The sequence below is a fragment of the Centroberyx gerrardi genome, chromosome 8, assembly GCF_048128805.1.
Source record: "Centroberyx gerrardi isolate f3 chromosome 8, fCenGer3.hap1.cur.20231027, whole genome shotgun sequence".
Classification (NCBI taxonomy): Eukaryota; Metazoa; Chordata; class Actinopteri; order Beryciformes; family Berycidae; genus Centroberyx; species Centroberyx gerrardi.
The window spans coordinates 18,011,060-18,120,913 of record NC_136004.1 but is presented as its reverse complement, the minus strand read 5'-3'; the positions used below and the strand labels follow the sequence as shown (position 1 = coordinate 18,120,913).

General features: G+C 40.0%; 3 protein-coding genes across 3 annotated transcripts; all 3 read left to right on the top strand.

Annotated features, from left to right (window-relative positions):
- Positions 1 to 12,397: 12,397 nt before the first annotated feature.
- mccc2 (methylcrotonyl-CoA carboxylase subunit 2) lies at positions 12,398 to 27,756 on the top strand. The gene is made up of 17 exons (XM_071920907.2): positions 12,398 to 12,601; positions 14,676 to 14,742; positions 15,231 to 15,315; positions 15,680 to 15,781; positions 16,278 to 16,405; positions 16,962 to 17,074; positions 18,303 to 18,416; positions 18,734 to 18,798; positions 19,369 to 19,468; positions 19,629 to 19,724; positions 20,272 to 20,344; positions 20,463 to 20,539; positions 22,847 to 22,913; positions 23,308 to 23,464; positions 23,833 to 23,947; positions 25,003 to 25,088; positions 26,991 to 27,756. The coding sequence occupies exons 1-17, from the start codon at positions 12,470 to 12,472 to the stop codon at positions 27,106 to 27,108; spliced, it is 1,695 nt and encodes a 564-aa protein (XP_071777008.1). The 5' UTR covers positions 12,398 to 12,469; the 3' UTR covers positions 27,109 to 27,756.
- An 8,773-nt stretch (positions 27,757 to 36,529) lies between these two features.
- Positions 36,530 to 61,571, top strand: tmem8b (transmembrane protein 8B). The gene is made up of 12 exons (XM_071920941.2): positions 36,530 to 36,612; positions 37,326 to 37,533; positions 41,051 to 41,184; positions 42,508 to 42,776; positions 45,800 to 46,182; positions 50,337 to 50,433; positions 50,635 to 50,758; positions 52,879 to 53,021; positions 54,935 to 55,113; positions 55,750 to 55,896; positions 58,338 to 58,454; positions 61,236 to 61,571. The coding sequence occupies exons 1-12, from the start codon at positions 36,530 to 36,532 to the stop codon at positions 61,569 to 61,571; spliced, it is 2,220 nt and encodes a 739-aa protein (XP_071777042.1).
- A 26,786-nt stretch (positions 61,572 to 88,357) lies between these two features.
- tars1 (threonyl-tRNA synthetase 1) lies at positions 88,358 to 105,751 on the top strand. Its single transcript, XM_071920881.2, has 19 exons — positions 88,358 to 88,506; positions 89,456 to 89,533; positions 90,492 to 90,682; positions 91,286 to 91,409; positions 93,084 to 93,208; positions 93,984 to 94,101; positions 94,218 to 94,282; positions 94,495 to 94,573; positions 94,827 to 94,973; positions 95,939 to 96,037; positions 97,966 to 98,132; positions 98,991 to 99,153; positions 101,009 to 101,146; positions 102,968 to 103,045; positions 103,128 to 103,228; positions 103,743 to 103,847; positions 104,103 to 104,175; positions 104,693 to 104,807; positions 105,038 to 105,751. Exons 1-19 carry the CDS (start codon positions 88,447 to 88,449, stop codon positions 105,184 to 105,186), a joined length of 2,175 nt encoding a protein of 724 aa, XP_071776982.1. The 5' UTR covers positions 88,358 to 88,446; the 3' UTR covers positions 105,187 to 105,751.
- The last annotated feature ends 4,103 nt before the right edge of the window (positions 105,752 to 109,854 follow it).

Sequence of the window (109,854 nt, the reverse complement as noted above, 5' to 3'; positions counted from 1 at the left end):
ATTTGAAAAACACGTAAAAAATGACATTGCATAAAAATTGAATACTAAACACAGCAGTAGACATTTTTCTGAAAAGTTGTTCATTTTTAGATGTGTGTCTATGGCTACCACCATATAGTTACTCAACATAAAATAGATGCTAAATATCTCAGTCATGGAGAAACATGTTGAACAACGGATGTGTTTCCTCCTACCAAGACTAACATAGGACCCACATGACAAAATCAGTGTCATTGCCCTTTAATACAGCTCCTACCTATGACCTCCTGCAGAGTGTAAAGGTTTTCTTCCTTTTATGTATTTGTTTTTGGAGTCTTTTCTCATAATCCAACTTCTTAGAGTGATAGAGCTTGGTTTTGTTGGTGTGCGTGTGTGTGTGTGTGTTTTCTAATGAGTCTACCCTGTAGGCATTGAACAAACAAACAAAACAAACAAGATTGCCTTCTGTGCCCTCACCCCTGACTGACCTTTGGACTCAGTTTTGCCCCTTAAGTTCAGACTACACTTACTGCTCACTGGATTCTCTCAGACAGATAAGTATTTGATTGGTGTTGGAGATCAATCAGCCCTCCATATCCTGCCTGGGTTTTTCCTTTGGACCTGTTCAATTATCCATCATTTCTCTGAAAAGCAAATGGTCAAAGATGTGGTAGTGATTCTTCTCGGATCCACTTCTGTCGACTTGTAGAAATAACACAGTGCCTTTATGCCGCTACGCTTCTGACTCCCATTTCGTCCTGCTGGGTGTTCAACGACACAAAGAGCTGAAACGTTTTAAACTTAACATTTTTGAGTGGACATGATAATGGGACATTTGAGGTTTGATTTTATTCAACAGATTATTAACAGATTAATAGAAACATGATTATCCCATCCAGTTTCTCTCCATTGTCCATTGTCCAAGTTGGAGTAATCAGGAAATGAAATATGACACATATTTTACTGTGTATCCACCAAACTCCTTTTTTTAGCTTGTAGTGCTGAACAGATGCATGTGGAAAGCACTGCTCATGGCTACTGTAGTTGCAGTTTGACTGTTTGAAATATGGCAGTGTCTTGCTAAAAATTGTAATATTTTTAAAGCTACAATATGCAACTTTTTGCCTTGAGGCAGGAAGTGTTATTCTCACCCTCCTCTCCGTCAGTTGGCCAAGGTCCCGCCCCAACACTTGTCACTCATCTTCAGCTGTCTGCCTTGAAGGCATCTAGCCTGAGGCTGAGGTAACCGGCATCCATAAAGCCACCACAGGCGTTGAAAATGCAGAAGGTGAACGCAGGCAGACAATAAAAAAAGCAATGCTGATGTTCACCGTGTTTTTGATCGGGTCTTGTCTGCTGCACGTTTCGCTTCGCTGTTCTTTCTCTTCTTACTGCTTTCCACTATTGTTGTTGTCACTATGGCTTCCCTGCTCTGTGTCTGCTAGCCTCACCTTGATCGGTACCCAGCTCATTGTTGGCCACGCCCATGAGACACAGCCACAGCAAATCATATTTGCCCAAAAACATAATTGAAAAGCCAATTTTAGGCATGTACACACAGGATCACAGACAAAGACAGAGTGATAATGTATAATGTATCCTATTTATCTATTGTTATTTTAATGTCAAAAAAGTTGCATATTGTAGCTTTAACTTTGAGTGTTTGCCTGTCTGAGCACAAAAAAACATGCTCAACACTGTGTCAGCTGAAAATAAGGAAAAGAAGCTGGTTTTTGGATGCACAACCTGAACCTATGGGATTATTATTATAGATCATAAAAAGGCGCATCTCAGATGTATGGGAATAGTTTTTTTTATTCTCATGTTAGCCAGAGCTGCGCTATAACATTGATTCTCTCACCTTTTGCCATTTAAAATAGTTGTGAAATAGTCTGCAACCTTCTTAAAGGGAAACCAAAAACAGAGACTTCTTTTCAAGTTGGACTGATATTTACTGGTTAAAATGCTATTGCAATTGTAATCTGCTTTCGGCTGATCTTGGTTACCTTTGATCTAGGTTACCTGTTTTGTCATGGTTTGTCATGGATCAGCCAATAGCAACCAAGATCAGCCAATAGCAGATTGCAATTGCAATAGCATACTTTTAACCAGTAGATGTCAGTCCAAACCTGAAAAGTACTCTCTGTGTTTTAACTCTAACTTTCCCCTCAGTCAGTCAGATGCCGACACATACACACTAACTGGAATACTGTACAGTAGGTTGAAAACACTTGTTAACACCTAAAATGATTTCAAGCCCACTGTTTTTTAGAAGCAGTGTGGCTCGTTTTCACTTTAGGCTTAATGATCTACTTAAGGCACACAACACCCTCAGTCCAGTGTCCTCAAAAGTTTGTTGCCTGGAGTTATAGATAAGACTGCCTTGTAAAAGATCTACTCTTATTAAGCTCTTAATACTTCTAAAATATACAGATCTTAGGATAGCCTGGGACGCACTCGTAGAAGTATCAACTCCTCTCCAAGTTTCTAAGTACAACTTAAAACTCTTTGCAGAAGGTTAATGTACATCAGATCTGTGAAAAAAAGTTTTTAAATAAGCTAGATACAGTATTTAATGCACTGAGAAGAAAAAGATGGACAGTTTTTTTTTCTTTCAACGAAATGCCAAGGAAGAGCATACTTGAAGTTGGTGGATACTTTTTATTTTCTTCATGATTTCTATTGTATCTCTGCAACTGTGATCCAGACAGATCTCCGTTTAGTTTATTGATTGCAGGCTTAAGGCATTTTGACACATTTATCAATTATGTATTTTGGCACATATGTACAAAAGTGTATGTAACAGAGTTGACGATACTAGTTAAAGTAAACCCACTGGTGTGAATGAATTGGCTCCTTTTGTAGTGCGGCCATCCCTTATGCTGGTAGGCAAAGGTGTCATGGGTTTGAGAAAGGAGAGCTTGTTCATGAGACTTGTTCATGCAAGCATGACTGACACCTGAAATACAGACATTTCTGTGGTTTGTGGCAGTCACGTACTGATAAATTTACATTCTGAGAGACTGGTTATGATATTGATTTATTTTTCACAGTGTTCGCCTTATCCTGTATTTTGTTTCTTAATTTGTAAAACCTTTGTATTTGTTACAGTCAGCTACACTTTCAGACTAAAATGAAGACTCACCTTGCTGTCATCTACTGCTCAGCTGTGCTTTTTGCTCTTGAATGAGTCAAAATCTGGTGGCACCTGCTGTATGGAATACTCAGCAACCTCAATACACATTAATATTGGAAAAATGTAAAATATACTTGGGTATACTCACTCTACTCTAATGTCAAGAAGAGTCAAATTTGAGTGTTACACATGTCTCATCTGATTGTTACAAGTTAGCTGGCTAACATGACCTGATACAACAGAAATTATGTTACATACAATAATGATGTGTAGTTTGACTGATTATAAATTTACTGTAAACATGTAATAATTCAAGCTTACAGTGGAAAGAAACTTCCTGTTGCTAGTTGATCTTTTTTCTTCAATACAAAATGCCTTTGCTCCGTTTTTCTAGTCTGTGGTTGATTTTATTAAATTATTGTGTGAAGTAAGATTTGGTGTGTGATTCATTCATTTTTCCGACTAATAATCACTAAGACCTTATTTTTTTGCTACACATTTTTTTTTATATTAATTACAATTACTTGCAATTAATTAACAATTGGAATATTTAAATAAAACAAACACAAGACCATCTGAGCAAAAGTTACTTCCACTTCTTACAAAATGACGGCTGACCAGAAAGAACAAAAATAACTTATACCAAATAAAAAAGCAAGCAATTAAATAATACGATGAAATCCTTTCAATGATGATGAAGTCTAGGTATATTTAGATATAGCCAACAATTTTGATGATATTAGCCTTGTTAATGCATTGGATTTTTTTTTTTATTAATGCTGATGAATACAATTACATATCAAGTATGGGGTAATATGGCCTCACTGATAACATGAACAAAACTAAAACAAACTAGAATACATTTCCTGGACAAAATGTGTGGGCTTGCTGTAGAGTTGCTAGGGCTCTTCTAGGTGGTTGCTAGGGTGTACTAGGTGGTTGCTAGGGCTCTTCTAGGTGGTTGCTAGGGTGTTTCAACTTGGTTACTAGGGAGTTCTAGGTGGCTGCTAGGGTGTTTTTAGGTGGTTGCTAGGGTGTACTAGGTGGTTGCTAGGGAATTCTAGGTGGTTGCTAGGGTATACTAGGTGCTTGCTAGGGTGTTTCTAGGTGCTTGCTAGGGTGTACTAGGTGGTTGCTAGGGCATTTGTAGGTGGTTGCTAGGGTGTAGTACGTGGTTGCTAGGGTGTACTAGGTGGTTGCTAGGGCTCTTCTAGGTGGTTGCTAGGGAGTAGTAGGTGGTTGCTAGGGTGTTTCCAGGTGGTTGCTAGGGTGTACTAAGTGGTTGCTAGGGTGTTTCTGGGTGGTTACTATGGTGTACTAGGTGGTTGTTAGGGCTCTTATAGGTGGTTACTAGGGTGTTTTAACTTGGTTGCTAGGGAGTTCTAGGTGGTTGCTAGGGTGTTTCTAGGTGGTTGCTAGGGTGTACTAGGTGGTTGCTACGGTGCTTCTAGGTGGTTGCTAGGGTGTTACAACTTGGTTGCTAGGGAGTTCTAGGTGGTTGCTATGGTATACTAGGTGGTTGCTAGGGTGCTTCTAGGTGGTTGCTAGGGTGTTTCAACTTGGTTGCTAGGGAATTCTAGGTGGTTGCTAGGGTATACTAGGTGGTTGCTAGGGTGTTTCTAGGTGCTTGCTAGGGTGTTACAACTTGGTTGCTAGGGCATTTGTAGGTGGTTGCTAGGGTGTAGTACGTGGTTGCTAGGGTGTACTAGGTGGTTGCTAGGGCTCTTGTAGGTGGTTGCTAGGGAGTAGTAGGTGGTTGCTAGGGTGTTTCTAGGTGGTTGCTAGGGTGTTTCTAGGTGGTTGCTAGGGTGTACTAGGTGGTTGCTAGGGTGTTTCTAGGTGGTTACTATGGTGTACTAGGTGGTTGCTAGGGCTCTTATAGGTGGTTGCTAGGGTGTTTCAACTTGGTTGCTAGGGAGTTCTAGGTGGTTGCTAGGGTGTTTCTAGGTGGTTGCTAGGGTGTACTAGGTGGTTGCTAGGGCGCTTCTAGGTGGTTGCTAGGGTGTTACAACTTGGTTGCTAGGGAGTTCTAGGTGGTTTCTACGGTATACTAGGTGGTTGCTAGGGTGTTTCTAGGTGGTTGCTATGGTGTACTAGGTGGTTGCTAGGGCGTTTGTAGGGTGTGTGTGTGTTAGTGTGTGTGTGCGGGTAGCTGTGGTGTGAATGTGTGTGTCTCGGTGGTTGGGGTGTGTGTGTGGCTATAGCTATATCTGCAGTTTGTGTGTGTGTGTGTGGCCGTCTGCTAACGACTCTGGTCAGTGAGAATGGCCCCACCTGCTCCACTGGTCTCTGAACATTCCGTCAATGATTGTGTATGTGGTTTTAATTTGCGATTAAACGTAAATAGTGCAAAAAGTAAAAGTCGGATCAAAAAGTTGAATGCAAGCATAAATGAACGGAGTTTCTGGTGCAAACGGTGTGGGAGGAGATAGTGCACCAGTTTTTTGGGGGGGGATCTTTTTGCGGAATAATATTAAGAAGCGTAATAAATAATGGCAATTGTGCTTGCAGCAAGCCCATTAATAAAACATGTTGTCCCGCATGAGTGATGCAGGCACCACTTGGGCCAATCGCTGACAAGATGCATCATCCCTCCAAGTTTCATCAAAATAAGCCCGGTTTGTATCAGTTACAGCCTTTCAAAGTTTGAAATTTTGACCTTTAATTATAGAGTCTCCATTTGGCCAATCAGTGTCACCAGAACACAGTGTCAAAGTACACGTCCCTCCAAGCTTTGTCAAAAACAGAGCGGTGGTGTCTGAGATTTCACCTGAGATATCATGTTTGACGGACGGACAGACCCTCCACCCCCTGCCACCCACAATTTCATCACCTTTTCATCAGACAAATACACGTTTTTTTCCATGCTAGTGAAAGCAAAAAGCATCACAACATCACCGACACTCACTGACACCCACTGCTGCAATGGCCTGCAACAAGGTCACAATTTCACAATTGTGCTTCATACAAAGGGGATTCTATGTGGCAAACCTTATTTGAGGAAAACAGCAAGCCAAATTTTTGTGTGATACCTGGGTTTGTTTGGAATTTGTTATACACACATCCTGCATTGTGGTGTATAGATGTGTCTTGTAAGCCCATTGGAGCTGGGTATCTTTAGTTTATAGAAAGTGAAAATGGCGCACTAAACTTCAAACACTTGAAACTAATAGGGTGCCAGGTTCAGGAAGACACAATATAACAAGGAAAAACCAGCACTCGCTAATTTACTCTTCAGCCTCTACTTGCTTATCCAAGCAGCAGCATGTCATATGGATGTTTCAGTATCAGCCTTCTGACGATGATGGCTGGTGCCAAATAAACAAGTAGAGACTGAGGAGTGAATGAGCAAGCGCTGGTTTTTCGGTCTTTAGAGTTTGACATGGTAATAAAATCAACTAATCAGTATTGCCGCTTGGGTATTGTGCACTTATTGGGTGATTTTATTTTCAGATCATCACCTAACCCATGGCTTTCTCCGCCATCATCTGATGTGGATGATCCCATTGAATTAAGAATTCATTATGAGTTAATTTAATTCATTCTCAGACCTGACCAGCCTCTGTATAACCTCATGCTACAGTCACAAAGTTTCAGGTCCTCAACAGCCTCGACCCTAGTACCTTTCCTTCATACCGAACAGGTTATAAGTTATTTAAATATATACCTTGAACCGTTACTCATCCCTGAGTTATGATATTCATTATCACTCCAGGCCACCAGAATTATCCACCCTGGATCGTCACTTCCTTGCCAGTCACAGCAATGCAGCCACTAGATATTGGATCCGGTCCCACCTTTACCCTTCCCCTTCCCCATGCCTACAGGCTGAGGCAGCTGTATGTGTGCATCATGTGACAACACATGAAGGTATTCACACACACACATTTTTGGCTAAGGTCTTCAAAATTGTAAATTCCAGTAGAGCTGTAGGTATCTGCACAGGAAGCTTTGCAGGGCATGAAAAAGTAAATCTCTGCCATATTCAGTGTCGTTCAGATTGACACAGGCTGACTTTGATCATTGCAAAGGCAACTGCAAACTGCACTTGGCCTGGCAACTTCACAGAAAGTGAAGCCAAAAAATTTCCCCAAATGATTTGCACCTGAAATCTCAGTACACTGATGAAAGCTGTAAAACCTCATTACCTATAGGCGATCGCATTAATCTGCCCTGGGACGTCTGTCGCCTGTCATGCCTCTCTCTCTCTCCCTCAATCTTTCCTGTCTCTCTCTACTCTAAACTGTCTAATAAAGCAAAAATGCTAATAAAGGCAAAAATACTCTTTCCTCTTTGTGAGGCCAAGCGCCCCACCTGCGACCTTTTATAAACTCCATTTCAATATGAATTATAGAAGTTGTCTACCTTTTTGTAAACTGTCAAGTCGTTATTTTCATTATTTGGAAAGATAACGCTGAGTTTTGTGTCATTAAAAAAGAAACTGGGATTTGAATATCACTTGACAGGATAGCTTTGGTTGAACAGGCTTATGTCCATTTAGAAGCCCGCACTTCATAACCTCTACATTTCTGTGAATTATAAAAGTCGTCCACTATATTTGTTCTCCCTTGTTTCTATTGGTATGTCCTTTGTGGCTCTTTAAAGCACTGTGTGAGAGACCTGTTTCGTCCAAAATGTTTTGCATTTTGACTTGAGGTATAATGGTGGGCATACTCCATATCTAAGTTATTAAGTGAGCTGGGAAACAAGGGTTTCAAGTGTTTTAGTGTGGCGTTTCAGTGCAAGCTCACAGGTCAGCGCTAGTCTCTGTCTATCCTCCCAGCGTGAACGTGCTGTGTTCATCCAGAGCACAGAGCCGGACTGTTGAAGTGGATTAAGTGATCTAAGTGAGGGCTGTGGAGGAGGAGGCTACACCATTACAGTGAATGATACTCCTGTTACAGCCCTCAAACCAGCACTTCACAAAGCCAAAAGTGGGAGAGAAGGAGAAAAGGTGGGGACGCAATGTGGGAATGAGCCACCCTACTTCAACATTTTGTATTAAGAGCACTTGCAGCTTGGAAATTGCCCACTTTCCTGACAGACGTAAAAGTTGGATTAAACAAACAGGCCACACAATAGCAAGATGGCGTCTGTTGCATGTGTTAAGACATGATGCTGGTAGATCTGGCTCCGCAAAGCTGCGAAGATAACGTTCATTTACTTACATAAAGAGACTGCAAATTTGTACATTAAAATTGTGTTTGTTCATGGCCGCCTCAGTCCCCCTGCCCTTCCACAGACCTTCATGACCCATATTAACGACCTGACGTTCTTCTGGGAGTTAGTTCACAAAGTGCCGCTCTGCAGAACCATTACAATACTATTCTACATTCAGAGCACTGGCACAGTTGCTCTTAATTAATTCAGAGCATCACTGTTTTAGAGCATTGGCAGCGTACACTGGACCCTCTGGGAGAGGTATAAGTGCAACAGAGTGAATATTTACATTGCAAGCAAGGTAGCTGCCAGTTCAAAACAATGAACGTGAAGGTCTCCCTCAGACCACAACTCACTGCAACCTTTTATTTACAAATCTGGTGAAACACCATAGAGTAGAGCAGTGGTTCTCAAACATGTGCTGTAGTAACCCAAGAGCCTGCAGCTTTTCATTCCAACTAAACACTACACCAGGTGATTTCTGTGATTGGCACCTACAGCTGGAGAAGAGGAAATAATCAGTGAAATCAGCTGCTAACAAATTAGAACAAGATCCAACAGAGAAATAACTTATAATCGTGGACATTCAGTCCATTTTGAAAGTGATTACTCAGAGTCACTATATTACTATAGATTCTTACCCTCTAAGGGCCGATTAAACTGCTACTTCTTCTGACATGGTGCCAGTCATGGTTGCTAGGAGATTTTTGGCATAACGTCAAAACCTCGATAACAGGAGAGGAACTGGAAGGTTACTGCAGACCATTACTCTTTTCCAGTTGTTACTGTGCTTTGATCATAAACCCCAGGCCGAATTGAATATCATTCTCAAGTTGAGATACACAAAATCCCTCGAGACAGAGGTGTGTATGCTGCACTACACCAGTGTGTATGTAACCTATCTCCACTACACCAGGCTGTTTCATTCCCCAGAACACACACAGAAGGGACAATTCATACAACAGTATATATTTATACCAATTTAAGAAATGTCAGCATCTTGCACTTAAATAATGAACAAGGATAAATATGCATAAAACCTGACCACCAATAATAACTGGGTTTGATACCTTTTTAACACTAGCCTAACAGCACACTACCACCACAATGGCTAGCACAGACAACTTATTAACCTTTGTCATGTACAAGTATCATTGAATCAGTAGACTGAAGATTGCATTACCTTGTAACTCACAATCACAGCAAACTTCAGTCTCAAACAGTAGTAAACTACATAATAAACAGCTAAGTGCTCCAACAGGCCTTTTCCACAATGACCAACAAGCCAGACAACAGCTCAGTCTGGCATTTCATAACATGGCTCTATACTTTGCGTTTGAAAAGAAGGTTTTTTCACAGCGATTGCATTCCTGCCCACCTACGCAAATTAATAGGACACCAGAATGAATGTCCATTTCTGGCGGTGCCTGGAAATAAAAGTGACAGAGCCTCTCACACACTGGGAGGATAAGGCCCATAAAAGAAAATTCATCTGGATGGAGATTTGTTCCTTTGGCATTTGGGGGAACAGGTTATCCTATAGAACTCTATTAATACTGTATTAGTGTATTTTTAATGGGATTATATCAGTTATGAGGCTCATAGTATTCCCTTATAATACCTTGTGTTGCACTTAAACTCACATTAATGTGTCCTTAATCCCCTTGTCATATCTGATTTACTAATGTTCATTTCCTCCTAAATTTCACCTTGCCAGGCCTATCATATGTGTGAAAGAGATTAGATGACGGTACATAGGAACACGTCCGTTGGCTTATCTGGTGGAGTGATTTTGGCAGTGATCTTCTAATGAGATGAAAGATTTGCGAGGAGCTTCACGCTTTCGAGTGATTCAAAGGGACATTTCTCCCAACAACTGATGCTGCTAACAATTTCCTGCCCTGTAACAGGGTGGAGCGATGATTAATTCATGTCTCTGCTGTCTTAACGAGGTTGTGCCCGTTTAGGGGGGTGGGGGGGCCGCACTCTGCAGCGCTTTGATATCCTACATTCAAGGCTGTGTCACACAGTAATGACTTCTTTGAGCTGTGAAACGAGCATCATTATCTCTTTCCAAAAAGGGAAGGATGAGAGACTGCTGCTCAGCTTGTATAAAGACAGGTGAGGAATCAGCCAGGACTGCTGTTTGTGTGCGTGCGTGCGTGTGTGTGTGTGTGTGAGAGAGAGAGAGAGAGAGAGAGAGAGAGAGAGAGAGAGAGGAGGAGAGAGAGATGATGATACCCCATCGCATCCTGTTTCACTATTCATTTAATACTGGACTGTGGGTGTGGGTGTGTTTTGACACTGAACTGGTGAACTGAACATAGTACTCACATTTCCATTTCTTTCTTTCTTCCTTTCTTTCTTTCTTCCTTTCTTTCTTGCTTGCTTGCTTTCTGGGTTCCCACTGTGGCCCTGATGTAAGATTACATGACTTTTCCTTGACTTTCAGTCACTAAGTAGGAGCATTTCCATAACCAAAATATTGTATCCCTTCCCTTCCTACCATTTAAGGCATCAAATGTGTGAAACAAGTTGGAAAATAAGTGACCCATTTGTAAAATTCCCAGGTATTCTCTGATTTCCCCAGAGAAATGAGCTAATTCCCTAACTTCCCCCATCTGAAATACACCTCTCAAAAGTCCATGATATTCCAGAGATTCTTGTCTTTCTTTCTTTTTCATCCAAAGCCCATGTGCTTTGTTCAAGCACTTTACCTTCACTCCATGCTCAGTCACCACAATATATAGCCTTTTTTTTTTTGTACCGTGGCTCTTTGTGCCTCTACATCTCTTCTGTCACTTCATCACTGCAGCAGTGAGAAGGGTTTAAGGGTCACAGTAAAGTAGAGAGAGCTGGAAGGGTGAGAGGGTTTAAGTTCACCCAGAGAGTGGAGGATCGTATATTTCCTAAGAAAACAGGGGCAGCTATTCGAGTGGAGGTCATGGACATTTCCATGCATACTGATAGAATATAGGTGGGAGTGTTGGAGGAGAAAGGCCTCTTAAAACTAAATGAACAAAAAGCTCTTGTTTTGAATGCTCTTCAGTCCATACTCTGCCAAATGTACTCTACCTCGGAATAAAGCACTTGGGTCAGAAGGGATATTTTTTTGAAGCTTTTAGGCTAACTCCAATTCCCACTTAAAACCAACTTTAGTTCCCATTTTTAAATGAGATGAGGCCTTTTCTCTGCATTTTAAAGACCACATTTCAGTGTTACTATTGCATGTGGCAGTAATGAGAATTTCCTTCCACACATTGAGTCATTTGACAACATTACACACCTTATTTGTGTAATGTCAGTCCAAAATCAGTCTAAATCAGTCTAAAAACTCATCAAAATATACCTTGATAATGGCTTCAGTAAATCTGTCAAAATAAATAACAAAATACTGGTGCAGGATAAGAAAAATTTCTGCTTGAGGTCAAACAGAAAAACTGTGAGAGTAGAAATCTAAATGAGGTGTCAACGTATTAACTCTCTCACTGATCACACTGATTTCAGCGGTGTAATGCTCTTAGAATCCACATGGTGGCGGTGTGGAGGTGAATAATGACTATGCATTAAATTATTAATAAACTCTACCCTGCAATTATTAAGAGATTATTAATAAGAACTTTACAATTTTAATGGGACAGATTATGAGAAACATAGGATCTATTGAGAAATGTCTGTTCAGTCCTGAGGGAGAATGTGATATTTAAATTTGTTGAGCAGGGCAATGAACAAGAATAGTGGCTTTGCTTAGTAAATGTAATTGTACTGTTGGCAAAACCTCATATTAACAAATGAAAATTCACAAGAAAAAACAAATCTGATGTCCTTGTTCTGATCAATGAACTCAGTCAATATGTAAAATCTATCTCGATTAGTACAAAAATATTGAAACCCTTCAAATGTGTGTGTAAGGTCTTTACAAAAGATAACAAACCTCTGGCATGATGTTAATGTTATTTCCTATTTGTACACTGGTTTCGACAGATAGATAGATAGATAGATAGATAGATAGATAGATAGACGGCTGGCAGGCTGGCTGGCTGGAGGCCTATCTGAATAGTTTCTGCAGACAGTAGATGGCGGTATGGAATGTTGCTTCTCCCATTAACCACAGAAGAAGAGTTTTGCTGGGTTAGCTTGCTAGCTAGCCACGTTAATAGTTTGACGTTTGGTTATCTGGATGTGAGCAGCAAGATGCTTCTACGGACTGTCCGACCGTGGCTGCTTCGTTGCAGAAGTCTACCCTTGGCTAACACAAGGCCTTACTATGCCGACAAAGTAGCTAGACTCGGTTCTCAGCCCGACACGCAATCTCCTGAATATCAGGTAGGTTAGTTTGTAGCTACCGTTGGCTAGCCAAAATGCACATTTCTGCTCACAGCTAACGTTAGCGTTGGCTCACATCTTACCTGCCAAACAACTGTAAGTTACGTTAAGGTTAACGTTAGCTAACGTTGATAAGCACATCGGTTATGACTTGTTTAGTCTCTGAACCACGCACAAGCTAACACATGCCAGAGGACTTTCAATGGGAGGTCAAAACCTTGAGCGTTTCGTGCTCTTCAGCCAAGGTCTTACTGTAGCATCTCCCTCATACAGCCTAATTTGTTCACTGTGAGCCCAACTAGTAGGTTTTACCAGGTGACATTACCTAGTACACAGTCTTTGCTTTTCACATTTGTTATTGTAAGAAGGGGGGACCTGGCTAGCAAGCACACGAAATGCCCGAGGTCAGTGATTGTCCACCCTGGTCTGCGAGTGTCGCAGGTTTAACGTTACTATCCTACCAGGTAGTTGATTGCATTCACTTTGCACCCCAGGCGTAAAACAGTCCCTGATTAGATGGCTAGAGGGAACAGCAGCAGGGCAGTGGATCACAGTCCTGGTCCTCGAGACCCTGAATACTGCTGGTTTTCTAACATACTAGATAGTTAATTGCATTCACCTGGCATCCCAGGTGTAAAATAGTCCCTGTCTAGATGGCTGGAATGAAAACCTGCAGGGCTCTCGAGGACCAGGATTCAGAACCGCTGCCTTAGGTGAAACCAGACAAATTAGAAAAGTTTACATGCAAAAAGGGGGAAAGCCACCATAAACAGCACCCATTGTCATGTATCTGATGTCGTTCATTAATTCAGTCTTAATCTGTGAACAGTGACCAAATGGATACTTTATATTAATCACAGAGACAAATTAACTTAAATTAACACAAACCTAGAATTCAGAAAAAAAAAAAAAATCTTTCAGGCCATGTCAAGAGAAAATGAAATTAAGTCAAACTATGAAACATTTAAAATAAAATGTTTGGGATTTTAGTTGTGGAGAACTGTAGTTAATAACAGTGATAATTGAATACAGGTAGTTAGAAAATAAAGTGTACCCATATCTCCAGAAAAACACCCTCAGTACCCAGTGTCCACATGCAGTGATTCATAACCTCTTCATTGAAAGTGGTGCAACACCAAAAAGTGCCACTTGATGGCATCATAGAGTTGTGATTATTTTTCCAGCTTGGGGAGAGACTTGTTTAAAAATCCACAAATTAAAGCGTATCTGTCAAATCATAAGATCACACATGAAATCAGTTTCATTTCTAATATCCCTATTTGCTTTATATGATTGCAGCTAGGTTGTGAAGTTTTTTCATTTCCTCTTCCAAAATGAAGTTAGATGGGACAGAATTGAGGAGGTTATTAACTTCTCTATGTGAAATGGAACTAACCCAACCCATTACAACTTCATAAGCCGAATAATCAGAATAGCCTATTTTCTGATGTTGAAAGAAAATTCATCTCAGTAGAAGATTAGAGCGCTACTGGCTTTATGTGATGACACACTCAGGCAATGATTGGGAAAGTAGCCTACTCTTTGTAAACGGGAGCGTCTCAACAAAAGGTGTTGCCCTTGTGCGTCCCATCAGCAGATGGTCAGACATGCTCCTGACACCCCCAATTTTGCATTAGTATTAGCTAGTTTTGAAGGAGGAGAATTAATTTCCCCTGAAAAAGGTTTTGTTTGGAATCAAATAAACTAGCAGCACAAAGTAATACCTTATGTCTGACACAGGAGCTAGCCTTAGAATTAGCTTAATAACTCTATGGCACGTGACCATAAATTGGTCAGTGTGTGGGGAAACACTGTTACTCCCACTGCTATATCTCCACAATGCACAGGGTTCTTGACTGGAGGCTTCATGGCTTCGTTTTATGCATAGGCTTTTGCTATGCATCACCTTGAGGCTGGCCTGCCAACCTACTTAGGTCTGCATCAAGGAGCAGAACCTTTTGGCAGCCAACCTTAAATCTGTCTTCAGTATCTTAATGTGGGGCTGTGTCTGCCAAAAAATGTCATCAATAGAAATTATAGTCATTGTAGCTCTACTTTTTTTTTTTTTTTTCAGGAAAATTATGAGCGGATGCAAGTTCTTGTTGATGAATTGAAGAGCCGAACAGAGAAGATTAAATTGGGTAAGTGTTAGCACATGATGGATCACACACTACACGCCATGTTTACAAGCTCTTTGAAGTGAAATTCAACAGGGTTTGCACTGTGTTAAATAGTGACATTGTTTCCCATACGGTGACAGCCTAATGGAGAAGTCAGCTTGTGTCTTGAAGGTCACCAGTTCAAATCAGTGGACTAATTGGGACAATCTGGGTGATGAAAGTGCTGTCAAAGTTCCCTTGAGCAACACACTTGATTGATGAAGGTAGAGCCCGCACACCAGATCTCCATATCAATCTCCTTTTATTTCATTAGGCTTTAGACAACGTTTCGATCCATGGTGGACTTGGTCAGGTCAAAGTTTAAAATGAAAGAAGATTGATATGGAGATCTGGTGTGAGGGCTCTACCTTTTATTCACATGACCTTGCATTAATCTCGCACCCACAGTCAATGTGCTAAGATTTTCTAGAAATGGCCTGTTAACATTTTATTTATTTGGATTGATACAGGTGGAGGAGAAAAGGCCAGGAAACTTCATACTTCTCGCGGGAAGCTCCTGCCGAGAGAGCGCATAGACAGACTTCTGGATCCAGGGTAATGACATCCACCTCCACCCTTGGTTTTGGCCGATTCAGAAATTACAAATCAATCAAATTCAGCAGACCAGATGCATAAAGATGGTGGCCCTCTGGTTCGATGTCGTTACTGAAACCATGGTGCAAACTGTCCTAATGTCATCATCGTTTAACACTGGATACAGGGATGGAAGAATGCCATTGCTATCCTCTTACAAGTTAGACATCCTGAAAGAAGCCATCACCTTTTCAAGTTCAAAACTTTGAACATGTCAAGGCCAAAAGTGTGCTTTTACATTACAAGGCAATTCTGTTGTTTTTTTCCCTCTCCTTTTTACAATTATCTATTATACATTTGTTGTTCTTTATCTGATTTCCTTCAGGACCCCTTTTTTGGAACTCTCCCAGTTTGCAGCATATCAGTTGTACGGAAAAGAGGAAGTCCCAGCAGGTGGTATAATTACTGGAATTGGGCGGGTTTCAGGGTAAGTTTTATGGACACTTTTGACATGAGTTTACCAGGGTGTTAGCGATACTACACGTCTTTGAAAGTGGTAAAAGTAATTCTCACAGGGTTACTGACTTTGATTGTAATGGTTAAAACATCTTAAGCCATTACTGGTATGGTTTGCTCACATGCATAACCATAATTTAACTTCATATTTTGCCCGCGACTAAATTCTCTTATCATTCCCTCACCATATACAGGGAGGTAAGGCAGAAGGCTTGTTTCTTAGCCACATCTGGCATATTAGCATTAGACGTGTTGGTGGAGATACGCACAGATGTAATATCCAGCGGCTTGATATCAGCAGACAGTGAAATAAATCTTGACAATTACATAGGACGTTAATTTCATCTCCTTGTTGTTTTCTAACTTGGCTTTTTTGCTTAATTTCTAAGCACATTTTCACATGACTGCTTCAAATGCACTCAGGCCCCGAAATAAATATCTTGTTGATTGTCTTTCATTCCTTGTAGGGTAGAGTGTGTCATCGTTGCGAATGATGCCACCGTCAAAGGGGGAACATACTATCCAGTTACAGTGAAGAAGCACCTTCGTGCACAAGAAATCGCCCAGCAAAACTACATGCCATGCATATACTTAGGTAAGTTGCTTATATTTTTTTCTTTTAGGGATTGGACGAACAAGCAAAATGAACCTATAAAAGAACAAAAGAAAAAATATTTTTTCCTCCAACAGTTAACATGGCTGAGTTTTTAAATTGCAGTTTCATCAAATCAGTATTCCTTTTTGCCTAACCTCCCACTGCCGCCCCAGCTCCTCTATACAGCCTCACCGAAGTTAAATTTATAAAAATGAAAGGTATGCTAAAAAACAGCAGCTCTGTAAAACCAGTTCACTAAAAGAAGAAGTTGTGTTTTAATAGTGATTTATTAGAATTCACTGACTTGGCTAGCCAGATCTCCTCTGCAGTTGTTCCAAAGTCAAAGGGCCCTGTGGGAAATGGCCTGATCCTTTTTTTTTTTTTTTTTTTTTTTTTTTTTTTACTGATATAGACTTGGAACATGCCAAAAGGCCCTGGCTGAGGGTCTCAGGCTGCACCTCAGCACATAAGGACATACGAAATACCTGTAATACAGCCAGACATTAACAATAATCAGTGAGACCTCAACATGTCCTGATGTTCTTGACTCCTTCAGTGGATTCGGGAGGAGCCAATCTACCCAGACAAGCAGATGTTTTTCCAGACAGAGATCACTTTGGACGGATCTTCTTCAACCAGGCAAGACTGTCTTCGGAGGGAATATCACAGGTAATGCTTGGGTTTGGTCAATACCATTGTTTTTCACATGTTGATGGTATGCCACTCGTACCTTGAGGACTCCAGGACTTAGTGCCTCAAGACCTTGGTTTCATAATTTGCTCTACTTTTGGTCAGCCTCTTTTACTATGGATTACTGTTGGGTGCTATCTTTGTTGTATGTAAAATGATCAACATTGATTATTGGACCTATTCTTGAAAGCGGTAAGAGTTTTCTTAAAATGACTTTATATGAGGGGGAGCAGACAGCGTAAAACTTTAAGTTAAAATAACTCCACCGCTATAGATTATTATGTCATCTTTTCATCTTTTCTTCTGTCTGCAACAGGCAACTAAAATCCATCTTAGACTAGTCTGTGAATAGTCTGACCCTTTCTCACAGAATAAGATGGTTGTCGTGAGATATCTTTTCCCTTCTGTGGTTAAAAGAAAAAAAAAAGGCCTGAGTGTGAGGGGCTGTTTGTGTGAGAGATGATAGATGTGGATGGTGGTACAGAAAAGTCAGATCTTCCTTGAACTTGCGTCTCTCCTGTAGACCCAAGGGTGACACACATCAGAATATAATCATACGGCTTCACCAAATAGAATGGCCATGAGTTCATGTTAATTTTGTCTCTTAAGATACGCTGATTAAAATAACCCTCCGCTGTGTTCTCTTCTATCAATAAAAATACTGTTTGGCAAAAATATGTTCTAAAGCGTTCGACCAGCAGTCAATTGAAAACCACAGTAGGGGGATCTGTTGTTGAATCTGTTCACGAACGTGTTCTCAGGCTATTTTCGTAGCCTCATTCAAATGAATGGGAAGTAAAAATCCAAACGCTACAAACTCGTCCAGCTGCATCTGATCTTGGTGATTAGTTTATATTCTGGTTTTCATGGCGGTCAAGTGCAGAATAACCCCCATGTTAAAACTAAGTGGAATATTGCTTTAAAAGGGGCCCCATAAAGCATTGGTTATTATTTCTGAGATTTTTGACTGGTTCGCTTTAATGCATAGCCACAATTTTTTCTTCAAGCCCAGTAGTCCTTAGAATAAGTGGATTTCATAATTTCTTTGCATTTGAATTACACTATCAACAAGATCAACCATTCACATTCGATATCAGAGCTTTCATCTGTTGCCCTTCTTACAGTAGATGTGCATTCTTAATATTTGACCCAGAATGAACAGCTGTACATGTTCTGTGAGTAGACTTCTCTCTTTTTACTCTTTCAGATTGCTGTTGTGATGGGCTCTTGTACCGCTGGAGGAGCATATGTACCAGCCATGGCAGATGAGAGCATCATTGTGCGGAAGCAAGGAACCATTTTCCTTGGAGGACCTCCTTTGGTAGTCAAATTGTCATTATATTATATCAACATAATAATTGTACTAAGTGCTTTGTGTAATTTCAGCAAGGCTTGGGTTGCATATGTACACACACACACAGACAAAAAAATATCCCTTGCAGTCCCTTGGATTTGGGAATTGAAAGTGGTTAATATTGCTAACCTTATTTTCATTCTGTTGCTGTAATTCAATACAAGCTGCAAATAGCGAACAGGTAGCAGATACTGCTCACAAGCAATAGATACATACTGCAATGATATTGTTTCTGGTAATGCGTCTCCGTTTGGTTGAGGATCTCTGTGCCTCGTTTCTGGCAGGTCAAAGCTGCCACTGGGGAAGAAGTATCTGCAGAGGACCTTGGTGGTGCTGACCTGCACTGCAAGTATGAAATTAGTGGTATTTTTTATGACATCGCAGGTCTGGGTTTCTGATCCCAGGTTTCTGGTTTTGGGAAAGGGCTGCAATGCTCATCAACAAAAATAGTTGTGGATCAGAGGAATATTGTGACTCCATCTTTCACCCTAAAATCCCACTGAGATTTATTGAGGTGTCAGCAAAATGGGCAGAATTTGAAAGATTTTGAAAGGAAAATATTGTTCAAAACCCTTGACTACAGCCTACACATGAAGGCACATTTGATATAAAATGTGGTACAAATATTATCCAGTGATGTAATTTAAGGGCATTCTTTTCACTTTGTCTAGATCTCAGAAAAACGCAAATTATTGCATTTTTAAAATAATTTTGCATCACAACAAAATGCACAAAAAGTCAGGGGTGCACAAATATGACTTTAAACAATAATGCTTTGGAAAAGCATCGTACGTTACCATGTTATTTCACCTAATTGATGGAACACATGCTCCCATGTTATATACAGTAATTGTTTCATATATAATGGTTTATGTACCGTAGTTATTCCACTAAAATTGATCTGTTGCTTATTTTACAGAAAATCTGGTGTGACAGACCACTATGCTTTAGACGATAACCACGCCCTCCATTTGGCAAGGAAGGCAGTGCGAAGCCTGAACTACAAGAAAAATATTGAGGCAAGTCCAGTGATAATCACCATAAACATTCACATTTTATTGCACATCAAGTCATGTCATACTAGCAGGAAGCCAAGGTTTTTGTATGATTTCAGTAAACCAAAGTTGAAAAATCAGTGATTGTATTCTCTTGACGTGGAATCTGTGCTATATTTTTCAGGTTACCACAGAACCTGTTGAACCCCCCCTCTACCCAGCAGATGAACTGTATGGCATAGTTGGAGATAACCTGAAACGCAACTTTGATGTCAGAGAGGTATTTACCCAGTTTTCTGTGTATTTCTTTAAAGGGAGAGAGGAAATCGAAGCTCTAATTCAAGAAAAGTTATTTGAACACTGACACACTCCAATCTAGAATTCCTGGACAATAAGTTATGAGTATTTATAAGATGGGTAGTTCTGATTTCCATTTTAAACCAATGTAAAGCTGTCAACCCCCTCTACCAAGTTGAGAATTGAAAACGGTTCAGTCTTTTTTTCCTTTCTTTGGCAGTGCTACACTTGTTCTCATTTGGATTAAAGCTCAGGCCTTTAAGTCTTGTTCTAGCCCCCGGAAGCAAGAATTTATGCTAACGCTAAACATGTCAAACTGTCAATGGTCTACAAAAGTGTTGGCAGACCTTTTTGGACACAAGATCTACTAGCAGCCTTTTTTTCATTAGATGTTTTCAGTTGCAATCGTCTGAGCCTGATACTGACTTGATACACAAGTGTTGTCCATTTTCTTTTACTGATCCTTTCATCTGCTATTGCATCAATTGGCTTGCATCAAATATGGCTTTTGTATATACATTTGATTGCAGGTCATTGCCAGAATCGTAGATGGCAGTAAGTTCGACGAGTTCAAGGCTTTCTACGGGGATACACTCATCACAGGTATGTGAAATAAACATTTTTTTTCACATGAATAAATACCTCTCGACAGCACAGAGAATTGTGTTGGTGCGGATTCTACCAATCTCACTGTTTCAACTTTGAATCTCTGCCTCTTCAGGATTTTCAAGAATATTTGGTTACCCTGTTGGAATCATTGGCAACAACGGAGTCTTGTTCTCAGAGTCTGCGAAAAAGGTAAGCAATAAAATCTCCTTTGTACCCGAGGGTAACTGAAAGAGTATCGCATAGAATAATATTGTGTGCCATAGCTTCGGAGTGATCTGTGAAGACAGTGGGGGGTTTCTGATGTCTGTTCATAACAACTCTGAAGAAAACCTCAGAAAGTCTGTATGCGCCTTTGACTTTCACACAAAGTTCAGATTGAGAATGGTACAGCTTCCGTCCCATGGGCTTACGAGCTGATTCTGAAGGCATACAGACAGACAGACAGACAGACAATACCTGTGTAAATTGTATAAAGCTAAGCCTCAAGATCATGTTGAATTTGTGAAGGAATAACCATGTCTGTTTTACTGGTAATGTGCTTCTCAAAATGTCAAGGACTTTAAGGGTTTAAAAACAAGACTGAAGCAGTTCAAAGATTGTCTTCCACAGAGATCTGCTGCTTACATCACTGAATACCAATATTTCACTCTTGAGGAGGCTCCAGTCTTGCATTGACCCATAAAGGCATATTCACATTCAAGACATGAAGCTCCTCTCCCCATACAATAAGCTCTCAATTTACACTCGTCCAGGCCTTCTTGTGAATGGCCTGTAATAGCCTGATGAATGGCGTTGTAATAACATAACATTTAGAAACCAAAGACAAGTGACAACCGTAATTTTCATTTAATCTAATTCATTCAATTTGCAAGCCAATCTGATCACTGGTGCCGTGAACAGCGCTGCACTTGGCACCGGCAGAGGCAAAATGAGGTGCTGAATTTGTGATTATAGACTAAGATTTTTTTTTTTAGAACACATTTTGAATTAAATTAAACCTAAAACAAGGGTTTCTTTAACTCTCTTGCCAGTAAGGTCTCAACATGACACTATGATACAGCATTAGTTATCTCACTAGGGCAATTACTGTAGATGGGGACTGACACAGTGCTTCAGACAGGCACAGAAGTGGGCCAGACAAATGCACAGATTGCATATCCAACAAAAATCAATACGCCACCTGTGTTTCTAGACGCATTTTTGAGCCACCCTGTCATCACTTACGACATGCCTGGCTTTCTATCATGCTAACTGGTAAATTGTTAAATGCTTTTTTTTCTAGTTTTCCTCGTTTGTGAAGGGCAGACAGAGAACAGATACAATTTGTTGCTGTGAACACATCAGAAAACAAACTGACAGATTATTTTTGACAGAAACTGTCACTTTTTTTAGACATTTGTTAACATTTTCAAAGCAAGGCAGGCAGATTCACCAAAAGAACGCCAGTAGAGGTAACAGCCAAAATAAAGAAAACACCTGAGTAATTCAGAGATACAAAGTGTATTGAAATTAGATGCCTCCACACAGTACACAGTCCTTTGTGCTTGTTTGCAAATGTAATGGCTTCTGGTGGTTTTGTGTTGTGGGCTGCATTTTTCTGGCGTGGTTTAAGGCCATTCAGCCCCTTTGAATTCCAAGTAAATGCCAGTAAAATACAAAGCCATTCTGAGAGATGGCCTTCCTCCTGTGGTGAAACATTTCTATCCTGACTCGTCTTGTCTTGGATGACAGGTCCCTCATTCACAGGCCACAAGTGTTTACTGAATGGTTCAATGAGCGTGAAGAAGTTGTTAGTATTTGCTTGAGGCAACATTTTGCACCACCGTCAACCAGGGCAATATGGTGGAAATCAATATCACGATAATCATAAAGGGTTTTATTTCAATACATATCACGATATGGGTTAAGTATGCAAAATCACACGTTAAATAATCAAGTTGATGTTCATCTCATTGAACTGCATGGTAATGTTAAGCTTAATGCAAAAAAATAAAAATAAAATAATATTCCTTAAAATGTTTCAAACTTCATTTTTTAATAAAATGTGTTTGTTATCATCAATTTAGATAACAGAATGGTATATCACAATATCAAAATATCATCACCATCTCAGTATGATTCCACTGAAAGATGATAAACGATAATATTGAATTATTGCCCAGCTATCAATAAGTTCCCAACTTCTCATGGAGGAATGATCTCTGAAAGAGATCCAGACCGCCGTAGAATAAATGCAAAGGCACAAACTGTTCCTGTAGTGGTGAGAAACAAGCAGCTGGGCATGTGCACCTGTGTGCTTTAAATATATTTTGAATTAGCCTACTTCTTTACTCAGGTGTTACTTATGGCAGCTCACTTAAGGCTTACATTCATGTTCCACTCTTGGTATGATGATACACTTCTGTTTTTTTGTTTGTTATTAATTTAATAATTTAATTGTTCCTTGGAGGTCAACTGGGAATGTACAGATTAATTGAATTTAAAATTCTTCTTCAGGGGACGCATTTCATCGAATTATGTTGTCAACGAAACATTCCACTTATCTTTCTCCAAAACATAACAGGTTAGTTGGGGTCATTGACATCATGGATTTTGTTCCTTTATTAATATTGTATATTATTACAGGATTATATCAGTATCTTTATTTTCTTTTGCTAATTTCCTATGTTACACAGATATGGCTGCCTACTATCATTTATCATCACCAAAAAAAAGTGATAACAAAGTAATAATATGCCTAAGATCTTAATTTACATCATTTTCAGATCAAATGACATGATGTAGTATAAATCTCTTGCTCAGCAATTCCCTAGTTTATTTTGCTTGCTTATTATTAATCCTGGCAGAGGTTTTCTTGTGAGATGACGACACACACAAAGTAGTTCTCACCCACCTTACTCCAGAAATACACTGTTTTAATTTGCACACTCTCTTCTCCTCCTACATTTCCGTCTTAGGCTTCATGGTGGGAAGGGAGTATGAAGCAGGAGGAATTGCCAAGGATGGAGCCAAGATGGTGACTGCAGTTGCCTGTGCCAATGTGCCTAAGATGACTGTTATCATCGGAGGTTCATACGGTGCAGGAAACTATGGCATGTGCGGTAGAGCCTACAGGTATGAAGACTACATTGTTAAAGATTTAATTATTATTAAAGGCCCAACCCCAAAAGCAAACAAAATGGTTCCCCTGCCAAGACCCACCAGTTCACCACTGAGATAATTGTTGAACTGTCATTTTGAATTGAATCATTTCGGAAAATCCATATTGGTGCCTACCTCTTAGATTTTTTAAGAGATTTAACATATTTATGACCCAAATAGTGCACTTTCTGCCTAAATGCTCATTGTGTTTTGCTGTATTTGTCATCACTTTCTTACTTGATCTTCATTATTACAGCTTTCTGTTTTTGTGGTATTATTATGTGGTATAATTGGTTATTCTGACTCAAGCAAAATGATGCTTCTTGTTTCTCCTTTCACAGCCCCAGATTCCTGTACATGTGGCCAAATTCACGAATCTCTGTTATGGGTGGTGAGCAGGCTGCCACTGTCCTGGCCACCATCACTAAGGATCAGAGGGCACGTGAGGGAAAGGAGGTAACGATTCAATTACAATATGTTCTCCCATTGGCACCGTGCATGAGCAACAAAGGCTTAAACTACCTCCTGTGGATCTATTGCCAAAAGCATAGATGTAATGGAAGACGTTTTTCTCACAGTAATTGGTTGACATTCATGTATGTCACAGTTCAGCAGGAGTTTGACATAATGTCTACAGGACATGCATATGCACTGTAGCAGTTTAATCACCAAGCATTACAGTGATGAGTCATCCAAACTGTTAATTCATCACATGGCTATAATTATATTAACAGCATCTGGTTTGCTGTTATGAGTGTATTAAGAGTGTATTAATAGTGCAGTGTGACACCTGTTTCTCATGTATCTGTACCCTGACGGCAGGGCCTTGAAGAGGTGAGGTAGGAGATGGTCCAATAAACAGCAGCAAAATGACTGAAAAATAAACCAAAAAATAAATAATTGGATGATTTTGAATAAATTTGAAATGTGTTTTTTTTTTAAAGTATAAACCGTCCCTTTTTGCACTTATTATATTCATGGATGAGCCCTTATAACCAAGTGATTGCAGGTTTTTTGTAAATGTGGGCAGCAGTAACATGCAAAAACCAAAAAAAAAAACAGTTTGGAAATTCATGAGGCTGGCAAGTCTCTCCGTTCATTTGTTTTGCCAATAAATTAATTGGAGTAGATGAGCAGCTATCAGCTAGCCGCTTTGCCAACATGCATGCTACTGTAGGTGCTGCTGGCTCTTGTCACAGGCATCAAGTGTGTGTTTGTGGTAATTGTTGGTGCCTTTAAGAAAAGAAAAAAAAAAAGCTCGATTTACCTTACTCTGTAATCACCGACAAACTGTACAGGATTGATTCATCATTTTCAAGCCAAGGAAACTGTCACTTCCACAACAAAAGAAGTGGCCTTTTGCTTTTTGCTTTGTAATTGCACATTCACAAGTCTCTCTCACAACTGTTGTCCAACCCTGCATTTGCATGCAGCTGACTGTAAATCGGCTTCATTTATGCAGTTCTGTTTGGCAAACCTACCAATGATTTTGTTTTGCAATGTATTCGCAGTTCACAGCAGAGCAAGAGGCTGCCATGAAGGAGCCAATAGTGCGGCGGTTTGAGGAGGAAGGCAGCCCGTACTACTCCAGTGCCAGGTGAGCTTTGTGTCAGGACACGTCATGTCTCAGGCAGTTACACGCTCAAATGTGACGCTCACGAGTCCAAAGGCTGTGACTAGGAAGTTTTTGAATGTCAGTATGTGATAGGAGTTCAACGCTGGTACCAAGGGAAATGTTCTTTTCTCTGTGGTAAAGCATTGGGGAGTGGTAATATGGGGCAGAGCTGTAGTTCCCACAGGCAACCAGCATTTTTTCCAATTTATTTTAACATTATTTTATTGATGCATCCTGCGACCTTGCTCCTCCATAAACTGAAAAACCACAAGAGCTGCTCTTCATGCATGAGAGGTGCTGCTGTGCTGTGCCCCAAGTGTATTTCTTGTTATTAGATGTGCTGTTCTTTTGCTAATATGAGCTATCTTTGCTTTTCATTTAGTCCTGCAGGCTATTTTTCATGTCGTATGTGAGCAGAGCACACATCAGATGGTGGAGTTCTTGTTAACCAAATTAGCATCATGTGCTTGATGGAAATGCTGTGTGTGTTTGATTGAGGACAAGTTTTGAGGCTCCTACTGTAGCACCTTCTTTTTGCCAATTTCACCTTGGCACAACAATTTCAAATACATGGCAAGCACAAGCTCTTGCAGTGCTGGGAGATGATTCAAATATTAAAATATGGCAGATGTTAAATTGACGAGAGTCCTAAAACATTGTATTGGCCGCTAAAAGGTCTAAATCTCTAATAAGAAAAAATGATGCCTCTGTAACAGCCATAATTTAGAGGATATTAACACATTTGCAGTAGGCATAGTATACTAGGTGGAAATCCAGATAATGTGTTTCAAATGCGTTTAAAAAGGGAAGGTTCAAACTCTTTAGAAGCTGACTGATAGAACACTAATCAAGGACACCAAACAACTATACACAACAGGGTTTTTCTTTGTGAAATTGGCACCAGTATCCTGTCAGCATTTGCCAAATTTGTGTAAGTCAATGAAGTATGAAAGCATTATACTCTGAACTGCTTACAAGTCATTCATAGACTTGGATGGCTGTGTAGCAACGGTAAGAATAAGAAATAAAGGGCTTGAAAGGATTTTATGCGGTTTTGAGAGTAATGGTTTCACAACCCATTGACTTGCATTAGCATTGCTTGATAGGAGACTGTTGCCTATTTCTTACAAAAACAAAAACATTGTGGTCATTTAGCTGGCGTTCTTATCCCGAGCAATTTAGAATGAGTGCAACAGTAGAATAAGTGTAAATTTCTCGATTACCAAGCAACCAATAGTAAGCCGTGCAAGAGTCAGAGTCATATTGTGCGTTCATGTGCTGGCGGTAAGGTCCGACATCCGGGACTTCCAACTCGGCTGCTAGTCTTACTGTTGACTGACACAAAACTTTATTTTTTTGCCTTGTTGAGAAGGTTAAAGGTCGCTATTGCGTCATAACTCGGAAACTCAGGTAGTTTCTAACTAAAAGTTCTAACTTCTTCTAACTTAAAAGTTTCTAACTTAATCGTCCGACTTTGGATGGCGTTCATGTGAAATTTCCAAGTAGGAAAGTTGTTTTTCCGATATTTTCAACACACATGATGCACAAATAGTACCTGACAATACAGTCAACAAAATATGACGATACATTTAACAAAGTATTACTGTGACCTAGAATGTTGATGAAGATAAAAGTGTGCTAGGAAAGAAATGAGAGGTACGAGGAGAGGTAGAAAGGATTTTAAACTTCAGACAAGAGCGTAATAAAGCAAGAAGAGGAGGAAGATGAGAGAAGATGTCGATTACAGAGGGGAATGGAGCATCTTGCCACACTATTAAAGTACTTGATAAGAGCCCTGCACAAGTACTACAGCAAGCACACAAATGCATGAGGTATAATGTACCATCTAATAATGTGATGCACTTTTCTTTTTTCTTTTTACAGACTGTGGGATGATGGTATTATTGATCCTGCTGATACTCGTCTGGTTTTGGGAATGAGCCTCAGCGCAGCGCTAAATGCACCAACGAAGAAGACGCGTTTCGGAGTGTTCAGGATGTGATGCTCCATTGGCTTTTACTGGTGTAATCCTTGGGTTCACTAGTCACATGTGGACATGTATAGTCTTTGTAGTTGATTTTGAAAAGTATCACCAGACTAGAATAGCAAACACAGTTTGAAAATTAAGAAGAAAATCACAGGGAATGGAATCATCCAACATCGGATTCATGGTGACGAGATCTGAGGGTCTTCTGTTGTCGTGGGACATTTCAGCTGTTAACTTGTGCCTTAACTGTTACTCTTCCAGTGTAAATGCAATTGTACCTATAAAACTGTTCCTTTAGGTGGTTTGTGTTTTGTTTTTGTTTTTTTCGTGAGATACTGTTAATTGTCACCTATTAAAATTTTGGAAATTTGAAACTTGTTAATACAGAAACTGTCTTTGGTCTGGACCATTACTGTTGCCAAGGTGATACCTGACAGGAATATCTGAGTAAAAAACATTTCATAAGGGGGCGCTATTTAGCTATAAATATCTGACCGGCTGCATTCTTGTGGGGTGGTAGAGACACACTTCAGACTTTTTTCAAGTTAATAGGTTTTAAGATAGCACATATTGGTACAGCTGAATATTTTGTGTAACAGAATAACAGATGAGCTGAAGAATGTTTTGAGGAGGAATGAGAAGAAAATACAGTCTTTTGAAGTTGTCTGTGTTCTGTGTAATTAACTAAATATTCACACTTCAAATTTCTATTGTCCAGAGACACTGGTGGGTTTATTATGCCTTCTGAGCCAGCCTTCTGTTTCCCTTTCACGTCTATACTTGTGCAAACTTTGAATTAGCAGGAGGGAATAGGATGCCGTCTTTACAGATCCCACACTGGAGGCAGACACACACACACACACAACACACAGTGTGCTGTGTACCGAAGCTGAGCCAAAGAGAGGGAGAGTGCTTAACTTTACCAGCTGTCTATCCCTTCTCTCCACCTCCCTCCTCCTCTCTTTTCCATTTTATCATATCTTCTATTCTATAGAACAGGTTGCACCCAGTTAGTATTCTCACACATTGGCACAGCCCATCAGAGTGCACTCTGGCACCGAGTTGCACTTTTCTCACATTCATAGCACTATCCTTGAGGCCAAGGAGTAGATACAGCAGTGCATTTGAGTGTTTACATTAGTGGCGAATGGCATCAAGCTAGCTGGCTAAAATGCATGGGCCATGGTATATGCAGACCTGTCTGTACTGAGTGTGTGGCTGGTGCATCGAGACAGGCTGTGGAGAACCTCATCTTGGGAAGAGCAGAAATAGCTCAGGCCATGGTGTGTGTGTGTGTGTGTGTGTGTGTGTGTGTGTGTGTGTGTGTGCGCGCCACCCACACACAAATCCTTCACCTCCCTCTACCACCAAGTTCTGGTTCACTGGTTATGCCTTCATCATCTTCCACCAAATGTCACTGTGGGAGGCATTAGAGCAGTGCGAAACACTTTTAAAAGTTGAGATTGTATTCAAATAAGTACTGCTTGTTAGATGGATGTATGCTGAGATGAGGAGTGGACCCTAGTGGTTCAGAAAAAGTCTTAAGGCATATACTGGTATGTATTTTTGCCAGTAAACAAGGAAATGAAAACAAAAATTTCAGCATGCAGATCGATATGCCATTGAATCAGAGGAAACCAAGATGATACAAGAGCATGCATTTGGGTCTGTGTGTCAAAACTGATCTAATCTTAGCAGTGTTCCTAAACTGCTAAAACACAACTGAACATGATTGTTCTTTATTACAGTAATTATTACACAGCTGGTAGCTTCCAGGTCCCCTTTCACAGAAGAGCGAAGTTATTCTTTGATCTGGCCTAACAGGGAGGGCTAACACACACAGACACTCACATTCATACTTGTGGGCAATTTAGAGTCTTCAAACCACCCATCTTGCAGGTCTTTGGACTGTGGGAGGAAGCCGGAGCACCTGGAGGAAACTCACATGAACACGGGGAGAGCATGCAAACTCAGAAAGGGCCGAGGATCGAACCCGGGTCCTTCTTGCTGGCAGCAACAGTGCTAACACTGAGCCTAGAGGGCCACAAGACTTATAAATTCATGTTGTGTTTATGTGGCAGAGCCAAATACCTTACTTGTTAAGTGCAGTGCAGCCTGGTAGTTTCAAGTATCATTGTACTATATGGATAAATTATATAGCTAAAGAAGGCCACAACAGGTATTTTCAACCAGGCATAGAAAAATTGCATTCCAGCTGTGCTAATTATTCCGTAATGGCATGGATACCCGTAGGCTACTGGAGAGGTTGCTATGCCAATTCTGGTGGTAACCAGGGAGCTACCTGTTAATTACCTTGAAGAAAACTTCAGAGTATGAGCTCAACGCTCCCAACAGCAAGGTGCAAAGCATGACTGTGGCACCCATAATCACAGCAAAGGATGCCCTCTCAGGTATTACTGATGTGTTGTACCTCATCCTCATCAAAGGGATGATGATAACAACAGGGTTGTAGTACCTGAGACTGCTGTTTGTCCCGACACCGGTCTTGAATTGAACTTGCAATGTCCCAGCCTCAGTCTAGACTCGGTCTCACCCCACTCTCAGTCTTTAGTCAGACGTGATAAACTCTGGTCTCTGTCTTGACTTGACTTTGGTGGACTCGACTACAACACTAATTAACAAGTATGTGGAGGGCCTGTGTCCCTTTGTATGGCTGGACCTAAAGGTGGGAAATCACAAATGTATAAATAAAAGCCAAACAGACTGCAATCTGATAACAGCTACCAGTTAAACATCCTTAGCTTTCTTTCAAGTAGCTCAAGTCTCAAACCATAATGATGAAAAATGATGAAGTTGGTAAACTGTGTACCTTGCAAAATGCCATGATTTGGGTCTTTATATCCCAAACCCGAAATATCCAATAGAGACTTACTTATTTATCTAAAGCTGCACTATTAAAGCAACTTCTCACATTGGCAGCTCCAAATGTCAGTGAGAGGTAACTCTTTGAAAATTGTAACATGACGTCAGGAAACTGCACACAGCACACTCATGTTTGCCAACCCAGCCGGTCTGTGATGCCAAAGGAAACCAGGGTAGCAGGGTGGCATAGTGACTAGGGAGCCCGGGTTCAAGGTGCCATAACGGCAAGCATCTGCCCTGCTCAAGTGTCCTTGAGCAAAACACTGAAACCCAACCAGCTCCAGAGCCTCTGTTCCTGACCTCTGACCTTCCTGTGGAGGGAGGCAACTGAAAAACTGAATTTCACCTTTGGGGATCAATAAAGTATCACATTATTACTATGACTCAATAGCAGACATGCAAACTGTTGCTCAGGTGGGGCTTGTTCAGACAGTTAACAGACATAAATTCATTAGAGATTAGATTCATTCCGGCAAGTGATTCAGTGAGTAAAGGTGTCCTGAATGAAATGAAGTCCAGACTGATTCAATAACTGAACTGCAAACTAATTCAATCGCTGACAAATGTGTTCAGTCAAGCAAAACTGAAAGTCACCCAGTGGGCTGGATAACTTTAAGTTGAAGAACTTGTGAGTTAATGAGTGATTAGGTTGAGTTCCTGTAGAGCCGCTAGCATCAGAGTCTTTGGTAAGGCAGGTAGACCACAAATTGTCCAAATATGAAATTCAGCCTATTCATTATTCTCAACTCTCTAGTTAAGCGATTGGTTTTATTCGTTCAGTGCAAACAATTCAATAGGTAGCCTATATGAAGATCAGATTAAATGATGTCCAGTGTGATTCAGCAGCTCATTCACTCCCTGACAGATTTGTTTGGACAGTTATGACTCATAAGGAAGTCACCCGGCGGCCTGAAAACACTCATGAGTCAGAATTTAAGAGTTAGTGTCTGTGTCCAGTTCCTGGAGAGGAATATGCATCCTTGTCTGATGCTGATGTCAATTGAAATTTCGATTTGGTCACGTTTGTGAAACAAGTAAAATCACTTTAAAGAATCATTTAAACATTTTTTTTTTTTTAAAGAATGATCTGTTCATGAGTCTGCCATCACATGCTGGACCACGGAAGTAAGTGAAGATGAGCTAATGGCGTTTCATACTGGAGAAGACTATTTTATTTATTCATTTATGAGAAAAAAAAATGGCACACATAGTTCCCTTGCTCTGTTTTTCCACATACATCATTACTTTTGATTAAAATGGATAAACAAAAATGTAATAATTTTCGATAAGAGTTCAAAATGCCATATTTCAACTGGTCCAATGGGTTCATGGGTTGTGGTTGTAAAAAAAAAAGAAAATAAAAAATAAAAAGTTAATGATGCCAGCTTTTGAACTGGCCTACCTATATAAATTCCCTGTCTGCTCATCTTGGTCTAACCACAAAGTGGCTGTTTAGTAAATCAAATGCACTGCAATGCAGACAGTGCTGTAAATCCATCAAGGTATGCTGTCCCAATTCTCCAGAGACAGCTGAGTGTGAGTCCAGCGGGTGTACAGGTTCACATCAGACCAGACCGTCCCGGGTCCCGGGGAGACAGACAGGCTGCAGCCTTGGGGGGCAGCTGCGTCCTCTGTACTTCTCACTTTGCCCTGTATTGTAGCTTGAACGCCGAAAATGACGAGCCTTGTGGTGCAATCTACGTCTGCACTGTCCCCGGACTGACAGGGCGGCAGGTCCAATGAGATAAGCCGACATCTTGAGATTGTCAAATCAAAGCAAAAGAGGAGGCGCTGTCCCGTCGTCGTCTGAATTACGTCATGCACAAACAGCTGGTCGCTGGCAAAACCTGAAAAAATGTAGACCAGCATAGCGACTGAAAACTGCACCCGGGCTGTAGCCCATCACAAATATTTTGCTTTTAACGATGTGGCAACTGGAGCGTCTGGGCTTAGGATTTAGCCCCCCGCAGCTCCTCTTGCTTGTTTACACCTATCTCTGCGCTCTTGGAGGTGAGTGATTTCGTGGCGATTCATTCAGTGTGTATTGCTTTGATTCACGGGAGCTGTTCTTTTGTCGGGTGCTGAAATCCTCCCAGAAGCATCATTGCATCCTATTCTGGTCGCCTTCAGTCTCCCCCACATGCAGAGCTACTGTTTATTCTCAACCATTAATCAAAAGCATTGTGATTAACCAGACTATTCAATTACGTGGCGCATGGAAAGGTTGCGACTAATTAAGCTATGGCACGCAACACATTGACAGATGCTCCTATAGGTTGTGGGCTACATAACTGAATACTGAATGTGGCCAGAAGAAAACATGCCATGCTATACGCTTTGGTTATTGCCACCTTTTGTTATTCAGATTTTGTCTTTGTTTTGCTTTGTTAAAGAACAAAATAAGATAGACACAGTTATCACACGTTTGTATCGTGCAAGATGTGAATAGATTCTTTGGACAATGTGGAAATGTGAAAGTAAAACCTTCTTGGTCTCTTTCTTTAAATTACTTTACTGGATTTATTGTCTGAAGACATGACAAAAGAGCCATGAGAATTTCGTGATCAACCATCTAAGAAAAACATATTTTCTTCCGTTTTACATCTCAGGCAGGCGGAGATGTAGTGTTTGTCTTGTGTTTGCGTGTTTTTTTGTGTCCATCCTCCAAGACGTCTTTGCAACCGTGAAACACAAACCTCACTGCTCAAGTGGGACAAAGATGAATCTCTACCTATAGCACAGACTGTGCTGGCCGTGGTCACTGGAGCCTCGGAGGTCTCAGGATGTTGCAGCCTCCTGACAGACTTGTTGCAATTGCGCTCCATAAATTTGTACCTTTATAAATCTTGGACTTGGTTGTAGACAGGGATGTAGTGGAGGATAAACCCACATAAACTTGATTTACCATCCCTCTTTTAGGCTGACATCAATCTTTCTCAGGTTAGTTTTTAGAATGCATCATAGTAAGAAGTATCAAAGTGCTGTTAGGTATATGAGAATAGGGTCTTATAAGGAAGAAACAACATAATATAATGCTTTTCTGAAAATGTAGTTGATGTTTTTTTAAATGGTTTGCTTTATGACAATCACCAACTGGAGATCGTCGTTTATCCACATTTTAAGATAGATAGATAGATAGATAGATAGATAGATAGATAGATAGATAGATAGATAGATAGATAGGTAGGTTATTGTCTTGCTAGAGGAATTTTGTTTTCACAGCCTGCAGGTAAACATTAAAGAACCGTAATACAAGACACTGACACACATACAGACATATTGGCACTAGAGATTTACCAAATGAATTTGACCACAAGTAGTCTGTGATGTTACTGAGACAGTATGAGAGTCGTGATAGCAGAGGGAACAAAGCCTCTGCCAAAGCGAGCTTTTCTGCGGCTGGATGTGAGGAGGGGGAAATGAGTGTTGAGGGTTCAGGGTCAAGTGCTTGTGTGAGTGTTTTACGTTTGACAGCATCGGTGTTGAGGTCTGTGAGTCTGGGAGTGGAAGGTGTGTGTGTGATGTTCCTGTTGGTGACTGTGAGCATGGTGAAGCAGAGGATAGTGAGTGAGTGATAATCGATAGCAGTTTATGAATTTAGATTCCTTTTAATTCCTGTGGTCATTAATGGTTCTCATATCATTAGTTTTTCAAGATTTTAATATCATAGATGATGAATTATGAAAAGCGGTGTTCACTTACACTGTTCATAAAAAAAGTGTATAGACTGCAGGTATGCAAAGAATAAATCTACAGTAGAGCTGACAGAAAGCAGGATTATGTCTAAATTAAGCCTCAAAAGGAATAAAACAGTGGTGAGGAGGTGCTCCTTGAAGAGATTACTGAATTCAACACCATGCTGTAAGAAAGCCTGTAGGCACTCTGCTTCCCTTATCAAAAATTAAAAAGTCTTTATTTAGGTGGCATACAAACAAGGATATTTAATCATTTTGGTACATTTACATATTCAGCTAAAGACAGGTTTGCAACACATTTTGCTGACTAAACTACTCTGTGACATTTAGCACAATTTCCGTCACCAATATGTGTCACTGTCTATGTTACATTTACATTGTTGATTAGCAGATTTGAATGTCCAAGGTATTTCTTTGACTAGCTAAGGCTATCAAATGGGAATCATGTAATCAGAACAAATGTTTTTTGGGTTACAGTGAAATGTTCAACTGGTGAAGTGTTTCTAAACAAATTACATGACATTTCCAAAACCTTTTGAACAAGTATCCTTTTCCATAGCTTTTACATGCCTGGACAACACAACGAAAAAATCAGTTTCCATTACCTAAGACTGGTTTGGAAACACATATGCATGCAAGTTTAATATTCTAATCATAAATTGGTATGTAGATTTCAGTCATCTGATATTTCCGCAAGATTAAATTTGCAACATGTGAAATCATGTAAACCACATGCAGCGTTGGGAAGATTACCATGAAAACATAATCTGTTACAGACTGACTACCTGTAATCCATTGAAATACCCAGTAAAAATGTTTGCTTTCATCTAACTTGGGTTATTTTTCCTCCAAAATCCCTAAGAATATGCCATGTAATGAGCAATTCATCCCAATTTAAAGCCTTAATTTGATAGTGTTATTATCATCATCTACAACCATTCTCATTATTTTCAGATGTGCAAAATTAGTGACTTTTTCCCTTCAAACATCTTTCTGAGTAAACAAGTAAACATGTAGTCAACTCATTATTTTTATCAACTGTTAGTAATCTTACTTGTTTTTTACAGTAGCTGTGATCTGTTACAGCTGAAAGTAATCCTCTGTTTCTTTCTAATGAGACTGAGACTGAGACTCTCTTCAGTAGAGAAAATATTCGCACCTCCAAAATAAGTGTTTGTGCAGGTGCATCAGATGAATACTCTGAAATAATTAGACTGACATAACAGGCTAATTGTAAATTCCAGCAGTGTTAGTGCCATACAATACATCAGACTACTGTAATCTGTGAGCCCTGGTCACAGGCATCCATGTAAACCCGTCCATGAAAGGGTGAAGAACGACCCTTATGTGAAGAAGGCTCTCATATAAATCAGATACTGGACCAGAGGAAGCCTGGGATGAGAGTGAAATAATGGCTGGGAGCTTTGTATGGGATTAGGGTTTAGCGCTTGACAGCAAGATTACTTCATTCTTCTGAGTTTCTGCTTCCCTGTTCTCTGCCTTAGTATTCAAGGTTGCTGCCATAGGTGAGAGCCACTGCAAGCTCTGAGGTCTGGTAATAGTGTGGGGGAGAGGAGCGGAGCAGAGCAGAGCCATTTTTCTCTTTTTACTAAAACACACACTAGAACACATTGTGCATTCAAGAAACACTTTCCACTATGCATTCACGCCTCCATGCTCTGTCTCTCTAGAGGGTCACTTGGTTTTCTTTTCTATTCCTTGTTATCATCATCACAGCAAATAGCAGAGGCAATGCCAGACACACAGTTGAAAATGACAGTATTAGTACAGAGAGCTCAGTTAGGTTTTCATGTTGCTCTTCACAAATGCATATTATGTTAGAAGCATATTAACCTCTTCATTGCATCTGCAAAACAGTATTATGTTGTTTTTTCATAGTTTTTTTGTACATATTGTACAGGTGAGATAAGAAAACAGTGAGTGACATCACTACAGGTATCCGCAGTACAGAGGATATTAATGGTTGACATGCATGAAGACTAATGGGGATATACATGCTGCAAAATGAAAACGCTCTCCTCCAAAGAAACTTCATGGCACTCCCTCACTGTAGCTCCCATGAAATACTGCGGCCTCACACATCCCACTCCCTTTTTTCTTTTCCATTTTGTTATGTCTGTGTTTATGATAACAATTACCTTAGAGAGATGTGCTAGTAATTAACTGACTCGCACATAATTTCTCCCAGCTTTTGCCCACCCACCCGCTGGGTGTGCTCAGTGTCGGACCAGCTCATGTTGGTAATATGGCAGATTACACCTGTCACTTGTCCTGATGCTTTTATGCCGAGCCTTCGGTGGATGTAATCCAAGGATTTGACATAATGCAGAGTGAGCCTGCATACGTCTCCCCCAGCTGCTCAAAAAGAAGTTAAACTCTGCGATCACACATTTGGATGGTCTGGCTCATTCCAAACAGTTTGCCAGTTTCAAGGAGAAGCTTGTCATTAGCGCCTGAAGACCGATAGGTTCCTCTTGCCTCTGTTCAGTTCACAAGAATGATAATAAAGTAAAATATCAAAATGTTGGAACTGAGTTTCATTCGTCAGGTCTTAAATATTCATAACTTACTAATAGTAACTCATAATGTGTTTCATTTTCATGTTAACATCATTTTTGCTCAAGTGTAGGCGCCAGTTGTTTCAAATATCTCACATTGGATGGAATGAAATTCACCTTACATTACCTTCACACATATTCAGCAAAATTTTCTTCTGGTTCTGTTCCCTAGATTGCCTTTTTGTGACTGATTATTTCACCCGTACGCCTCGTAAGCTGAATGCTTTCAACTCCTTCGCCAGTGTGGAACTGTTCCACTTCAATGTGCCTGATGACACCATGATGGCCGTATGGAACCTCATCACCTTCAAGGAGCAAGGGGGCACTTTCGGAGACAGCTGCCCAGACCGCAATGTGACTGTGTAAGACTGTGTAGCGTCTGTGTGTGTGTGTGTGTGTGTGAATGATTCTTTCAAAACAAAACAGCCTAGATGTTGTTATTGATGAGGAGGCTAGAAAGGTGTTCAGATGTTGGCTTTCACAGCCGAGAAGAAACACTTTTTTACAAAGTTGTTGAGATACCAGTAAGTGGCTCTGGCTCTTCTAAGTTCTCTCCTTCAGTCGGGTATAAAGAGGTAGTGAGAAGGGCCTTATAGACAAGAACCCTGCCTATGGGGAAAAGGTAAAGCAGCTGGCTAAACCTGTGCAGTGTCAGCTATTATTGGCAGCCTCACCATATGGAGGAGGTGCTGTTTGAAGCTGTTTTAGCTGTATTTGACTTTTTATTTTGCCTGTCTATTTTTTTATCAGATTGGCAAGTAATGTTTGCCATGACAGCACATATAGTTCAGATCTGAATCTTCAGTGTGGTCTTGTGATTGACATGGCCACAGTTATCACATTCAAATGTGTAGGATTGGATATAATTAATGTTTTACTGATGGATGTTTGAATCCTTCATATTCAAGATAGAAGATGCCATCTACGCTAAAACTGTTGGCTGTTCTTAGAGTACAATCTTGGTCAGACTTCTGATGGACAGATTTTGTATTTGGCAGACACTTCAGTTGTTTCTAAAAGTATTAGGCCCCACTAACAAAGATTTGATTTTGGCTGTTGGTTTTGTGATTCATAGGTACTTCAGGTCTGGAGCGCCTCCCGTCATCAACCCCCTCTACACCCACTTCCCTCGGGATACAGTTGTCCCAGGGTCCTTTGCTGTTACGTTGACCTGGACTCTTCCAAACCGTACAACAGGAGCATTCAACGTGACCAGTCCGCTCCCGGGAGATTGGTTCCTGGCCGCACATTTACCCAAGGATGAAGGGAAGATCTCAGTCAAGGTGAAACTGATCAATTATCACAAATAAAAATCGTATTTTTTTATGTGAGATTCTTGTTTTTGTTTTTGGGTTGTTTTTTTTTCTCTTTGGCATTAAGCAGCCATCATTGCTCATTGCTGTGGTGTTTCTGCACTGCACTTCCCAGAGATCACTTGTCAATCAATCAATGTGTCCAGTACTGTGATGTCCTGTTTGTTTCTGTAGGTGGTCTTTTCTTTGGTCTTTTCTTTGGTCTTGTCTTTGTGTGTTCAGCCATGGTGGCTTTAGAGCCTGCTAGTCACGTGGTACTGTGGTTCAACAAGTGATTTTCCCCCTGTTAGCCCCCCATCCAACTGCATTCTATTGCTGATTACAGCCGATCTGTATCAAACAGACTGATTATAAGGCTCCACTGTGTGATTGCTGTCATCAGTGATTGTGCATTGTCTCAACCTCTGTGTTGAAAAATCTGTTTTATCAGACATACTCTTCCATGACACCTACTACAATACCCATAAGGCTCGCCAACTCCTGACCAATCACACGATCAGATCAGAACAGCTCTTACGCTCGTTCTTCTGTCGCTCTCTCCTCAGTGCCGATTTGTCATGGTAGCTGTGCTTCGTAACAGCCGTAGTACCCTGCATGTTCTGGGTAATCAGTAAAATGTTGTACAATTGATTACAATCCGGCACAAAACCATTGAGCTGGCCAGTTAGTCATCCATTACTGGTTAGTTATCCATTACTCTTACCGTAAATTCTCTGATTGATTGAATGAGTGAAACTGTGTGAAACCCAGCTGTTTTGATATCTGGTGCTACAAATGAATGCCCAAAACACTTCCTGAACCTTGATGATGTTGGGATTACCATGTGACTAGCCACCTGTATCGCTGTTTATGTTAACTTCCCAGTTCTTCTTCTATTTATTCCAAACAAACCGCTGTTGCTGCTGCTGAAAATGTGACACACATCTCTTCCTGTACACCAGAGGGTTTCTCACGGGAAAGACTCACCTGACACCAGGCGTTTAGAACAGTAAATGTAAAAGCTTTCATGAACTGGCTATCAATTGAATCACTATTGTGTATTATCTATCGGTGATAGAGAGTAGCAAAATGGAATCTTATTTATACAAAAATGTCATAGACTATTACTTTAATAAGATCTACATAGAAATATTTTCTCCATGGTCACTTAACTCCCCTTCAGTTGATAGAAAAAATAAAAATAATTTAAGTGTTCACTGGTATTAGTATTCCAACCTGTGTTTCAGAGCTTAAAGAAGCAGAACGGCGTCGGAGAGTTCTTTCTTCACCTCATCATGTTTGCCTATTTGGCCACATAAACACCTGCTGATTACCATTTCAGGCAATTTATTTGTCACTGGTGTAGTGTTCAGTTGTGTTTCCTTTGTGGCTTCCACTGACTGCACTACAGTTCAAAAGTGCATCTGGAATACAACACAATCAAAAATACCATCAAAAGTTTCCATCAACGTTATGTGTACAAAAGAAGCGGTTTGCTTTGGGGACATTGGGATTACAAACAGTTATGGCTAACATGGGATCAGCTTCCAATGACACACTTTGCATCGGTGGAAATAGCATAACGTCTCCAAATGCTGCTTCCCGAGGCAATTTCCTAGCAACCAAGACTCTAATCTGCGATGATTTAAGTTCAAAAAGGAAACATGGGTGGCAGTAATGCAAGTGGAACAGTGAGAGTGCACATTGCATTGCTAACAATCTCAGTCACATACTCAACTGCAGCAATTGACTGCACAGTATGTAAGAAACAAACTGAACAAATAAGCAGTGATGAAATGTAATTGTAGTCAAACGTGTGTTATCACCATATTTACTTGGACTTACTGGTTATGTCCCTTGGTGCAATTTTTGCAAGCTGTCCCTTCACACAGATTTTACAGATGGGAGAATCATGTTTCTATATGTTTGAGCATGTATTTCTTCTAGGCATTGTTTTTTGTAAATTGTCTGACCTGTATTATCTCTTCGGAGTACCCTATTGCTAAATACGCTGTTTTCATAATTTACTAAATTTTTCACCTCATCTGGTATTTAAACAGTCCCATTTACCCAGAAAGAAATACTGGATACTGTCCAGATACCTTTTCCATCATTTTCTTATTGGACCATCATCCTACAGTACAAAGCTGGGTGTAACTGGATGCCTATTGCACTATAGGAAGGAATGGGAGAAGTGAATTATGTCAGGTGGCAGCCATTTTTATGCTGCTGGAGGTGTTTTGGTATCACATTACTGATTGCGAGGCAAAGTATTCCCTCTTGCATCTGGGTAAAGGCAGCACTGGTGAATGTTCATTGACTGAACTGTCCTAGGCCATAGTAATAAGGCTGTGGCCATATACTCAGTGGAAAAGAGTGTAAAACACAATATAATCAATCACAATTCTTCAGGGTTACCTAATTTATGTAATGACTAAAAAGTTCATCTATACATTCATTTTTCTCTCACTTATGCCTCAGAAAAATATTTTCACTGTTTATAATGTACATAAGTTCGGGTTACACCGATAAATCGGTTTGCCAATATATTATTAATAAAAAATATTGGATATTGGCCAGTCAGTTTCCATCCACCGCTGATATGATGGAGTGGCCAGAGCTACATAAAAACAAACCTGTAATGTTTAATTTTAATTGTTCAATAATGTGTTTGTAAATTAATTCTTCATCTAAAGGCCTAATGTATCCCAGAGTTTCCCCTAAAATAATTTCATTAATATGGGTTTCAGTGGAGAGTGTTTGTGTCCCATGATGCTCTAAATGCTGTTAGAGGCTTTCACAGCTTGCCAAGGGGGAAACACTGAATGCTTGTAATTTTTTGGCATCACAATGGTCACATTTAAAGCTATTGAATATCAGCAAACAATATTGGCTATTGGCGCCTTCAGTCTAAAAATATCTCCATCAGTAGCTGCCTTCAAAAACCCATTTCGGTTGAACCCTAATCGAAACACAACATGCTCCACAGGATACATTTGCAGGTCCAGCTGACAGGCTGTAATAAATCAAAGGGTCACCCTGGCACCGCCCGCTCTAATGACATGCCACAGTAATTGTGGCTTGAGCAGGAGGGGTTAGTGATCAGTTGACAGGAATGAAGGACCTCATTTGGCATTCACACCTGTCCTTTTGATTTGGGTGCCAAAGGCCCCTTTCATTTTAAAATAAACTTTCCAGCGGACCATGTGCAGAAACAATGCACATCCTCCTGGTTCAAAGTCATTCTGTGTGCCTGGCTCATCTCACAGCGTAATGCACATCAAGCATTAGAACAACAGGAGTGAAATGCTCGGTGCGAGTTACACTGTGAGACAGGCAGGGAGGACAGAGTGATATTAATCCAGCGGGCTGACAAGCTTTATGCACACAGTCCATTAGGAATTTTGAGGCAGTCTGAATGATATCTAATCTGCTCTTTACCTGGGAGGGCTTGAGGAATCGTTGGCGTTAGTATCCCATCTTTACCATTGTTCTCTTATCCTTTTAGGGTCTATATGAAGAATGCCAGTATCTATTCCAACCTCAGCTCATTGTCCAGAGGCTTATTGGGATTTCAGTGCTCTATCCTGGATACTTTATCGACCAGATGATCCCGATCCACAACAGATCTGCACTTTATAAGTAAGTCTTCTTATTACATTTCCATGTCCATAGGGCTGAACACGTCACAGATACCGTATGTACCCTAAAATTGTTGAATAGCAAAAGTCGGGACATTGAGTTGGCTAAGTAATAACTCACCTAATCGTACATTATCTAACAGAAAAATAGGAAGCTCTTCTGCCCAGTCCACTTCCACCTCCTTGTTGGCCATTTAAATTGGGATTTTCTCGCACTCTGTGCAGCACCCTTATCTTGCATTTTCATTTTAAAAAGATGCAATTTCCAAGTCGGTGCTCATAGCCTGTGTACCTTTATTAACTCCCCCCTCTCTAAAAGTCACCTCGCTCTTGTGAGCAATATGAATTTTTTCAGGGTTATGTCATAATCTTGCCAAGGTGCCTAAAGGTAGCAGAGGCAATATTTAAGTCAATTGCTGCATAAGAAAAATCTAAAATGATGCAAAGGGTATGGAAATGTTACTTCAGCATTTAAATATTACAGTTTTACTTCCATTGAAAGTCTGTTGTTGGTGTTTTCAGCCATTGTAATATGTGTGGGATTAATTTGCTTTTTGAATTTAAAGCACTAGCCTTTGCACAGTATTGTTATTATAGGGGTTGTCTAATTTCTAAGACCATTCATTCAAATGAAGCCTGAAACTGACAGAAGACTGACAAGTGATTCACACAGTTCATTTATAGGAAGAACAGTCTTTTAAACAAAGTCTGAGGTTGATTTGGAAATTCCTGCAAAGGTATCAATATACCTACTTGGAAAAACAACAAAGTAGTGTGTTAAGTTACCATAAAATGTAATCAGTATTTTAAATTAGTCCCCAACCCTGATGACAAGTCAAATCAATATCCTCATGGATTGATTGGATACCTTGCTTTGCCCTGGAAAGACTGAATGTATTAGATTTTTTTGTGCGTGAAATGGCCAAACAAACCTTAAAACCTGGTCCAATGAAATGATTGAAAATCTTAAACTCCGGCAGCTGTGGCAAATGCATAGTATTCTCTCCTGAGAATTTTAGGCCATTTTAAACAGGCTTAAGATTCTTTAAAATGTTTAATAAACATTAATTTGAATACATATTATATACAATACTATTCTACATTATACTACATTAGTATACATACAGTATTAGTAATGTAGTATACCAATGTAGTATAATGCAGAACACATTAGTATACATACAGTATTAGTATATAACAATATTAGTGTATGTCCTATATACCCTATATATTCCTATATATAGTATTACTAAAGCGTGTGTGTGTGTGTGTGTGTGTGTGTGTGTTTGTCTGTGCGTCTGGGTGTGAATTTGCGGTCATGCAGAGTGTTCATCCCCAATTATATTTCGAAAGTGAAGGTTCAGCTGGTAAACTGCAGCACCAGGAACAAGAGCGGCGACAGTTGTCCCGTGGTGCTGAAGATAAGAGCGCGGGCGCCGCCGGTGCACAACTCAAGTGCCCTCGACTGCAGGGAGTGGAACCCTTGTGAATTAGACACACTTGTACCTGCCTGGGAACAATGGTACTACATTCTAGTGGAGAGATACCTGAGTAACTCTGATGTCTACTTCCGCATCGGGGTGCAGGTCACAGGTGAGTGATTGTCACAGGCACAATGTGCTTGATAAGTGTCATGATCCTCGTTCTCATGCTCAAGGTATTTCATGGATTTAGATGATGATTCCAGTTTCAATCCCTGATGCCAATCCCTAGGGATTGACAGCAAGAGGTTGTAGACCTCCCTAATTTAAAGCTGCAATATGCAAAATTTTTTCGCATTAAAATAACAATAAATAAATTGGATATATTGCATATGATCAGTCTGTTTCTGTCTGTGATGCTGTGTGTGCATGCCTAAATCCTCCTGTTTGCCTGAAATTGTTTTTCCAGTTTGGAGGTGGACACCATCTGCTGTGGGTGTGTGTTGTATAGGTGTGGCCAGCAGGGGGCTGGGGTGTGGTTATCGAGTGCAGGGAAGTCATAGCAACAACAACACGGGTGTAAAGCAGTAACAAAACAAAGTACAGCGAAGTTAAACATGCAGGAGACAAGAACCGTTTAAAAAAACGTGTGAACAACCTCATTGCTTTCCCACACTATAGCACCATTGGAAGGAGACAAAAGGGCTCAGACAGGTACAGTGCTAGCCACTTTGCTAGGTTTTCTACGTAGAAAGCTAACAGTGATAAATTATCCCACAGAACTGATCAGACAGCTGAAGATGAGTGACACGTTTTGGGGCAGGAATTGCAATCGCAAGGCAAACAGTTGCATTCTGTAGTTTTAAGACAAATAGAAAATAAAAGTTTTTATTTTTTATAGCATGGAACAGGGAACACTGAGTTACAGTCAAGAGGAAAATAAAAATCACTCCTCACCTGTTTAGCTTATCCAATAAAGGCTTTGGAGAATCAGAGACTGCATCATTGTACTAACATGGTGGCTTCACCATCATCGCTCCGTCCTTGAGTGTGAAGTACTGGAGCCCCACTTTGCTTTTCAGGTCTTTAGTGAAATGAGTTCAATACAAACACAATTACAACACCAAGTGCTGTCTGTAGTGCATGCATGAATAATACTAATATGCTAATATTATAATATTAATATGCTACAAGATAATTTTGACATACCACAAAAACTCTGATGAGTTTCTAGTGTCACATGGTTGGTTTTTCTATAATTGTTTCATTTTACAATCACTCATGTCTCACAATATCATTGCTCATTTCCCATTTGGATTTTTTATATCTGTTTTAACAATTTTGCCAATTAAAGAAAATTATTGAATAATTTGTTAGATACGATGTGTAGGATTTTCTCTCTATCCTTGTCAAATGAATTGTGATAATGCTTATCACTACATTTTGTGCGCTGTTTGCTTCCAGCATGGTTCATTATTTTCCCTCCTGCTGCTTTTGATGTGTAATTTAGGACGATACTGCAGTGGTTTTCTTAAATTTTGTGGGGAATCAAACCTGAGAACTCCAAATTAGACCAAGAGGAGACTCAAAGCAGATCTCTGCAAAATACCATATCCAATATCCATGAATTATACACTCAAAATATCAAGGATTGTGGCTTTCAATTTGCATTGGCTCTCTCAGAAGATAGCCGATTCTCAGTGTGATTTTTTCCCCCCATATCAACACACAGGTTAGATAAAAAGGAACATCTCCACGTCTTATAGAGCGTGTTTACGATGCTCATCCTTCTCACAGATATGCCACGGGGAAATTGAATGTTGATAATTTGTACAAATGTTTTGACGGGAAAGAGAAAAGGCAGACAGACGCAGTATAGGACCATCGAGAGCCTTGTACAAGACCAGACCGGAGCCTGAACTGAAGCAATTCGTGTGTGATTGCTAAGAGGCCAGTGATGCCACGCTTGAGTGCTACATGCTGTTTTTGAGTTGTGGAGAGCTGAGATATTCTTTATGCTCACTCCGCAGGGATGGCTCACAAATCTGTGGGAAGTCCACTTCCATGTAGCGAGCCCTCCCTCCGCTCGACACTGTACGATGCACTTTGTCACCATGGCAACACAGACACTAATTATTCACACTCTCTCTTTCCCCCTGCCTGCCAGGCATATTTCACTTGACCTTTTGCGGATTTGCTCTTAAATTGAAGAATACCTCAAACTCAGGGAAAGACCATCAGCTGGAGTCTCTCCGTATGGTTTCTAGCTGTCTCTGGTTGTTGTTAAGCTCTGTCCCAGAAATCCAATCTCCGATTTATAGAATCTATACCAAGGATGTGAAACTAGGTGAAGCTTTTTCATTGTTTATACTATATTTTCTCTGCAAGTATTTTGCTCTTAAGATGATTGAGCATTGAAGATAGTTTATTTGATATACGAGAGCAAAATCAAACCCATTCTTGGTCTTTACATTATGAATATTATGAAACAACACATTTACACAGCCCCCTCCAGCCCTACCAACCCACCCACACACACATACACACATACATACATACATATATATATATATATTTTGGTCTATACCAACTTTATAATTTATCTGTTTCAACCACAGTCACATTTGTCCAGAGACAACAGTATTTTAGTATTTTTAGGAGTGCTTCAGCTGCCTTCCTGTACATCAAAATACTTCAAACCCTTTCAGAGACAACACTATGCAAACCAGGCTGAGCTAGAAAAGCCTTTGAAATCCTTCCCCTTGGGGATTGGCGGTATTTGATGGTACTTTGCCAGTTGCCATCAATGACCATTTTGCTGTGAGTTGCTTTGTGTTGAATGAAGGCATACTGTTTGTAATTACTGTGAATCTTTGTCTCATTAAAAACCAGTGTACAGTACTGAACCTTGCTGTTTACTTTCTGAAAAGCAGCTGAAGGGGATCATTCCAAACATTTGCAAAAGACTTGGTTGCTTAGCATGCATAACTGACTTAGTTATTGCTTGTTTGTTTGAGATTTGATAGGGATTGTTTGTTTGATTTGATGATAGCGAATATTACATTGGACTGGATGTTGCAGGTGCGTTTTAAAAACCTTTTGCATCAAATGTCTGGTAATGCACCAAAAGGTTTAGCTCACATACAAACATCAATTTGATTGTACTTCTTTTGTAAATCTTCCTCTTCTGACTAGATTGCTCCAAACCCAATCTGTCGAAGGACCAAGCGTCGCCCAGCTCATCGCTGAACATGCCCCAGTCTTTTGGAACGGCAATGGGTCTCTCCTTGTCGGAGACGCTGTCGATGGCCGACCTGCCCAGCCTGTCGCAGAATGCCAGCCACCTGCACACGTCGGAGGAGAGCATCGTTTACCTCGCCCCCACTGCTGACGCCAACAAGTGCTGGCCCATCCGTCCAACACTGCGCAATGAGCTGGACACCTTTTCCGTGCACTTCTACGTCTTCTTTGGTCCCAACATATCCATTCCACCTGACAGGGCCGCTGTGTTCGCCATCAACCTAATGCCTGTGTTAGACAGCGGAGGGGTCCTCAACATGGAGCTCAAGCTCAACATGGTGAGTTCCACAGCTGACAATATCGCCACTTGTTTTAGGGAAGCTGTGATTGATTGCTTGAGAGTTTGTGCTTTGATGTGTTGATGATGTTTGAGGAATTTCTTGACATTGCTAAAATGTACAATCCCGGTCATACAAGTGAATATTTACCAGACTGCCAAAGGAATCTCGGTCCTTGGTCAAAATATATTCAAGGTCTTGGATAGGACTTTTGGCTCTCTCACCCTCCTAGACTTCACCTGTCCTTCACCACTGGAGCAGACTGAAATAAGGAAACTAAATATGTAACAGCTTGCCCAAGGAAAATCCCCATCTAACAAGGGAGGTAATTGGGCTTACAAAGTGTCTGGCTGAGCTACCCTGCTAAATATGGATGCTGGTATGGTCATTGTATCTCCTGTGGGGACTGAAAAAGTTCAGAATGAGGCAGACACCAGTGTTTGTCTGGTGGCATATGTCTCTAATTCAGAAGGAGCAAAACACAAAATCAGCAGACCAGGGTTTGATAGGACTTTATTTGTCTGTCCTTCAGATATTAATGGCATTAGGAACGCACCTACAGTGGCTCTGTACGGCTACAACGAGCCAAGAACATGATAACTAGAGAGTTACATGGCTGTCAGATGGACTTTTATACATTTTTCTCCTAATAGAAAACAACATGTGATCAAATAACTAGAGGAGAGAGCATAAAATCCTAACATCAGTCTTTGAATGCTCAATATAAATGACATTACAATTTTAGGAAATGATGATAATTGACTGAATAATTTGTTGCATGGTTTATTGATTGGTTGGTTGGTTGATAGATATGGGGGAATTCTCTGTGGCAACAAGAATGAGAATGTAAAAGACAATTATGTTATGATGAATCCTGGTTGCTGTGATCGTTATATGAGCAACGAGATGTATTCCTCAGAGTGAATATCTTGCTATATTTTTCTATGGACACTTTCTCCCTCCTTTGCAATGATCTGCCACTTGCTTGTCACAGGCAGAGAATCCAGTCAACCACTACCAGTGGGGCACTCTTTGGCAGACTTGCAGGGCTTCGGGAGACAGTAGCTGGAGCTGCTTCTCTGCCTTGCATCAATCTCAGTGAAAGGCTGTGAAAAGACGTGAAAAGAATCCGTATAGACTTTATTCCACCGATAATTCACCAAAATTGGATTGTTTTAATTACATTTCATCCAAGAATTTTTTTTAAGCACTGTGATCAGTGTTATACACTGAGATTGGCTTATTGGCTTATATATGTTACTGTTGTTATATCACATTTATGCACACACCATCCTCTAAAAAGTTGTATGTAAAACAATGGGTGTTTAATTTGTGCAGAAAATATTGCACTGGAGCATCCCCAAAGACAAAACCCCCAAATGTTCCCTGTTGCTAAGCAGCGTTAGTAGGCTAACAAGGTCAGCAACTTGCCAAAACACTTTTTTGACTCGTATTGAACAACATGGGGCAGTTTGAATAGCAGTAAAATAATAAGCTCATCTTTTTGTGTCCAGTTTCATAGCAACTGCTATTTTGCAAATTCATATTCTTTTAATTAGTTTGGGCATTGGGCTGTATGTGCAGTGCATGATGCAATCCATGCTGCTACACAAGCTAGCTTCATTGATGTTCATGCATCAGTTGGCATCATGTCCTGTCAGGCTCGTCATTAGCAGAACTCATGGGAAATTAGCCAGACAGACACATGAGTAAAGACAAAAAATAATGGTTAGAGCAACAACCTGGCATTAGTTACAAGTTTTACCTACATTGATTTCGTGATGAAGTATTGATGTTGTTTGGGTGTTGTTGGCTTTTGTAGAGATATTAACTCAGGAGTTTGCTACAGTAGTTTGCTTCAGTCAGTAACCTTCAACATTGCATTGTTGTGAGACAGCGCTCCTGATTACTTCTGCCAGTCACATTTCACAATGCGAACTAACAGCTGCATAATGGATCAGGTTTGTAAATAATAATAATAATAAACTTGATTAATATAGCAATTTTAAAAACCATATCACCAAGTGCTTTACAAGCAGTACAACAACAAATAAAACCCAACAAGATTAACAATAAAAATGCCAGACATTAATTAAAAATGGGGTGCAGAAGGATAAAACAATACAACAAATACAACAGGAACAAATCACAATAGAAATGTGTTTTAAGAAATGATTTAAAAGATTCCACAGACTTTGCCAGTAATCTCCTCAGGAGGGATTTCCAAAGCCTAGGGGCCAAGACGGAGAAGACTCAGGGGGTTTAGGAGCGGTCACCATCCTGCCTCAGGCTGCAGTCAGGATCCAAAGAGGGGAAACGATCTGAGATGTAGCTGGAGGCCAGACTGAGACTTAAAAGTAATCATTAAAATTTCAGTTTCGAAAATTCTCTAAAATTCAGTTCGAAACAGGCAAGCAGTGTGGGGAAGATAAAGTGGGGGCAATATGACCCTGTGATGTGTATTTATGGTGGGTGTCATTTATTGTGGTTTCCTGAATTTTGTATGAATGGTTCAGATAATAGATTTCACAAGGGAAAAGTAATCAAGAAATAAATATAGCCGCAAGCAGCCATTAGTGGGGGTCCAAGCCCATGGGGAAACTGATTTGACAGTGAGAATATAAACTTGATTCATCATTTTAGAAAACTGCTACATCTCACAGATAGAACATTTGGGTGGCAGTCCTGCTACTGCAGGTGAAACGGTGCCTGACATATTGCCATTTGAAAAACTGCCAATTTTTTGGCCTAATGGTAAAGCTGTCGAGCTCAGCCAAATGTGGTCGGACACGCTTTTAAGCCCTTTACATTTATATGAAGTTTGGTTGCTCAAACGTTTCGGGATTATGGAATTATGCATCCCTTCCTGTTTACGTGTCTTTGCCATCTTTTGTGCATCAATGCCAAATGGATACAAGTATCAAAATTCTGTGATATAAAGATGATAGGCAGGTGAAATATGCTGTGTGTAAAATTTGGTGAGGTTGAGGCATGTTTCTAGGAGAGATTAAAAACAAATATGTGCTATTGCAAGGTTGCAAAATTTGTGCTGTGTTCAAAATTTAGTGGAGACTGGATCAACTTTGCGAGAAATAGTGAAAAAAAAGGTTATGCATGAAATTCAAAATGGCAGAAAACTGTCAAGGCTGAAATGAAAAGCAATGTGTGCAATCGATTAGTGTTGAGCCATAGAATCTGAGGGGGGGAAATGATGGGAGTGTCTTGAAATGCCAATGAGCGGTGAGTTTTTGTTCCAAAACAGAGAGTACGGGCCAAAAAGAGAGTTTTGAAAGCCATAAAATCTCAGCACCTGGTGAAGTAATGGTTGAGTCATTAGTGTTAATCAATAACTCTATCAACTCCCCGCAGATATATTATGGTCATTTTGTGCTATGGGGTGGTAAAAATCCTACTTATAGCCCATTCAAACTAATAATTCCTACCACAAGCATATAAACTGAATCTCCTTCTGGACACAATGCATGTAATATGTTGCATCTTTGTAAATGCTGTGGCAAGTTCTGATCAAAGACTCATTCCCACTGTTGCTGATTGGCAGTTTGTTTGCCGGTTAGTTGGATACCTTTCACCATTTTTGTAAACATTCAAAAGCTCTACAGCGTCTGCTCCATGTGCACACTGAATACTAGACAGAGACCCTCTGAATAAATGAAGAGGAATTTTGAAATGTATGAACAGTCAAATTTGCCTGACCTCCCGCTGATGATCAGATCGGCAATTTGTGAACACATCCAATATTTCTCGCTATTACGCTTGTACCCCTGTTTTTCTTTTACTGGCACATCGAATTGGACTGCACTGGCCTGGTTTCACCTCTGTGCGGTATTTGCATAAGCATATGCCAGTTCCACATGTTTGAATAATTCTCCATTTTCTTATGAGCCTTGTTAATTAATAATTCATGCTTTAGGGAGATTAACTGCCAACATCTTCATTTAGCTACCTCAGACAGACAGAGGGTAAGCAGTTGCAGTTGATTTGTTAGTTTTAAAGTTTACTGTCTCACAGCTAAAGGGAACGGAGACCTAAGGAAATCCTGAACAGTGTTAGCACACCCACATGATGCCAGCAGATGGCTGATGGCTGGATGGATAAATGATGTCTGTGTGGTTTGCTTGTGTTTCCTCCTGCAGTCTACAGTAAAAGGAGCAAACGTCACAGTGTTTGGCTGCCTGAACCATGGGATGCCTCTTTTCCTACGAGAAAATTCTTCAGTGAAATGTGAATCAGGTACATAAATATGACCCCAATACAGAATAAAATGGGGATTTTACCGGCAGGTCCATTGAAATTTTATAATATTATGATAAATGCTTTTCCTGTATGAATCTGTTTGAGTGTGAAGCTCTCTTTGGTTTCAAACTCTCGGTTTCGTGGCATTAATTCATGTTTTTTGCCCCACCATCTCCTCCCATCTTTCCTCTCTTGCAGAATCGGCGGCCGGCTTTCTCCTTTCTGTAAATGCCTCCTCCAATATCACCAAACTGAGGATTCCTTACCCACAAACAGGCACCTGGTACCTCAGTCTGCGTTCTCTTTGTGCCACTGAACATGGGTGAGACCGGCAATAGCAATACTGCTTCTGTATCGATAGTCGTTAGATTCTCCTATATGCTTACATTCTGTTTCTTTGGATAACTAAATTGCTGACAAAACTGATTTTTATGTCCTTAAAATGGACTGAAATAGATTTGAAAATCCAGTATCTTCCAAAAGTATTTTTTTCAGGCAGAAATTGACCAAAAACAGTTGACTGACGCCCATGCATTTTTGATATTTGACAATGCAACATCAATTCTTTGGCTTGGTCCCACAGTTATGAAACCTTTTCTACCTATGTGAGACCAAGTTTTGCTGTCAATTACAGCAAGAAATTGCAAATTTTGTTTGTTTAAACCTTACTGGTGGTTTACCTACATTATTATTCAACCCGCTAATGAAGGCACCAGGCCCAGTGTTTAAGTGGTGCAGCCTCCCTCATTCAGTTTACATCCTTTCCCATCTGTCACCCAGTAGATTAATTTGGGATTGGCTTCATGAACATGCTTCTGGTCTGCACTTAGCATAATGTCTTAGATGTTCTAGGGTTAGACTTTAAGCTCTTAAAAGGAGACTTTAGATGTTACCACATTCACAGGTTATGGAATTTCAACAAAATGATTCAAGTATGTGTTGAGCTGTAGCGGGACACAAATAATCTTAATGGAAAAATCCACCCTAAAACACTTGAACACGTGTTTTGAGGAAGAGCCACGACTCTCACTTTTTCTCGACTGAAGACAAAACTCTTTCTCTCATTCTCATTCACTCTCATTAAAGTTCAGGCCCAATCTCTCTCTCTCTGGGGGTTGTCAAAGTCATTCTGGGAAATACAGGAAATCACTAACTGAAGTAGAAGCAGACGGGGCAGGTTGAGGGAAAGTGGATACAACACTTGGTCAAAAAATAACTCCTGGAATGCATTGAACAACATAGATTGATGATATATAACAATGTATCCAAGGGTGGATTTTTCCTTTGAGATGTCAAAATTAAAGTTTGCTACCAGTTTTTAACCATTAGCTATTCAGCAGATTGAACTGTTAACTGAATAAAATGTGAACAGAATAAAATTAAGCAGATTTTTCCCAGACACTTGGGAGTTTTAATTGAATCTAAATAACAGATGGTGTGGTTCATAGACTGATCCTCACATGAGAGCATTGCTGAGGTATGAAAATATGTGGTAAACTTCACATTTCTATCTATTTGATTTCCACGTTAAATCAATCAAATCTAATTAGTGACAAAAGAGGTGGGGTGAACGAAAGGTGGCCTTCCAGATTACAATTAAATTGATTGATATAACTTTAAAAAAAAGCAAGCAAACAAAATTCAGCAGCTGCATCAATTAACAAATGAGGTCTGAGAAACGCAAAGAAACACATCTGTTACCTCCTGGAGTTTCATTCCTTGTGATTGATCATAGAACCTATCAATTAGAAAAGTGTCCATGTAGCCCAAATGTACAAGGTTTTGCTTGCATCCATGTTCCATGTAAAGTCAGAGATAAACAAGTGACAATTATGTACAGGCACATGATGCATTTGTGGGTTTGCAAGCTACACATAACTAGCTAAAAGCAATTTCAAACTACATTGTAAGTGCCAATATCAGCCATAATCAATATCAGACAGGATTGGGAATTGTTCCCAAAAACTTCTGGTTGATATGTATTTCCAGTAATCCAAAAAACAAAGGAGAGTTTTCTCAAGATGTTGACATGATAGAATATAGGTGGTAGAAGAGGATTGTGAAAATTTGCATCTGAGGTGTTAAGATTCATAATCAAGGTTAAAGTTTCACAGTAGAAGTTTGACAGCGCACAGGTGTGTCGGAGTGAAGTGTCTGACATCTGATTGGCCTGAACTGGCTTCCTGATCCCCACAGTGCTGCGACAAAATAGTGTCATGGGAAAAAACAAAACCAGTTTATAAATAGTTTGAGTCCAAAATCTGTCAGATGAAATCCATTTGGAGGTGAGACAGCAAGTAGAGAGCGAGCATGTGTTCAAAGCGCTGTGCCAATTTCTGCCTTTGCCCTGTTAAAATGTACTTAAATGCTTCAGTGGATTCAGAGCTAAAGTTTCTCATCCTCCTTCCCATCTAATCCACTGCCTATCTGTGACTTTCCCAGATTTGAGGCATGCACCAATGTTACAGCTGAGGTGTACATGCGCTCATACCTGACTCCATGCATCAATGACTGTGGGACATATGGGCAGTGCAAACTCCTGCGCACCAACAACTACCTTTATGCTGCATGTGAATGCAAAGCAGGTAACAAAATACTTTCAAAAATATTTTGCTTTAGAGTGCATTGTCCATGCATTTTCCAGGCTTGCAATGTTTTTTTTTGTTTTTTTTTGCCCCTGGTCTGTTGATTTGAATTTGTGCATACTATGAATGTGCCATACAGACCCAAGCTCCTTGAAATAAACTAAATTCAGATTAGGAGCCGGTCTAATTAGATCTTCTTTTGGGTCTTCTTTGCCATCCACTTTATTTTCACATCATAATCACAAAGCACCAGTTGACTCTGGCACGTACTTCTGGGAGCCATTTATTGATGAAACAAACATACAAGTTGGGTGACATAAGTGGTAAAATAATTGTATGAATATTGTGTATGCTCAATAATGCTTTTAATTAGTAATCTAAATCAGTAATCATTAATTAGCAAATAGTAAAAAGCATGACAATGAATTAGTAATCGCAAGTAAGTGATTTTAATTAGTATTCAAAAGCTTTTTCTGCATATAAGATGAGATTAAACTTTAATGATTTCTGCAGCAGTAAAGAATTTCTAATTTGCTGTATAATATATCATGCAGAGTGACAGGGAGATGGGAGAGAGCAAGGTGGGATGACATAGGTCATTTTCCAGACTTGAACTCACAGTAGTGCGATTAAATTGTATGTGCCTTGGTCCAATGAGTCAGAGTGCCTCGTTATTAATCTTCTAATATAAACCTTTTTGATAAAGCAATAAAACACGCTCTTAATTCAGAACAGCTTTTCAATAAAAGATAAGCTTATGAAGCTAAACAAAGAATGTCCTCAGGGGCTTTTTTTTTTTTTTACAAATCTGATCTTCTTGATCTTTTTTTATTAGAAGTAGTCTTCTTCAGTTCATTTAATTATCATACTTAGGGCTTGGGTGTGTGGGTGTCTGTGTGTGACTGGCTGCTGGCAGGTGCTCTGCATTCAGCACTTGCCCTTGGACTGTCTCAGAACTGCAAACCCTCCATTCACCACTGGGCACGAATCATACACATCCAGACTTACCCAAGCCACCACTTGATAAGGATCCAACTCAAATGGCAAAGTAGGGGCATTTTAACATAGGAGTGAGCTTACATCAGGAGGCTCCACTGTGCAGGATAAATTACCTTTCATCTATGTTTGTAGATTTTTCACAGAGGAATGTCTGTTTATCGGACTGGGCTGACGAAGCGGCCGGAGATGGACACTTCATCAGCCCTTTTATCCACTCTGACAGATAAATTCTAACTGGTTGAACTTTGGAAACAGACCAATTCACCAAGGATTTGTTACCATCCGTTTAGCCAAAAGATTTAAGGAGGTGTTCCAAAAAATGTGTTTAGGATTCAGGGAAGAAGATGTCTTTGACCTCATCTTTTCCCAACCTAAACAGTCTAAAAACTAAAGCTTGTCTGTCAGCACCTCTAGGGCTGAAAGATATTGATAAAACATCTAATTGCAATTATTTGACAGCAATTGCGATTTAAACTATGATTCACATCATCGTACGTTTTTCTTGTAATTTTTTTTAGAACTTTAAAATTGATTCAAGGAAAGTGATTTGAAAAAGAAAGATGTCTGTGTGCAGGATTTACTGAGTTTGAATATGATAAAAGGTTTTTCCAATATTGTACTTGATTCATGGACCAAAGATTACCCAGAGCACTAAACTACCTTTTATTATAAATAATAAAATACCATTTATTAGTCTATTTTGGACGCCCCTCTCTTAAGCAAGTAATTGCAGCCTCTGTGATTTGGAAATAGCAGAAGTTCATATTGCGATTTAGATTTTTTTTTTCCGATTAATTGTCCCGCTCTAACATCTACTCTCTTAGATCAAACGCAACACAAACCACCGTAACCATAATATATCTGTATATGTGTGTGTGTGTGTGTGTGTGTGTGTGTGTGTGTGTGTGTGTTAGGCTGGGATGGCTGGGGATGCACAGACAACTCGGAGGCCTACTCCTATAGCTTCCAGCTCCTCTCCACCCTGCTCCTCTGTCTCAGCAACTTGATGTTCGTTCCGCCGGTGGCCATCGCGATCCGAAGCCACTACCTCCTGGAGGCTTCTGTCTACATCTTCACCATGTTCTTCTCCACGGTGAGTGACTGTCACACAATCAGACTGCTGCATTCTTCTACCCTCTGCAGAATACTAAACTGGGGCTGACCTATAAAATATTTTTGGGTCTGATACCGGCACAAACAATTGGGAAGAGCGTTGCTGCTTTATGTGCTGCTATTGGGTTTTTATGAGACACGAGAAAAACTACAATTTCCCCACACAGACTGATGGAGAGAAATATTCTAATGGCTGCTTTATGGTTGGACAATAAATTTCACAAGTACACCTGATGCTTTTATTATAAATGGAAGTGTCAAATATATCTGTGGAAAGGAAAATAATTGTCTAATGAGATCCAAAGGGATTTGGTGAAAAGGGCATTAACCATCGTACATGTATTAGCAAAAAGCAAATTTTTCATAGATACTGTAAATAGAGTGTTTCTTTTTTTCACCGCTGCCCACGCATTTTTTAGATTTTACACTGAGATTTTTAAAGGTTTCAATGCCCCAAGAGTCTCTGAACTCACTCAACACATAAACGATGGTGTAAAGGAGTAAGAAGAAGATCACCAAAATTGCAGTCGTATGGTTTTTCTGTGACAACAACTCTGTGCTTCTTTCTGGCCCAAGGCTAAAACTAGCTACTCCCTTTTCCCCTTTCTCCTGGCAGTTCTACCATGCGTGTGACCAGCCAGGCATTGTGGTCTTCTGCATCATGGAGTATGACGTCCTGCAGTTCTGTGACTTCCTCGGCTCGCTCATGTCGGTGTGGGTCACTGTCATTGCGATGGCCAGGCTCAAGTCTATCATCAAACAGGTACGTACCTAATCCTCGTTAAAGGAAAGTCAAGTCCAATGGCTCAGCTGGGAGGAATAAAATGTATTAGACCATCCCTATTTTTACAGACCTGTAGTTTGTGAAAGCAGGCTGGAGAAGAGAGGAGTGCAGGTCAACTTCGACCGTAACGTATGTCCACTGTGATGTGTGTTGAGCGTTGTGGAGGCAATACACAGTGTGGCCGCATCTAAGCTGAGTGCTCCACATTAACGGTGGACAACTTGAGATAAGCCCCGAAGCGAAGAGGGATTAGAGTGGTGAGAAGCGTGCTACTGAGGAGGAAAACTTGGGAAAATAAACTATCAAGCAGGTCTATTAATGAGTACTGCTTATGCCTCATTTTGTAGTCTCAAATTGAAAGATCAATGTGTTGGAATTAGCGATGCGTGGTGCTAAATTCTGTGGTTGTTGACATATTGCGGTGGATAACAGTAAACACTAACAGGTGCACCCTCTCTCTGGGTCACTCCCTGGCTGCACACCAAGATGGAACAGTCTCAGGGAAAGTGTGTGCGTGCGTGTGTGTGTGTGTGTGTATGTGTGTGTGTGTGTCCATGTCCATAAATGAGAGATAGAGGGAGAGAGGAGGGGGAGAAGGAGGCGGAGTAGTGGGAGGGAGGGAGAGTGCCCGAACATCTGCTGTCCTCTAGAGTTTTCATTTTTGCTGAGCGCTGCAGTACGCAGTCACTAATCAAATCGCACATGTCAGGACTGGCAAGTGGAACTGTGTGTGTGTGTGTGTGCGCGCGTGTGTGTGTGTGTGTGTACTAGAGAGAGATGCATGTGTGTGTTTGTTTGTTTGTTCGTGTGCATGACCGCAGCAGCAGCAGAGGGTGACGGACCCACAAGCACCTGCTAGTGTGTGTGTGTGTGTGTGTCTGTGTCTGTGTGCATGTGTGTGTGTGTGTACCAGGTTTAACATCAGAGGTCCAAAAGTCCTCACATATACAATGACCAGAAAATATCTTGCAAGGATATTTTTGCATTTCTCACACAGGGAAAAAAAAGCTTCTTTTAGGGATTCGAGACAAGGCTAGTAGGAAGGATTACTGTTAGGGTTAGGTCCATTTAAGTCAATGTAAGCCAATGAAATGTCTTTTAAAGTATAGTTTATGCGTGAGTGTGTGCGTGCGTTTGTGCCTGCATACATGTGTACATGCATGTGCGTGCTACTGTGCGATCCAGTGGCGCAGTATGACTGATGACCGTTGCTGCATGGAGTCCTCAGGCTGCTCCACATCGCTCCTCTCCTCTTTGGTCTGCGCCAATTAGTCCTGTTCTCCTGCAGGCGGGTCATCCCTTCCCCGCTCTAAAATCCCCAATTTCTCTTCGCCCTCCCTACTGCACATCTTCCTCCAGCTCGGCCACAGACGAATGCAGACCCCAGGCATTCTGGACAGGCTTAGGTTTCCCAAAGCATGTGTAGCGCAGCTTATTGATCTTCTTCTCTCTCGCGCTTTATCTCTCTTCTATCCTGTGGCTTTCTGTCAAATTGTGAGCTTGACAAAAAAAATAAAAAGTTCAATTGTTTTTGTAGCATTGGTTTCTATTGTTAGTGTTTTCTTTTTGTTGTTATGTTGTGGTTTTCACTCTGCATAGAGAGCTTTCAGGTGGTGTAACGCTCTCTCTGGCAGCCATAATGGACCCGTCAGCTCTTGGACAACAGTGGCTGTGAACAGCTGGTTGTGTTTCTCCTAAATGTACAACTTGGCCGACTCAACAGAATTTAATTAATAGACATGGTTAATTTCTGTGCTGTTTTTGACTGGGAACTGATCATTTCCCCACTGATACATCTGTAATTGTGTGTTTAGATAATGCCAGCTTGCTAGCTACCTACCTAACCATAGTATCTGGTTAGCTAACTATCACTATTCTGTTGTTAACATCTTATTTACACACTAGCTAGCCCATTTAGTAAAGCTAGCGCTAGTAGTGGGTAGTGGTTGCATCATTCACATCAGTTGTTTTGCTAAATTAGCCTGTTGGCTATTTGGTTAGCTAACAACACCAAAAAACAGAGCTAACTCAGTGCTTTGGAGTAGAGATTAGTGTCACAGTAACCTAAATCTGGGAACATCATACTATTAACTTTTTCTTAGGACATTACTGAATTGGCCTGCACCCACACCACAGCAATCTTTTTCAGTTTTTTTTTTTTTTTCTCGTGTGGTTGTTATTTGAGCACAGTCAGTTCTCCACAGGACCTCATGGCACTAGCCACGGTTGCTAAGCGATTTGTGACATGACTACAAAGCCTCTATTGCCATTTTTCTAACTTGTGAGAAGAAAATAACAAGCCCAGACCAGTGTTCACTTCTTCAAAAACAGAGATGCATTGGCTTTGTCTTGAACACACATTCTTTTTTTTTTTTTAAATGGGGAGAATTACATTTTGTTGATGTGTGGTCTGTCTGAAGGTGCTGTACCTGCTGGGGGCGATGTCTCTGTCCATGGCTTTGCAGCTGGACCGCCACGGCCTGTGGAACCTGTTGGGACCCAGCCTGTTTGCTCTGGGCATCATGGCTGTAGCATGGGTAAGTGGAAGCCATAGATTTCCTGTGCAGTAGCACAAATGTCTACACCTTGCAGAGGTTTATTACATAACAAGATACACATTAATAGTAGTCTGTGCTTACAGAATGATGACGACATTTCTTGTCAAAATGTTGGTCTTTACCTAATAAATAATATGCTTTCCTTATCTTCATTTTTAAGTACTCCGCTCTTGTTGGCCAGCACCTCACTAATACCGGTGTGCGTTTTCACAGTTTTTTAAATTACAGAATGACCAAGCAAAATTAAAACAGCAATTTATGGTACTTTCAAAGGAAAGTTTGCCACTTACAGTATGTCCTTGGCGACAAAATTATAACACTTTTCTGTACTGGATCCTCTATGTTAGAGATAAAGAATAACATTAAGTGTTGATTCTTTTCCAAAATAGATTGAAAAAAGATATATAGCATATTGGAAGTGAACTCTTCAGCTGTTCTAAGAGTGACACTTTTTGCAAAAGATGAAATATCTGGGTTTTCTCATGCATAATGTAGCGATGATGTTCATGGGCTAACATGTCCGACACTGAGTTTGAACATGCAGATGAAAAGTGTCAGCATTGTCCTTCCATTGTTCCTGGTGCACGGCAGGCGTAAAGGGACTTAATCCGTCACTTAAGGTTACATGGAGCTGGAACATGTGCATGCCTGAAACTATGGGATTCTGACCAATGAAGCTATTTCACATTAGCATGGAAGGGGCTTTAAAAGTTTCGCAGCCTGTGGGTGTTAGTCATGCCTTGTAGTTCCATTATAAGTCAGCTTGTACTTTCACTGACTCTTCTCCGAGTCATAATGTGCTCCCTGAACTGAGAAGATAAAAAATAATAGTCTTTCAGGCAAGGTTCTGGAAAAAAAAAAAAAGCCTTTAACGCCAAAGCTCTGACATGAGTTTGAAAACAAGGTTTGTGGCCTCCTCGGAGAAAGCTTTGCATTGAATAAAGTGTGGGAGTTGTAGCTGTGAGAGTTAGCTCTCTTCGAGTTGGAGGATTGTACAGAAGCAGGGAAAGATGAAGTACTGTTTAATTCCGCTGAGTAAACCCTCCAGCTTTGGCACCAAAGGTAGGATACAGTATATGTTGCCATAGACAAGATTCCTTTCTTCAGAGATTAACAACAGCCCTTCAGAATTCATGCACGACACTACTGTATCTTGCTCTTTCAAATATGAGCCTTTTCAGAGAATTACATAAAGCCACAGGCTTCCACTATTTGGGTGTTTTTCCTAAGGCTTTGGCTCATCTGTAATTCAATTATAGATGGCTTGTTGACATATGTTATTCAACAAATACAAAGTGCAAATACCATGGTTGGGTATACTGTAACAAGATCTACAGCATGGAAGTCCACACAGATTTTGTGCAGCATCACAAGGACTGAAAAAGAAAGCTGTATTGTTTTCTCATCTTCCCATGGCAATGTAACGCACTCAGACAAAACAGCCACAATAGCAAATTGAGAGCAGCGACATTGTCATAAAAATTTGCTTGGATCAAATGCTAACGTTGCAGTTTTTCAAAGATAACTTTTGGGCACATGCTTTGATTACTTGTCACTTTATAATTTATCAGCTGTTCAATACTGTATGTCTGCATTTCAGCATTCTCTTCAGTGCCGTACTTCTGCATTTCAGCAGCGTACATTTTCTATGAAGGCCCTTTCATATCAACTTGTCATGTTTCTGCAAAGCCTGGCATTCTGAATGTTCCCAGACACAACCAAATTAGATCAGTCAAGCGGAGGGCACAGAGCGTCTGCTGCTTTGCAGAGGTGTCATGTGCTGTAAGTGGTAGGGGAGAAGTTCAAATCTGTCAATGCCAAAAATCCCTGATTCTCCAATCCAAGTGGGGTTCCTGATTTATGCATGAAAAGACCATCCTCGTCTGAAATTGTTTGTCTTTACCAGTAAAACACACACAGCCAGGAACCCTAACTGTGAAAAGACAGTAAAATATTTTTTCCCCATTTGGCTTCAGATGGATCATTAGTCTTTAACCTAAAATATATACAGCATAATAAATCAATCAGAGATGTTTTCCTGCTAGCATATATTTTTTTTGGTCATTCATAATTGGCTTATACATTTTCCTGGGATTCTGTATGGCAATGTTTAGGGAAGTTAATATATGTGAGCTGTCAGTGTTTATTAACAGTTGAAAATAGTCAATGAATACAATAATCACACACTCTCTAAACACTCTGTTCACAAAGGAGTGAAATGAAATGACCAAGTCTCTCTCTGCGCCTCTCTCGCTCCTGGCAATTCTGAAATTGAAAACGCCAAGGCCGCTTAAAGAACGGATATTCTCTATTGAAACAAAAATAAAAAGGATCATATTCAATTACTGACAAATAGCACATGAGCATAAATAACAAATGTAAGCATATAATGTTTTCAGGCAGTTGAAGCAGTGATCGGCTAATTACTGATGAACTATTTAGAACATCTATTATGATCACTGGCCTATTGATCAGTGCATCCATAGTAACGTTTCAGTCACTAACCCATCTGTCTAACTTCAAGGTTACTGCAGCTGTCACAGAAATTCACAGAGATTGAGACATTTGCCATAGAATAACATAAAATGACTGCCACATATTCTACCGCAACAAATAATGTCAAAAATCTACACAAACTGATTATTAAGATCAGTTTTATAAAACTGAAACTACAGAATAAACTTTAACTGGAGTTTTTTGTTGTAAACTAAACACTGATTCTGTGTGTGAGCGTACATTTTCTGTCTGTCGTTCTGTCAGACGGTGCGTACCATCCGTCGACGGCGTTGCTACCCCCCTACCTGGAAGCGCTGGGTGTTCTTCCTCTTCCCGGGCACCATGATCGCCACGTCCGCTGTGGCCCTCTACGCCTTCGTGGAGACGGAGGAGAACTACTTCTACATCCACAGCATTTGGCACATGCTGATCGCGGGGAGCGTGGGCTTCCTCCTCCCCCCTCGCGCCAAGCCCGACGCAAAGGTGACCCCGCTGAAGCGCCGGCGGGGCTGTGGCTATCAGCTGTGCGTGAACGAGCACGAGGAGATGGGCCTGGTGGACCCGGCCATCATCTCCATCAACAGCATCTGTACCAGCTGATGAATTCCCCACTCCCAGCCCTTTACCTTAGAGACACTCCATTGCCTTCTTTTACTTGGGAAATTCACACACGGGAAAATAAGCCACAGAACTTGAATAAGCAATGTAAATACTTTAATGCAGATGTGATACATTGCATATCTTTTTTCCGTTGTTATTGTCATGGTAATTATTATCAATACAACTGTAATTATTATTATCTATTGTTGAAGTTGTTCTGATGAATTGTGGGTGTACAGTGACACACTGTTGTTTGTGAATATGTATTTAAAGTCAAAGCTGAAACACTGCTGCTACTTGACGGTGACTGTAAAACTGCTTATGTTGGTTATTTATTGATGGTCTCTTAAAAAGGCCAGTTATTTTACTGTTTGGGTACAGAGAGGGGAAGATGTGGGGGAACATTTATCAAGGGCACGGCTTTTATGATATTCTTTTGGAATATATCTTTTGCACTGAGACACAAAAATGTTATTCTGTAAATTTTTATAATAATATAGTATGTATAAACTAAAATTGGCATCACGAAGTTCAAATGTAAAATCTAGTTGTCATGTGGAATGTTAGACTGTCTTTTTGCAATTGCAATGTATCGCTTTTACACGAATGTGCTGATTGTTCTTAATGGGAACAATTCCAAAGTCCAGCTGCCTGTTGAAAGTGAGGGGGAGGCGGGATAATTTCAGAGACCTCAAACCAAGACCTCAACTTCCCTGTTCTTCCTGCCAGGACCTGTCTGACACTGGATTCATGAACAATAAATGTTTTCTTTCTTTGCCTCAGTATTACTTATGCTTCCGTAGCTCTAAATGTGGTGCAACTGGTGAACCTCACACAAAGACATCATATTGCAATTCCTGGCCTAATGGAAGTCAGTGGTAGCCAGACAGCGAGATGAGAAGCTGTCAACAGTATCCTCCCAGGAATAGACCAAGAAATAAATAATTCTCCAACACGGTACAGCAATGGTATGAAGGCGGCTTCAGAGCATCCTGTCGATATGCTGTAGCCTCTCTTGTTATGTGAAGGAAAGCAGAGCTGTGAGAGTTTGTGACTTATGCATTTGCTTCACTCCTTCATATTTATGATCCTTCAGCAGTTCTTCAGTATTCATCATCCTACGCGCAGGGCCTTTTTATCACACTCTTTGAGAAAATATGAAGAATTAATTCTTTTGCGCAAGTAAAAAAAGAAGCAAAAACACACCGTAACTTAGAATGGAGGATTAAGTTTCTGTCCCTGACATTTAACAAATAAAGTAAAAAATTGACACAAGATGGCTATTAAGATAAATTTTCTAAAACATAAACTAAAGAATAAAATAACTATACTTTGCTGTTTTAAACTTAGTAAGCGATTAAGCTGCGAATGTCATGATGAACCAGAGATGGGATGGTAAAGTGAAGTAAAGTGCTTTGTGGATACACAACAAACCATTCTGCTCTATTATCGCAGAGTCTTTTTGCTGCATTAGCGCTCTCCCCCAAGTGACCTAATCAACAATTTCATTTTTTTTTCATTCAAGCTTTGCAAGCAAAGCATTTATTTACAGGGTGAATTGGGGAAACAACTAATTCCTCATTTTTGACCAGGACTGCGACTGCTGGAGCTAATTATGCATCAGTTCTTTAGTTGGAGTGTTTCTGTTGAGCTTTGAAAATGTGATGGGATGAGGTCACTGGAGGGCATTTATAATCCTTACAGTAACTTTTCTTCTCTGCTCTCTCCCCAACCAAAATGAGCAAAAATACAGAAGATAAAATATGGTTTAGTCAAACCTTGAGCAGGAGCAATGACTAATAAACAATAACATATTTTTGACTTTTTTTTTTCTTTTCAAAATTTGGTGATTCATCCTTGTAATTATTGTGCTCTAGAAGTTGTTTCTGAAAATTATGCCTCAAAGTGGTATTTGAATACTTAGACAAGGATTATATTTTAAATTAAGTAATTTTAGTCAAGGTAAGAGCTATGCCACCCAAAAAGTAGTTGAGTCTTTGTTGCTCTTTCCCCTCACATCAAAAAGAATCCAAAAGAAATGTCCACATGACTCTTTTTGGGTCCCAATAATTTAAGAAATACTGAACTAGAAGGATTCAAGTGATATTGAAAGGAAACAATTATGTGCCATTGACATGCTAAATAAAACAATCATTAGATCAACACAAAATTTTATGAAAGTATGTATTTCAGTGCTTTTCTCAGCCACTCCCAGTCACTTCAATGAAAAGCCAAGAAATGGAAATTCTTCTAAGAAGAGACTCAATATTCCAAGTGCAGACTGCGCCCCTTGGCAGGAATAAAAGGCCTGTGACTGAACTTAATGAGACAAATTATACCAAAATGACACGAGGTCTTAGATATTGAAATTTCAAACAGTGGATATCCCTGTACTTCCACCACACATGAAATCAAAGCAAGTACCTTTTTTGTATTCATGGATTCTACGCTAACAAATCTAACAGGATTATTACTCTGACACACCATAACCTAGCGCACTAGAGCAATTTCACCTTGTCTTATTTACATGGCGATTTTTCCTGGGGTAAATCCTGCTGCCTGAGTAGAGAGCTACTGTACCGGGCTGAAACTTGAGCCACATGGTGCTTTTGTTACTTGACATTTTGGCATGCTCATGCTGCTGCTCCGTCTCATTCTTGTTTCAAACAAGATGTTTCAACCATCGAAACCCTAACAGAGAGATTGGTAACACAATGATTACACAAACTGTGATTTATAACACATTCATAACATCGGAACAACAGCTTCATACCAGCTACACGGCACATTCATGACTGTGGATCCTCTCCTTACATGTAGCCCATGTCAGCTTCCACTAGCTGTTCATATAAGCACATGGAAAGGTTGGTAAAACAGAGGTGCGTGGAATAAAGAGCGTAGTGTCTGAAAAACAGTGTTATTATAAACATTTTCATGGCCAAGCACAATTGGAGCAAAGGACATTTTTTTTAGATTATGGAAAATGAGGGTTTTCCAAGAAATTGCCATTAAAAAAATGTATTTCTCACAAATAAATGAAATGCATCAGATTTACTACAATGGTTGTTTACAGTTGGTTTTGAATAGATAAGGTTCTGAATTACAAGAGGTGGACAAAATATAGAAATTCCAGCAGCTACACAGGCAAGTATAATTTCAGTGCCAATTAGCAGTATGTGTTTGCTTTAAAACAGATCTGACAATCATCACTTTTATATTTGAGGCAACATAGCCCGTGCCCAAACTGAAACTGCATCTGTCACAAATATTTCAAATTATTTAATGTTGCAAAGGGAACAGCCTCGAAAATGATGACAACATACCAAACATGGACAAACTGCATCGGCAAAGAGGAACAGTGGTCGCAAGACAGAAACTCAATCAGGATAGTTACTAAACACCACAGAAATTCACCACAGAATTGAATCAACACCTCTGTGACACATTCTCAGCAAAACCTGTATGTCAGGAGCTTCACAAAGCTGGTATTCATGACAGGGCTGCCATTCAGAAACCCTTTGTATCCAAGGCCAAAGCACAAAGACGCATAACCTGGTGTAAGGAGCACAAAACCTGAACCCTGAACAATGGAAAAAAAAATTAACATGGTCTGATGAGTCATCTTTCAGCCTTTTTTCTATCCAGATAGGTTTACATTTGAAGAAAACCAAAGGATGCCTTCAAGCCACGTCTGTTGTCAACTGGTAATAAACATGGCGGTGGATTGGTAATGGTTTGGGCGGCCATCTGGTGGGAGTAATTAGGTCCGATGTTCATTGCATTATTGTATAATGGCCAGGAAATATGAGGCCATTTTATAGGACCAGATACACTCTAGGATACAAAGACTCTTCCCACACGATGTTAGGTGAGGTGAGGTGAGGTTAGTTTAGGTGAAGTTAGGTTAGATTAGGTTAGGTTAGGTTAGGTTAGGTTAAATTAGGTTAGGTTAGGTTAGGTTAGGTTAAATTAGGTTAGGTTAGGTTAGGTTAGGTTAAATTAGGTTAGGTTAGGTTAGGTTAGGTTAAATTAGGTTAGGTGAGGTTAGATTAGGTTAGGTTAAATTAGGTTAGGTTAGGTTAGGTTAAATTAGGTTAGGTTAGGTTAGATTAGGTTAAATTAGGTTAAATTAGGTTAGGTTAGGTTAGGTGAGGTTAGGTGAGGTTAGGTTAGATTATGCTTGGGTAGGTTAGGTACTTGATATTCATATACTGTTATCTGTTTCTGTTATTTTGTCCACCCCCTGTATAACCAACCCTTCATTGCAGTAAAATCTTATCTTATCTAAACAATCAATTACATCTTTGGCAGCCTGCATGTAATTACAATAAATAAAAGCAGACTGTTTATATGGAAATACACTCACTGTGATGTTTGATTCATTGTTTTCTGCTCTATAATTTTTCATGTAATTCCCTATGAAGAGGTCAAACCTTGTCAGCTTTGAACACATCCTTCAGAGGGCGAAACCATGGCTTTCCTTCCCCATGTCCCATAGGTGTCACTCGCTTAAGTTCCAGGTTTCCCTCAGCCCTGAAGCAGTAACTAGCCTCATAAGCTGTAATGACTTCTGAATGAGCCAAATTAGCGTTGTCCATGTGTTTGCGCCCCAATGAGAAGTTTAGGAAATTAGCGATAAAGTCACAGCTAGATGTATTAGCTGGAGGAAGCTGGACCCCGCAGAGTAGCTTTCTCCATCTCCACCAACAAATAACCTAGAGACTGATTAGGAATATGGATACTGTTGTGTCTTAGCTCAATTACAGAGCCCAGGCCTGATTGGCTAAATCTTGGGCAATAGGCACAATATTGAACATATCATTTAAAAGGAGGAGGAGGAGGGAGACTTTGTTACTGAGTTTCGATCCTTTAACTATCACTCTGTCACTGGGCTGATGCACACAATATTGATCTTGATTTTGGAGGTGTGCAATGACTATGTACTTGCACACACTGTATTTCAATAGAGCATTGTTTAACTGGAGACTGCACTGTCTTGTTACCCCTCAAATGGCAGCCGGTCCATACGGTCACGATCCCCGGGTCTTATCACGTAATTGCTCCCACATGGCCCGATGTGCACACAATCAATATCACGTATAGAAATCCCCAGGCCAAATCCTGTTGTTCTTCATTGTCTCTCAGGATCTATTCTAGCCCCTGCCTTCAATTTTATTTTGTTTGCCGCAGTGACCTTTTTGGTACTAGTTGCCTTTTTTGATTGACAGAATTTTGTTTCGTATTTACAGAACTTAACAAATGAAATGAAAATGAAAAATAAAAGCATAGCTCCACTAAATCAAACTTAATGCATGAGCATCAGTCTGGTAGAAATTAATACAATCATGTCTGGCTGTCTGGCACCATCAATGAGAAAGTACGGGGCCAATAAAACAAATAAACCAGCTGGAAAGTTTTGTTGAAACTGAGCATACATGACTTGTGCTCAGCATAAACAAAAAACAGGGGCAACAATATAGTAGTTATCCAACTGTCCATCTAATCCAGCTATAATTGCTGCCCAAATTGCATTTTCAGTGCAAGTATAAATAATTCAGATGGCCCGTGGATTTTGTTTGTTAGAGCTGCTACCAGGCTGACTCGTTGTCTAAGACTAGGCTACAACAGTTTCAAACATCATTACATTAAATTACATAGGAAAACATTCACTATATGATGGGAAAAGTCCCGGAATGGGTAATCTGTTTGCTACAGAACACAAATGCTATTTAAGACAGTACTTCCTGAGGAAAATTCTATTTTTTACATAATCCATGATTAAGTTGGTACAAGGGATTTTGAAATAGCCTATGAGCCATCAGCCTTAACTGCTCATAGAAACTGAAATTAGACAAATCAAACAAGCATATGAGTTTGTGTGCTCATCCATTCCATTCACACATGAAAAGAAAACGGGTCCAATTTTGTGCTTTTTTGACACATGTACATGCTGAATGCTGATTGCACAACTGCCATGTCCCATTGGGTAGAGGTGCTAAAATAACTGATGTTCCAGCTCTGAGGGAGAGGAGGTCTCATCTTTGTTATGAGCGGTTTGGTCCTGCTACACCACAAACCCTGAGGTAGAAATGAATTTGTTCCAAATGATTCCTGGCAACTCATACAATGCTGTTGAAATGATTAAGCATCTTGAGCCTTTTGCAAAACAGCAACATTGTGAGAAGTCTGAGTCTTTTAAATACTGATCATTCAATAACAGATAACCTTTTCCCAAAATAGCTAACTAGCATTTTACAATGAGACCTCTCAAATAGAGTGGCACAGAGGAGGGAGAGAAGTGTCAAAGCAGGATAGATCTGAATAAGTGGCTTCGCATCTCCGAATTGGCTCTGCTCTGCTCTTCCCCCAGATTCCTGTCAGCATACACTGGACCCAAACACATCAAGCAGACAGCCTGGCAGTCTGATGGGACCAGAAAGGTCATGCTACATTTCAGATGCTGTGTAGAGAGGGATGGCTGAATGTTGGTGCTGCTGGGAGATTTAATAGAGTCTGCAGTGGGTCTATACAGCGTGTAGCCTCACACAGACATCTGTCATACAGGACTAGTCTACATGATGACTGGCTTTTGAAACAATGACAAGCCCCTGGGTGTGTGAGTGTGCTAATGATGGTCACAGTTAAAGATGCAATAACACTGTGGCTTAAGAATAAAGCCCCTGGTCCTTGTAGTTGTTTCTGCTCAGATTTGACTTGTAAAGACGATATGCTGCAGATCAGAAGGACAGGCGCTTCATTATCGCTCCTCAATGTCATCACTCTGCTATCGGTTTGTGTTGCATAAAGTTTCAGCGTGTTTCAAGGTTTGCAACAGCTTCATGTAGACATCTGTCGACATCTACAAGTGCCATCATGGGCTACTTCTTAAAATTAGTATGCATAATTTGCTGATAATGATTATGTTCGGATGATATCCCATATACTGAAAAACACAAACTTACATCCTAGTTTTAGATTTTCACTTAATTTATTACAACCTAATGCATACGGAAATGGGAAGATTTGGTAATGCCAAATCTTTAATGGGTCCAAAAAATGTGGGAGACTAGTCTGTTATAGTGGCAGCATTTGCCTGATACAGATTTAGACTAAACACAGCATCCTCAAACGCAGTTGGCTGCATTTTCAAGCAAGAAAAAGGGCCAAAATATTCAAAGGTCCTTAAATATGTAGAATGCCATAATGACTTTCATGATCCCTTGGAAAGATCTAAAACAAAATCTAAAATATGTATAGTCATTTAAATTCCAACTGTAAGTGCATTTTACATTTTCTGCATCATGTCTTGATCTGTTTCAGGAGACACATACAGACCAGCATGCCAGTTTTTCAGAACATTCGTCAATTTTTTTAACTGCAGAAAACCTGGAAGTATATTTCTTCAGTTTTGTGATAGTTATCTCATAGCACAGGACGCATCTGGCCTCCCTGTCCCTTACAGGAGCTTCACACAGGGGCGTTTTGCATTATGCTAAATAGTCAAACCAGTCACCACATGTAGGTTTGTGCCAGCTGCTGAAAATTATGAAATTATGAAAATCACTTCAGACTGTAAGAGTAAAAAATCAACTCATGTAACTTTTAACACATGTTGTTTACCTGCTGAGGTTGTCAGCCAGTAGTGATCAGTTTAGACATTTTACTAACCCCTTGATCAAAGATTCTTGTCGTCTTTGTAAGGAAAATCTGTCAAAAGTCATTTTATTCATCTTCTCCATTTCACTTCTTCTGTAACAGATGCTGTATTCGCTCAAATATTGTGACACTGTAGCCACCATTGTTGTTTGTGATTCTGCTGGGTGACTGCAGTTTCTGTTGCAGGAGTCACCTTGACAATCACCCTGAAGATTTGAGTTGATAGGACAGAAGGGGTTTTCTTCTGGCCCGCCTTATTCCTAACCTCCTTTTGTTTAGCGTGGCCAGATGTGACCTGAGCTGTGATCTTTTCGCAAGATGTCTGTCACAGAAGTCTGACTCATATCTCAGGCTACATTCACACCGCAGGCCTTCATGTTCAATTCCAAATTGCTGCTCATCTGATGTTTTTGGATGACTGTTCATATCTATTTTAGGATGTAACCCATATCCGATAACAATACGAACTGACAGTGATGTCAAAAAGACACGTGCGCACTGAGTAACAAAAACAAAAGATGTCACATCCGTGTTTGTACCTACGCTTCTCCTGCTTGTTTCAAACACATTTTGGTTATGCGCCTTAGAGTTTTGACTGATTTGAGGCGCCAAATGCCAATCAAGTCAGCTATTTCGCTTTCTTTCCATCCTTGTGTCTTCTCTTCCAGACAGCTGCTGGCTCAGCCAAGGCTGTGGGTGCCAAAATTATGACAATTATCTCAGGTGAATGACATAATATTTACTTATTGTCATGGCAACGCTGACAAATTCTAATTTGAGCGTTCAAGTCGCATGTAGGTTGCATCCCTTGGGATCAGATTATGTGCCTCATATCCATGTGGTCCAGATCGGAATTGAAGAAATACAACTCCATGGTCCAACTCCAAGGTTTTTTCTGTTCACATTGATTAGGAAACATCAGATCTGTGTCACGTGTGGGGGGGGAAAAATGTGTGAATGCAGCCTCAGTATTGATGCTAATTCATCTTTGTTTTCTGAGCGCATGGACAGTGTGATCGACCATTAGAAAAGGAGAATGAAAATGGAATTTGAGTCCTATCTCACATCTGCATTTATACATTGGCTATCTTTATTTTTTGCTGATGCTGATGCTTATGTATTTGAAATGTTGTTAAAAGGCAGTTTTGGTCTTAAATGTTTTTTTTTTTATTCTACCTAACAATTTAAGGTTGGATGGCTTTAGCTTCAGGAGATGTTTTACACAGTTATTGTCTGTGTTTGACTATGCTGTGTGCTCATGCTTTCTTCAACTTTCTCTACCACAGAAAATTTCTACTGGGTGTTTTTTAATGGTGCAGAGAAAGCTGTGTGCATTGGTGATTTGAGCAACTGCATGTCTGGCGGGGTGTGTGTGTCTGTGTGTGTGTGTGTGTGTGTGTTTGTGTAGTGTTCCCGTGATGCCACAAGTCACTATGCCTTAACAAGCTCTAAAGCCAGCGAGCAGTTCCACTCCTGTGGAGAGGAAGACATCCTGATTGGCTCATCCCTCGCTCTGAGCCCACAGTCTCACTAATTAGGGGTTCAGACTGTTGCTTTGGGAGGTGAGGGACGGGGAGCCTAGGAAGTTGGGTCAATCTTTGGCTTGAGTCTGGTCAGCTCTGAACAGCTTGTTGCTGTTTCTGTGGTTTCTGTGATACTGGTCTCTCTGTTTGAAGTTAGATGGTGTGATGTTGCACTGGGAATGTACGGCAATGTTTTTGGCAATGTCTTTCTGTTTTTGCCACAAGAGGATGTGACGCTGTCCCTAAAATCACTGAGCAACTTGTTTTTTTCATATTGGGACATGTGCCAATGCTGTGCAAGTACCTCCATTTGCTTAAAGCTGTAATACGCATCTTTTTTTTTACATTAAAATAACAATAAATAAATCAGGTATATTATACACTATCAGTCTGTGACATTCCTAAATCCCCCCATTCACCTGAAAATCTGAAAGTTTGGGGCGTATACCATTTGTGGTCGTGTGTCTTATGGGCGTGTCCAGCAGTGGGCTGGGTTGTGACCTGAGCACAACAACAATGGCTGAAAGCAGAAAGAAACGAAAGAACCGTGAAGCTAAACGTGCAGCATATATGACACTGGCATTGTGTTTTTAATGGCAGATTCCTTGTGTTCATCATCTGCTTTTTCTGTGGTCTGTGGTGGCTTTACGGATGCTACCTCAGTCTCAGGCTGGATGCTGTTTCAAGGTAGACAGCTGATCAGGATGACTGACAAGTGTTGGGGCGGGAACTTGGGGGCAACTGAGGGGGAGGAGGCGAGATTAACAATACACTAAACCAAGGACAAAAAGACGCATAGCTTTAAATCCCAACTTTTTGATGATATAATTTAATAATTCACCTCATTTTTGGACATGTCATCGCTGTATGGATTTTCCTACAGTCAGTGAAGACTAAGGAAAGAACTTTTGATAATAAATACAACAAGACGTGAGATGTGCGTTTAGACTTGGTCGATGACATGGCAGCAATATTCTGCACAATGCCATGGTGAGTCACTTGAGACGGGAAGACAAGGCATTGAAGTCAGGACAAGTTGATATAAAAGCATGAATAATTCTCTCAGTATTGTTAAAGATCAAAACCGATCTTATCTTTGCCTCGTTGCCAAGTTGATAAAATCGTGTCTGAACTCCCATTTTAGACAGTTTCGTAATATATTCAACTATCGTCGTTATAGCAGTGACAAGAGATGCTGTGCTGATGAATATAGATGTTACTTCCTGGCCAAAAAACTTTACTCTTGAGGGAGATCAGATGTATGGAGACTGATTGTCTCTATCAGGTAAATCCTAAGATGAGAACCAGTCCAGGACCCATTTCTTCAATTAGGTTAACATGATCAGTAGTGTCAAAAACTGTGCTTAGGCCAAGCAGTACTAACACAGAACATTCACTGTAATCATTATTTGGAAATGTAACCCTAAGAAAGACAGTTTCAGCAACAGTTATATTATATATGTATATATATATATATATATATATATATATATATATATATATATATTCGTTAGATAACCACATCTAACAACAATTTCTTTCTGACTCATGAGGCTTTTCACTTAGAAGCAAGCAGGCATTGCTATGTTATGAAAAGAAAAACATTGCATGCTTCACTGGGGACTACATTACATAAGGGTGATTGAGTCAAATCAAACTATTGTGGCTCCGCAGCCTGTCATAAACAAATTGGTAGAAGCCAATCCTCTTCTTCACGGTATCAGTCTCTTAAATTGCTGCTCCATAGCTCAGTGGCTGAACCAGCATTTATCACATACATGATAACTTGACAGATTAAAAGGAGATTTGAATTCAACCCACAGTTTTCATAATGGTATCATAATTTGATGCATTTTCAACCAATATGGCAGATTACCAAACCCTACAGTACACTGCACATTTGAAACCTGAACATTGTTCCATCTGCTTCTCAACAGTTTCAATCTTCATCTTGGCAGTTCAAGTAGTATTCAGTTCTGCAGAGGTAAGTTGGAGTGTAACATTAGCTAACTATTTACTGTATGTTATGAGCTGTGGATATAGTACTGGATGTATTTACACTGATTGCCAAAAGAACTAGTACAGGACTAAAAGCAATATCAAGCTGCTGTGTTGTTGCTTTAAAGGACCATTCCAGCGTGATTGGATTTTTTTTTTAGCTCATTTTTACATTTCCATCCATTTAATGTTAATTCTGAATGTTTTTACATGTATCTGTCATGATTAAAGATATGTTGAAATCAGTTTTTCTATACCTCTCGGGGGGGGGGGGGGGGGGGGGGGGGGGGGGGGTCTCATTCACAACCATTCAATTCAAAACAACTCCCAGGACGTCTCAGTTGGTAACGGTAATCCATCACTGTGTATGAGAAGCCAACACTTTTTTTTTGCAATGTTACATCAGAATGCTACAATGTGAAAAAAAGTCCTGTTCACTATAAGATGGCTGTTTCATATTTACATTCAGGAACACTGCGAAAGCCGAGACAAGACAGGAGAGGGTGACTTACTTGCAAGAAAAAAAACGGCCGAAGTTTCTGGTTCACTATGTGTCTGACGTTTGCTTTTTCCTCTCCAAAATAAATCTTTCAACCAATAGCATTCTTTCGAGAGACAAAAAAAGAATGGGATATCCATCATTATGTTTCTGTCCAACCTAACAAAGTCTGAATCAGCCCTTCAGGGAGGAACCAATCGCTGTTTAAATAAATCAGTAATTCAATCACACCCTATTTGCACATCCATCATATTACTTTACATCACCAGCCATTTTGGTCAACAAATCAACTAGCGTGTGTGTGTGTGTGTGTGTGTGTGTGTGTGTTTCTGTGTGTGTTTGTGCGTGTGCTTATATGTGTGTGTGTGTGTGTGTGTGTGTATGAGAGAGAGAGACAGACAGAGAGAGAGAGAGGGCATTGCAATTTTCAATTTCCAGTCACTCCACAGTTGCAGTGAAACGTCAAATCCATCCTTGGATTATCACTATGTAAGAAGTAAACTGCAGTTTAAAAAAAACCCAGTAAGGACTTGGGTTACTTGCGGACAGTAGAAGAGCCGCTGCCTTAGAATGTAAGTGACTTTCTTAAACCATTTATCTTCAAGAAAGTAAGTATGTGGGTGAGTGGGAGTGACGGGACTTTCTAGGTCAAGGAAAGTGAATCCTAGGAAAGCTTTTACTTAGAGCAACACGATTTGCTTATCTTGAGTAGCCAAAGCCGTAATCACATTGTCGCTCTGCAAGCCTGTACTATTTATAGGCTTTTCTACTCATATAAACAGCAAATTGCCATGAAAAGTAATCATCCTCCAAAGTCATAAACCAAGCCAGGCCATTAACCTTGTTGCTGTCCTTCTTTGGAAATATATGCCTCTTTTTACATTTCCACCTGGTAGTGACTGCTGGATTTGTTGTAAAAAAAAAAAAAAAAAAAGAAATAAGTCTGTTGCCAGTACAAAATTTAAAGTGGTCACATGTGGAAATGGGTGGCATGGTGGCTCAGTGGTTAGCAGTGTTGCCTCACAGCAAGAAGGTCATTTGGATTGGAGACTATAAGTTACCCATAGGTATGAATGAGACAGTGAGTGATTGTCTGTCAATCTGTGTTAGCGCTGTGATGGACTGGCAACCTTTCCAATGTGTGGAGAGGTGGCCAGTTTCCCTGCCTTCTGCCCAATGTATGCTGGGATAGGCTCCAGATCCCCCGAACAGGAATAAACATGCAGGTAAAGACAATGAATGAATGAGCATATGGAAAGGTTTCCCACAGTCACGGAATTGGTATTTTGCTGAATACTGTTACAGCCATCCTTTGTTTTGACTGTCTGGTTGACTTGTCATTTTGTATTGTTATAAGATGCCAAAATGTCTGAAGGATTCTTGCATTTCTTTATTCATACACTCCCTCAGCCTTAAAATTCTGATGAGCCCCATAATGCCTCCCACACCCTGTTTAATTGATAGACAGCATACTGTACACACTCCACCTCAATGTGTTTTGTTTTGAGACTGGACAAATCCAAGTGAACTAGTTTGTGGCAAACAATTGCAGTTACATCATCTGCTGTCAAAGTATATTCAGCTGTACATCATAGCAGCATACAATAGATACCAGGACGATATAACTAATATGGTTATGTGCACACAATGTTGATAAAGGGCCTTCAGCCAGTTAGCCATTTCAGATAGGGTCTCATATCTGGTGGTGAATCTGTGGCAGAGTTCCTCAAATAATTAAAAGTTTAATTGTTCATAAAATTAGCTTGGTGTTTGTGAATAGTTGTGCTAGAATTCTGCAACACAAGAGGTTCATATTGGGTTTTCATCTGATATCTTATATAAAAAAATCTTGTCATGTCATTAGTTTGGAACAAGAGGGATCAGCTTCTTCTGTCTGAAGCACCCTGAGCTTATTAGGGCATCAAAGGCTCTCTAAGGAAATCAAACAGCTGTCTCAAATCAGTTCAAGTTGTCTGGAGTCCCAACGAGATAATACACAGCACTTAGCAAGTGTTCTTCAACTGTTCTGTTTTAAGGCTCAATGGACAGCGGGTAACCTTCAGCTTTATCAGATTCTGTGAGTGCCTCTGCCAAGCATTAGCTTAAATGACTTCTATTTCCCCCAAAACCCTGTAAAAGTGTTTAAAGACCTTTTTTCCACCAAAGGCCAGCATCTGTCAAAGACATTGGCAGTTAAATTAGAAATACACCATTCTTTCTCTCGCTTGACCGCTCGTGGGAGTGATCCCATCAGGTATATTAGCCAAAGCCCAGGGACAGAGCTTGTTCCTCAACAGCAATGGAGTTCGTAATAGCATTTTCTCTGCATACATCAGGGGCCAATCTATGGCCAAAGACGGTGACCTTGTCTCAAATCCATGGAAATTCATATTTAAAGAGAATTTCTAGCAAGAAAGTTTTAGTGCTGTCTCCTTCAGGTAGGACAAGTGGGAAATGTCATTTTTGTCTGAACTTGAAGGGACCACTCTCTTTAGACCAAGTGTTCAACAAGTCCTTGCAACTTTAGAACAAAACCCCAATATCCCATGAGGGGCCATCTGGAGAGGGACAGCAGAATGCAGTGGCTTAATGCAATTTTGCAGCAGGTGACTTAAATGTTGAGAGAATATAAATGATTTAGCCAGAAGTCCCAACCTATCTTCTAGTATCATCTTTGTAGCACAAGTGGTAGCAATTACCTGTATGATGAAAGTGGGTGAAAGTTGTGCCCGAAATTGAGCACACAGCAAATACACAGCAAGTTTTCCAGTATTAATAAGTGTTGAATTTTCAGTGACAGTTATTTGGAGTTGACCAGTTGACCAGTCCACTCATAGAGCTGGTTTGGTTCTGGGACGGCTGTTCAAAACTATCAAAAGTGTTAAATTAACTCTGATGGTGTGGCCTTATAAAAACACTGGCATAGTATTGATTTTGACACTCTCAGACTTAAATTTACACTTTTGCTGTGTAATTTTTTTTGCCAAATGTGATTCTGAATAGGAGTATCATCACAGCCAATCCAAATTAATAAAGCATATCAAATACATTGTACAGATTAAGAAACGGGGGTCATTTGTTCATGTACAGTAGCCTCATGTTAAGTTTTAACACCACATCTCCCTTTTTACAGCCTGAAGTCGGCCTGAAAACTTTGAATTAACAATCATTAAACCGCACACTTCGTATGACCACCAAGCCGCAAACCACATCACTTTTTAACTGACTCAAATTGAACTTGTAAAGCTAGGTTGCATAAAGGTGTTCTTTGATCTAGAGAGGCTGTCTAATTCCTTATCAGACAATGGTGTGACAAGAGCGGAAAGCTGAGAGGTAATCTTTGTTATTCTGCTAGAAGTAGTGTTGCCCACAGGGAGAGGATTCCCAGACTGTTTAATCAGCCATATTAATCATACATTATTTATTACAATTACAGGAATTGCTTTGTGCGGCAGCAGCCTCGGCCCTCTAAGGCAACAGCATGAAAAAGCGTGTGGGAATAGATTAAACTAAGCCTTAGGCACTTCTCAAAGATCATAATGTATCATTCAGGACCTGGTGAAAAGACATCTTTCCATCAGCCCTACATGATGTCAGTCCAGAGGCAAAAACGAATGATATATACATTACTGCTGCATTTTATTTCACACAAATGTCAGAAATTTCCTGAAAGACTGCACTTCTCAGCTGTGTCCTTGTTTTAAGGAACCAGGTTTGGGCCTGTAAGCTGATTATCTCAACCGGATACAAATAGGACATTGTGGGACAGAAATAAATAAATAATTCAGTGAAGAATTTGAAAACACTGAACTGTAAAGCCAGTTGTCTCTACATGACATCTACACTGGTATCACTGCTTAGTTGGCTTAGCATTCTTTTGGAACAAGCAGCTGCTTTGCCAAACACAATGTGTAGTGGAGAGCTTGCCATTACAGGTATTTCTCCAGGTCATCCATCACCCTGGCATGGCAGCGCCGAGGTATGCTTAGGTGAGCCTGATTAAAGCCAAAGATGCCTCCCAACCGCTCCAAAGGAAATGAGAGGGGTGGGAGGATTCAAGCCCCTGCTCCATCCATCTCCCTGCTCCTTTATTCATGCTCTATCTGGTTCACTGGCTTTTGCTTAGTGTTCCCCCTCCATTACTTGCATTCTACAGCAGGTGCTAGTGAAGCAGGCATGTCTCATTATTTGTTCCACAATACCTTCACTGTTATGGATTTTTTTTTTTTTTTTTGCAAGTGGAAGATTTTGCCTGGAAAAATATCACCAACCATCTAATCACAAAATCTTTGGCATGGAAGTCACATCACCTCTCATGCACTTCAGAGCCTCAATTAACTTAATAATAATAATAATCATGATAATAATAATAATAATAATACACATCATAATCATCTTTATTTGTATAGCACTTTTTAAAAGCAGAGTTTACAAAATTATTTTAACAATCAGTTTAAGGACAAACTCCATGCTCATAAAATAAATCAAAATTACTAATATTATAATATTAGGATAATTAGGATATTGCCAAGTGGGAGTATGTAAATGGAAAACAGGATGGGGCCTAAAATTGAACCTTGAGGAACTCCTGAAAAAAAAAAGAGTTTCCATAGTGACGGAGAATGTTCTATGTGAAAGGCTGCACTAAGACCTAAAAGGATAAAAATTTTACTTTCAACCTGCTGCTAAAAGAAAGTCATTTCTATCTTTAACTGGGGCTGTCTCTGTAGTATGCATTGCTCTAAAACCAGATTGGAATTGCTCGAAAATGTTGTTTTGATTCATAAAAGCACTTAGTTGGTTTGAAATAATTTTCTCTAAAACCTTAGATAAAAACTGAAGCTTGGAGAAAGGCCTGCAATTACTGAGATTTAAGGGATCTAGATTCATTTTTTTAAGAAGGTGTTATACTACTGCATGTTTAAAAACAGAAGGGAAGGCGCAAATTGCCAGAACGCTATTGATTATTGATAAAACACCAGGAACAACTGTGTCAAAGACCTCTTAGGAATTTTGTAGGAACAACATCAAGGGGGCAAGATACTGTTTCTAATAGAGATGAGAGAGAGAAATATATTCAAAACTACTAGTCAAGGGGAGTGATTGGAACCTTTCTGGTGAATGGTAAATTTAAAAGATATGGCCTTGGATAAATGCAGCCAGTGTCGATTTGATGTGGGCATTGGGAGTTTGTTCATTTGAAAAGCCTCTGGAATTAGTGAGATAATTTTAACAGTTTTGCAATCATCACTAATGCTGAGTTCATAAGAAGTAAACTTGCCAGAGAGAATTCTGTTGAGAATATTTCAATTAAAAACATGAACCGAAATTGGCCAGTTACACAGCCCATAGGGAGGCAATCCAATACAAGATCTCACCTGTAGGGGAAATACCAATCAATTGTGCTACTCATAGAAGTCAATATTGACCTAGGATATCATAAGGTCACAATAGATACAAATATGACTAAGACTATAAGATGCAAGACATTTTTGAAATGTAAAAAATATGGAATATATTGTACCTTTTGTCTCTGTGGGTACATTTTGGTCTAAACTATACAGCCAAGGTGACAAAATGTAGAGTACATTGAGAGCAAAGTACATTTAAGAGCACAAGGAACTGGCCTTGGTTTAATGGTGTTAGCTCACACAAACAGGCAACACATACAAAACAGTCCATGATATATGATGATTGTGGACAGGTCAGTGAGTCTAAATTTATGACTGTGAACAAGGCTGTCAAAACTATGAGCAGTGATGCCATCAAGAGTGCTTCATTAACTGTACAATGGATGACAGAATAGACACTGGTATAGTACCTAGGGAACATTTACTGGGTAATGGACACACTTTCTGGTTCTAAACAGTGTGCATGATAATAAAATATTGCCAAAGCGATAACAAAATTAAGATCAAAACAAAATCATTGTCGCTGGAGAAGCTCCTGATAGTTTGAGTTTTGGGGGGGAGACGTCTTCATATTCACAAACATTACTGTAAATGTGGTTTTTGCTTTAGGGAGGATTGTCCCTTGAAGTACAACAGGACTCTTTTGGCAGTGGGTAGAGGACATAAAGCGTAATCTTGTAATGACAGTCAGGACTGTAGTGGCTTACATATTACTGTGAAGAGGTAGCTACAGCAGATCCTGTTAGTTTCAATTTGCCTACTGCTGAGCCAGCAGAGTGAACTGAATGATAAGGAACATAGAATCAAGCCTAAATCCTTATATCTCCCAGTCTCTCTCTCTCTCTCTCTCTCTCTCTCTCTCTCTCTCTCTCTCTCTGTCTCTCTCTCTCTCATTCAAACTAACCACTACGAGTTGTTCTCATCTGCCATTGTCATTGGCTGTGGTAAGAGGCCAATAAATGTTCCTTTTGGTGGGATGTGATGTAGTTTTTATTGCCTCCTACAGTGATTGATTCTCATTTCTTACGACGACCCAAGCAGCTAGAAATGAGCTCAGTGCCTCGTTTAATTTTTTTTCTTTCTACTTTTTTTTCTACTCCCCTGGCAGCACAGGGACATGGAGGGGTTCTGGAAAAGGCGGTGTTATTGAAGCCTGCCCCTTGCTGCATTTGACATTATGTGGGAATGAAGAGATGGCAGGTACCTCTGGACAGGAAAGGAGTGCCAGTTTCTTTTGATGTATTCATTTTGATGACAAAGATGATGAGGTAATGATGATGAGACAGAATAATCATGTAATCATTTCTGCTAGTCTAAGCTCGTTATTTCAAAGCCGAGGGGCCCTGAAGGCAAAAGCCTCGTCACACTGAAAATAATAATATAATTTGAGTTGCAAATTTGTGTTATACACCCTAAAGGATTAGGTAATCTTTAATATGTAGCATATTGCAGTCCTGGAATATTGCACCACCTGATGCCACTTCACTGTTAATAAGGGAAGCATTATATTTTATATCAGTGATTCACCTTGAATAAAGACAAGTTGCACTCAACACTAGGAAACACCTCTGAGAAAATTTTTTTTTGTTTCTCCTCTGAAAAAGTTTGAGTTGTTTATTGTACTTCATTTGACTGTTGTCGCTGTTGTTTCATGTGCAACAGCATTTGAATTTCTAGTCGAAGGGAGCACCTTTGTCTGAACCAGAAACTCTGCAGGCAGCTCAGCAGTAGAGGGTAAACGACCCAGAAGCACCTGATTCGATGTGTGTGTTTGTGTTTGTGTGTGTGTGTGTGTGTGTGTACATGTGCATATTTTTGTGTTGTGAAGTGTAATGGGTTACAATGGGCAGGTGTGGATCAGACCAGCCGTTTCTAAATATATTATTTGTATTCATATGAAGTGCTTAGGATGAAGGATTTGGAATAAGAAACACAATCACTTCTTTCACCGACTAGAGAAATTCACCTTGGTGGCTTTTGTGTAGTGACATAATGACAACTCAACAGCACTTATACTGAGACAGATGGTACAAAGGGTGACAGGTCCTCATATACAGTTCAAATGGACAGTCAGGATATGTGATAGCCATCAGAATATACATGTCACTCTACATATACACAGGACATTCATCATTCAATATCTGCATGCGCTCAAGCAGCATGGCATACTGTATGGCTGCAGCTCTTGAGGCGTAGAGCTCAATGTACTATGTGGGTATTAAATAGAATGAGACAAATAAAATAAATATTGGGCGATACAGAACATACACACAAGTTGTGACTTGTGAGGCCGAAAAGTGGCATAGTGTGCAAGGTTTGAATTTACGCATTGTTGCGCAGACATCATGCTTGGGTGATAATAAATAGAATGGCAATAAATAGTAACAGTAGAATGTTTTACAAACTGTCATAGTGAGTCCAGAGATGGTGTGTGTGTGTGTGTGTGTGTGCGGGGGGGTGAGCCTCAGGAGGGCTGGCTGAGCAGTGTGACAGCTCTTTGGGAGGAGGCTGTTGGGGTGACGGGTGGTCTTAGTCTTACGGACCGCTACCATCTCATCGAAAGGTTTCGGAGCAGATGGTTGTCTGCTTGGTCAGGGTCAGTGGCGATCCTTCCTGCCCTTTTCTTTGACCCGGTGTCATGCTTTTCCTTCATGGAGGGCGGCTGAAAGCCAATGACCTGCTCCGCAGTGCAGATAACACACTGGAGCTTGTCCTTGGAGCAGGCGTAGGCATTCCTGGGCCGGACGGTGATGGAGAGTGTGAGAATGCCTTCAATTACTGAGCTGTAAAATTAGACCAGGATTGGTTGTGAGAGATTGGTGAGGGTGTTGGTGATGATAGTCACTCACCAGGAACGTGTGCAGGCCAGATTGACAAAAGTGTAAACTGACATGGAAAATAAAAACAAACCTGTGCTTTATTTATTATTAATAATAATAAGAAGAAGAAGAAGAAGAAGAAGAAGAAGGAGAAGAAGAAGAAGAAGAAGAAGAAGAAGAAGAAGAAGAAGAAGAAGACACTTGAACAAAACCAAAGTTACAAAGTGCTTGACAACAAGGAACTAAAGCAAGAAATAAAACATGTAATAATAACATGTAAAAAAAAAACGCAACCACAAAAAACGTAATAGAGAGATAAAAACACAAACAAATGACAATAAATAAACCAAAATATATAGTAGCTGGGCAACTTAGCTAAAATACCAGGATTAAAGGTGAGGTTTTCAATAAAAGTACTAAGAAATGATTTAAAATATGATACTGAGATTGAAGTATTATCAGCTCTAAACCCAACAATGTAGCCCTATTCCCAAAAAATCCACCCAGTTGCTCCCACAGTAACCCTTATCATCTATTCCCATTCATTCTTTATAGCTCCAGCTTTTACATCTTGATTGCATCACGGCTTTGTTCTGTGTGTTTTGGCTTTGGGAAAGAGTTGGTCAGGTTTGAAAATATTAATTGGGCCATCCTAGACCATAAAAATAATGTAAATACATTTTTAAATTGAGAGGTGTTGCTCAGTAACCTTTCAGAGAGATGTTTCATGTGAGATAGACAGTAATATACACAGAATTAGGGCTGGGTTTAAAAAAATCGATTTTCCGATTCAAATCGATCTTCATTTGAATGATCCGATATCGATTCATAAAATCCCGAGATCGATCTTTTAATATATTCCCAATATATGCCTGTAGAGTCTGTAGAGTTGCACAACTTGCTAGCGCCGGCTGCCTGCTATTTAGCCATCTACTCACATCTGTCTGGCCGGCTGCTTTTATAACTGAATGTCACTAAATGTTCACACTACCAGAATTTGGTAGCTACAACAGAATTTTTGAATGAGAGTGACTGCGCATGTCTGGTAGCCTACATACTGGAGCAGACTGAAGTAAAATAACTAGACTCAGACTGTCTGTACGGGTATCAGGAGTCACTCCACTCCTCCGATCTCACGATGGCTGGAAATAATGTCTGTAACCATAGTAACGTTTACTTCAGACCAATATGGCGGCTACCGTCGCCTGTATTTTAAGTTTATTTGACACCAGCAACACCAGTAACCAGAGGAGTCAGTTTATCCATAAGATCTTAATAAACCGCCATTGACAGCGGCGTCATATTCTCTTTTTCCATCGCAGGAACTTCATACTTTTAACAGCAACATTTGGGCTGAAGGCCGCAGAACTGGAACAACCGCAATGTTGAGGAAACAGACTGGATCGAAAAATTGAGAATAACTCACAACACTTACCTCCGTCTCTTTCAAATTAAGGATGATAATGTTACGTAACATAACGAGTGTTGAGCCTTAACGTCACGTAACAACCAGCTGTCCAGTCCCGTTCTGGTTCACACTACTCGGACTAACCGAATCCGCTCTCAAATTCAGTATCAGTACCTGAATTGTTCAGGTAGTGAGTTTGGTTATAGAATGCGGTTGTCACTCTCCTTAATAACTGAACTGTGCGTGAAATTGCAAGGGGAGTTGTGCGTTTTTTTAGATGTTTCAAAATAATAGCGATCTCTGCCGAGCCTCTGCGCAACGCGCAGCGAACGGTTGCCATGGTAACGACGGACTCAACTAAAGTGTTACAGCTGAAACTGCTGTATAACGCTAAATACAAGGCCTTAGCTGAGGAGATCATTGTAGGGGCTTCATTACCATGACCATGTAAAATCATTATTTAAACTGATTTATGTTTCCATCATTATTGGATCTCAGTTCTGTGAGTGCAGTAGTACTCAGGAGAGAGATCCAGTCTTGCTCTGAGAAGACTATAATATGCACTTTGGTATTATATTTATTACTATTTGTAATAATATTTTTGTTTTAGACTACTTATTTCTTCTGCACTGACTGAAGAAAGTACATTAAAAAACAATCAGTTTATTTTTCAATTGAGCATTGATCCTGTAATAAAAATGTTTATGTTATTTTAAGTCATGCTTTCATAAACATATTTAAGGTTTGTTTATTAATTCGGTAAAAATGCATCACCGGAAAAATGTATCTTGCCATCGCAAACATCCCTTAGCCGGCTACTTTTCCCATCTGGCTGGCTACTCAAAAATTTGGGGAACCCCCTGCTTGCACTATATTGTGTTGACTGCTGTAGTGTGTTGGTCATGTTAAATAAAAAGTACATTAATGTAACTGTTTTGGGGTCAATTCTTAATGTAAACATTAATATTTTTAATAATGCACCAGGTTAGAGGGTTCCTTGTACAATTTACAGCATTAGTTCTCTGAGAATCTCTTTCATATCCAAGCAAAATTGATATTGTAACTGAAATATCCCTAACCGAATCGATATTGAATCGAATCGAATCGAATCGGAAATCGAATCGAATCGGGACCTTGTGAATCGGAATCGATTCAGGAAATCAGTGGCGATACCCAGCCCTACACAGAATGACAATCTCATAAACTCAATATGTAATTTAAAAAAAATGAATTTAGCACAGAAAGATAAAATATTAATGATGCATTTGGAATGAATCCCATCATGTGTTCGCCTCCGCAATTTCCTTTGATTGTGGAGCAGAGTAGTGGAAGAGGCAGGAGCACTGTGCTGCTATCTCCAGAGATGCCTCTAGACAAACACCGGCTATATCAAAACTTCAGTGAAGGAGGTGACAATGTCAGCTGCTGAACTGTGGGGGAGTGCAAACTGCAGGCAGGAAAACAGAGTGTTGGAGACTTGCTATATTAGATTCTGGCTAGGATTGTCTTGTGCATGGTTTCTCTACTGACACCTAATGGCTGCTGATATAAAATATTCAAAATATCTCCAAATAATTAGAGAATCAATAGAGACATCTTGTCTTTACAACACCAGAGGTGCCCTGAATATTCCCACTTTCTTTGCAGTGGCATCACTTTTGTTCCGTTTTTTTTTTTTTGTCTTTTCTATAAATAATATATAAGTATCCCCATCACAGTTTTCATCTCCCACCAACTATCCGACTATCTCATTCACCTTTTATCTTCTGAATGTACTGCCTTGTTTATAAAATAAGAAAGATTGCTTTCAAATAGTTTACCAGTTACTAATTGCCTTCTTAAAATTGTAATCAGTAACAAATCTAATTTTAATCTAATTTTTCACTATCCAATCTGATCTGACATAATCTTATTACTTTTAATTACTTTTGGATGACCCTGCCCCCAAAATCTGTAGAATATGAAGTTGAATGGAAAATTAAGCAGTACAACTGAAAAATAGGATTATTATCAAATTAATCATCATTTCAAGTTATGCAAGATATTTATGCCTACAATTTTATAATCAAAATACCTTTTGCACTTTAAAGATTCATAGTAATTCAAAAACAAATTATAATTTTTCTGATTTTACTTTTTATGGGATTTATTTATTTTATTTTATTTTATTTTATTCATTTTTTGGGGTAATCAGATCACTGTAATCCGGTTACATGTAATCCGCTATGCCTTAACCTTGGTTCCTCATCAGCCACACTGTGCCTGAGTTGGCACTGGAGCAATGTTTAAGGCCCAATGTACAGTGCCAAGAAATAGAACATGGTGCCTCTGACTTTTCAAGTGCTTGGAGGTTAATTATTCATCGACTTTCCTCTCCTCACTACAAGCCAGGAACAGCAGGAGAGTGGGGTTTGCTGCAGCTTCTTCTTTATTCCCTTGGAGAGTGTCAGAAGTTTAAAACCACTGCTAAACTATAATTGAAATGCACATGTTGTCTTGGGGTTTGGAGCCCTCAAACAAAGGAGAAGGAAAACATAGGACAGACATAACCTCACATACTCACTCGGTAAGCTGAGCAATCAGTGATGTGATTCTAATCAACGAGGGTTAGGAGACTAATCTGTTCTTTATTTATTTTGATTATGCATGCATTGTGGGTGTTAATTATTTGTATGTCTGTGTTGGTACAATTATTGCACTTTGTTGATTTGATTAAAGGAACAAGGACAAATATGTATGGGGTGTGTAAAAAAATGATAAGGCTTTTGCAATAAAATTTCTATATTAAAAAATCAACTGATTGGCAGCGAAATCTGTGGAGTTGTTCTTTCTAAATCCATCCAACTCCAGTTAAGATCCACCTGAGCCTGACCCATCATACAGCAATAACAAGCTGTCACTTGATCTGCTGTAACTGCATAAAGAGAAAAGTGGATATAGGGAAACTTCAAAACATTAACAAAAACTACTTTTTTTTTTTACCAGTGCCTCTAGTTCCTGGATCTTGTGAATCCGTATCTCCAAGAAACAACCAACTACAAAAAACAGCCAGCACTTCCACTATATCAGATGCAGACAAGCTGCACATCCTCATAGTTTGAAAACCCCTCTCTTATTCATCCCAGTCTCCCCCATCCAGTCTCCTCCCATCATTCACAGTCAAAACTAAAGATATTGTATGATTACTTCACAAATCAAATAAAAGGAAAGCAGCAGGCCTTGACCAAATGACCCTCAGACTCTGTGCAGATCATTTGGCCTCAGTATTCACTGATATTTACAACACCTCACACTGTCAGCAAAAGACCTCAAGCTGCTTTATTGACTCTACTATCATCTTCATTCCCAAATCAGCCAAAACAGCCGGTCTTGATGACTTCAGCCTGGTTTTCCACATCGTATCTTACATCTTACCTCATATCCTGCACTTCATCCCTGATGGACCCACAACACTTTACTCACTGGCCAAATTGGTCAGCAGATGATGCAGTCAGCCTTGCTCTGCACTACAGTCCTCAGCATCGGGAGTCCAAGAATATACACACATGAATACTCTTTATTGATTTCATTTCAGCAACACTGTCAGCCCTTTCAACTGAGAGAAGGCATTTCAGAGCGTGGACATCAAGCTCTCCATTTGCTTCTGGAGTTTAGACTTCCAAAGGGCTGCACCCTGCCCCCCTTCCTCTTCTTCCTCTTCACAAATGACCTCATATCCAGCAGTAGCTCTATCAGAATATTAAAACATGCTGACAACACCACAACTGTGAGCCTCATCACTGGAAATAATGATGTGCCATGTCATCACGAGGTGGCCAGGATAATTGGGTGATGCAAGGAAAAATCACCTTGTCCAAAGAAAACCAATGACAAACTTCAGACTTAACAACAGAAAAGACTAAAAATGTAATTCCACTCCTGATCAACAATGAGCCAACAACACCAGCCATTTGCCTCAAGTTACTGTGCAATCACATCTGCAATCATTTCAAATGGAGCATTAACTCCAGTGATCTCATGAAGAAACCTCAGCAGACTTTACTTTCTCCAACACCTCAAAAAAATACGGAGCAAAACAGAGATTACTGTGTCAACTCAACTCGAAAATGCTTTTATCCAAAGTATGCTAACGCTGTCAGTTACCATGTTGTGCAACAGCACAACCAAACAAATAGAAAAATGAACTGTCATCCAGAAAGTATCAGAAATGACATGCTGCCACCTTCTCCCTCTACACTCTATATACAGCGTCAAGATTGCAAAGAAAACAATCATTCTTTCCCAGCCAGCTCACTCTCTTTCATTTTCTACCCTTTGGCAGGTGCTACAGGTCCTTGGCAGGGAAGGCAAACATTTCAAATTGCTTCTCCCCCCAAGCAATAAGCTCTCAAACTCTCACAATTAACCCTCCACCTCCACCCCAATTAAACCATGCTCTTGACATATGAATTGAATGTATATATTTGTATGTAATTCTGTGAACTTGATTGTATTATATCTGTGAAGCACTGGCAGACTTTGGATTGTCCGTCCGTTGTGTTTATGTTTAATGTTGCACTGAAGTTATGTGTTAAAAATGCCCGAGCATTTTTCTTTCAATTGTACTGTACTAGCCTAGCTGGTGGAAATAAAAGGAACTTCAGCTTGATCTTAAATGGAATGAGCAATAGGTGCATCAGATTTTTCTGGGATTGCTATTCAAATTAACTATTTTAAGTCAGTACTTAACTGACTAACTCAGTTTGATATAATTCATATATGTTGTATGTATATGTATACTTTATTATCCCCGTGGGGAAATTTGTCCTCTGCATTTGACCCATCCTATACACACACTAGGAGCAGTGGGCAGCCGCAGTACAGCGCCCGGGGATGTTGCACTGACAATTTTTCACAATTCATCCTTATAATCTTCAAATAATCCACAATGTCAAAGAGGCATGATGACTTGGATGATGTTCAAAAGATGGTGTCAGGTGATATATGACCTGTGGCAATTACTGTGATTATTTGTTGAAAAAATTAAAACAAAACATTATCAGTAATATTAACTTCAATGATTGGAAATGTTGTGTTGAAAAGCTCCACCAACCACTGTGTGGTCATAAAATAAGATGAAACTTTATTAATCCACGTGGGGAATAAACTCAAATTAACATTTAATGATTGTTTCAATGATTTCTGTTTGGGTCATTCACTGCACTGCAAAGTAGCCTAATAGCGAACATTATTGGGTCACATATCACAATGACCTTATTCCAATGTATTAACCTGTTTATTAACTTATGGGGTGGTATTGTAAGTACATAATAATACTCTGTGAGTACTCAATGAAAATGTCTTTAATACATACTACTGACTTTCAAAACAGTTTAATAGAATGAGAAGAGGCCATTCAAACATCTGTCTCGCGAGGCTCCACCCTCTACTACAGCAATGTTGCATCAGAATCGCAATATCCGGGAACGTCATCGACTCTGCACCTACACCCGGCTCTGGATTCACATTAACGAGATTCATTTAAAAGTTATCTCCACAGGCGGGGTAGCTTTCCACTTGTTATGGCTGAACAGACTGTGGTGGAGAAAATGAGCGAATTGCAAGTGGAAGACGGGAAAAAGGTGGTAAATCAGTCGGATGGCTGGCTGCATTTATGGTTTTAACTAGCTAGCATAGCTAGTAGTCAGCTTCATGCTGTCACTTAGCCACCAGCAAAGTGGTGCTATATCGAGCTAGCTTTTGTCAATGCCTCAGTTATCTAAATTAGCTAACGTAAACTGTGGCTTCATGTGTGTGTTATCCTGCAGATTACACATCTAAATTACTTATATGGCAGAATATGTCACATTCAGTTTCAACAAGCCCTGCTGGATAGCTGGGTTTGGCTGTTTTAATGGCTCACGTTCCGTTCTCATCTGAGGAGAGAACTTCACGCCAAACTCCATTCAAAAGTCTGTCAATTTAAAGTTGCCTTGTTTATCGGCAAATTCTACACACATCGTAGAACGAGACTTGAGACCTTTTACGAAGCAATAGGATCCACTTTTCAATTCGGCATACATCTGATTCACCAAGCGGCACTTATTTCATTAAGGTTTCAACTTTAAGAACTGGCTCACCTAGCAGTCCCTCAGTATTCTTCCTCTAAAATGCAACGTGGAGGGCGGCAGCGAGCAGTGGGAACCAATTATAAGTAGTGAATTTTCATCGAAATAAAGTGCTGCTTGGTGGATCACTTGTATGCCGAATTTACCAGAGGATCCTACCAACTTGTGAAAGGTCTCAAGTCATATTCTAACTATTATGTATAATTGCCACTAAGTAAAGCCATGTTAAATTGCCAGATTTTTGAAAGGACCTTAGGATGATCTTTTCTCTATACAAACATACTAGGCCTAGTTGTACAGAAGCTGTGATCCTTATGCCAAGCACTGTGTAAATGTGTGCTTGGCCATCCCCCTGTCTGGCTGTAAACAGTGTGTGTATTTGTATCTGAGCCAGTGCTGTCAGACTAGTCTTTTATCCATTATGAGAAAAGTTTACTAACCTGATGCTGTGCCTTTGGGATAGGGGGGACCCGAAAGTGGTAAAGAGGGAGGAAAGAAGAAGGCCAAAGGTGCTGCAGGAGACTCCGGTGGCAAGACTGAGGTGAGTGGCTAAATTTGTCAGAAGGTATGCGGATGCTATACAGTTCATGTTAATCTCATATTCTACAAGAGCTTTAGTCAAACTGGGCCCTCTGCCCATGCATTGAAGCAGTCTCCCACATGTTCTTAGGTTGTTTGTCATAATGGCCAGACACTTGTACACAGCCAAGCAGTGTGTAGGACTGTGTAAAGAATACACCAAATATTGTTGATGTGTTTTCTATCAGACTGGGGGATCTATTTGTGGTCTGGCTGTTGTGGTGAACTGCCACAAATACATTTGAGAAACACTGGATAAGTGTCCATGGTACTTTAATGCAAGTGCAAACCCAAACAAGTTCATACACATGCCTCTTAAATTGACTGTAAAAGGAAAACTCCACCCTTGAATACTTGAATACTGTTAAAATTCAGATGCTGGTGAAATACCTTGCATTTCTGGGCCCATTTTGTTGTTTGGTGGTGTATTTTTCTTGTTTCCATGGATAACTGGCCAAATTTTGACAATATGATGTCACATCCAGATATGTCCATCACAACTACAATGGAGTTTGATAGCAGAAGTTTTTTTCAGCTATCTAAAGCCTCAACCGTAAACGCTGACACCAAAGTTTTGGTGTCAGCCCCTCAGAACCAAAGAGCAAGGGCTTCTTTCTAGACTCACCAGTTTGCACCGATGTGCAACAGTCACACAGCGAAGTAGACAAAGAAGGGTGAGGAAACATGGGTACATCAACAAATAATTTACAACACTTCATCACAAAATAACTCCTGGAATTCACTGAACATCACAAATTGACATCTTATAGTCTCAGTGGGTAGATTTTTCCTTGAAGAGGTACATGAGCTAGGTCACTTGGGAAATATTTGTACAGCTTGGCACCTGTAGAAATAACACATGATGACTGCATTATCAGCTGCCCTCCATCTACTCACACCTATCTCTTGTTGCTTTCCAGCTGTCCCCGCCACCTCAGTACATTGATGAGCGCCTTGCTTTGTACGCAAAGCTCAAGGCTGAGCATGATGCCCTGATGGCTGAGAGGGCAGAGAAGGATAGCAGAGCCATCAAGGTGACACTGCCTGATGGGAAGGTGGTGGAGGCTGAGTCCTGGAAGACCACCCCATACCAGGTGGCCTGCGGAATCAGGTCAGTGTGGCGAGGGGACCGATACTGATGTCAGACCAGCTGTACTTTTATGTCCCGAATGCCATTGGTTGAATGTGGCGCTTCGCTTTCGTGTAGCAGAAAATAGAAAACCTCAAGGGTGCTCCAGGAATTTCATCTCCAGAGATTTTCTGTCTGCAGTTCATAAACAGACCCCAGAGCTTATGATTTTGGAGCGAACCTGCTTCATTTCTTCTTTTTTTTCATGACACAGCTATAAAAAAGGTTGCCGTGTGACACAATATATAACAGCAAGGGACTCTATTCTTCTTAGGTATTGCATATAGGACTGTCCTACCAACACACACCTTGTGAGACCAGCCAAACGTTACACTTAGGACTGATGACATTATTATCACATGATCAGTACCAGTGAATATGACAGAAAATGTACATTTTATATACTTCTAGAGCGAAATCTCTCATCTAAGCTGGATGGTGTCACAGATGTGGGTATATTTGTGGTTATATTTGGGCATTTTTGACTAAAGTAGTCCTTTTTAAAGTGGTATACTGTCAAAATATGGTATACTTTGCTGGGCTGACATTCATTTCATTTTGAATGTTTCATTTTTTCCTGTCCAGTCAAGGTCTTGCCGACAACACAGTGATTGCTAAAGTGAACAACGGTGTGTGGGACCTGGACAGGCCTCTGGAGGATGACTGCAGCCTACAGTTGCTCAAGTTTGATGATGAGGAGGCTCAAGCTGTAAGTGCACCTCAGCCCTGGTTCTGACACAATTCTTGGATTAGGATTTTTTTTTTTCTACATATGAAATAGTGCATTGCCATAATAGAAGAAATACCACACAAACACACAAATACATCATAATTGTAAACTGATAATGAAGTCACCTCAAACAATTTCTTAGGCTGGATGCACAGTTTGAGGTTTTTTGAGCACCACCTTTGTCACCCACTATACTTGCCAGCCAACTGTTTCCCACAGATTTCTAGCAAAACCATAAGAAGAAGAACCAGAAGAAGTTTGTTTGTTTTTATGCCTTCTGTTGAAAAATAATGAGTCAAGTTGGGTGTCATTGGCCTGATTGACCATTGTTGATAGGATGCACACAGAGCCTGATGCCATAAAAGGCAGAATCCACATCAAACTAATGTGGCCTTCAAGTCAAAGCATCTTTGGCGTACAGACTCCTGCAGCTATTGTCATTATTATGCTGCTTAATTGCAAGGAACAAATTGCTTTTCTGACACAGCGCTCACACCAAGCACTGTTTTCTCTGTCACCACAGTGGTGTTTTATGCATTGGTGAAAATTAACTGCCCATGTGTTGGATTTGTTGAGAAATATTGGAATCTGCTGATCCCCTTGAGTGTTATTATGCAGAATGCAGTAATACAATAAATCACTCTATGTTATTATGCAGAATACAGTAATAAAATAAATCAAAGTACAGATTACATTATGGCTTCAGATTTTCCACCATCAAACCTCTGTTCTGCCCGGAGATTCAAAATAACTTAGATCATTTTTCAGTGCTACATTTATTAAGTCCTATGACACACAGAGATCTTTGAAATTTGTTTTGGAACACTTAATTGGTGCTCGAGGCGGTCTTCACACATTTGGAAGATTTAGGGTGAAAATCTTAATGTGAGTTGTTCCTGAAGGCTTTCTCCGACTACAGTGGTTTTACAAAGTTGGCCAGGACAGTAACTGGTTCTTTATTGGTTCAAAATATCTTGCACAGTTTGTGTAACCTTATTTATATGTAGTAAGGGCAGGCGGATGACCCCGAGCATACAAGTTTAAGGCATGAGTGAGCGCTTTACAATCAATAATAAACCTCAGTGCTCTATGATACACACTCTCCAAGCCACAAAGACATTAAGACGAGGCGTGTGAATATTAAACATCGCCGTGATCAAGTACTGTCATAAAAGTGGCAGCGACCGGTCTCTTTTTAACCGCAAGACAATAACATGACTTGTTCCTAAAATAAAACCCCAATTTCAGCTTCATTTTCTTTACAAGGTGCTGAATATATGGCCTGAAGGAAAGGCATTCGTTGATTGATATTCCTAAGTACTTATAACATCTAGCAGTCTCAGTCACTTTGCTTTCCATGGTACCAATAGTTGGAAGATTTTGTAGCCTATTTAGCAGATTTTTAACATATTGTTTGTCTGTCAGGTAGACTGTGTACTGTTGAAAGTGGTTTGGAGGTTCTCAAAGGCTTTAACAAAGTCTACAGCACAACAGTAAATGATCGCAACATCAGCACAAATATGAGGATAAACAGTGTTACAAAAAAACAACTTGTTTTTCCACTGCACTGATGCCATCTTATTAAACACAATGGGTTTAGAATGACTACTGCTGTTTTGCTAATTAGGCAGTATTTCCTTGGGTATCCCTCAGGTGTACTGGCACTCCAGTGCCCACATCATGGGTGAAGCCATGGAGCGGGTGTACGGCGGCTGCCTCTGCTATGGTCCCCCCATCGAGAGCGGCTTCTACTACGACATGTTCCTCGATAACAATGAGTGAGTCACACAGGCATGGGTTTAATTTGTTTCTGCTTAATTAGTTGTCTTAATCAGCTCCCTTAATGTTGTTTTGGTGTGTACTTCAAGGCTTAGGAACTGTCAGTCTGGTTTGCTTCTTAAGACTGGTGGCAAACACAAAACAGGTGGATTGTAATGACACTAATGCTGTCAAGCTGGATTTTTCTGGGGTGTGGATATGAAATGACATCTATCTTGGCTGTTCGTCTGTCAACAGGATTGGACGTCTGAAATCAAATGTATTCAGTGCATAAAACTAGAGATTATTTTACTCGAGCTTTGAAAGCATGTTCAGACACCCTCACCAAGTCGGAGCACTTCTTCCTCATAAACAACTTTCTCATTTGACCTTTCCCTCAAGCAGATGCATTTCTCTCTGCTCCAGCCTGCAGGAGAGTGTGAGGAGTGCTGTCTAATTAATTCCACAACCTCCTTATTGAAGTCATTTTATGCTAATGGTATTCTTGGAGACTGTTTTTGCAAGGTCATTTTGACATTGCACAAGCCCTAAAGCCTAGGCCTGTGAGTATTTGCCCACACTTGGTAGAGGTTATCGGTTTCTGGCAGTCACAGAATTGCGCTGTTCAACACAAGGTCTGCTCACATGGCAAAATGTCTGGCCACATGGAAACTGTGCCGCACTAGATTTAGAGTTGGAAACACTTTGCATACTAATATAGACGACAGAGTAAGTAACAAAGTCATTGTTTGATGTGCTGTTGCTCTTGTGTTTATCTCCCATTGTTTTGGCCAGAGGTGTATCGAGCAATGACTTTCCAGGTCTGGAGAACTTGTGCAAGAAAATCATCAAGGAGAAGCAACCATTTGAGAGGCTGGAGATAAAGAAGGAGACTCTTCTGGAAATGTTCAAGGTGTCTGCAAACACACATCCAAACACACGCACACAAAAGCGAACTATGAGCAGCAATGCATAACATAGTCAGCATCAGGTACTTGCCATTTTAAAACCGCCTCTTCTCTTTGACAGTACAACAAGTTTAAGTGCCGCATTCTGAACGAGAAAGTCACCACTCCCACTACCACAGTTTACAGGTGAGTGTATGGCCTGTGGATTTAATATTTTGTATCTTTAAACATAGACTGTGTTTTAGGTTGGTGTTTCTATTGTTTTGTTAACTGTCTGTTTATTTCAGTATATCATTTGATGCTTCCCCAATGCTTTTAAGCACAGCTCATAATCCTATTCAACATTTTCTTAAAATATTCAAGTGTGATATAGTTGATAAACATGCTGTATATTCTAGGTGTGGCCCCTTAATTGACTTGTGCCGAGGGCCCCATGTGAGACACACTGGGAAGATCAAGGCCATGAAGATCCATAAGGTGAACTTTGTGTTTCAGTTGTGCATCACTGTTTATGTACAGAGAAGATGTGTTGTTATATGCGGATGTGGTTGTTATTTGTGCATTGCTAGGATTCTCAGTAGTCTGTGCCCTGAATGCCTGACAGAAAGTGCATTCGACTCAATTTCTAGAGCAAAGATACCTTATGCTTTATTCTCAAGGGAAAAGAGAGACCCAAAAGAAAAAGTTATCAAAGCTAACTTGTCCCTTCAACATATCTGTGGTGTGCTAGAACTCGTCCACATACTGGGAGGGAAAGGCCGACATGGAAACCCTGCAGAGAATTTATGGAATCTCCTTCCCTGACCCCAAAATGCTCAAAGAGTGGGAGAAGTTCCAGGAGGAAGCCAAGAACCGAGATCACCGCAAACTGGGCCGGGTATGGACTGAAATATGAGGAGGCTGTCAATTAGCTAAAGATTTAATATCATTGGTTATTTTAAAATAGTCTCATGTAGGCTTTATCCTTCCAAAGGCAGTTTAGTTAGTGCAATGAGTGTTTGTGTGAAGTTTGTGATGACATGATATGACTGCAATGTTAAAATCTAAATGCAAAAATCGAACCAAAAGACAGTTTTGTCTGTCCTAAAGCTAGAAATAAGAGAGCCCATACTGTTTTCTAGTGTTATGAAGGGACACCACCTCCACTGGCAATAGATTGAAAAGCAATTTTCTGGACAGTGTGAAAATATAATACCAATATAGTTAACATTTTCTGGTGAAGAACCATTAGTCCTACTGTGGAAAAAAAGCTCTCTTTATGTTTAAAAGCTGAAATATTCTGAGTCTTCAAACTTAGCCACTTCAGAAAGTATCCCTTGTTGACATCACTGATTGGTGACTTGGTTCTTAAGATTTTAGGGAGTTGTTCATGTTCACAAATATTAATGGAGTGGTCTCAAGATCTGGGGAAAAAAAAAAAAAAAAAATCCCTAAAGTGGCATGATACATTTTTACCCATTTTTAGCTTTTCAACTGTGAGTGATGGCAAAATGAACCCACTGCAGAAAATATTCTGGCACTAGATGTGCTTCAGCATCTAAATTATAATTTAGAGGTTTGAGCTGTGTCTATCTTTAAGGCCGTCCCAAAGGTGATAAAGTAATCTCTGAGGTAATTGTTGACAGGGAATTACCAGGTCAGGATGTGTGTGGTGTTGCGGATGTGGATATGTGAAGCTATGACTAAAACAATGAGCAGGAGACTCGATATTAAGTCAGACAAATGCTAGTTATGTTAAATTGGTCATCTATTGTAGCGTGCGACAGCCATGCACCACTGTTGGCCTGAGTGTTGCACTCTCATTTTCCTTCAAACACTAACAAATCTCTTTTTCATCTCTAGGAGCAGGACCTGTTCTTCTTCCATGACCTGAGTCCAGGCAGCTGCTTCTTCCTGCCTAAGGGAGCCTTCATCTACAACACCCTGGTGCAGTTCATCAGAGTGAGTCAGAGCTGTGAAAGCCATAATGGATAAATGCTGTATGATCTTACTGTAAACTTTGACACGCAGAAAGAGACGGAGAGTGCGAGGCAGACAGATTAAATTTGCAAGGAGACCTGCGGAGAGCGGAAGAACAGGCTTGTACAAGAACCACTTGTCAGCCTGTGGCATAATGATGCCTTCATATATTCATGAGATGTATGTTAAGCACTGCTATTTAGAATCATTATATGCATAATCTTTTAGTCAAGGGAGGAGGAAGAGCTTATGTGTTGCTGACACAGCGTTACCGATGTTACAAAACATCAGTGGTCTCACAGGTGTGAAATAGGCAGCCAAGTAACATGATTTTAAATTGGAAAAAGCATGTTTTCCTCTTGATGTATCGGAGAAACAAGGGGCTGCGTGTATAAAACTTTTATAGTTTATAGACTTGAAACACTCACACACAAAACACGCCTATCCAAATGCTGATGTAGGTGCTGGACAGATGAAAGAACATTGAAATAACAAAAGTAGAGTCCGCATATAAGTATAAACTCCCTGAGCTTATATAGTGTATTTTACTGTAGTATATTTATGATTATAGGTAATTAAAGTATCATCATAAAGGGAGCTTATAGTGTGTGGACTCTACTTTTGTTATTTCGATACTTAAAGTTGAAACCTTGCATACTCACATTTATTGTCAAATTCATAAAACCCACACCACCAGTATGCATGTATCTTGTTATAAAACACAAACAGTGAATTTGTGTGCATATAAAATTTAATATCCACACCCTGTCAGCTCCAGCCATAAGCCATAAGCCAATAAAGCCATGGTTGTTGAAACACCTAATATTTGCCTATTAAACATTTAATTTCTCAGTTTTGGCTTGAAAATACAAAGAGCACATAGCACTAGACTTAAATAACCACAGCTTTTCCCAATGTGAAGTTCATCTTTGCAGACAAAGTTGACTATTAATCCAGAAAGAAGTGGATATTATTTCGAGGCATTTATTTGGAATTAGAAATGAAATGAAATTTGTAAAACAGAAGTGATGGAGACAGTAATAAAAGAAAGTTCTGAAGTCCCCGTATCATTATTAAGAGCCAGAAAATCAATATGATCTCAAAAATTGGCAAAGTTTTCCAACAGTGCAGCCACTGTGCAATACACATCACTAATTGTGAACATTATCCACCACATTGAAAGTAATTTCAGCATTGTCACAAATTGTCTACCGAAATAGATGAGTCATAATTATATTATTTCTGATGGTTCTGAAGAGAGTTGAGTAATGAGATGTCTGAAGCAAATGACAGCGCTGCATGTAGAAGCATCAGAACGACTATCACATAACATCCCAAATGTAGCGTATGTGACTGTCAGAGTTTATAAGACAGCTGATCAGGCATAGAATAATCATTATTCTATTCAATTTAATCCTTACTGGCTGCTTTCTACTTTGAATTTAAAAACTGATAACAAACATCGGAAAAAGGTCAGCCCATGGTGCACTGAAGCAATATAAATATGATTACAAAAACTATATTTGAAGTGAAAAGGTTGAAAAAATTGTCTACATTTTCTTAATTAGCTAACTTTATCTTTCAGTTTACTCAAAATCCCCTTCATAAAATGTGTACGCATGGCATTGAGTGTGCAGCAGTATACTCAAGGCTAGTTTGCATGGAGAGATACAGTATGTATGCATTGTTTTTGTACACATGCACCATTTATTAATGACCCCCCCATTTATTAGAGACCCCAGGTCTTGACAGATAATATGGTCTAACCAATCTTTTGTAGTTGTGCTATGTAGACAACATTATGAAGCTGAGCTGCCAGTAGCTCAGAAGTGTTAATGGTGAAATCAAAGCCTCATGAAGGTCTCCCTCTTGGTGAGAAAACATCATTTTATGTTCTCCACCACTGACAGAGTGAGTACAAGAAGAGGGGTTTCCAGGAGGTTGTCACGCCCAACATCTTCAACAGCAAGCTGTGGCAGACCTCCGGCCACTGGCAGCACTACAGCGAGAACATGTTCTCCTTCGAGGCGGAGAAGGAGACCTTTGCCCTCAAACCCATGAACTGCCCTGGACACTGGTAAACGCCTGCTTTTACACACATTCACCTGCAGAGCTAGTTAGAGTTGCTCTCACAATGTGGCTCTAACTCAGCAAGGCATTAGGAAAAAGTGATTAGAGTGTGAAGAAAACACACACCCGCTGTTGAGTCTGGATTTCAAGTCTTGCACTGGTGGGAAATAGATATTTTTAGATTGATGTTTCAATCTGTAATCAGGGAAAACCACTATCTGTTTGAGGCAGTGCTGTTGGGTTCACCAGCAATAAATGAGTTTATATCACACAGGAAAGATATAGCCACATAAGTTGAAATGAGCTTAAAGTGGTGTTGTCACAATACCAGAATTTCTGCTTAATGTTAAGTTTAATATGTAAAAACCATCAAGCAATGTTTTACCACATGTGAACATCTTTATAGCAACCCTTGCACACAGGTTTTGATATTGGTAGGGAGTCTGTCTTCATCTGCTCTATAAGTGAAATAGTTCCATATTTAGCTCCTAGCACCAGTTTTGTCAGACAGTCCTCCACGTCTTGAACTGAACTGGTTGACACTTGCCATGTTTTCAGCTTTTTGACTGAATTTTGCGCTGACTGCTGCAGTCCACTGTCAAGAGCCAGACTACAGATCTAATACAGTCCTCATTCTTCCTTTAACCCTGTATACACCCTCTGGAGGTGACATGGAAATGGAATTTTTTGCTTGCAGAACACATTCAGTGAAAGTGTTGAGTGTTCATAAAATTTAATTTTTTCTTGAATTCAGTCTTTCACAGTGGTATTGAAGCAGTATGGGAATTTCAGTTATTGTGACAACACTAGTTGAAAGTTATCAGTGGTTTTGACTGTGTTTGTTACTCCGTCCCTTGGCCACCAGCCTGATGTTTGATCACCGGCCGCGCTCCTGGAGAGAGTTGCCCCTTCGCTTGGCCGACTTTGGCGTCCTGCACAGGAACGAGCTGTCAGGAGCCCTGACTGGCCTCACCCGCGTTCGCCGCTTCCAGCAGGACGACGCTCATATCTTCTGCTCCATGGACCAGGTGAGGCCCGCGGTCCAGCGTTCTCATTGGCCAGCCAAGCTCACACATCCAGCACACATACATCTGTTTTGCAGCAGTGCGAGTCAGACAATAGCGTTTCAGTTGCCTGATGAGTTGAAAACCCTAAGACATGTTTTTTATATTGCTGCCAAATTTTCCTGGCAGTAACTTTGATAAATGTCTTCTGCTTCAGTCTTATTCACATTAATAATAATAATGGTGATGCATTTTATTGATAATGCAGTTGACATTGAAAGCAAATCTCAAAGTGCTACAAGAAAAAGACATTTAAAAGCTAGTAAAACACAACGTGAAGGGGAAAAAAAGCAAAACAAGGGTAAGCTATTACGCAGTTCACAAAAAATGGCTTTCTGAAGAGAGAGGTTTTTAGGCCTATTTTCGGAACCATTTATTTAATGATTGCAGGTAATGATGTCAGTGAATGGTCTGTCACATTCTCCAGTATGGACTCCACTAACTGCTGTAGGCTGTGCACTGATGTAGCAACTTGCATGTTTAATTATTTCACCAAACAAGAGCACTGCTAATATTGACACACAGAAATTTAATTTTGTGAGGGCCAGAAGTACAGTGTCAAACTTTCGTAATTAGTTTGTTCAAGTGTAGCAACACAGCAACTTGCAGTCCAGAGCCCAGTTTTTCTTTTCCCTATATCAGTAATGGCAGCGATCAAATGGTGAAATAACATTTTAATTAGCAGCTCTTTTAGCCTCTGCATCACATAATATTGTTCAAAGTGTAAACAAGTTTGGCAAGTTCGAACAGTGACAGCGTTGATGCAATAGTTTACGAAAATTGCATGCACAGAGTGTATAATACATTTAATAGTCAACAACAGCCAAACGCACTATAAGCAGAAAACTGTTTGATCAACCATCAATCTGGCATGATGTACCCTTATGGCTGCATGATCATGGCAAAAATGATAATCCCCATTATTTTGCTAAATACTGTGATCGTGATAACTGTTCACCATCATTTGTCTCTGTGTGAGGAAACAAAATTATTGTATTGCACTTTTGCAATGCTAACCCTAACCATGTATTTGTACCGTGTATTGTTTTCACTCTGTCTTACTCTTATTGTGGTCCTAATTTACAAAATTCAAAGAATTACTACTTTATTGCTTGGGGTTGCAGCTACAACCCTAGGGCAAACTTTGCACAGCATCTGTACTTGTTTGTCGTCATCTGGTTTAAAACCAAAGTATCTTCAAATGACAGATGAGGATCCTCTTTAAGGAACTAAAACAACACTTTCACGTTCAGACTCGGGAAGAAAGATCTTCCTCTCTAACGTTGGGCCGAACCTTTGTTTTCCACTTTGCTCATTGCTACATTTGTCCAAAGATGGTGTTTTGTAAGGTTTCTCTCTTTCTTTCCCACGGACTTACCTGTCCAAAGCTTGTGATTAATCTTGTGTAATGGAAGCACTTGATATACGGCAGTGGGACTTTCAGGGGAATTGAAACTATAAAAACTATAAAAAACACTTCATTATCACCAAATCACACAATTACCAATCGTGGAAACATAAAACTGCGATATACTATTATCTATGATTAATTGTGCAGCTCTTGGTACACTACATAGATTGTTTTTTATTTTTGCTCTACCAGAGCTTCACTTAGTTTATCCTCAAGGCGATAGTGAACATGTTTAACTATTGTCATATCGTTTCATTCTTTATTTATATTAGAACAAACACAATGATAAAATGTGCCTTGATTTTTAAGTAAGAAAAAATAAAGCATTAGAAGAGAAAGTAAAGTTGCAGCCTTCTACAGATGGACCATACAAACGTAATTCTGTTTTGTTGTTGTCTTTGACTCCAGATTGAGGAGGAGATCAAAGGCTGCCTGGACTTCCTGCGGACTGTGTACAACGTGTTTGGCTTCACTTTCAAACTCAACCTCTCCACACGACCGGAGAAGTTCCTGGGAGACCCCGAGGTCTGGGACCAGGCAGAGAAGGTAATGAGATACTCGGCTTACCTCTCATTTCTCTCATGTAGCTCAACACAAGTCAGAAACCGGAGAATGAATGAAGACGTTAATCTGTGATGGTATCAGGATTGAAATTCTGAAGCCACTCGATGAATAAGAGACTGACTGCCTGATTTTGTCGACCCACCGGATGTTTGTTTTTATATAAATGAGCTTTATTCAGTTGTACTGCTATCATGTCTGAAGCAGAAAACGTACTCATATCTCCAGAGAATCCTCCTCACTGCTCTCACTGTTTCCCTTTGCTGTCGATCCAAATTCACTCTCCATGGACCAGCTCCAGATTTTACATCTTGATGACATCACAGGTTCAGGCCAGGTTCAGTTCTCTGGTGTCTGACTTTGGGAGAGAGTAGTTGATGTTCAAAACCAGTTCGGACAGTCCTTGAATATAGCAATCACACAAATTATTGAATTAAATTGAGTAATAATTAACCTGTCCTATATAGCAAGTATTTCCTGCCTGGCGGCAATGTGCAGCGCTTTCAGCATTAGATGGCACACAGTACACACCTCTATTGGGTCAACTAAAACTAAAACTGATCCTTAAAATGTATTAAATGACAGTTGTCAGGTTGTTTTGAGAATAGCACTAGTATATTAAGTACACATAAATTGTTTATTACTCTGGCAAACTTCTACTGGCAAGCCATGAATGGATGAACAAGTGAATAAACTACAGGTAACGTAGCGTGCATGGAGGTTTACAGCCAGTTGTGTTATTGTTCTGTCCTCAGTGTTACATTTTACTTTCATTTTCAAGCTTGTGTCATTTGTTATGGGATGACAAACATTACTGATGATAATGGAAGTTATTTTTAACATGGTATTTCACTTAACAATCTACCCAGCGGCAACAGGAACTATTTAAATATTAAACACTTTATTGTTTGTGCTGATGGGAGGGAAGAAAGGAGATGATTGAAAGACTATGGAGATGTAGAAATCCCTGGCTGTATGTTAGAGCTGAACAATTAATCAGAAAAAAAATCGAAATCGCAATATGAACGTCTGCAATTTCTAAATTTTTCTTAAGAGAGGGGGGCGTCCGAAATGGATTTCTAAACAAGGTGTTTTAGAGTTATAGGTAATCTTTGGTCCATGAATCAAGTTCAATACTGGTGAAAACATTTCATCATACTAACACTCAGTAAATCCTGCACACTGACATCTATTTTTTTTTAACAAAATCACTTTAAAGTTCTAAAAAAGATTATGACAAGAAAAACTTGATATGAATCACAGTTTAAATCGCAACTGCAATATTCTGTCAAATAATCGCAACTAGATTTTTTGTCAATATCTTTCAGCCCAGGCCTACTGCATGTTTAATGTCAGTGTGCCTCTGAGTGTTTCCATAGCATGGATACTGTAATCAACAAAGTTAGTCACAGTTCTCAAAGTAGGTATAATATCTGAATATGATCAGACTGTATGGACTTATAAAAAAGGGGAACTAAATAAAAGTTGTTGTCCTACCCCTAGGAACTAATTTAGGAAACATTCCATAAATTCAACACTAAATGATTGTGATTAATGTTTGTAGGCACAAAAGACTTATAAACTCGGTGTAGTCACTGGCACTCACTGCGTGTTTCCCCCGCCCCTATTAACTCCAGTAATCAAGTAACCATAAAAGATTATTGAGACGTTATATTTCTCACTTCAGTGATTCGTTCCAGATGAATAAAATGGCATAAAACCGATATTAAAGTCTAAATATACAACTTTGCCTAATGTCCGCCATTGATATTCTAACAAAGCAACAATTGTTTGTTATTTTGACAGCAACTGGAGAACAGCTTGAATGAGTTTGGGGAGAAATGGGTTCTCAACCCAGGTGATGGAGCTTTCTATGGACCAAAGGTGAGCAGTACGCTGAAGTGATGATTCACTTGGACTGTGGAGCAGCAGGAGGATCGGTCTCATTTGTGTTCTCTCTCTACAGATCGACATTGAGATCAAAGATGCCATTGGTCGATACCATCAGTGTGCCACAATTCAGCTTGACTTCCAGCTGCCAATCCGCTTCAATCTCACCTTTGTTAGGTAACTCATCTGCTTCTTTTTTATTCACAGCCAGGCAAAATGACATTAAAATAATAGAATAATATATTTATTTTTTGTCCACACTCACGGAAATGCACCTTTTGGCTTCACAGTGGTAGAAAGAAAAACACTGCAATTTGCAGAGAAGAATTGGTCGAGATTAATGTCATGTGGGATAAAAGTAAAAACACAAAATGTAAAAATGTGCTGATGCCATAGGGGGAAAAAAGGATTGCCTCGAATGATACTGTGTGAAGTTTATTCATGGAGAAGTACTAACCCTTTTGTTGCTGCTCCAGTGGCCGTAGAGGTAGATGTTTAATGTTGCTGTAAGGCATTTGTCTTACGGTATTTACTGAACTTCAACTCATCACTGCTGTTTTAGCCGTCTACCTTGTGGCTGGAATGATGAGGACTTAATAACTTCTTCAGAGGACTGCTGTTGTTTTCCCTTTCTCATTTGAGTCATGGTTGTTGTTGACGCTGTTGTTGTCCCCCTCCACTGACTGTGTAGCCATGACGGTGACGACAAGAAGAGACCGGTGATCATCCACAGAGCCATCCTGGGATCAGTAGAGAGGATGATCGCTATCCTGACTGAAAGCTACGGGGGCAAATGGTTTGTAGCAACCAATGCATTTAAAAAGCAGATTTGTTAAAGAGGAGGAGTAATTGGTTGGTTAATATGCGTGCTCTAATACCTTGAGACGTCGTTTGATTGCACTTGCTTCAAAACACTGATTATAATCTCCAAATTTAAGCAGCAGAAATGGAAGGACCTGGGCTATGTGGGGGTGTAAATGTCTGTGCAGATAGAGCCTCGCTTGCTCCAGTGCCAAGCAACTGAATTCAAATGTGGTCTGTTCCTCTCCAGGCCTCTGTGGCTCTCCCCTCGTCAAGTGATGGTTGTACCTGTGGGACCGACCTGCGAGGAGTATGCCCAGAAGGTATACACCCACCACAACATCTGAAGTCCATATATATATCTGTATAAAATACTGTCACTGCTGCTAAAATCAGAGTTTTTACACGTCTAGAAAGTCTGAAAATGTATTGAAAATGTATATACTTGATGATTTCCCGTCTTTTGACAGTTTGGTCATTGCGCAAAAAGCCCTAAAACTGTGGGAAAATAAACAGTTGCTCAGCCCTGATGCACATGTGACTGCACATTTGATGTAGTTGTAGACCTGCTGTAATTTCACATACTGTGATATTGTGGATGTGAAAAATAATCTTCAGCTAAAGAGTGGTGGAGACTAGTTGACAGTCATATTGCCAAGACACTATCAGCAAACATCATGGTAATCACCAGCCAAAATTTCCAAATCTGATCTGGAAAAAGTATGGAATATTGAAATGTAAGATTTGTAGGAACCCTGTAGAATGATTTATGGTGCGTAGTATATTGTTTTAAGAAATACTGGCATGGAATTAACTGTTTTGTCTCTGTTAATGTGGCAGGTCCAGCAGGAATTCCACAACAACGGGTTCATGACTGATGTGGATCTGGATCCTGGCTGCACTCTCAACAAAAAGATCAGGAATGCACAGTTGGCCCAGTACAACTTCATCCTGGGTCAGTGGCGAACACAATCTTGTACTCTCTCTCTCTTTCTGTCTGTCTGTCTGTCTCTCTCTCTCTCTTTCTGTCTGTCTGTCTGTCTCTCTCTCTTTGTCTCTCTCTCTCTTTCTGTCTCTCTCTCTCTCTCTGTGTTTGTCTGTCTGTGTCTCCTCCCTCCCAAGTCTCTAGATATTAATTCCTTCTCGCATCTTCTTTTTTTTTTTTTTTCTTTTGCTGGGGAGAAGTGGTGGGAGAGAAGGAGAAGACGAGCGACACGGTGAATGTGCGAACCCGGGACAACAAAGTCCACGGCGAGCGCAGCGTGAAGGAGTGCATCGAGCGCCTGCAGCAGCTCAAGTCTTCCAGGAGTCGGAACGCCGAAGAGGAATTCTGAGCCTTCCCAAACTCACTGCCATCACCTCATCGTTTGATCAATAGCAGCTAGTATCAGGGCCACTTGGTTGAAAAAGGTTTATGGTGAGGGATGAAACTACTTCCACATTGTTGCCTAATCTCTGCTTTTTCCCCCAGAAATCAGATTTTCCAGATTAGACAGTTATGAACAAATTCAGTCTTTTTTCTAGTGTCTTCCGTTGCCCCGATACTATTATCAGTATAGGATTTCTCTTGTCAAGTCACTTGTATCATTGGGTGCCATACCCTCCATGGAATTTACTGTAATCGCCCTTTTCCATACTGCTTATGGTGAAATACAACTTAATACTACTCTTATGTGATTTGGTCTTTGAGTAGCCTTACAGAACGCCTCTGTATAATTAAATGAATTGTACCATATGACTTAATTCTTCTCGTAATCGTTTCCGTAAGTCAGGAACAGGATCATAACAGAAGGGAATGGTTTGTAACGTCGACTCGATGACTATTTGTATCAGTCTGTCATCTCTCTTCAGGGAATTGTACATGAGTTACAATTTTGTTATTAAACAATCTATTCTTGATGGGTGTGTGCACGCTTTTTATCAGGTAAGACAAGATAAGATTAAACTTTAGTGATCCCCCATGGGGAAATTGGGTCGTTGCAGCAGCGCAAGTAATGGGAGAAATGGTTTGTAAGTATTAAAAATAGAATATAAAATAAACAATTAAAGCAATAAATAGAATATAGACAACTGTGGACTTATATAAACATGCAGGTGACAATTTCAATGCATTAAGTAGACTGTATGGATGGGAAGTATGGGAAAGAGTATGCATTACTTGCATATATGGATTTACTTACAATTGTTATTTGCAGATGTTACTAACAGCAAGGTTCCCACACTCATGGAAAACCTGGAAAAGTCATGGAAGATATGAAAAAGTTGTGAAAAATGATAAAAGGAAGTTTTGAAAAAGTCCTGAAATTGTATTTTTGAAGTTAATGATTTTGTTTTTCTTGAATACTGTCAAATGTCACAAAAAGCTGTGGCTGGCTCTGAAACAGTCTAGAGCTCCCTGTTGTTGATTGCTGATTGCTGAAATAATAAATAATATAATATAATCATAGAATTTGAAGTGAAAAACAAACTAAAGCTTAAAGTAAGTGTAGTTGATGGTTGCCTTTTAATTCGGTCTCATTAAAAATTTGGTCATGGAGATTTGAAAAGGGGTCATGGAGAAGTCATGGAAGAGTTTCATCAGTGAAAAGGTGGGAAGCCTGTAACAATCAAGATCGCTTACAGATTGTGCTTTTTTTTTTTCCATGTGAGTCAACTCAGTTCACTGGCTCGAGATTCTACATATTCAGACTGGACTGAAATTAAAAATATGTAGTGGGAATAACATAAAGGCAATTCTGCCTCTTTGATGCAGTGGTGTGAATTCCTTCCTTGATTGCAGACCAAGGCTGTGTTGAAGCAGCGCCCCCCCCCCCTGCACTGGACTGGACTAAATATAGCTCAGTAGGGAAGAATAGATAGGTGATAACTGGGAGAAGAATAGAGAGGTGGTAGGACACAAGAGCAGAGCAGAATGAGGTGGTTATACCAAACTGGCAGTGCAATGAATTGATAGTTGGAGACTCGACACATTCAATTTCCCACAGGGGGGTGGATAGGAGTTGGAGAGGTGTGTAAAAGAGGTGTAGCCTACTGCTGTGGGGACAGGGGATCAATAACACCGGTGGCCAGTGCCAATAAAGTCACCTCCCCCCCCAAAACCACCCTCCTGATGTGGTGGAAAGTATCCATGCCTTTTTACTCTTTACCTTTTTGCTCTTTGGCAGCAACACACTTCTTTTGTTACCTCCGCCAAGGAGGTTATGTATTCGGTGCCGTTTGTTTGTTTGTTTGTTTGTCTATTTGTCAGCAGGATTACGGAAAAACTACTGGCCCGATTTTCGTGAAACTTCGTGGAAGGGTGTAGCATGGGCCAAGGAAGAACCCATTAAATTTTGGAGCGGATCCGTATATTGGTTGCGCTTGCACATTTGCATATCATAGAAGACTGGACTATTGGCCTTGGCAGAGGTCTGCGCTCTCCGAGTGCCCTTCTAGTTACTATTTTGGTCCATTACACTATAACTAACTTTTATTTCTCCATTATAAGTTGTCCTCCTTTATTCTAATGTGTTTTTTTGTTGTTTTTGTTTTTTCCATATTAATACTTGATATGGTTATACTTGGTATGGTGCTTTTTATGCCAAAAAAAAAAAAAAAAGGATGGAAGTCAGTTGACTTTTAAATCTCATGATAAATTATTTTTCCTTTTTAATTCCACATCACTAGTTATCTGAAGTATACTCAGACATTATGCTGTAGTTGGACTTCTTTTGCTTTTTTGTCCAATACTCCAATACTGAAAGTGTAATATATAACATAGTTCAGATTTTTGACAATGTAATACAAAGGCTGTTTTATGTTTATTCTCATCTTTCATCAGCCTCCCACCATCAGCCTCTGATTACTATACAAACCACTAGTGGGTGCTATACCTGCATTCTCTGCCTGTGTAGCTGGAAGGGACAGGCTGTCAGCAGTGTTTCTGCATTACATACAAATACAAAACAAATCACTCAGATACATACGCATTGATCAATGCCATGGGACTTTTATTATGGGGAAAAGGCTACCACAAATTTGGCAAAAGAAACAAAAAAATGGCTTGTTTTGGAGCTTTAACCTTTGCTTTTGTTTGGTCCTTCTTACTATCTGGTTTGTCAATCAACAAACTTACAGTAAGGGTAAATTATACTTCTTGGGGCTAGGACTCACTCAAGTGCCGGTCCAGCCTGAAAGCCAATGCTTCCAACATCCATGAGATTATTCACCAGAACATCACAGATTTAGAAAGATTTAGGGAAACTCCTGTCTTGCCTCCGGCTATAGTGGATGGTATAACTGTTTCCCTTTTTCTTTGGGAATGACCTATTTGAATCATGCATGCTTCGTCCATTAATTAAATAAATCAGTTAAATTATTTCTGAGACTAAAGTTAGTGTCTGAAACTGCTTCACAGTTGCCGAAGTGGCCGGCTGGATATAACTCTGAATACAGGCCAATGAAAACATTGATTTTGGCTGCGCTACAAGTTGCAGGTAATTAAAATAAGTGAGAAGCCATAAGTTATTTTGGCCAATTTGAAATTTTCAGCACCAAATAAAATGCGTTCACAGGTTTAATTTATTGTGTAGGTCTGTATTTTATGCTTACTGAGACACAGGGGCGACACAGTGCTCTGTCTAAATCTTGTAGGCTATCAATATATTGGGTTTGTCAAAATTGTATTATCTAAGTAAATGTTCTTATTGCAGCTGCAACATTTGTAAAAAAGCTATTTTATTATCACAAATGAAAATGTGGCCTTTTTCTCCAATGCAAACACTGACCTGCCTTAATATTCCTTACCCAATCAATCATTTCCATAACAGTCCTGAATTTAAGATTTACAGCTGGTCTAAGAAGATGCAAGTGTAAATACTCCTACACAACCAGAGCACAGATATCAACAGACTGACAGAATCTCATTTGTTTGTGTGTAGGTGTAAAAACGTCCTCATATCCAATATGACCACAAGGTGGAACAGCTGAACCAGGATATCCTAAAAAAAAAAAAAAAATCCTAAAAGAAAAGGGGGGGGGGGGCTAATGTCGGTGGAGTGTGGGAGAGAAAAACATTTTGATAAGGGGTTAGTGAAGAAGTCAATGGAGTACGAGAGTGTCAACAGAGGAGTGAGACAGGCAGAAGTCTCTGGGGATCCAGCTCTGCTGTTAACTCTCGGCCTCCCAGTGAATCCGTCCTCAATCCCTCTTGCCCCTTTGGATCCTCCCTGTATGCTTCACTGGCAACCTGGCCATGAGGGGTCACAACGCTTCACTGAACTGAGCAAACTTCTCTCTCTCTCCCTCCACACACACACACACACACGCATATTGTCGTGGCACTTCACATCTTAAAAGCCCCCAGTGCTGCAGTCCTTTACATTATGTGACATTGGGATGAGTCATGGTAATAAAACAGTTTAAGTGAGCTCTCTTTTTACGAGTCCGTCCATCATTTATGGTGGTTGTTTATCCATTTATGAAATCGGTAAAATAAAAATCTCTTGTTTTTATATCCTTGTTTTTAATCTGTTTTGTGTCCATTGTTTTCTGTAAAGCACTTTGTGACAAATGTGTGTTTACAGCAATCAGTATATAAACCTGTCTTAGTTTTCAGTAATGCTTTTGAAGGTAGTACTTTTTTATTATTCTGCCTCAAAACAGACATGCAACACAAAAACAGAAAGTATGAAGAAGTCATATATCCAATCTCCACAATAAACTTCATACATAATTCTCATCTACCTATCGCACTACCTATCATCTAATTGCATCTAGTCATCTAGTATAGTTTGGTATATTAGATGATAGATGGCAACATTCAGTCCTCAGCAGCAGTGGGTACATAATGTGTGTTTTAGATGCAACAATAATAACTACTCTGCCATCTCTACGTATTCTTGGGGACTGGAGACATCCAGTCTATGCTTACATCTACCTTTTTTTTTTATCTACAGTAACAAGTTCTTGTTGTCGTTGTTTGTGTTTTTGCATTTTCCTTTGGTTGTCACCTTGACAACAGT

Excerpts from the sequence above, each read along its gene's own strand:
- tmem8b (XM_071920941.2), top strand. The coding sequence starts at position 36,530 with ATGATGGCCGTATGGAACCTCATCACCTTCAAGGAGCAAGGGGGCACT. Across the intron at positions 41,185-42,507 it reads AACAGATCTGCACTTTATAA|AGTGTTCATCCCCAATTATA; the intron begins GTAAGTCTTCTT and ends GCGGTCATGCAG. Across the intron at positions 53,022-54,934 it reads TGCATGTGAATGCAAAGCAG|GCTGGGATGGCTGGGGATGC; the intron begins GTAACAAAATAC and ends TGTGTGTGTTAG.
- tars1 (XM_071920881.2), top strand. The coding sequence starts at position 88,447 with ATGGCTGAACAGACTGTGGTGGAGAAAATGAGCGAATTGCAAGTGGAA. Across the intron at positions 90,683-91,285 it reads CAGGTGGCCTGCGGAATCAG|TCAAGGTCTTGCCGACAACA; the intron begins GTCAGTGTGGCG and ends TTTCCTGTCCAG. Across the intron at positions 101,147-102,967 it reads TCTGGGACCAGGCAGAGAAG|CAACTGGAGAACAGCTTGAA; the intron begins GTAATGAGATAC and ends TTATTTTGACAG.
- mccc2 (XM_071920907.2), top strand. The coding sequence starts at position 12,470 with ATGCTTCTACGGACTGTCCGACCGTGGCTGCTTCGTTGCAGAAGTCTA. Across the intron at positions 20,345-20,462 it reads CGGGGATACACTCATCACAG|GATTTTCAAGAATATTTGGT; the intron begins GTATGTGAAATA and ends CTGCCTCTTCAG. Across the intron at positions 20,540-22,846 it reads TCTCAGAGTCTGCGAAAAAG|GGGACGCATTTCATCGAATT; the intron begins GTAAGCAATAAA and ends ATTCTTCTTCAG.